At 39.6% G+C, this 144,137-nt stretch overlaps 1 protein-coding gene across 1 annotated transcript; it reads left to right on the forward strand.

Annotated features, from left to right (window-relative positions):
* Nucleotides 1-66,227: 66,227 nt before the first annotated feature.
* CDYL2 (chromodomain Y like 2) lies at nt 66,228-121,360 on the forward strand (the record flags this gene model as incomplete). Its single annotated transcript, XM_082290303.1, has 7 exons — nt 66,228-66,331; nt 96,427-97,021; nt 106,243-106,460; nt 113,285-113,457; nt 118,019-118,229; nt 118,938-119,081; nt 121,202-121,360. Exons 1-7 carry the CDS (start codon nt 66,308-66,310, stop codon nt 121,358-121,360), a joined length of 1,524 nt encoding a protein of 507 aa, XP_082146429.1. The 5' UTR covers nt 66,228-66,307.
* Nucleotides 121,361-144,137: the final 22,777 nt, after the last annotated feature.

The raw sequence follows: 144,137 nt of genomic DNA on the forward strand, positions 1-144,137 counted from the left end.
AATGACAATTAACCACACAGAAGAGATCAGCTTCTGTGGACAAAACAGAAACTAGGTTGGCAGCAGCATGCTCAGAAATGTGCTACAGATGTACTTCAGCATCAGGCTACTGAGATTCTGTCACCAATGGCTTTTTGGAAATAAAACAAATCAATAACTAAGAAATTACACTCCACATCAGGTTTAGGGGAATTCCTCTCCCTGTATGGAGGAGGAATACACAATCATCTCATGCTGCTTTGGGATTTCTAAACACAGAATGAAATGCCACTCATATCATAATACTCACAGAGTGGAATTACTGTTTAGTGTCATTTTAGAGCACATGACAACAGTATTAACAAGACAGCCATTACAACTGGCTAAGCTCCATTTGAAGTCTTTCTTTTTAACTGCCTAACAGTGGAATGTTATTTCATATTAATTAGCAGCATTAAGCAAATGACAGTGTATGGAACAGGTTCAGGGTAGGTGGCAGTCTGAAAATAAACAGCTTTATATGCAACCAGCAATCATTACTTACACAAGATCGGCCCCCAAACCATAATAACATACCAAATTTTCAGAAGAAAAAAGTGGAGATGTAATTGTCACTTATGGATAAATGTGTTTTGGTTTTAAAAGAGCCTGAATGACTGCAAGGGATTATGTCAAATCACGTTGTAGCTGTAATATTTAAAAAGCTCTAGCTGCAATGTTCTAGATTATAAATTACATTTGATTTCATTTTTATCATTCTGAATGGATTATGATTGAAATGAGTATGTAAAGTAATTGCCCATGTAGGCAATGCACCACCCTCCTCCACCCCTGAGGCTCTTGTAAACAAAACAAGGTAACTCAAAGGAATATTCAGAGAAGAAAAGTTAGTAAATGAAAAGTATGCCCTTTTTTCAGTGTCTGTAATTTTCCTGTATTCTTTTGCAGCCAATATCTGCAGTATCTTTCGTTAGCAGAACAGTCAGTGTCCGCAGCTATGGGTTGTGGAAACTAATTATTATGTTTCTCCAATAAAAACTTCTTTTCTAAAGAAAGGCATTCAATTGCCACCTATTTTGTACTGATTTACTCTCATCATCATTTTTAGAAAAATCTGCCATGCCCAGAGAATGCACATATATATTCATGAAATCCACCTGCTCTCTTTACTTCACAATAGGACTGATTTGGCATGTGGTTTCTGTTGTATTCAAAGGTGTCACCATGCTTCATACATTTCATGATAAACACCTTCAACAACACTGGTTTTCTGTTTGCTTTGTTTGAGGAGGAAGAGGGGAGATGGCTCAGTGCTCAGATGAGAGCCAGGCTATGGGCTGATTGACAGTGTAATAAAATATCCCAATCTTTCTTTGTAATCTCACACAACATAATGTAAGTTGGCATTACTTCACTGGAATGAAAGCTGTGACTCTTGGCCCAGCAGTCACTGCTGCAGCATAGAGACAGAGTGCTCTGGGTCTGGGAGGTTGAGCCCTCACCAGGTTGCCTAAAATAGGGTTTATATAGGTACAAATATTAATATTGTAATACAAATATTTGCTAACAACATCAGAGGAAAAGAGAAGGCAGAGGGAGAATTCTCAGTCACTAGGCTACAGCCTGGTTTCTAATTTTAGCACCACTGGTGAGTGTGACCAGGCAAGACAGCCTTCAGGAAGAGAGGTCTGGTACCTCTGGGGTGAGAAAGCATCACTGAGGTGTTTGTGGTTGTGTACACACAGGGTGTGACTCCCACAGGAGAGTGGTGGGTTTTAACAGCAGTAACGTGTAAAGCAATGCACAAACTCTTCAGCAGGAGCTCTGATTGCTCTTCGGAGTGATTGCTCCTGTTCTTGAGCCTTCTTGAGTTCTTCAGCTTCCAGGTGCCCTTGTCCACCACCCAACTCAAACCCTACCAGAAGGTCACAGCTGTATTCCAGCTTCTCCATCTTCTCCACATCATCAAAGCCAAGGAGAGACACTTGGGGCATGAAGGTACCATGATTTTCCCCTGCTTTCAGAGAGCAAATGGGTTATCTGTGCCCCTGGGAATGTCAGAGATGGGGGTCAAAACAGAAAGCATAAATGAGAGTTGGTTCATGAGCATTTTGTTAAGAAATGGTCTGCAATTTACACAGGACCTGAAAAGCTCTGGGCAAGGTGATGCAGCATCCAATTTCCTTGGAAAAGGAATAGAGGTATTAAGGTCCCTCAAACTTTATAATAAGGAAAGAATAATCTTTTCCCACTTGCCTTTTTCTGTATCAATCAGGAGTTCTACACATGACTAAAGCACTGGCAGCTTCATTAGAAATACCAGTATTGCCCATGAACACTGCAAACCAAGAAGCTATTCCAGTCTTGAGAAAGCTTTCTCATTTGTCTACAAGTTACTGATCTGGAATGCTTAGCAGAACACACATGAATTATACGTTCATTTCTGGTAAAGCAAGCAACAAAAATGTAAAATTAATTCAATAGCTAAAAGATTTCTTTTGAAGTAAAGTGGCTGTTGTATACATTTGTTACCTGCTGGATGTGCTTGTTTCCACAGCTTGTGGTTGTTTGGATGCCACAGTTTAATATATCAGTTTGATCATATCTCAGTCTATGCCATCCCACATGTGTATAGTGATTAATAAAAAGAGCCTAGAGATGGAACAAGTACGAACATGTTCACACAGCAACATGTAATGATTTATGGCTACATGAAAAAATTATGATTTACATGATATAAGAGACATTTTCTCAGATTCAGGAAAGAACAGGAAACTAAGATTTTTGTGTTACTTTTCATTTTCTAATTGCTAAGACTCTTCTTTTGAGAGCTTGTCCACTTTTACGGCTATATCAATTGGTTTAACTGACAATCGTAACTCTCCCCATAAGACTTCCTGCTAGATAAAATATGATCCAAACCATGGAAAACAGAAATTACTGTTTTCTACCAGTGCTATAAATAGCAAAACTAAGGTCAGCTATAGATACCAATGCAATGTATACAAGCTGGCTATCAAAAGTCATGTCAAGGACATCTGCCCAAATTACATTTAAACCAAAACAACTTAGGCAGATTTTAAAAAAACTCCTTTCAAGAACCTGAAATTTCCCACCTAATTAATGTGATAGACAATTTTTTCTCAGACTTCAAAGAGAGGGCATGGATGCTGTGGGGAGAAATTAGATCAAGTCTGTGTTCAAACTTCCTGTACAACAGCAGACATCTCATTAGGGCACGACCCAAATTGACAGCCGTCCCTCCATGGACTTCAAGCATGTTTTGAACCAGTCACTAAATCTCTCCAGGCTTCAGCTGTCTCTCCATGAAAGGTGCATACAAGAACTTCCCACCATACACATTAGGACTGTGTAGGAATCAGACATGTAGAGAACACCTTTCAGGACTACCTTGGCTGAACAGGTCATGCTTTCACAAGCTACTAAACAAAAAGTGGAAAATGGCACACACATTTTTTAGGTCATTTGTATTAATAGCAGTTTAATCTGGTACTAGCAAGATTTAGAATGCTCTTATTTTTTTCTTCCCCATATATGTTTTTGCTGCGGCAATGTCCATTTAAATCCCAAATAAAAGCACAGTTCCACTTCTTTGTTTTGGCTTTACTGCCACAGACAATGGTCTCACTGTCAAGTGCCTTATGCTGCAAGACAAACACTTCTGCTCTGAGGCTGCACACCACAGAAAAGCAGCGGTGCAAGGTAGCCCAAGGAGGCAGAGGCGGTGATCCAGTGCTCTGTAAAATTAAGAGTGCAATGGTGTGAGAAATTTCCTGGTTGGGAAATTGTCATGTGAGTTGCATGGGTAAAACAACCAGTTACCTATACTACGGTGCAAAGTGGAAGCCATCCATTTTTTGTGTAAAATTATCCCTTTTCATGATTGTTAAAATTGACTGCTAAGAGTTCACTATCACTGAATTATTTTCCTGAGCAATAAGCTTAATTTTTGGCTATTATGTTCCCTGCTGTGCTCAGTTTGGATGCTGTGTGAGTGCTGATTTATCACTTAATAAGTCTCTATATCAGTGTTTCTCACCAATAAATTTCAGTGCTAGGGGCTGCCACAAGAGACAATGAGAGTGAGGTGAGGGAGAATATGAAGTGTGTCCACTTTTGTCAGAATTCAAATTAAAGAAAATCTTGCTCTCTTACATCCTCACATACCTTCATCCTTCAAACTGCAAGCACTTTCCAAATCCACACCAGCAAATAAACAGAGTGTGTACAGTATAGCTGATTTAAAAAAGAAAAAAAGAAAGTAAAGGGTAGGCAAAAAACACATTCTCTTCACTCAGTCCTGTGGAAAGACTGAGCAGGCTGTTCTCTGCTGAAGCTGCTGCTGAGGAGCAGTAACACATCTGTCTACTTTACACACTTCTGCAGCCCCCCACACCATAGTATCCAAGTATATGCCACGCTCACAGTGTGCCTGTGAGGCAGGAACATCCTGCTCTCTCCATTTTCCAGACAGAAGCAAAAGAGTAAGTGATTTGTACAAAGTCACATGGGAAATCTGTGAGAAACAGGGAATTAAACCCAAAAGCTCTTCAATCTTACTTCATCTCTGACTGCAGTCATGCACAGTGCAGAGCTAAGCACACATGGGTTAACAGCACATTGCCTTACGCCACTTATGGTCTTTAATGAAAAGTGTTTCAGCAAAGTTATTTCCTATGAGCTTTAATAAAATTACACCAGACTTCTCTGGTTCCCTAATAATCTAATAAGAGGAATATTATTAATTACCAATGCCATGAATTCTATGTCTTTTACAAGAGTAAACTGAGCACTGAAAATGATGAGGAGTTTCAGCAATATCATAACCACAAACTTCAGCTTTTATTTGCCTTTGAACCAAAGAGGAAAACCAAGTTCAAATGTAACTGAGATGTGAGTTTAAACATCCTTGGAATGCCACTAACACATGTCAGCATTTCTGCTTCGACTGCAACAGCTCTGTTAGGAAAGACGCCTGCCTTCTGTTGCCAACGATGTTGTCTGAATACTAAAAATGCAGAACTAGAAGATGGTCTGATACAGCCCATTCTTGTGACATTCACATTTCATCCAGATAATACTGCTCCTTCCATTGATGTGGGAGCTTCTAACAGAGATGGCAAGGAAAGGTACATAATATCAGCTGCAGAGGTGAGTCAGATAACTGCCATTTCAGTCGTACAAAGGACTGCCTTGAACATGAATGTAGGAAGCACAAAAGCAGCACATCACAGGCTCCACTTCCATACACTGGGTGAGGCTGGGCTACAAGGCTGGCAACAGCATTACTTAAAGTGATTGTGAAACTGAAATCTCAAAGACTTGCTCAGTTTGTTTTAAAGGCCCCCTTTATCTTCCACTATATTATAAATGTAATTTCTGTTAAGAAGAATGTATACAAAATATTAGAGCTAAGTTGGAGACAAAGGGATAGACCACAGGAATTGCAGTACTTTCAACTGCAAATATAAATCCATTTGTCCTGATTCTCATATCATCACCTGAGACTCAGACAGAGGAGTGGGCCTGACACTAACACTGGCACATTTCCAGCAGCCTTTATAGTCTCTGGTATCTCTGGATCTGCCAACTGACTCCATCCCTGGAGTGAATGCTCACAGGACAGGGATCTTACAGGGATACCTCACCAGGGATACCTCCCTCTAGAAAGAGAGAATGGTAAATCAATAAATACAAAAGTTTCTCTCTAATTTAACCGTGGGAATAGAACTCAACAATAGGCTGAGGCAGCTACTCCTGGCCAGCCCATGAATGCCTCATACCCACAGAGAAGGGTTTATGCAAAAAAGTATTTCTTCTTGGAGACAGTACCATCAGTGGAAGTAAGAACTCATGGAAAAAAACCTCTTGGATAAAAGTCTCACTTACTGGCAGACTAAATTAAATTATTATATTTAAAAGTATTAAAAATATGCCAGTATTTTAGGGTGTGCTTGTGTGCATGTGCAAAGTCTTGCTGTGATTTTTTAGCATAGGGTTCTCCCTATTTAAAGTTTTACTAAGTTTTCCTGTAGTTCTTAAAAAGTTTGCTCAGAGCTGCTCTAACTCTGTCTGGTTGGACTGTGCCAGGTCACCCTCCTTGAAAAGTTTCACAGCCATAAATTCAACACAGCTCTGATGACAACCAAGGAAGTTTTGAATTCTGCCCAGCCTCCTGCCCATCTCCAACAGCACAGGAGGCAAAATTCTGGAATTGCCAGGATACTCCCTCCTCGAGGGCTGCTCCAGCATCTCCAGGGCAGCTGAGTGCCTCCCACTGACAGTAGCAGCAGATGGAACACAACCAGAAAGATGGAACCTGACATACAGAAAGTAACCAGATCCAGTGGTGATTCAAGCTTGTCCTTGAGAACCAAGGTGCATACACAGTAATTTGATTATCTAAAATATATCCCAGTACCTTCTCGGAATTTTCAGTAGAAAACAAGCTCAATTAAACCATCTCAGAAAATTGTGCAAGTATTTAAGGACAGCTATAAATTATAATGCTCACAGAACAAAGACATTTCCCAAATTTTATCTGCCCATGGATTTATACTTAGTTGAGAATCTTTTAATATCTAGCTATGTGTGAAAATATGCTTTACACTGAAAGCAAAATCAAAGTAAACACTTGGTATGTAATAGGCCATCACCAAAATTTTAGAAAGCTTCTATTAGGTTATTTAAGAAAAAAATCATAGTCTTTGAAAAACAAAGTACAGATATCCCTACAGTACAAGCTAAAATTAACCATAGGGGCATTACAGTTAATAAAGAGAAGTTATTATTCATTGATATTGATTAAATACAAAATGTATCTATTACAGCTCTAATAGGCAGGCTGTGACCACCATAAACACACTGTTATCTGCTAAATATAAACCTTATTAGAAGAGTTTCCTACAAACAGTCCTAGGGGTAAATTTAATTTTCCTTCAATTATCTTAGGCATGAAGTTGAGAGTTCAGAGAGGTTTTCAATAGAAAACACTGTTTTAAATACTCCAGCAGTTCTACATAGGTATTCATTTTGAAATTGCTAGCTTCAATGTCCTTGCCTTTAAATAAGTTTATTGGTTTATGACTAAGAGACTTTTCATGAGGGTTTTTGTTGATTTAGAGCTCTATTTCTAAGGGTATTTTTTAATGTAAATGTGGTTTTCAGGAGTTTCTTGTCCTATATTTAGGGAAACTGCACTTGTAGTAGAACGTTTACATACTACTGCTACTAACACTACTGTTTTACACATACACTCCTGATTGCCATGTAGTTAAGCATAACAATAAATGTTAAAAATTGCATTAGGAAATAAGGGATGTGTGTCTGTGTGTGTTTGCTTTTGAAAAGGCGTGTTGTTTGTTTCTCCATTTTTTAAGTGTGATTACTGTATGTCCATGATGTCAAAGGCGAGTCAAATAAGCATCCAGAGCTTTTCCAACCAGCCAGCTCTCTACTCTTCAGAGTGCACAAAAATGAGGCTTTTACAGCTCCCGCCATGGTGATCCTGTAGGACATGGCATACCTGAATAACTCAGCTTGGAGGTTTTAAGTATGACCTATTCCAAGAAATCAAACTGATTTATTCCAAGAAATCAAACTGGGTTTTGATCTGCCCTTACCATAAATGGCTATTTTGCCATATATGTGTGCAAAAGAGCTGGTATTCGTGTGTAATTCAGACACATAAAGGAGTCACACACCCTACACACACATTTATCACAACAGCTACAGAAAGGCTCAAGGGATGAGCTCCAGCTGGGTTTGTGCCTGCAGCACCCATGGATGGCTCTCTTGAGGGCTGACTTTGGTGGGATGTTGGCCCCCAACCAAATGAGGAGAGATTGATCGATGCGTCACCGTTCTCCACCATTCTGAGCTGATCTGTGTCTGGAAAGCAACCAAGCCAAGGGAGTTGGTGGCACTTGGATGACTGACCAAGAGTGGCCAGGTTCAGGTGCTCAGAGAGGAGGAGCTGCAAGTCCGCCCCCCCCAGGAACATCAGCTCTTGGCACAGTGAGAGAGCTGCTAAAAAGCCTTGATACGGTACCAAAGTGGAAAATGCTACAATGTTCTTGGGAATGGCTGCTCAGGCTGACACACAAGCACAGAGAGATTTTCAGCTGTCCGAGGAAGACGTTTGTCAAGGGCTTTCTGGCAAAAAGAGGAGGATAAGAAAGAGCCAATTGCTCAAGCTGAAGCCACACAAAGCCAGATTAGAAATAAGGCACATGCTATTAGTAGCAAGGTTAATTAATCATGGGAGAAACTTACTCATTTTGTGGTGGATTTCCCAACACTGGGTAATTTAAAAACCAACATGCATCATTTTTCTGAAGCATATGGTCTTGTTCCAACAATAAGCAAAGTTAGTGAATACGAAGCAAAATAGAAGAGAGTTGCATGACCTGTCTTATGCAGGAGACTAAACTTGCTGATCTAAGCAGCCATTCCTAATTTAAACTTTGTGGGAAAAGGGATGGTTTCGCAATGTGCAATTAATCAACATCTATTTACTGAATTGACGTGAAACATTTCTATACAAGATACCATAAAATAACATTACTGAATTAGGCTCATTGTTTTCCATAAAGGAAGTTTCATTTTACTGAAGTGTATTGGATTTTTCTTTAGGAAACTCAAAGGAACTGCAAAAAGTTCATAAAACAAGGAAGTGTTCTCCATAAAGTAAGAGGTAAATTTTCAGCAGGACAATACAAGACATTTTTAAAAAATTAGATAATTTCTTTTAGGAGGTTATATTTTACCAGAGAAAAATATGAATGAATAATGGAGCAATACTTGATTAAATCCAGTAGAATAAAAAGCAGCAGAATGGGCAACATAATATATGCAGGACCTGAGCATCTGTATGCCATCTTGTAATAAATATGGCAGGAATAAAACATTAAACAGGCAATGGAACTGGGTGAGGAAGTGTGAAAGACAATCAGGGATAGATTTTTTTGAGAGTTATAGTGTGTATAAAACATCAGCTCTTCTGGAGGACAGGAGAGGTTCAGACTGAAATTATGTGCAGACGGAAATTACTGAAGGCAGGAAAGGCTGCAGCCAAAGTGCTTAAGACAGGTGAGATGTTATCGAGCAGATAAAGAAAAGAGATGGGTGAAAGGCACTACAAGACATCTGGGGGGATGACACCATTGCTTACTGCAAGGGTTGGTCACATATGAAAGGAGGCAACAGGGCTAACACTACATTACTATGCACTAATTTTCAGGATGTTTGTTTGGCTTGTGAGAGAAAGAAAATAGCTTTTGAACAATTAATTTTTCATTGTATCAATGCAATGACACAATCCATGGAGAGATACTTTGATAGATCTTTTACTGACTCTGGGCCATCCTGACTCTGCCCAGTCAGTGTCCTCCCACAGGAGCATCCACTCGGATTTTCACATGGCTGCCACACAGCACCAAGCAATGACAAATCTGGTCCCGAGTTTTGATGAGCTCTCCTCAGCCAATAACCACGGCTGTGGAGGGAGAGCTCAGGACATGCACCCAAAAGTGTCCTGCTGCATATCACTCTCCAGTGTGGAAAACAACATTTCCATTCACAAACTAAGCTATCTGCCCAGAGGAGAAGGCATTGCTTCATGGAGAAGGGATGAAGTATTTTACCTCTTCCCTGGGAGAGGGGACAGAATCTGGATTCCATCCTGTGCCTGGAGCAGCGACTGTACTGGGACAGACTGTACAGTTAGAGCCTGGTCCTACCAAGAGGCAAAAGAAATTGCTTTTTCATTAAAAAAAAAAAAAAAAAAAAATATATATATATATATATATATATATATATATACTTCTTAAATTTTTTAGCTTCTTATTAAATACATTTCACTTGTCTGAACAATAAAATTTAGTAAATTACCACTAGCCACATTATCTGAACAGTTGAATTTTATGCCACAAGAAACACTTGCATCTGCTGATTAAGATCTGTGATTTGCACTTAGCACCTCATGAAAAAAGTTACCTGGAGCTAGAAGAGAAGCAGAAAATTTCTTTTAATGAAATATTAATACAAATTAATTCAGTGGTAGTAGTAATTGTTACTGAGTTCGTTCTTCAAAACTCCAATTTCAATTCACCATCCTGGTGTTTTATTACTGACTTTTTACAGCACTTGTGCACTGAATTACAGCAAAATCTCCCCAGGACAAAGATGTGCTGTGTGAATTACTCCTCATTGTAAAAATCTGAAGTGCTCTGTTTACAAAATTGTACCTGATGTTTCCATGTGTTATCTAGAAGCCAAGTAAATCTGTGCTGTAGTCTGAAATAAGATTTCCTGGCTCAATGTAAACTTGAGTCATGATCAGTAAGCACCACAGTTTGGGATAATTGAAAGACCAAAAGAAATTACAGAGCAGTTTAGGGGTTTTTAAGTGTGTTGTACATGGCACTAACCCCCTTCAGGCAGCAACAGGCTTGTCCTTGCCACTCATTCCTCCCCCATCCCTTCCCTTCTCCCACCACCCTGCTGCACACACAAGGGCAGTACAGGACAGGGTTTATGCAGGGAGGTGACTCAACAACTCGTGGATACCAATCCCGAGCTGCCACAGGGCCCCGGGCCAGGAGCAGTGAGCAGATTTGGCTGAGCAGCAGCTTCTGCCCCACTAATGAGTCCCAGCTGAACATGCTGGAGAAGTGGTGACCACCTCCATACTGAAGTCATCTCCATCTGTGTCGAGCTGGGTGTTGTGTCTGTGAAAGTCCCCAGCCACAGCTTTTGCTCCCTCCGCCTCATCAGGTCTGGTGGTTTCTTTTATCAGCTCTGTCACTGACTCATTGTCTGACTGTGGGAAATTAATTTAGTTTTGTCTGTTCTTCAGTTTTCTCCATTGCAAAAGAGCAATAAACTTCTTTATATACATGTGTACGCCAATCACTGCATACACTCCTACCACTCAAAGAAGGCTTTTTAGCATCTTTTGTATGTTGAGGTCCTAATGCCAGCATTTTACAACAAACACAATATTTTAAACTTCTTGGCACATATTTCCATACACTGATAAGTTGCCCAATAGCAGTGGTCTAAGCCTTCAAAATATCGTCAGGTTCTAAGACAAAAGAAAGGTGATTCAAACATTAGTTTAAATACAAAAGTGACTAGGAGGTGAGGCATATTCAGATGCAACTGATCATAGATGTAAGATTTTTATTAAATATGACATCATGCTATGTAGGCATCTCCAGGCGCTCTGAAGACAGAGCACCACATTTAGTCTTTCAGCTTTGCATAAATAGAAACTTTATGCAAGATATTGAGAGGGAGAATTCAGTTACCACTGGCTATTTCTTTTTTGGTTTTTTTTAAGTAATTAACCCCTTTTTCAGGCTAATTGTTTTCTTCATTGGTGATGCTGTTTTCCAACTGGTTTTCAAGAGGTTAGAGAACAGGTGCTGCACTAAACTCTCACTTTTTCTTAAGATAGAGGAATAATTTAGAGGCAGTGTTTCTAAACTAATTGGTCTAATCACAGTTTCTCAATTTTTATTTCAGATTTCTTGTATGTCAGATCTGAAGGTGATTATTCTGTGTTACATATGCATTTGGTGCAAAGAAACTTGATAAGGGATTCAAAATATTCTGGACCTACCTTGATAGCGTGAATTTCAAGTCAATTAGAAACAAGTTTTGAAAAATCAATAATTAAAGATCCTAAGAAAGCCAGATAGCCAGGCAAACACTCAGATAATACTTGCCTAATCTATTTTATTTATTTGGGTATTTATATGGCTGTGATTAACCCTGACATTATTAATCTTGAGTGAGCAAGGAAACATTTAATTTTCATTATTTTGCTTTCGGTGTTTGCTTCTGCTTCTGCAAGTATCTTAAGACATTTACATCCTGCAAATGCTTTGGAAAACAATTTGTTGCAAATGACTCAGATTTTTTTGTTTGTCTCCATTAATGACATTAGTGAACACTGCAACTAGAAAACAGGAGCACATTTCCAGTGTCACTGGCAGTGCTATGACACCTAAAGCACCTTCCACGTGAGGTCACGTTTGGAGAGCTCATCACACCCAGCTGTTCCTGAGGAAACACTGCAATCCCACAAGTACTCTGAAATTTAGCCAGCCCAGCTAAACAGGTCGTGTCTCCTGCATAACCTCCAGGTCACTTTATCAGCTACACCGTGCTTGAACAACCTTTGAGCCTTCCATGACAGCTGATTTCCACTGGCCCTTGGTATCAGCCCAGTATTTTTTCCTGATGATTATGACTTCAGGTATTATTAACCTTGCTGTCTGACGTGGATGTCTTTTACAGTATTCTCACAACAGACTTGATGAAAGTTACACTGAAGCCAATGAAGAAATTCCCATTGACTCTGTACTGGACAGAGGCCAGGAAAAGTGCTCTGTGCTGTTATTTTTGGTTACTATCCATGTTGCTTCACCTTTTATAAATTGCATATTATTCATTCACCCAGGAACTTCAATTACAGAATTTGGCCACACAAATAACTCCAGGTGTCCAAGAAACTCAAAGACAAGAACTGACACCTTGAATTTTCACAGGAACTTGTACAAGACACTAAAGTGCTAAAAATAAAATAAAACACAGATGCAGCAAACTGTTCTTTTCAGTTCTGCAGTTTTCATGAGAGCCAGTTGTTGACATGTGTATCCCTAATTGCACTGGGACTCACCTTTCTAGTGGTGTGGTAAGAGAAAAATTGTGTTAAACAAAGAATGCAGCTTGCAGAAATACTTTCTCACGGGACAAGCATATAAAGGAGAAGCTGGGATCTACATATACACAGAGGAAGTGGAAACCAGAAAGAAAGGAACGAGAAAGAGCAAAGCTGGAGTCGGCAAGCTGGAAGTGATGAATAGACAAATTCGAGAGACGATGTAGGGACTGAATGTGAACAAGTAAATGTACCTGTAAGAATAAATGGTGTATTATTCCATTTGACCCTCATCCAAAAGTCCTTTCTTCTTCGCTTCCCAACAGAACTAGGCTTTGTGAACCCAATCTTGTTATTCTGTGCAGGTTGAAAACTTTGGGAGTAGTTCAATTGTTGTATCTTCCTGGTAGATCTCACGCACAGCTGTGTCTGGGTCCCAGCTGCATTGGATCCCGGCACATTCCGCAGACCTGCCAGCTCTCCCAGCATGGATACTTGTCTGTTGCTTACAGCAGGAAAGTTCTCTCTCTGCTGCTCTGAGCAGCGGCTGAATACATTTTTCCAAATGCTGGATGTGTGGGTATCCTGAACAAACGGCCATTCCACAAGAATGCTGAATCACATATGCAGAGAAACCACTGCATCAACTCCATTGCCCATACGCTCCCGAGGCTGTGTGCAAATGTGCAGCAGGGCTGCCCCAGCTGGGATGTGTCGGATTCACTCTGCATGGATCCATCAGCTGTGCAGCAGCCAGCTCTGAACATGATGCTTTTGGACCTGCCATTGTGGGTAGGTACAACTGAGCTCTGCTTGGCTCAAGGGGCCTCCAGCATTGCCTTTCCCTAAGCCTTTCTTAAGTACGTGGTTCTCCTCCCCTGTATACACCTTGATCCCTGGTTCACAAACTGTCCCTTTCCTTTGCTTTGGCCTTTCTAGGCAAGCATTTTCTTTTTTTTCAGCTGATCTTGGAGCTAAAAACATTCCTCCTATCAACACTGCTAAGCCCTCAGTGTCTGCTCACTTTCTCAGAGATTATTTGCATTCCTACCTCACAGGTGTCTGTGGTACAAGACCAAGCCGTAACACACAGTCTTGTAATCCAGTTTCCAGGGGAATTACCACCTTCCAAATAGCTGAGGACAAACCTGGAAGTTCTGTTTATTTAATGAACAGCTGTCCATTGCTCAGATAAGAATAGGTTCTAATGTTTACTGACCATCCAATATCACTGTGAACTGCACAGCCTGTGAATAATCACACTACCACAGGGGAAAATGTTATTGGACAGGAGCTTCATAACATCAGACAGACATCACAGGTAAATACAATCCTGAATATACCATGCTATCATTACATAAAAAGCTAAATGTCAGATTATCATTACTGCTTTAAAATTCCCCCTGGCATAGGAACTGATGTTGTTCCACTTAAGCCAACTTGAGTTTGGCTACTGAATTCAATGAGTGGAAGCAAAAACCCAGAGAGAAAACACAATAAAAAAAGGAAAAGGAAGACGATTTACCATTGAACACACAGTAAACTCTTAGTTTTTCCTCTCTTCAAGTGTAATTGCTCATGATGGATATTCAGAAAACCTGTATGACCTCAATGAACTTCCAGACTCTCCAGGCACCAGAAGGATCCTTGTGGTGACCAACTGGAACATCCTGCCTGCTCTGTGGGCGTTTGCAGGAGCTCTGTTCCAGCCTTCTCGCACTCCCCTCGAGACTCATCTGTCTCTGACACGAGCAACAAGGGAGATAGAGCAGCTGGGGAATCAATAGGGACAAGCTGAAAGTTATTTACAGATGTTAGCTGAGAAAATGGGAAACCCACAGAGCAGGGCAGCATGTGCGACTCTCAGACTGATTGTCCTCCTGTAATTAGAACCCAAAATGTTTTATACTGATTTTCAGCTTTTGCTGTGAGCAACAGCACTTAATCCCAGCAACTGCTGTCCAGCTATTCTAATATTCCTGACTTGGGGATTCTAGACTCTCAAACAAAATGAAAGGGAAAAGCACTGTGGCACAGTTCCAATTATCTGCAGACACAAAATCTACAGCATTTTCTGCACGTCAGTTTGCCACAGCTCAACAACAATGGCTTCACGGGAACACAGGATGTTTATGAACTTTAGCTGAGAGCAACTGAGTTACATCAGCCTTAACACTGTCTTCATTAAGCTCAGCTAAACCCAAAACCTATTTTTAAATTTACTGATGATTCTGGCCACATCTCTCCCATTGCACCAGACTCCAGCCAGTCTGTGATCATTTAACCTCTCGCAAATAAACAAGCAGAACTGAATCATAATCATACCAACCATCATTACCACCATCCTATCTTGGATGTTAGGTTTGGGATGATGACACATCGATACTGCCCACAGATATCTATCTGTTTCTAATCTTATAATTTAAATTGATCACTTGAGTAAAATTACACAAGAACATATTGTACTTGCAGGATGAAAGAACTGAGCAAACCTATGAGTACTATATCCTTAATAAATTGCCTATCAATTTGATTTGTAACATCACACTTCTCACTACAGCCTGTAATTGAATTCACACTTTGGAGAAACAGTCCCTGCTACCCAGTTCACAAAACCTGGTGTAATTTCTATTTTAATAGTTCTTCTCCTGCTCACAGAAAATAATCAACTCAAAAAATTATGACTCCTTACTTCAGACAGATTGAAACAGAGCAGCTTTTAAATTTATTCCCCAACTATTCAGTGTTGTATTCCAACTGCAGTTTGCTCATATATGCCATAAATCCACATTAGCTTCATAGTGACCAATCTGAACAACAATTTTGACTAAAGGAGACAGTAAAAATATGGAAACATGTCAGAAAAACATCTGAACTTAACATTTCCGTAGAAATAGGCCTTAATTTTAGCATAGTTGTTTAACACAGAAAATAAAATTGGAGTGTGCCCCTGGCACATACCTTCCCTTTGTACAGGTGGTTGCATAACTCCGTGAGAGGTTTCTGCAGCAGCATTTTCACATCATTCAAAAATTTTTTTTTGTTACGTGCTGTATTTCCAAGACTGGCCTTAATTAGCCCTGTAATGCCTTCACAGCAGGCTCTTGCTCTCAGACTTCTATTAAGACTATAATTAATTCTACAGTTCTAAATGCTCCATAGCTATAATTTATTTATGGGTCTAACATTTTCCTCACATCTGAAATTAGATTTGTACCTCTTTTGTTTTTCCTAAATCTTCCCTTGATCCTTCTCAGCATATATGGCTACTACATTTTGCATTTTTATCTCCCTGACATCTTCAGAAAAGGCCTCTGGTACAGAACTTTTCTAGTCGAGTGAGTTGTGATAGTGTCACCCAGAGTAAAGGTCTGTACTAGTTATTTTATCTGAAAGGCTGACTCACTGCTATCATTTGCCTTTCCCTGTTTTAACTTGTCTTGAACAACACATTAATATTTCTATTCTCGCCAGATATCACTCACTTTCATCAGTCTTCTCTAAAAATTAGAAAAGAATGTCAGAAATACACGTTGTGCCTTCTTGAACTTTCAAAGCAAGGGAATATCAGGACCTCAGTATTTTAAAAAATCAGTAAATAATCACTGTGGTGTTAAAGATTTATTTATTTTAGCCACTCCTTAAACTAATTATACTAAGTGGTTTAGGACTTTGTACCCTCACAAAAAGCCAACATATCCCAACCAAGCTGCCCAGCTAGCACATCCATACATCCTGACACAGCTCAAAGGCACTGCTGCAGCCCTCACTGCCAACTAGGATTCTCACAGGGAGATAATCCCCTCAGATAATCTACCAACAGAATGAGCCTTAACTGTTTCTTTCTTAAGATTACGAGTGTGTCTCTCTACTTGGACTCATTTGCAAATAGTTCTACAGACACAAGCACGGGAAGCACCTATTTTCCAGACATTTATTTCTGCAGCCCCTGTTTAAAGGCAAAGACAGAGTGGTCCAAAGGAGAGAAGAAAAGTCCATGAGTGAACAGACTACTTTGTCTCTTCAGCTGTGTCCCTGGCATGCTGTGTGAAACAGCACTTTTAGCTTTCCTTTGGTCATTTGTGCATGGCACAGCCACAGCTGGAGACTCCAGGACCTGTCCTTACCTTATTATCTGTGTAAACTGGTTTAGCCCATCCAGGAAATGCTGCTTGTATCCTGCATTTCCCTGACAGGCACACTAATGCTGATCCATTACTATCTGGTCAGTGCAGTTGATACTGGAAAGCTAAAACTACTCCCACTGAAGAGAAAGAGCAAGAAACATTATGACTGTTTTTCCCAATAATAGGTATTATGCAACTCCACCAGAAGCATTTCCTTGGAAATCTCTCTGTTGTGTCCTCACATGCTTTCTCTCTCTCAGCCAGAATTCTGCTCTTCCTAAAAATTACCTACCCAGGAACTCATACAAGCACAGCTTCTTCTGTTTCAAGGGTGGAGAAGAGAGCTCTGGAATGCCAGTGCCTGGCTGTCAGAATACCTCTCATCCTCACCCGCTTACATCTACTGAAGAAATGATCCTCTGTGTCTTTACACATTATGTCAGGGCACAACTGACAATATTATGGGAATTAGGTATGTAGTGTAACAAGAGTTATGTTTGCTGATCATGTGTTAAGAAAACAGGAAAGTCACTTGGTTCAGTTTCAAGTGTGTAGGCAAACCAAGAACTTACTCCTGTCAAGAAACCATACCATGAGCAGTCTGCCACGCTAGGGAAACCAGGCAATGCCACAATGATCCGGAGTCTCCTTTCCAGATTTATGTCACATTTATTCTCTCAGCTCAGAGACACATTTGGTTCACAGAAAAAAAGAGACAAGGAATGGGTTTAAATGACTCGTTTATACCTCATCCATATTGTGCTGCTCTGCAATGCTTCTTTTTCCTAAAAGCAGCCACTCCGTTCAACAGAGCCTGTTTTATTCAGAGTCCTGCCAGGGCTATTTTCCTCCCTGAGAGCAGAGCTCCTGGAGTATACTTGCATATTGAATCCAACCAGACATTTCCATGATGAGGGAAGCACTGTGAAGGAATGGGGTAGTAGGTGGGTGTCTAGGAAAACCAAGGAGCTCTCTTGATTGTACACAGGGACAGGACACGGGGTTGGCTGCTCCTCAGACCCCGCTCATGACACAGTGGTGAGAAGAAAAGTAAGTGAGAGTGTCAGAGGGAAAGGGACATGGTACTGGTGCCCCAAATTAAATGACATTATTGGCAATTCCACTAGGTGAATTGGATCAAGAAATCAACCTGATTAGGGCGCAGGAGCCTCTGAGGAATCAGGGGCAGAGCTGAGTTAGTGAGCAAGGCAGCAAAAAAAGGCTCTACAATAAATTCAAAAGAAAACAGGCAGAGTGGGGAGAGTTTCTAGTTGCCTCTGTGTGGAACATGAAGTGGTGACAGTGAAAACACTGAGTCCTTTGAAATGCTGAATCACTTGTGATGGGGGAGGTGAGAGTCCATGCCATGTATTCCAAAAGGAAATAGAAAAGGAACAAACAATTTCTAAAAATAGACCCAGAATACGGGTAAATATTGGCTGCAGATAAATATGTCTATGAATAGTTTTATAGAGGAGAGCATATCTAGAGATAAAAATGCCCTTGAGTTCAGCCTTGGTTTAGGAAGTTTTAGGCAAGCACACTATGATTTCCAGATACTTATCAGGTCTGTACCTGAATGTCCTGCCAGAATTTCCCAACTGAATCTCTCTGCAACTCCAGCATTGAAACAGGTGACTTCCTACAGAATAAAAGGGGGAACAGAATAAATCTTTCCATTTTATTCATTTATTTCAACTTTATGCAGTTCTTTAAACACCTGTGATTGAAACTCCTCACAATCACTGAAAGTAGCAAGAAAATGATACTTCTGATTAGAAAACCAAATAGAAATAGGTTTAAAATAATTAAATGTGCAAACATGTATTAACTATCATTATTCTTTACATGGGAAAAAATCTGTGCCACCTGAGAACTAGTGTATCCAGCCATTCGAAATGCATCATTTATCCAAGCCAGGAATGTCAAAAATAATCTCTCCACATATTCAGCTACACAGACTTTTACATAAATCACTGAAGATATCACCCTAAGGGAACTGAGGACGAGTTGCCAATTTCATTCTGTAAGCTTGCAACAAAACTCTCTCAAAACAAATTTTGTCAAATCATAAGATCAAGGGCTGTTTGGAAAAAGCACAGTATTTTGCTGTATTCTTCTCTTCCCATTTGTGCCAGAAGAGATTTCCAGAGCACACAAGTTAGATAAATAGTTGCACCTGAATCCAGCACTAATGCCAAAGCCTGTTGAATTAATCCAACCCATGACAACTAAATTAAGGAATTTTGCTGTCCACAGAGTGGCAGATACATGGACTGAATCAGGAACCAGATTATCAGTGCAACGCTGTGCTATCAAACCAAAGCAAACAGGTTTTGTTGCAGGCACTACAAGAAAAGCCAAACTACTCCAGTTACCCAGTTTTAAGGGATGGATTCTCAGGATGCTGAGTAACACATTAGTGCCAGAATAAGCAGCGCAAGAGAAACTCCCCAGGCCAAAGAATAGGACTGGGGAATTTACCACAGAGCATCAGGGAATGAGGAACAAGCACTCAGCAAAGGCTTCCAAACAAATGCCACTGAACTTCCAAACAAATCTGCTCTGACTGCATTGCAACCTTCTGTGATTGCCATCCATGAATATTGTATCAAATGAAGATTGCTCACTGGAACACTGAATTTTAAAGGAATGTTGCACAGTAGCTGAGGAAAGTGAACTATGAATTTTTAATTTCAGCATTCACATCAGAAACAAGCCTCTAAAAGTTTTGGGTCTTCCAATCGGACAGACACTTGGTGCGACCTGTGAGTGCAAGTAATACAGTTTTAATTTAAAATGCCAAATAAGAGCAATGAATCCTGACAAGCAGCAGACCAAGAATTAATAAGACATGGTTTGTATTTTTCCTGACACTAACATACTTGAATTTTAATGGAATAGTATTTTTTAATCTTTTTCTGTTTAGTTTTTAGCAGAAAAATAATACAAAAAAAATTCAAATTCTGTCGTCTACTGTCAGCCACATGTAGTAATTTATGCAACTCCAACCCACTCTAACTCCCACTTACACCAAAAGAAGTTGATCCAGCTGATTCAAACCAGTGACTTTAGAGGAGGGGAATCCAACTGATAGCATTCCTGGAGAAATAACAGAATTGCAGCTCCCTGGAGAAAACCAGTAACAGGGAAATTTTTTCCTTCTATTGAGCCACAAATGATGTCCAAACTTCACTAGACCTTAATGAAGCTGAGTCATAAATCTACATGACAGCAAGGGTATCAATCTTTCCCCATTTGGAACTTTGCAAGATACTTTTGCAACATAAAATATTGGGTATCATACACAACAAATAATATATATATTAACCAAAAAAATCCACATTTTAGGTTACACCACGCAGAAGTTTCAGCTGACAAAGAATTCAATCAAGTGTGCTAAGCATCTAAATTTTGGGAACTATTACAAAAGCATCAATGATGCACTGAAGACAGTCATTATTAAATAAGGAAATAATTAAGAGAACATGTGCACAGAACTTAATGATAATCCCATACATTGTCTAATTGATACAAGAACATCTTATAAGCTTGATACCACTCCTGTTAATAATAACAGCACTATTTTGTCATGTACAGCCAAGAGCATCAACTTCCTGTATGGCTCATTGGAAGTGCTCTCTCCAAAGCCAAGCTGAGAGAAAAAAGAACAGGAGGAGAAGACAGAGAAAGAAAAAAATACACAGAGATGTTCTTGCAGAGGTTCTGCTGAGCTGGAAAGACCCCATGTCACCCTAAAGAAGTGATTCCTGTGCCCCAGTGAGGCAGAACTGCACATTTCTAAACAAGTGTGGGGCAAAGGTAAATTTCTGTTCACTTTTTGCAGCTGTGCTTTCAAAATAACTCTCTGAAGACAAGAGCACAGTGGCAGGGGCAGATGGGAGGATTAACTGCTCTAACCAGGCAGAGTTGAAGTCAGAAATCTGTAGAAACCCAGTGGGGTATCAATGACAAAAAAAAAAAAGACGGAAAAACACTATGACAAAATGTCTGGAGTATCTAGGCCAGAATGAGGGGGAAAATGAATTATCCATATGGAATCCTCATAAGCTCAGCCATTCTTCAAGTCTGGGCTCCTAAGGGCACCAGTGAGTTAGACAGCAGCTTTTACATGTTTTAGTGATCAAAAAATTAGATAGATTGTCAGTGGCTGGACAGGAATGAATCAGTCTGTAAACACCAAGACACAGTCCTTGTGAAAATCTCATCTTCTACAAGGCTTCACTATTACTTAACATGCCAAGACATATGTCTTAGGCTTCCAGATTAAAGCTTTTATGACCTTTGCTAAATATCATCTTTCATTCTCCTCTTTTATTCATGTGGTGACCCATGAAAACATCAAACCTTTCTTTCCTAAACAGCAAGTGCATAATACCTGCTTTCCATTGTCACATGTCTTCTGTCACTGTCACTCTTAAATAAATAAATGAATAATCTTTCTCTTACTCAGTCTCCTACAACAAATACCCCAAAAAATGTTTGCGAAGAGCTACAATAGTCAGAGTCATTTCATGCTAATACTTCATGCTCTGATTATCTCTTTTTCCAATGCATTACCTTTTAAAAAAATAACCTGTTCAACAATATTATATACAGTTCATTTATGTCTTCTGACTGTTTTGTGCTTATTCATGATACTGTTCTTTATTTCCGTGGTTGATGACACTGTCATCTGTCACCTCATCTGTCATTTACATCTCATTAATATCAATTGTGCCCTCAGGGATCAGTTTTGTCATCAGAAAACGGTACAGAGGGTCTGCAAATGGAAGAAATACCAAGCATCAGTGCCAAAAATAGCAGCGAGGCATCTCATCTCTTTTTCCCAGACCCCACAGATGCTCCTGTGTATAATCACAGCTCATTGAAATCATTCTGGTCACTAAGGTATAAGGAAGTTGTATTTAATAATCACACTGCGCTTTTTTGAAAATTAACTAAGTAGCAGAACAGCAAGCTGGTACTGACTGCAACCCACAGCTTCCTAGTGCCCAGGACCTTGAAACACAGAAAGAGCAGCTACTAAAGAGAAGGCTGTATAATTCAGAGTGAGAGAGAAGCGCTAGGATGCAACCACTGAGGCTACTCTTCAGGTCTTCATTTCCGAAGAAAAGGGATGTGATGTAGATAAATTCTCCTCAGGACAGTGAGGATAGGCAGAAACACCATTTCTCTGAATGCCCAACACACTTTTTCCATGTTTAAAAACCATGAAAATTCTGTACATGGTGATACAGAGATGCTCTTTGGAAAGAAACTAAAATGTACCCTTCCAACCACACCATTACTGGCAGCAGTGCTGCCAGTCCCACCCACTGGAAAAGATATGAGACAGGCTGCCAATTCAGCTTCAGTCTCGTGACAGACACCTGATGGGTTGAGCACTGGAAGTTTTCCTGCAGAAGAACCTTGTGAGCTTTCCTGCAGTTGAAAGCTTTGGGGTTTGTATACCTGTATGGCTTTGGAAGATGCAGTTCAAGAAAACACTGTGAAACACCTGCTAAAGCCTTGCAGCCTGCTGGGCTGTCACACTCAAATGCTCTTGAGTGTTTTCTGCTGTGCTGCAGGAGGTCCAGCAGCATGTTCAGCTCTTTCTTTCTGCTCATTTCTATTGCTGAAACGTAGACCACAATTTGAAAAAATCATTCCGCAATGAATGTCCATAATGTGGCACTGGGAGGCCCCTGTGAAAATCACAGCTGTAACAGCAAAAGTGTATGTGCTATCAATGCTACAGTAATGTCATTCTCATTTCACACTGCACAGTACAGCCACATAATAAACCAACTTTTAAACTACGGACATGCTTGGTTCATTTGCTCGCAATTATACTTAGTGAAAATATTTCACACTGCTGGCTGCTCAGTCACTTGCCTCTGCACCTTATTAGCCTGAGCACTGGGAGAATCCTCCAATGAGTCCCAAAAAATGCAGAGGAGCAGTCTGCACAGACATCTGCCTAACTGCAGAAAAAATGAACTTGCATCCTATTTTACTGCAAATAATGCCTACCAGATTTTCCAAGAGGTATGTATTTCATGCATCCTCCACCACTTACCTCCAGCCCCAAAACCTTTATCCTAATTTCACTCATCAGTGTCTGATGTCTTTATATATCACATTAGCATCTAGCCTGCCTCATCTTTTCTACTCCAGTGGCCATAGATCTCATTGTACTGCTGCAGTTTATCCATGAGGCCCACACCTTCCAGGCTGCAGCACCACGATGACCGCTCATCCAGATAATCCTGGTCAGTCCTGTCACAGCTTTGACAACAGACGACTGTACCTGTCACATTAGATAAGCCATCCCATTTGCTTCACATTAAACAGCAGGGCAATACATAGATATCATCTGTCACACGAGAAGCCTTGGTGAAAAGACAGCTCTATCACACACAGCACCCATGAAAAGCTGAAAAAGCCCAGCAGCTGGAGGAACTGTATTTTAATATTTCAAAGATTCCCCTTCTGAATAAAAATTCTGACAAAATCACACGCACACCTATAGACACAGTCACTTTTCTGAGAGGTGGCCTATTCTTGCCCTTGCTCCTGATCAGCCATCTTGTTTCCATCAGAAATGCTCTTAATATGATAAGAAGTTTAAAAAATGCGAGGAATCAGATGCAAATCTTCAACCAAGTGACAGGCTGTGCTCCTCACATCGGCTGGAACAGAAAATGGAATCATAAGGGTTTGAAAGTCTGTAAGCAGAGTCAAGGGAAAGATGCACTGGAAACACTTGTTAAAATATGAGTAGGTTAAATGTCTCTTTATTGAGCTTTGTAGGAAATATATTGTATGAAATTCTCACCATTTATGATGTTTTATCCAAACAGACTGATGTGAATTGTTTATACGTAAATTGTCATCAAGCTTCAGCTTTTTATTACCTAAGCAGACAGGATACTATTACCCTGGGCTCTGGAAACACAGGAGCTCTTCCAGCAAAAGTCATTGCAGCAAATGCCTGATAGAAAGGGGGAAAGGCAACCAGGTTGGGGTGGTGGACACCTGACCAAAACATGAGCATCTGTACTGTGGTAACAACTCAGCTATGTAACGTCACTGATTTAATTTTGTTTTGATATTTTAAAACTGATTTATGGCGTGATATATTTAGATTATTATCAAATTCCAAATGAGATGTTAAAATCATTCCTTGTATGCAAGCAGAAGTGAATTTGGGATATTTATTCTATGCTTGGGGGACCTTACTGTATAAATTCACCTCTAGTATGTGATCTGTTCTTGTTAAAGGTCAGATAAGGGAAGTGGACAGTCAGTTAGAAAGGACAGTGATTATTATGGTCTGATGGCACTGTCCTCTTGGTGAAAACCTAGAAATCAAGTCCTTGTTTAGAAAGAAAAGCCTGTCTCAATATTACCAAGCACTTTTCTAAAACTCTCCTGGGTGAGCTTGGGCTACAATGCCCAGCTGACACTGCCACAGCTCTCAGACCAGGGCTGCAGCATCAGGTCAGGATCTCAGATTTTATGCCTGGACACAAGCCATAAAAAAGAGCAACACCCAAAATCAGTTTCCATATCTGGTGGAGGAGAAGCTGAAACATCTCAGAATTCCTGTCTTCTCTCTCTCTACCCCAGTCTCTAAAAATGTAGATGTTTTGTCAAAAAAATTAAAACTCGCAAGTTTTTTCATTAATTTTCTATATTTTGATAATTTCCATTGCTGCTCTCTTACTTTATTAAAAACTTAAAATTTTCACTTAGTAAAAAATTCTATTTTACATCCAGAAAAATGTTGTATATAAAATTTTCAAGAGGCACTTTCAAGGTTAAGTTTATATTCCGTTGTTAATGAGGATAAAAACAACCAAAAAGTGCCAGGAGAATGGCCTAAATTTAAGAAAAAGGTGAAATCTTCAACCAGATTGCAACCCAAACCTAATGTGAGTTTCTCACTGAAGTGATGCTCTACATTATCACATATGAAACTCTTTTCCATTTATGCTACATGGATTACTAGCAATCATATATTTGACTGGAGTGTGTACATACACAAAGCCACTTAGCTTTTAACCCAAGCAGTAATATCATCTCAGCAGGAAGCTGTAAGGATAGAAACATTCAAGATCCTGCAGCATCCATATATTATAACAGCAAGACTAATACAAGAATCTTAATAGAATTTTCTGCCTACTGCTAACAGGTTTGCCCATTAACTCTGGGAACACGGGGAGCCTCACAGCTACAAGGCAACATTTTCAAAACCCCCAAAGTGGTTTAGGAATTCCCACAGGACTTGGGCTGAGTCACCAGGGAGTGTTAAAAATGGCAAACGAAAAAACTTTAGCCCATGAGCTTGTTTCCCACACAAAGGACTTCAACAAAGACAGAGACAGACAGGAGCCCATCTCTGGGGAGGTGACTCTCAGGAGGGAAGGGCTTACATTAACTGGAAGTTACTTTTTCCTGGAGCCCCACTTCAGGTCGGAGCAGAGGCAGCTGGGGCATGCAGCTGCTTGGCTACCGCAGTTCTTGCTGCAGTGGCCCCAGTGCTCGAGGTTTTTCCATGAAAGATCAGCCCCTGTTGGTGCTCCTTCAGCAGAGCCTTGGAACAGGGCTGTGACTTTGTTGGAGCAAACTCCAAACCCAAGCACACACCCCACAACTCTGGGTGTGCTAAAGACCAGCCAGACAATAATAACTGTGAGCAGTCACTGATGAAGTAGAAAACTACAGCTGGATAGTGGAATTCACAGTGAAAAATGAATGTCTGAGCAAGTGTAGGGTTTTGCTTTGACTTGATATTTTGCTAAACCTTAACAGATTAGCGTCCCCTTCTGTGGGTTGGGGATGCTCTGGGATCCATCTGGGATGGGAGTTACTACCTGCTCTACAGGAGAATTGTCAGATTTAATCAGTTTATACCTAAAGTTTCTAGAGATGTAAATTCAATGTCAGGCCAAAGTACTGCTATTGCTTAAGTACTACAGAGCCGGTGCAGCATTTCAAATCTCAGGTGATTTGAAAAGAGGCACTGCATAAAGCATAATACAAACATTTCATGTTTGGGGAAGTTGCTGCTATGTTGCTGTTATTATTTTCTTTCATTATTTAAATTCAGCATTAACAAAAACTTAGGTCATACCGAAAATTACTGCTTAATATTTTATGACTTTCACATGTTTTTCTCTTTCTTTTTCCACATTTGTTTATGTACTTGGAGTAATTGATGCTTTTTAAAAGGATCGATTCATTTTTAAACATGAATCACACAGTAATCTTACAAGGGAAAAGAGGAATTAGTCATAAAAACAATTGTGTATTTAAGCAGAGAAGAATGTGTAGAACAGGATGGGGGGGAGGAAGGGAGGCTGAGATAGACACAAAGCTGCCATAGCTATTTTAATCAGCAAAAATAATATTGTCATGGAAAAAAAAAAGGAAAAAAGAAAAAAAAAAAAGCTGAACCAGCTTCATAGCCAGCAGAGGGAGCCAGGAAAAGCCCTTCGTATCCACAGTTAGGGACTAAAGACAAATTAAAACAGATGCATCTTTTCTACCACTATTTCTCCCATCTTCCTCTCTCTGGTGTCACACTCCTGGCTGCCTAATCCAGATTATCCATTTGCACTACTGTGAAGGCATATTAAATGCAATGAAGTATCTTCAAATATTTCAACTCACTTTCTATCAGAGACCAACAGGATTTATCCAATTTATAGAGAAAACAGAGAGTTCTGCACGGACTTGGATGATTTGCCTGCTGTGCACTCTGATCCTGATATCAGAGACAACAGTTCTCCTGCAGTATTCTGCAGAGCTGAGCCACAAAATGATGCATGCACTGATCCATGGCTCGTGCTTCTCCCAAAATACCTCTCCATAGAAGACTATCCCTGAACTGAGAAACTGATACCACACCTGAGCGGAGAAATGACTAATGCTGGATTAGCCACGGGCTCAGACATTGCTGTTATTCATCAAATTGGACAGCAGATGATTTGAAGCCTTATTCAGCCAGCAACAGAAATGACTGAAGAACTTACTGGGTAGATTAATAATATCATCTAAATCACCTCTAACTGAACAGACTGGATCACGGTGAGTTGTGAAAACCCAGGTACACTTCTTTCATTGCAAGCTGTCTTATTTACACAGCTCTGAAAATCTCAGCCAGAGCTGGGCAACTGCTCCTTTGCAACAAAATCCAGAAAACTTCCTTTGGGAGAGGTGGGTCACTACTTTGCATCAGTTCAGCATTTCTTGGCTGCTCAATTTGGGCCCTGCTCTTCAGCTACAGAAACACAGCAGCAACTGTTTGAATAACCCAGCATCTGAATGGTCTGATCTCTCAAAGAGGTGCATCAGTGTCTTCTGCAAGTAGGCAGAAGGACAGACGTTGGGCAAATTGTTCATAAATAATTTTTTTCCCCATAAGAAAATTACTTGTTCCCAAATGTCATAACTTTAATGTAGACCATCAGAGTACCTCCAATCACTTCAGTTTCACTATTGCTGTATCTTGGCTGTTCAAAGACAGAAGGTTTTGCAGGGGTCAAGTTGCAGACCTTCTTCAAGACGTTTTCAAGGGCTTCTGAATACAGATTTTTGTGCAACACTAACAGAAAGATGTATTCATATTCATAACCCTACAGGTTCACAAAAAGCATTTGAAACAAGCCATAATATTCAGCACAGCATCACTTCACTTATCCCACCTGATGGACTTTGATCTACATTAGGCATTCACAATGTAGCAGCTATAGTGAGCCAGGGACCAGGATTTTTTTTGAAACTTACTTTGTAAACAATTCTAAAGTGAAAGGAAATGTCAGTCTATTCATGAACAGGATGCTAACAGAAAAACCTGAAATATGATTAATAAAGCCCAGCTCTTCTTCAATATTCTTCTGTGCCCTTTGGACTGGCAGAACAAAAAGTAAAACCAGGCATTTTAAAAGTCTGTAAGTTGGTTATGAGTGCACTCAGGACAAAAATGTTTTACTGAAGCTTACGTCATGTGCTATTATTTTCCACTCTGACACAGAATCATGGTTGTTCAGCCCATAACAGTGATATGCAAACATCTTCAGCCTCAAGCATTTGCTCTGTGACAAGGAATAGAGAGCACATTATGTTCCCAACTCTCAGAGCAAGGATAGGCCAATATTCTACTGGATGAACAGAAAAGAAAGGAAGCAAATGATTCTCCATAGCCTGTATTTATGTAGAGTCTTCTGCAATGGTATAAATGTTGTGTGTTTGGCTGCACACTTTGGATTGCAAATGCTGTTTGATCTACCAGACCTACCCTGAACACAAACATATTTCCCTTGCTGTTGCATATTATTATTTCTCTTTGGGGGTTTTTTCCTGAATATTACTTAAATGTCTTGTCAGAAGATTTTACAATGCTGTAAGAATGGTGATAAAACTCAGTTACAAGGAAATACTTAGTAAAGAGGTCCTAACTTCTTTTCACAAATTCAGTGGTTATAACAGTCCTGGTGTTTTCCCCCTTTGCAAAGTGTGTCCATGTTTCTAAGAGATACTGATGTGTGTGCCTTACCAATGTCCTTTATCTTAAAAATAGCATTAGTTACACACAATATAGCAGTTGCTTTGGTAACTGATTTTTCCCCTTTTAAAGGCTGAATAAATAATTGTGTAATACCCATTTAAATTATCAGTGTATGTGATTGCATTGGTCTGAAGCAACTATTATATCATAATTTTTTCTGTGGTGCCATGAATATGCATAAATGTTGAGGTATGGCATGATTACTAAGTAAATAACTGTGTCAGCATGGCATGTTGTGATTAAAGGAAAGTATTTGGACAATGATGATTTTGAATAGAAACTGCGAAATTAACAAGTGTTGTGGGAAGCAAAACTTCAACTAGTTTCACTCTACTGGTAATCTCCACTTTAATGAGAGTCCCAAGTGGGCAGGACTTCGGGAATTAAACCATTACATCATGTGTATTTTGAGCTGATTCCAGTCGCCAAATCCAAGCCTGTTGTTTTGGGATTCTGGGCAAAGCAACAGAAAGAGACAAATTTCTTAAACTGCACAAACTATTTATGCCTGGCCTGGAGTCCACTTCCCCTGCAGACTCCTCATCTTCTAGAGCAGCCACAGCTCCCAGCAGAGCAATCCTACACTGCACTGGTTGTACAGCACATTTACAGTGCAGTGTCCCAGGGAAGCAGGGGAAACTCCCTGCAGGCTTAAGATCCTGGACAAATTCAGGGAGCAACTAATTAAGAGTCAAGTAACTCCAAGTGACTTCACTGCCAGAGTCCAGCTGATCTCAGTGAGAGGAAGGAAGACTGTATCCCTCCTGGCACAATGAACCACATGACCCAAAGCAACACCACTTCCACTGATAAAACACTTGTGACTAATGTAGGAATGCAACTATTTTACATAGGTATGGGCATACTTGGACATAGTTCAAAAAAAAAAAAGATAAATCATACCACTGCATTATATCATTTCTCCCCCTAGAATGAGTGAAATACATTTGATCTCAACTATTATAACATCTTTCTAGTGACTTACTTAAAATAAAATACTATATTACTGAGACCATTAAAATGTCATGTTTATATAGCAAAGATTTAATTAAGATTCAGATTATAATAATAATTTAACACTGAAGCATAGAGCTAAATTTCTTTTGCTAAATTCAAAAGGGTTCATTATCACAGACAGATGTGTCAGGAGCACACCACACTATCACACTGGGGAATTAGGTGCAGATTGGAGCAGATGACCACATTCTTGTATCTGCTGCTGAATGCTCAAGTACAAAATCACCCAGTCAAAGATTCCTGGCAGTACCAGAGAATGAATAAATAAGGATAAATATTTCCTAAGAATGATTCCTTGCAGAGATGGACCAATAGATCAAATGTGTCTCAGACATGCACTACCAAAGTCAACCCAACAATTCCTACTGATTTTGGCATTAGGCCCTAAGAAAAGAAGTTGCTTTGGAAAAGCAGTAGCCCTGCCTTAAACTCTCCAGGAATGTAAGGATGGTGGGTTAAGCAGCAGCTTCAGTCTTGAAAGTCTCAGAGGTCCTTCAAGAGTGACAACACAGTAAAAAAACCCCATGAAACAGGCACAACATCAAATATATAGAGCTTTATAAAAATACACTGTTTTAACAAAGCAATTTGTAGACTGGACACAAGGAGCAGCTGATAAAGCTGACAGGAGTGACTCGGTGCATCAGCTCCAAAAAAATTTTATTCCTTCTGCATTGTTTAATACTAAGAATTGACTTTCTTCCTCAAACTCTGAAAAAGTTGCCGCCATTGGGCACTATTACCACCCATTGCCAGCTAAAAGGGCAGTACATCAGAATTAGAAGTATCCTGGTTTACTGTCTCCAAGTGCATGATCGGGTATCCTCAAACATCATCCTGTCAGTGGCCACTTTAGAGGAAATATGCAAATGGGTGTTCAGGTTGTTTAATTTTTCTACTTACAGGTCCACACCTACACCTTGGCCTGCTCAGGAACTTAGAAAGAATTTCATTCACTGTCATCAATTATTTCCCTGTGTGTGACGGTGCAGAGATCTATAACATCCTTGTTTGATTGGCTTCACACTCCCAGCACCTACGATAAAGATTTTGATGTTTTCAAACAGCCATTTCACATAATCTGATGCCCAATGGGATCTTTGTTCATTTAATGCTTGTTCCATGAGATTGTCATATCTTCTGTGCTCCTGTTTCAGACATCCCAACCTAATTTAAAACACACAGTGCCACTGACCTGCTCTGATGCTTCACATTAACCAGTGGTTCCACCAAGTGAAGTACTTCCCTTTTATCACTATAGGCAGTGAGTTTCATGTGATCTTATTTTCAACAGCAAATTACTTCCTGTTGTGAGTTCAACTGTTTGAAACACTCTGCAAAGAATCCTACGCTGCAGGAAATAGTCCTGTTCTATTTAAATATTTGCTAGTTATACAAATTACTTCCTTTCCAAATTGCTTTGCACTTTTTTTTAGTTTTTAAATTGTTCTGTTTAATTATCAAACTGCTTTCAAGTACAGGGTAGCTTGTTTGGGTTTTTTTTTCAGAATACTACTAGTTTTAAGTTATTTCTGTAAATAATATGTTTTTCTTACATGCATTTCTACTCCCACAAAAGTAATTTGAAAATAACTACAGCATCAGAAAAAGTAATGCTGGGATGTTTAAAGGGTAAAGTTTAAGTGACAACTAAACAGTGATTTTTCCATTCTGATGAAGACAGACCTTGTCATTTCAACCCTTAAAAAATCAAAATAGCTAAAAAGCTAAACATTACCTTTTTTTTTTTAAAGGCAAAACATATGATGATTTTATTTCAAATGGAAAAGAAGGTCATCTTGGGTTAAATTAAGGGCATTAACCAAGTACTTGGAATACATAATGAAATGTTTTGGAGGCAAATGCAGAGTGACATGAGCCTAATAAACTACCAGCAGCTCTGATTTGATCCCAATGACACCACTTCCAGGTTGTTTCAAAAGGTCACTGTAAAAATAACCATGCATTTTTAGGATTAGCCCTGATACCTGCTTGCTCAGTGGACCAGCAGGCATCAAGCAATGACAAAAGCAGTTTTATGAAAGTTGAGTAGTTAGGGCTTAACTCCGGGGTTGACATCAGGATCTAATTTTAGCTGGCTCGGTCAGGCACTGGCTCTGCCCTTCCTCAGGAGCACTGGCCCCGGGAGAGCTGGGGAGAGGAGGCTCCCACTGGGACAGGCTCTTCTCCACCTGGCACCTGCTCAGAAAGGGAGGCACCGTCACATCTGATTTCATGTTGACATTTCTAACACAAAAAATGCTCCAAAGGAAAAAAGGAAGTATGAGAGCGCAATGATCATTCTGCATTACTTTAATCTTCACCCATTCAAAGCCCCAAATGCAGACTTTGCCAACAAATAGGTTTCAAGAAATGCAATTAAATGTGTGAAATAAACTATTTCTAGGGTTGCTGGGTTTTTAACACCATTTACTTGATCATCTCATTGACAAATTAGGGAAAAGTCCACAAACAATTTTCATCCACAAAAAATGAAATCATCAGAGGGGCTAAAAGTTCAGACTTCAAGGCTGCTTTCCAAAACCACCAAAGACCTGAATTATTTGTAAACTTACAGGAAATTTGTCTGCTGCGCAATACAATTGTGAAACAACTAAATTGTGTAGGAGGAGGACAGCATTTTGTAAAAGAGGTGGATAGCTCAGAAAATTAATATCAAAACCTGCACTTAAGAATGCAGGAAATTCCTTAAGTTTCTCGTGCTGAAACTGAAATATTAAATTGTAGCTTATCTAGGCACCAGTGCCCAAAATGCTTTTGTTAACAGTGTCAACACAATCCACCTTCTATTCATTATTGGCTATGCTTCAAAAACTTAGTCTTCTCCAGCTAGATAGTCTTTTAACTTCTGTCCATTTACCACATTTTAATCTCACAGAGCAACAGAGAGAAAGATCTGGTTACATGAACTTTCTACAAAAAGGCTGGTAATTACTGATAAAAGAAGCACTGTACAGTTGGGGATCTTTTTGTAGGCATCACCAACATTTCCCCAAACTATTTGTTCCTGACTTTTTGCACCCAGGGACTTTTACAATGATGTTAAATGTTGCTTTTTGTACAGTTACAAATTACAATTGAAACTCTTTCTACAGATTGATTTTTTTTTTTTTTTTTAAGACAGAAGTATGTAATCATATCTGGGAAGGAAAAGTAATGAACTTATAAAATCCATGTTTACTGATGAGTGAGCCCTAATTCTGACTGTGCTGAATAACTCCAGTCTGAAGGAACAGGAAGGGTTACAAAACATAGAGAATATTGCAGTATGAAAGGGAACACAGTATGTTCATTCAACAAAGCAAGGAACAAGAGCGTTCTGAAATTTAGGCAGAAGGCTGAGTGCTTACAGTTTTCCTTTTAATTAAGGTGATAATTTTATATGACTGTATTAAAAACAAAAGAAGGTGCCTGATCATTTCTGGGAAAACATTGCTTGAAGGTCAAATTCCACTGCAGCTGCATAGAGGTCACCTGCATTTCATATAAAGGGCAGAACTGGCCTTGTGGTAGGAGAAAAAAATACCTCTAATGCGATTTTTCATCAGCTTTTGGATACTTACCGCATGATTATACTTAAGTTATTCTTAAGTTATTAAGTTATTCTATAAATTTGTAAATCTGAGGAGCCCAGTCTTTGAAGAGTCTTCCAGAACTAACCTACAACCATAAAAGAAGACAGGCATTTAGAAATCTTAGCAAGCTTTGCCCATCAAGACATTTTCTGGCAAGTAAAGTTATTTCATTATTTTAAAGGCTGATGAAGTAAAAGGATGACAAAAGCCATAAATTACCTCAAATACACAATGATTCTCTATATGTTCAGTGCAAGATACCAGTCCTGTATCAGTCAGCTGAAGTCTCATTGTACTGCCAAGTCTTGTAGGTTAATATTTAGATCAGTGAACAGCCACTCCTTCAGATGGAGTCATCTCCTTCTGTTGCCACTAGGCCAAAAGGAACTCTGATATTTCTCTCTCATAAAGGATATTACAGTGAGCTTTGTGCCCATCCCTCTCCAAATACATGTTAATAATGCAGTCAGAAATTATAAAGCATGTTGTTTAACTGGAGAAACTGATAGCTTGACACGGGTTAGAAGGTTCACATTAATGGTGCAGTCCCCAAAATAAGTTCCAGAGAACTTAAGTGAACATCATCACACCAGTGAAGGAAGGAATTTTTAAAACACTGTAACCAAGAATGTAATAACTATTGAGGATAATGACTCTTTAGCTCTGTGAGCTGCTAGGTGTCTGACTGAGGAGTATTTTGAAAACCATCCAACTTTGCTGTTTACAATTAACTACAAACCAAAAGATTCTCCAAAAATATCATGTTGCTTCATTTTACTGGTGATTGAGGTGATTGTCCTGCTCTGCTCTGGTGCAGGCTCACCTCGAGCCCTGTGTGCAGCTTGGGAAACCACAAAAAAGAAAGATATAAAGCTATTAGAGAGTGTCCAAAGGAGGGACATGAGGATGGTGAAGGGTCTGGAGCAGAAGCCGTGTGAGAAGGGGCTGAGGGCACTTGGACAATAGTGGGATTGTTGGGGTTGCCCTGTGTGGGGCCAGGAGTTGGTCTCGATCTTTGTGGGTCCCAACTTCCAGCTCAGGATACCCCATAATTCTATGACTCAAAGTTGACTGAACATCAATATTGTTACCAGATAACACAATTTAGCATTCACTCTCATTTTTCCAGAAAGCTGCTGAAGTGAAATATTTAGAAAAACATCTCCATCACTAACACAAACAGCAGAAAGTAGTCCTGTTACAATACTTTTAGACATCAATTTTCGTGTACTGAATATAAAGTTCACCTTCGGGGCTTTGTCTCATGCTTCCCTGCTGATGCTATCTATGCACACTTTCAGGTCAATATCCCTGCTCCTTCCCTGCTCCCTGATCTCATAATTCAGCCACAAACAGCTGCATCCTCTTCCAGCCCTGAGCTGCACTGGGGATGTGGGGTTGTGGGGCAGGAGGGTGCCCATGGCAGTGCACCCAAGCAGGGCACCCCACGTCCCAGCAGAGGATGTTGGTGCAGGCCTTGCCTGCAGCACCCAGCAGGGCCTGGGATGGTGATGATGGGATTAAAGCACTGCTGTCACACAACCCAGCAGGGTGACACCCTGGGATCCACGACTGCTACATGGTCTGACATGTGAATTGATGCCAGCAGGGACACTCAAGTCTAGTTCCTTAGCAGATCTGGGCTTCATGCCAAGTTTTAGTAAATCATAATTAGGAGCTCAGATGGCAGGGATTGGTACGATGATCAGATCCAAGCAGGGAACTTGGTTCCAATCCCCTCTTTTCACCAGAGAACTAGAAGAATGACCACCCAGCACTGAGAAAGCTCAATTTAGCAATGCTTATTGCTCAGTTTAACAGAGTGAATTGCATGTAATAATCTTCCGCTCTCAGAGCAATCCGTCTCCTGAAAAATTCTACTTCATCATTGCAGACTAGCTCAAGAAGAAATTATTTTAACCTTGGCATGAGAATTCTGGATAAGATATTCAATACGCACAACTGGACAAAGAAAAAGGTCATAGGAGACGCACTGCTCTGAACCTCGCTTTCGTTTTTTATAGTTTTCCAATTGTATTGGAGACTAAGAACACAGTAAGGAAACTATTGGTCAGAAACAGCTCCTCTCCTCATCAGAGCTCAACTTGGTGCAGGAGGCAGAGCACATATTACTCAGGACAGAGCTCCTGGGCTGAGGTCCAGCTTTGCAGCCCCAGCAGGGAATGCTCCTACAGCAAAGGATTTCTCTCCCAGCCAGCTGTGGCCAAACCCCATGTCCTTTTTTATAATGGAACACACAGACCAGGATGTCAGAATCCATTCCAAGAATCTTGCCAGATAACAGTTAACAAGGATACTCATCTTTACATATTTTATTAAAGCTGATGGCTTTTATGTGAAGGCTTTGGGCTTTACTGGAGAATAAGTATGAAAGAGTCTACTTTACTTCCTCCACTGAGGTTACTTCTCTAGTTTTCCAAGCAGCAGGACTGCAGCAGAGTCAAGATAAAAGAGTAGGTCATGCATAATTAAATATTAATTTCTACCACGTTTTTAGAAATGCCAATATTCTCAGTATGTGTGAGAACTTGAGTGGTTCAGCGCTTTTCTCAAATGTTTTACTTACAATAACCTGTTCATGATATTTTCAATAATTCAAATTTATTTTCACCTTTTATAATTAATAGGTTATCTATATAAGATCTTATTTTTCTTATGCTCCATATTTTTCCGCACCAAGTTAGTCTAATATTAAAAGTAGTTTCAGACCAGCTGCATCTTTTGAGGGAGTGAACATTTTTTCTTAGTAACTTTTTAAAGGAATTCCATCTTTGGATGCATTCTACTAACATTAAAGTACTCTGTATTCTACTGACTTAATGGGTAAATTAAACTAAAAATAATATAATTGGCAAATATCATCCCCTACACTTGGTTTAGAGCTGGCACCTCCTTTTTTTAATCAGTTATAAATAGATGTCGTATCTAACAGGATCACATTCCTTCTTGTTAGTCAGCGCTTTAATAGTAAAACACTTGACCACTGCAACATTTTTCTACTGGAGTAGTTAATGGAAACCTCAGTATAGGTCCTATTATGTATTCAAAGCATTTGCCAATTTCCTTTCAGCACGTGAAAACCCTTATTTGTGAGCAATGTGCTTCATACCCAGGGACTATCCCAAGGAAGGCAATTACTGAGTAAACCATATTTACAGCATAACATCCTCCACAGCATAACAGGATCAGGCAAAACACATGAGAATGACTTTTACTGATACCAGAGCCTGCAAAGGAAGAGCCACCCTTTAAACCAGCTGTACCCAAGGCTGACCTCTGCTAAGGTAACTCAATCACATTCCAGTCAGCAGCACAGTGATTCTATAAAAACATCTGTTTTCATAACGGACTTCAATTTTTGCTGAACTTGATACATGTTAAATTTTTAATTCAGGTGTAGCTTCTCTTTTAGGAAATACAGAATATTGAATCATTTGAACTTTAAGATACAGAAGTAAAGAAACAGATTTGCACACATCAGTGATGCCTCCATAAGTTTTATGGACATCTACTTTCCTTTAAAGCACCTAACAGATGGCTCACAAGTTTCCAGAAACAATCACAAAAGTCAAACTTATGGGTCAAACCATCTTCTCTGAATATTAACAATAGAAATGGCTGTAATTTAAAAACCAAAAAACCACAGCCCTACTGAAGTATTCCAATATAAAAATAACATGAGCATAAAATGCTCTAACACCTCCTCAGAATTCAAACTGCTCACAGGAAAGAGTGGAAAAATCCAAAAATCATAGCAAGGAAAAGAAAAAGGTGATTAGGGATATACAAAAAGAAGTTCAGGAACAGTTGTTCAAAGACCTTCCAAAGTAGGAACATGGAACTAAATGAGAAATAAAATTCATGTCCTAGAACACAACATAATCATCTTGCAAACTAAAAACATGATGGCAAAATTCATCTTATATGAGCAGTGATGAAGCTAAAAAAATCCTGGTATTTATGACTCCTGTAATACATAAAGGACACCAGAAATCAGACCCAAAACACATCAACAACCATCCCCATCAAACACTGAAGGGAAGATTTTAGAAGTCAACTTCAAAATGACTCTTCATGTTTTGAAAATGTCTTGTGTGATCAAACTCTTTAATTCCCTTATAGAGACAGTTCATCAGGAACTGTGCTAATAAACAAGGAACTTTGGACTTATGTTTTCTACCTCATGAATTTTCAGCTGAGTTGAACCTCCAGCTATGAAACCAAGGAGCAGTGCCAGCTTTTGGACAAGCATAGTGGGCTGTGTGTGCAAAGATTCTCTGCAAGGCAGACTTGAGTGACTGGCTTGTATCAATGAGAGTGTCCCACTTCCTTAGACAATGGTGACAGCTTTTTTTTTTTACAGTTATGAAGGTGTTTTCAGAGCAAAATACCCACATGATTTTAGCAGAGGCTTTGCTGGCCCTCTAAGCCTATCCAGGTGAAGCTGACAAAGCATGTTGGTATGTTTCAGTGATGACTTATGCCCATTCCTTTTGTGTCATTTTGGTTTTCTTGGCATCTGACTAGATTCTTCCAAGGGCATTGGAATGGGAAAAGAAAATTGGCTTCGGTAGATTTTTTTCCCCCATTGCTAATGTTGAAATGGTAGAGCAGCAATTTTTGAGTTTGGGTGATGGCTATGAAGTGAAGGCAGTATCCAAATTTGGATCTTGTTCTGAGGATGGAAGTTTGCTCCAATAGTTTCTTATGGACAGAGTTCTTCCCTCCCCTCTCATCACTGATCCCATACCTAAGCTCCCCTCACACCTCTCTGCCATTACATTTTTTAATATCTTGAAGTCTTTGCTGCTCCAGGGGAGGATCTATTCTTCTCATGTGTCTAGAATGAACATAATTGTTGTTTTTGTGAATGTTCAAGCAGCATGCCCTGGAAAAGAACTGCTCAGGGTAGCCGGGGACTGGAATCAGTTACCCACTGAGTTCCATGGTATGTTGTATCTCTGAAAGCATGACACAGTTCATTAATAACTTTTCCTTTACACCAGTACAGAATATGACTGGAAAATGTATCTGAAAACTATACAAGTTCAGTCACTATAAGGAAATATGCAATTTCTTCCCTTTCATTTACCAAATTTTGTAGGAATTACCCCTAAATTCCCAGTAATTGAACTTAACTAAAAATTGAGATTTTGCCCCTTTTTCTGAGGCCGGAGGAAGTTTTCCACACCCAGATGGGTGTTTCATTCCAGGCAATAGAAAGATTTTTGCTTTGCTTTCTTACTCATGTCTTCAGTGCTGCTCGTATCACAATGAAAAATACACGCTCAGCCAGGGAGAAGGGATTTTTCACTGCACCAGAAGGAGGAGGATTTCCACGGAGGAGTGGAATGCTGTGTCTTCAGGACCAAACTCCAGTGCTCTGGTGCCACCTGCATTGCCACATACAAATGTTCTTTCACCTTTTTTTGGAGCCAACCCTTTCTATGGAAGTACCTCTCTCACAGTGCAGCTCCTTTTCTTTTTTCTATTGAAACCTTCTTACTCCTTGAATAATTCCTAAATTAATTGTCCCTATCACATGTAAAGGATGGGTTGGGTTATGGAATCTCCCCACAAACAGGGAAATAGCTCAAGCAGAAGTGATAAGCATCAAATTCTTTTCTGAGGGCTCATCTGAAGGCAGAGGTTAGTTCCACGCTTCAAGCTGGCCACAAGGTGTGGCCCCATTCTAAAAGAGGTGGCAATGCCTGGAATGTAAGAATAACTGACGCAGACTCTGCTCTACCTGGGGTTTTTCCATTACAGATGTGATATCTTAATGATAGGTTGGACTTGAATAGTCCTGCATGGAAACATTCTTTTGGAAATTAAAAAATCATAGTCTTCAGATTTTTTGAGAGATTTTTTTCCTCAAAAATCCTACGTAATTTTCCAGGAAGCTGTGTCACTGCTATCCAATTTTACCAGCTATTGCAAAAGTCTATCTGAGATATCACTTACTGTTTAGTTCCAGAGGTAGTCTTAAAAGTTTTGGTGGGACTTTATTAAATTCTTGTATAATCCTACTATTCTTGCTCCCTTTAAATTCCCCATTCTTTTTCCACAGGGGTTTGCACAGCCTGTTAAAGCAAAAACCTGGAGTCAGTATAATCTAATTTGGACATTCTGATGAATGAATTTAAAGGGAAAAATTGAGTCATCATTAATTTGCAACACATTGCCAGACTTAACAGTAAATACTATCACCATAGTTTTGGAAATATCTATCACAAAGCTTATGCTCCAAGTCTTTTACAAACTGGTTTACTACCACAAACAAACAATCTCAATAATTTCATGCTGATGTAGACAGCTGGATCCCAAACCCCTATCCTTGAAAATAAAAATTTAAAAGTCAAAATAACTTAGCTTCTGCCTTCAAATATTCTTATAGAAAATGAAAACAAGCGAACAGAAAATGGTTTACTGCTATTTAATTGGAAAGCAGAGGTTTTAGCTTGAAACAAACACATTTTATGACTATCCAGGATGAACAAATTGGAGCAGAGAGCTAATCATTTATACCAGCATTGCTCCATGCATCAAGGATCTTTTATGCTCTTGGGAGGGCATTACAAAAATTAGAGTAATGTAGCAGAAAGAATGAGTTTGATCTTCCGTTACAGCATTATTGTATCACCCTTGCTTTGCATTTCTGGCAACTTCACAAGGAACATCTCAAAGACTGAGAGAAGTGTGCCTGCTGGTCGGAATTCACTGGGCTTATCTTGGACTGGGAGACTTCTAAAAAATATGTAGCAGATGAGAAAAGTGGTATTTCCTCTGTGCTTGCTCCCTTTCATGCAGAAAGCTGTATATTTGATGAGAGCATTTAAAACCTTCTCCAGACCCTTTGATCATGTTGTTAATTTTGTTTAATTGCCTCCATCCCTGCCTCAAGAGCAGGGAATTTATAGGATTCTCTTTACTGGCATATGAGCATCATAAGGGGACGGACCCAACAAGTTTCAAATGGCAGTTGGGAAGATACTGTGAAAATACTGTGACAAGCAGCAAGAAGTTATGAAAGTGAACTCAGGATTCACATTTTGAACTAATTCACTACTTCAAGTCAAGGAAAAATTCATATACATTCATTATTATTGATAATAACAGCAAAGCAGGGAGATAAAGCCCAACTCATAGGCATTATACATAATCTGCTTTGCAGTGATCACAGAAGGCAGCCACCTTCAGCACAATAATCCAAGAATGCCCTCAGAGGCAGTATAAATTACAGGGGTTTGATGCTGAATATATATATATTTTCAAGATTTCCAATAAACATTTAAAGGAAAATAAGATTAAAGTGACTGCTGATTTATAGTCCTGTTCTTCAAATATCAGGATCAGAGTTTCCAAAGGTGGTAAGAAATCAAAACAAGAAGGGGTCTGCAATGTACTGCTCAGGGCAGGCCACATCCCGTATCTCCAGCTACAAATAAGATCCTGTGCAGACTTCTACCAGAACATGGAACTGCAGTGTTTTGTAGGTGATGCTGCAATAGAAACTTCCCTGCAAAGTCTCACCCTTTACAACACAAAATTAAAAAAGACTTCAAGAAACTTCGCATTGAAATCAACAGAAAGTCTTTCAGTGACCCTTGGTTTCCATCACTAACTTGTAACACAGCTGAAAATAAACATCTTTACTGCAAAATAACAAGCAAGGGCAAATTAGGAGGTTCTGTAACTGAAAAATACATTTCAGTAGGAAAGTTCACTGGCTGAGTAAGCACTTCACACAGTACTTTTCTGAATTTTTTTACATATATATCATAAAACCAACTTCTCACATTAATGATACAGATATGCATATATGACAATTTTGTTCTCCATGCACATTCTCCACTCGGGGTATATTTTGTGAACAAACCTCCAAGACACAAACCCTGACAACTCATTAGAATAAAAACAGTATATTAATAAAATCAGTGGCATAATAAAACAATAATAGCTTAAGCAACACCAACATTTTGTCACCCATGTATCTCCCATTAAAAAGAACACTAATATCAATGCCACTGATAAAAGCATGACTTCTTTCTTCTGTTACACACAAAATATCACTACCATATAATTAATGCCAGTAAACTCACAGGCTGTACTTGTGTGTTGCTTTTATCCCCCTTGGAAGGAAATAATTCCAATGGTTTTCGTCATATGCAAGTTACTTTTGCTTTTCAATCCTAAAAGGAAAACATAGTTTAACAATTCATTAGGCACTGTGTTCTCAGTCCAGACTCCTGTGCCCCAAAGAAAGGGGATTCACAGGAAGGGAAGGATTGCTTCTGCACTGGAGGGACTCTTGCCCGTGTTTGGTTTGCCCCCACTCCATGAGGGACTGAATCCATAGTAGCGCTTGCTCTGGTTGATAAACTGCTTCTGCTTACCAAGGCCCTAAAAAACATCTTCCAGCAGTTGTGGCATTAGGTTCTAACTCAGCTGAAAGCAAAAATATTTACTGCAAAAAAGCAGGAATTGCATGAAAGGTACAGATGATATTGAGCCCCTTGAGATCTGAGCCTGCTTTTGAGAAGCACCAACAACCTTTGTTACTGACTATCCACCTGCTGCAGGCAAAATAAGGCTGATTTCTGTTATGGATCAGCCCACACACCACAATATCTGGTTCCAGCACATACAGTGATGCAATCTGACCAGAAAGGTGAGAAAAGAGGTGAGTCACTACTGTGAGATGAGACACACACGGGCACTGATGCAACAGCAAGGGGGTGTCAGTTTTTAAGTTAATGCTGGAGGTAAGAACACTCAAAGTTAAGACCCTCTCGCTCAGAAGAGGTAATGCTCATCTGGACCCACTTTTTAATCATGTTTCTTCCTCCCCTCAAAAGTTACTTGGGCAGGGATGAAGTGGGGCCCACTGAAAGCCACCTTCAGTACCAGAACTCTGAAATGAGGCAAAGAAATTGCTCCTTGTGTCTATGAAATCATAGGGATTTGATACTTCTCCATGCTACTTCTGACTACAAGGTCATGCATTTAAAAGCTCTGGCCTTACACTAAAGCAGATGTGTTTATTAAGATATCTTCTGCAATTCATTATCAATTCTACAATACAAATTTTTTTCCTGAACAGAACAGTATCATTATTCATTGCTTTTCACTTGCAAACAGCTGCTATTTGCATGTGAGTGGAGTCCTGCTTCTTAAAACAAAGCAGAGAAGGAAAAAAAGTGTGTAATATTGTTTCTTATGGTCACCAGCTCCAGCCTTCACTGCTGGGTATGAGGTCTCATAAAAGAGATCTTGCAAAGCTGAGCTGTTCTCTGTGTTCTTCTGCACAGCTAAGACCATGCATCAAAAGAATGTCTTCTGCTGGAATGTCTTTTCCATACAGAAGAGAATATGAGAAACTTAAAACTCCATGATGAATGTGAAAAGTCTTCACGAGCGAAGAAGAATTAAGTGCAAGCTGCTGCAGCCTCTGAACTCTGCAGCACAGCTCAGTACTAACAGCATGAAAGGAAGAGGTGGAGTAGACAAATGATGGTAAATTGCATGAAGTAGGAGGTTAAAAGGGAAGAAAAAAGGTAGTATGTCTTCTGGAACTGAAATTGCAGGAAAACACCAGAAAGCTGGAAACTGAAAACAGAAGTGGAATGAAACCTTTATATGCTGTGTGAATCACTGTTTGGCTAGAAACCAGGAAATAATTGCTGGAACAGGCAAACAGTGAAAAGCCATTACAAGACCCTCAGCAGGAAACAAGCAAGATGGCTTGGGAGAAGCTGCTGGGCTGGCTCCGGACAATCCCACTGATGATGCAGGTTAACAGAAAACGGAAAACAGGAATTAAGGAACAGACCCCTGCTCATGTGAGATGTAATACTACAATGACCTGACCTGACAAGCTACAGGAAACATTGACCCTAAGAATCACAAATTAACTTGGTAAGAATTAATCTGCCTAAGCCAAAAGGTGACATTAAAATATCTAAAATGGAAGCAAAGGATTTCTTTCCCCTATCCTTCCAAAAAGTGGATAGCTACATCTGGTTTTAAAAGGAGTACTTATTTTTTCCTACTTAAAAAAAAAAAGTTTTCCACAAAATGTTGGCTTTTCTTGGTAAAATGCTGATTCATTAAAATAGAAAAAAAAAATCATTGAGAAATACACAGAGGTCTTTAAACTGTAATAAGGCTCTAGAAAAGAGATGTCATTTGTGTCTTGTACTTCCATGAGAGAAAAATTGAAACATAACTCTAAGAAGACAATAGCAAAAATAAGATACCCTAGAAGCATTTCCAAATTCAAAACATGAGATTTTAAACCAAAATCTTTGGACCAAACATTTTTGTATTTTCACTGTTTACTTTTTCTTCTTTTTACAAAACAAAATCAAAAAGTACTCCTGTTAGTTTTAAAGGCAAACTTATAGAATAGTTATCTCCAAACAGTAGATATTTACTTAGCTTGATAATTGCAAGTACAGTTGAGTAGGACAAGTCTTTGAGAAAGAGCAGAAGGATCAGATTGCACTAACAGGATTTAGGAAAAAAAAAATGTTCTTCTCTCACACAAGATTATTTAGAAGCTGGAGACATTGCTGCACTTTATTTATCAAAGTACAAGGCATAAACATTTGCTAAAACCTCCCTCCCGTGAGGTCAGATCCCAAGTTACCAGCAGGAGGGTGCTGAGGAGGAGCTACTGCAATGTGAATGAGGCTGTGCCTCCTGCCCCATCTCCGATCATGATCTGAGTGAAATCTTGCTGTGAAGAGACTGGGTGGCCAGGGCTGTATCTGACCACTGTGCAATTAATAAAAATATTCAGTCCTCACTCTTGGCAAGTCTGACTTCTTGGTGGTCATTAAATATTACACTATTTGGCCTTTGTAACAGCCATGAAGACACACTAAAGTGAGGAGATTTTAGCCCTTGGCTATTAACATAATTAGCTCTTATTCTGTTTTTTCAGGCCAACTCAGAACACTAAATGCATGTCCAATTTTCCTAGTTCTTATGAAGGACACAGATGTGAGACAATTGAAACATCTCAGAAAACATTTATCTTTTGGAGGAAATATACATTTCTTGTGCCTACTAATGTCTTTGTAATTTCACCCTCTTAAGACATAATAGCTGTCTCTTTCTTTTCCCTGATGTAAATTAAAGGTACCCTTATTAACTCAATAAAATAATAGTGGTGAAAGAGAACAAGTATCAGGCCCATTTTACCCTTACATTGCATAAAACTGGTATTCTTCAACAGAACTTTTCACTGTGACTGGTCTCTAGAAATTAGACCACTAAGGAGAAAAAATATTTACACAGGACTTCAAGATTTTACAATTTAACTTCATTCTAAATTAAAAACCAAAGCTTTTGTGCACACTATCACACAAAGACTACAAAGAACAAGGCTAGCAGGGAGTGGTATTTCCCCCAGAATACTCTTTCAGATTACTAAACCAAAGATTGTGTCTCTTAATTAATAGCTGTTGATTGATTTTTCTTTCATAAAGTTGTCCAGTTGGTTTTAAATTTATGAAAACTTTTGCTTTCCTCAGCATCCTGTGGCAGAGAGTTCCACAGCTGAATCCCATGGCTCTAAAGGAGCACCTTCTTTTGCTGTTCTGAACCTGCCTGATGCCACTTTCATTTCATGCCCCACATTTTATTGGAATACTTTTTCCATGCCACTTTGATATCATGGATATCTACCATTTCCTTCATTTACAGGCTAAAATGTCCCACTCTTCATTCATTCTCCAACAGGATGCAGCATCATTCCTTCCATTTGGAATGCTGTTTCCATGATTTTCCCTCTTCTGGAATTCTACTGCATTTCTTTGGAGGCACAGAACCAAAACTTTGTAGACAGTGTTATGGATTAAAGCGCACAACACACAGCAACATTATAATGCTTTCTGGTTTGTTTATATTTTTCCCGATTTTTCTCAATATCCAATTTTTTGTTCACTCCTGAGTATTAAACTGACACACTGAACTGAGTAACACTCAACTGAGTGATACTGTGACCCTCCTTTGAGCAGGGGGGTCAGAGCATAATTTCTCTAAATGTCTCTTCCAATTTCAACAACCCAGTGAGTCTGTGATGCAAGCTTAGGGGACAGCAGATGAAAGATTTCTGTTTTGCCACTGTCCAAGACACTGGAATCGCTCCTGTCCCAGGGTTATGCACAGCCTCAGCAACCCCTGTTCGAGAAAAATGAACACAAACTGGATCAAGCACAGAAAATCATTACTAAGATGAATGGGAAAGGCAGAGCTTATCTTCCACAAGAAAACTAAATGAACCTAGGCTCAGCCTAGCAGACTGAAGCCTGAAAAGGTTTATGATTGATGTCTGAAGTACATTAGAGAGCTAAATACATTGAATGTCTATTTTAGCTATACGATAGCATTGAACTAAAAACAAATTGTCCAGGTGTATGAACCATTCTTGGAAAAAACTCAAGCTAGAAAATAGGAGAAATATTCTATGAAGCTTTTAAAAAACATTTTCATCTGCCAGTATCTCTGGAAGTACCAAAGTCAAAAGCTCATTATATTTAATATGGAATTTACCAAATTTTGACATTTTTGTGAGCTCTTTCTTTCTTGAAGCTAAGTGATGGGAGAGACAATCCAATTTTACAATGTGCTTTAGCTTTCATGGAATTTCAGACTGTAATGGAATATGACACTTGAAATTTCTCTATCTACATCTATCTCAAGTGCAATATATGCAGCTTGAATCTATGAGCTATAGCAACAAGTCAGAGAGAGGCTTTCCACAAATTCTGGATAAAATTCTTAACAATATAACGAGGAAAAACTTCAAAAGTCTCAGAACTGCCTATATTGAAAAAAGAAGGAGCAGCCCAGAGAAATACAACTCTTGGAAAGGGTGATTAATGACTTAGAAATTACAGTTGCTAACTCTTTCTAAGGAGACGTGAAAAATGTTTACAGAGGTAAGCAGCAATTATTCTATTAGCTCAAATAAAGGCCCTTATTAATGACTGGAAACAACAACAAATTCCTTGAACATTAGATCAGAAAATTCAAGACAACAGCCTGTATTCTGCCTATTAAACCAGAAGAAAGTACAATCAAATTAATCAAACTGAACACGCTTCTACACTTGCTTTTTAAAAGCTCATGTTCCCTGACCTCCCTGTGCATGAAGCATTTAAGCTACACAAAAGTGGGACAGAGTTTGGGAACCCATTGGCCTCAGCCCACGAGAGCTGTTCAGCTGCTGCTGTGTCAGAAGACCCAGCATGTCAGATTTTATTTGAGCTGCAAAAGTCAATCCAGTAGTTAGGAAGTGCAGACCATGAGACATTATACACCTCATAAACTCTTTTAGTCAGAGCATTCTACACAAAAGGCTTTGAGTCACTGACTTTTTCAGGACGAGTTAAGTACATAAAGCATGTCCAGTGCACTGCTGCTATGACGAAAAGTCTGACACACCATGCAGAGGATTTGTGCCTACTCAAAAACAGCTTGGGTGAGACCCCCTCATCCTCCCACCAGGACACACATGTGCATCATGTTTTGGACATGCTGGGACAGATAAACTCAGGTGAGAGATCTGCTTGTTTTCTGAACAAAAAATCAACAGAGCTTTTCTAACTCTTTCATTTTAAACAGGAAAAAAAAAATTGTTGTTCCAGTTTTTAGACAAATATCAGCATCTCTGAGGATCATTTTACTCCTCCTTTGACAGAGCAGCGCTACCACATTATCTCTGGAGAGGACTCAAGTCTCCCTACAATTCACATTTTAATTCTCATCTTAATCACTCTCTCTTACCAAGTCTTGACCTCACTAAGGGAATGGCACATACATCATCGGCCTCAGGGGAGTCAGTTTGAGACACTGTTTTGTACATAAATTATTTCTGAATATGCATGTAAGACATATAAAAGTGCACAACATTTAAAACTTTAATTACTATTATTGCAGATTATAGGAATCTCCTTCTTATTAAAATGGTGAACTTCTGACAGGTTTTAAATAAATTACTCCCGTGTGGTGGAACAGATCACATCTAGGAACAGCCAGTCCAGTCAATCACCATCCTTCTGTGGAGCAATAGTGATGGCAGTTGCCTTGAAAACCTTCTTTGGAGAGCTCCTGGGGAGTAGAGCAGGGGTGAACAGGTTCAAGGTAGGCTCAGTTGTCAGTGTTTTCTTCTGGATCTTTTTTAATGTTTTAATTTGACTGATTAACAGATTTTGTTTCAGAGTCTTTTGGACACCTGAGCTGATTTAACAGTATAATTAACTCATTTAGACTTTGGTACTCTGAACAAAAATTTCATTTGAATGTGAATACATTTATTTGCTCAAGTATATTCCTTTTTCTCTACTTAATTCTCCTGTCATTTATTGAAATTTACTGCTTGAAGAACACACTTAAGTATTTCAGCCAAAAAGTCTGGCTCAATCCCATCTCATTTGATGGGAAGCCTTTGAAAGACTTGGCTGGAAGTGGATGGGTTCCTAATGGTTCCCTGAAGGAACAGCAGGTCTAAGGGGCAGCTGACTGGCCGCCACTGCACTTTTTTCACAAATATTTATCTAAGTTCCAGTATATATTTTATATTCTTCCTTAGGGTAAACAAACCCTGAACACTAAATAACTTTCTACAAACTAATAAAAGTTAAAGAAAACTTCCTTGGCGTTTCCTGGAACTCTGAAGAGAGTAAAGCTGAAGGCTTTAGCTCCAGCTTCACTACAAGTGGCCAGCTGCCACTTGAGCCATCCATTTTCTTTAACTCAAAGATTTATGATGACCAGAAATGGTTCAAAGACCACAGATATAATGCACATGGAATCCTCAGTAACCCACATGTAATAATATGAATATGACGATTCTTAATTAACTCAGATTCTACAGTTTTCATATTCTGTGGCCCAGATTTACTGACATCTTGCAGCCATTCACTGGTTATTCTGGTACTTGCCTGTATGGAACTACTAAGAGAAATTATATATTAGCCTTGTCTCTGTAACTTACAGTAACTTATTATACATAAATGGAATCATCTGGGACTGCATCATCCTAAATACTAAAATAAATGTGGAACAAATACCACCATCTAGATGTAGCTACATTTGGCTCTATCAATATGTGCCATATTCTACTCAGAATAAATAGCTCTTCAATTTTCAAGAACGACGTTTGTAAAATTCTGGTCTTAGATGAAACAAGCTTATTCCAAAGTTACCAGTTATGGAATATTACTTTAAAAATTTAGATTTTCAGCTTTTCTGTAACTCCCCAAGTCGACTCAAGCATTAATGTTTTAACTGTGATGATGGTCAGATAATTCATCTAACCCAATTTAGCTGGAGATTACCACATTAACACAAAGTTTTCACTGAGTTTTCCTTCAAGTGATCAAAAGTCACAACACTATAGCTGATGCTGCATCTATCCTCTATTTCACCATCATCATTTCAGTTTATACCATGAGTCATATCCCACAAGGTCAAAAATGTTAAATACAACAGAGGATCCATTCTATATAATGCAGATCTCTGTAGCATAATTTAGACTTACTCTGATGCAATATTGCAAATTACTTTTGGTTTATATGTTCAAATAATAAAATTCATGTAGCTTATAATAGGTTTTGATAGTATTATTCTTATGTTACTATAACACTGAACACATTAAAACGCAACAGGATGTAAAGACTCCAGCTTGCACCACTTCAGTGGAATTAAGATCTTTGTAACCAAGAGGCAGATCAACCCCAAAACATAAATTTTACTATCTACATAGTTTAGAAACATGAGACAGGAAAAAGTTCAGTAGGGCAAATAGTATAAAGTAAATTTAGTACTGAAATATATTTTCCATAGAACAGGCTGACATTTTTCTTGAAGGTTTGCAAAAGGCACTTTATGACCCATTAGGAAACAAATGCAATATTTGTAGCACAAGTGCATATACTGTAACATTTATTGAGTCTATTTATCTGAGATAAAACACATAGGATACAAAATGTGAAAGCCATTACCATGTTTTGTCCCCATTTATTTACCTGGCCAGGATACACTATTGAATTTCCCAACTCGTTTATGACGGAGTCATGGGAATATGGCAATTGCATAAATAAAAGTCAAAATGCAAAGCTGTAACCATTGAAAAAGTACAATTGCCTTTTATAGCAGTTCTTAATCTGCTCTTTCCTCACCACAGAAATACAACACATTAACGATTTATTGATCTTTGATGTCATCATACGACCTTAAAAATGAAAATGCATGGACTTAAACAAAACCTCTTTTCTATACCAGATTAATGCAGTTGGCCTTTGTTGTGACATTGTTACAGCTTCCAGGGCAAGTGTTTGCAATGCTGGATGCCAAATGTCATACTCATGGACAGAGCAAGAGGAAAGAGAGGCCCCACGGATCAGCATCATTGGTTTAGCCTGGTAATGAGAAGTAACCTTACATAGAAAGTACTTCGGTACATCTGAAATAAAGCATGTCTTTGTTTGAAACAGTGATTAAAATACATGAAATTAGTAATGAAATTAGTTTTCAGCTTCCAACTAGGCCATACCCTAGTGACTGAAGACACAAAATACCTTCTACCATGCACACATCTCAAGCTAGAAGTGCTGGAACCTCCACACAACAAGTGATTAAAACACACCCAGAGCTTGGGTCCTTTCCGATTTTAGTGAATGCACAGAACTTACAGACAACATTCTGCCCACACTGACAAAAGAAGTACTAATGATGGAGTCAAATACTTTAATTTCTGTTGCCTTTTCTTTTCTTTTTTTTTTTTTTTTTTTTTGCACCAGTCATACTCAAATACCCCTAATCAGATAAACTGCTGAGTCATTCAGGGTGCAGCGCTGACTCATGGCTGCTTCAGTTTAGTTGTATGAAAGAAAAGCCTGAAGAAATTCTTTTAGTTAAGGAGCTGCAGCAGAAATAAAATTCCCTATGGTTCCACTCACATAAAAATAATTATTATATTTAAGTGCATAACTACCTTCTTGCCTACCTGGAACCTCAGTGAGAGCTTTACTTGCTGACAGTAAAAAAAGGAAAGATATTAATTATGTTCTCAAACAAGACGCTTCCAGACAGAAAAGGTGACAGAAATCTCGCAATTTTAGAAAGTGTAAAGTTCTGTACCAGTAAACAACCAATGTCTACCATGTCTTTGGTCTCGGAATTTCCCATCACTTGGAATGCTGGAGTAAGCCATCTGGAGAGCTCTTCCTGAGGTTCCAGCATTTATTCCAGAGGCTTCCCCTGCCTTTATGCCCTCCATGAACAACTGTAGTTGACGTTCTACATCTTACTTGATATTTCCACAACAGAAGTAATGGGACATATGTTTTCCAGCTACAACAAGAACAATGTGTCGAGAGACGAGACTCTCAGATGAGGCAGTGCCAAATACTTCTCTGTTGCAATGATGTGGCCCCACTGATTTCAAGATGTGGCTTTAGGGATTAAAGAAAGAATGGAAATGCAGCTACATCACAGACCAGCTTTTGAATGAAGAGACAGAATATAGAGGAGTATGAGCAACATTATGGGTAACATATAATTATGTCTTAAAGCAGAACTATGAATCAAAATACTCATTAATGGAACCCCTGAATTTATTAATTTTGCTAAAGAGGTAAGCCACTAAACTGCCTTCGAAGTGGTGTTAATAGAAAGGTCAGTCAGTCATTACCAGCATAAAGTATCCTCCTGCACTTTGGAGAATTTGAATGCTTAGTAATGGATGTTAAAAGACAAGCTGGAGTTTTTTCAGCATGTTTTAGCTGAAAAAGGGAATATTCTTCACATAGAAACATACCAGAAAAAACGGTAACCTTTTCACAGTAGGAAATGTCAGTGCTACACTACAGAACAACAGAGGCATTACATTTCTATTGAGGTTTTTTTGAAATGCGACCATGTAAGAGTTGACTAATGGTGAGCAGGGAGAGACACTCAGCAAATATTACAAGTGCTTTTTACCCTATTTATTGCAGATGTAAGGGATACAAAATTCCCACAGACAAACTCTACCTGTGAAAACCCAAACAATATAGAGCAAGGGCAGCTGGGAAGCCATATTTTTTATTTCATGGAAAGTTTTAATCAGCGACAAAAATATTTCTTTGGTTTGGTAAAGGGGTCTGTATAAAACATGTTCTTGATTATCAGAACTGCGAGCATTAGCATGTTTTCAGATTTTAAGTAAAAAAATAGATGTTTCAACAAAACTTCTTCTTCCATCCCCAAACTGGTATTTAATTGAAAAGCCACTCTCTTTCCAGCAAAAAAAAAAGGAAAATGTTTTGCTGAAAAATGTCCTACTTGCAACCACTGGTTTTAATGTTCAGCCTAAGAGTCTGGAAACCATTGACACTGATGAATTTGCTTGCAGTAGCACAGCAATGCTGCAAACTTCCTGCAATCCCCACCTCCCTTCAGGGACCCAGAAATAGCTGCTGAAGTCCCACCATGGGTTTAGCTGATTCAGGAGAAATGCAATCAGGCCAGGAAGAAAATGCACTGATTAGTTATTTCCCAGATAGGTGTTTTGCAGGTGAGAGCTGCAATTTTGGAGAGGCTTTTTGGCTCGTAAGAAACTCAGCCAAACTGGAGAGGCAATACCAACTGTTCTCATTAACTGACTCTTAATCCCCAAGTATAAAGTAATTGTGTGCTCTGCTTTTAGGAATTAATCTAGGCCAAAGCAAGAGTTTCTAGTGAGCTTAATGCACAAGAAAATCCCAAATGCTGAAGGAAAAGCTTACAAACAAGAACATGGCTTGATACACATCTTACCACCTCCCAGTTTTTTGGTCCTATTCTAGAGTTCTACAGCATTTCCAATCAGTAATAAGATAACAGTGTCGATAAAGGAAGTCTGAGTAATGTGCGTGGAGAATTTAGTTACTGAACCAGTGCTCCAGATGTGGTAAACATAGCAAAATTTCTCTGGAAAATACATGAAGTGCTTTACCAACAAATTAATGAAGAAGAACATTTCTTAAAAATTCTTGTCCAGTCTCCACAACACTTGTGTACTGGACCTGTGATTGCTACAGACCAGTTTTCGGCCACAACTAATCCACAGGAGCACAATAATTTTCCCTTGAAAGGATTATACTGATCCTTCCCTCTACCCATGATGAAAATGGAGCTTCTTCTTCCTCCTCCTATAGGTTAAGGGGGAGGATTTAGAAAGTTTAAAAAAAGACACTAAACTTTATTGTTATTGGCCAGTCCAAGAATTACAATGTCTAAAAGCTTGTATTTTAAAAGATTCTTACAGCCATTTTGACAAGCTAGCATGGTTGCCACAGGCCTTTGAAATGCAGAAGGCAGAACGGCCTTAAGCTAAAAAAGTGCCTTTTCTTCATCCCTCTGAACTGTACTCAAGCTGAGCCAAGTTACAAATTGTTTAAAATTGACATTTTCTTCTTATACTTGAATTGCTCAGGAAAATTTAGGAACATAGGACTGGAAGGGATCTCCTGAGTCATCACATGCAGTCTGTAGGCACCATGTTATATAATTCTTCTCATGAAAGTATTGAGCTCCACCTTAAAAGCTGCTGTTCTTTTTCTGAACCCACTACTTCATTTGCAGGCTGTTCCAGAACCTCATAAATATAAAAAAATCCTTCCTCTGATTTCCAGTCAGTTTAGACCCATTTTTTTTTTCATAAGCAAAGACTGGCCTTTAGCTCAATAGTTCTTCTCCTTTTCTTGTATTTATTCCCTCAGGTATTTATATTGTCTCTGGTTTTCCCCTCCTATGCTGAACAAGCCAAGTCTTTTTTAGTTCCTTATCCTAAAATAAGCCTTTCACTCTCCTAATGAGCTTCAGGAGCACAGCAAGAATTAACTGTCCGTGGGCATCCTAAAGAGCTGGGTTTGCAGGACTAACCTAGAGCTGCCACACCACTCTTCCCCAAACCAAATCATTGACTATTCAACAATAATTCCAGTTAAGAAATTGATTAAGCAAAACTCCTGCAATGGGCCCATGTTCAGAGCTCAGCACCACCAGGGAACAAAAGGAAGACAGCACTGGTGAAAGCTTAGATTTCTTATTTCTCAGGTTCTTTTGGAACTGATAACTCTAGAAGTATTTGCCCTAAGGACAAAACCAGAAAATATCAAGAAGGGTTTTTAAATGTCCTATAAAAAGCCACTGAAATAGTCTGAATTTTCTAGAAGCTCTCAAAAGGATTTTAACCAATGGGGGGTAGGTTTTAAACATTTAGTGACTGCCTAAACAACAGAAGTAACGGGACATAGTCCTTGCAACAACATAGTATACAAAGATTGGTGTAATTATGTTGCCTGTGTACTTCTTGGTGGATACAATAAACATAGTTCTGGGAAAAGAAGTGGGAAAATACATCATCAACAATAGGAAAGAAAAAAACAGAGATTATATAATCACATTTGATGAGTCAATGTTGATTTTGATAAAGAAAAACAAAAAAACACATGGAAAATTAGCTTGAGTATTAGAAAAAGCTCATGATTTCCTAGAGCCTGGAAACTGCGAAACAGTGAAAGCCTTAAAGTTTGTACCAAAAATCACTGGATGAACAAAGTAGTGTTGATATGACAGAAAGCATTTTAATGCTCTGTATTTTCTATCTTCTATTTCTCAGGGTTTGAAATGGCGATTGTCAGTTGGGTTTTTTTAGCTTTTTTTGTGTTCTACACAATAAATTTCCTTGTAAATTCCACCCTGAATTTCTCTATGTATAGGAATTTCAGGGTGATGGATCAGAAAGGCACCATATCTCTTTCTCATGTAGTGAACACTTCTGATGCCCTGGAGCAGGGAGAGGAGCCTCAACACTGTTCCACCGTTCCTTTTGTGTGAGTCCATAGCTGAGAAGCACTGGAGAAAGGCACTGAGAGCAAGGGAATCCGTGCATTTGCCAGCCTAAAAGATGAGCACTCATCATCAGTGTTTATGAATGACTTAGTATTCAGCGGTGCACTTGGGACACTCTTGTGCATCCATCATGGACACACACAAAGAAAGACACATAAACCAGAAAATTAATCCTGAATATGTAGTTTTAGCCAGCACAATGTGGCACTGCCGTGGCTCAGTTCAGCCTGACTTAACAAAATACATTCTGAAGATGCCACAGCGGGACAACAGCAATACATTTTACCAAGCAGGAGATTGGTGCTTCAATACTACATTCCAAAGTCTAACCTAGCTAAACGATAAGGTTGGTACGTCTCTTCAACATATCTCCACTTTTCTTCCCTCCCTGGGTAGCTCTGAAGTCTGCAGCAATGCAGATTAACCTGTTAAAAAAATAGAAAAAGAGTTATTTGTACTGACAAGAGAGGTGAGAATATATAATAAGAGTCTTTAAGGCCATCAGGCCTTGCATAGTTTTCAAGACCAACCACAGGCCAAAGGAGCAGTTGCTATCATAACTGATTATTCATTTGATTTAAAAGTCCTCCTGAGTCAGTTTTAGCTGTTATTGCTCAATTTTGCTGTAGATCCCAACAGCAACTACTCAGTAGCTCCTGACTCTGTAGGCTCTGTCCTCTAACAAGAAATACAGTTTCTTTTTGTAACTTTATATATTCTCTGTCCATATATGTATGAAATTTCCTCCATGTCTACTTTCACTCATGAGATACCATTGAGAGAAAGAAATATTATTCGATCTGAAGAGAAATAGCTCAATTTGAAATTAATTCTCTACTTTTGAAATTTGTCTTCCTCATTACACATCTGCAGAAATAAGCTTTCTAACTGTCAAGAGGAAATACTGCTTTTTAGGGGTGCCACCTTGCAACCCAGTAGTGTGCTCTCAGTGTTTTGTTAAAGCCTGCTCATGAACCGAGTTACTTCTATCCTATTAATCATGTGAAAGTAGAGGCAAGGATTGCTTTGTAAGGAATTTTACTACCAAAGAAAGGTGACAGCTAACAGCCACAAAGTCTGAAGTGTACTCATGGATTTCCTGGGAGGAGACAGCTGATACACATAACCTTCGGGCTAAGCAGGCCACATCTGAAGGTGACAGGGACATTCTGGGTTTATACCCACCAGCATCAGTCTTTTGAGACCAACAGAAAGAGTGGCTGGGTTTGTGACATGAATAACAGTTCATCTACACTTGAAACTTAAGACTCCAAACATATTTCACAGACATATTTTCCTTTTCTAGTTGGGAGCAGACTACTGTTTTATGAGCCCTCCTCCACTTCAGCTGCTTTTTCAGTGTTTCAATTGCACCGACAGAGTCAGCAAGGAGGCAGCTACTGAGCACGACTGGCAGCATCAGAAGGAGCCAAAGGCAGTTCCTGCCTCTGCTGCTGTCACCACCATGTGACTGCAGAGCCAGTGAAGCAATCTCATGAGTTAAGCAGAATCCATGGCCCAGCTTGTCCATGACCTCTGAGAAGCCAGCAATGCAGAGAGCCAGCACACGTGGCCATGGTGAGACATCATGGGTGGGTCAGGCAGGAGTCACAGGCAGGGAGGGAATGAGACCTGTGGACAGGAGAGGAGGTGTTTCTGGGCACGGGAAGGTGGCACACAGAGTGGTGCCAGTGGGACTGTAGGCACAGCTCTCAGCTCAAGCACTGTCTCTGCCATTCTGGGCAACCAAGGGAACATCCCCTGTAACAGTACTGGACCCTCCAAGAAACTCTGGTTCAGGCTGCAGCTCCTGCTCACCAAACAGCACCAGACTGCCAAGGCAGAGGGAGTGACCAGGCACATTGGCCAACTCTACCCCTTTCTGAATGTCAAATGTTGGCAGAATCATCAAGCAGCCATCAACAACCATGTCCCTGGGTTGCAGTGTCCTATGCTGCTGACATGCTGGAAAAGTTCAAGGATCAGACTCTGAAATAGCCTGGAACCTAAACATAAAGGCATGTGATGTGATCTACGGCACAAAGATGTAGAAAACACTGTCCTCTCAGCAATACCAAGTGCCAGACTTCAGGTGTGTTTTACTAACCTTTGTTTGTTTGACTACACATTTGAATAGAGCATCAGCATCACAACAATCATCAGCAGACCACGATCCTCTCACGAGTTCTCTTGCTTCCTGCCTTCCTTTGGCTGAAGCCACTCTGGTACTCACACACAAGACAGTGAAGAAAGAGCACACAGCAATGCAGAGAGTAGGAGCTCTAGCACAGGATACATTCTGCTACCACCCTGTTTAATTAGTATTTGCAGTTCAAGGCTGCACAGATTACCTCCACCCACACAAGGTAATTTGAACACTTTTATTTCGTCTAACTATGTACTGACACGATGTTAACAGTTGCAATTTCAAGGAGTAAAATCCTTAGAACTGCAGTTACAGATCAAGGAGAAAAATCTCAGATCTCTCCCTCTGGGTTCATAAAATTACAAAATAGCTGAGCATGGAAAGGACCTCTGGAGGTCATCCAGTCCACCTTCTTTTTTCAAAGCGTTAATTTCAAAGCTAGATAAGGCAATCCTAGGGCTTGGCCAGTTGAGTCTTGAAAGTCTCTGACGATGGAGAACCCACAAACTCTCTGGACATCTGTTCCAGCACTTAATCTCCCTCATTATAATTTTTTTCCTTCTGTCCAGTCATATTTTTCCCTCTTGCAACTTGTGACCATTGCCCCACGTCCTTTTGCTATGCATCACTCAGAAAATCTGGCACATCCTCCCTATTACCACCCCTTAGGACCACTATTAGATCCACCTTAGCTTCTCTTCTCTGGACTAAACAAACCTTTGCCCCTCAGCCCCTTCTTCTATGAGTTTCTTAGACCCCCCAGCCACCTTAATGACCTGACTGCTCCCACACTGCAGCCCTCAGCACAGCCCTCCTGCTCTGCACCAACAAGGCTGGGAGGGTTGAAAACTGTCCCTATCCAGGACAGTGACACCAGGTGTGTGGTCCCAGCCTCCACATCAATTTAAAATTTGCAGTGAAGCCAGGTGCTCACCTGAGACCTCTGCATTTACTGCCACATCAGAAATCAAACACAATTCAGGGGATGAACAGGGTGGAGAACATGTGTCAAAGATTTCTGCATTAAAGAGCAAAACCAATCAAAAACACCAGTGAGGAATTGAGTAGCCATTTTCACAGGGATACTTAGTTGACACATGCTCTGAAATTGTGTTATTAAAACTAGAACAGAAAATTATATGTTTCATTACCCAGAATTAGAATGAGAATGGACTGGTTTGTGCACAAAAAGAGTGTAACTGAGAGGATGTTCAAGACAACAAAAAACAAACCAAGGCTGTCATCTGATGATATCAGCACCAATATTCTGCACTGTCTTGAATGAAAATTATCTGTATCATATACAATAAGTTGCATGAACTCGCAAATAAACAAAACTCAGCTGCCATTTCCACACAGTAAGTTTAGACAGGCTGATTTGGTTTGGTGTAACTGGTTAACGGAGGGAGGACACAGGAATACAAGTCAGTGAGAAGTACAACTGCAAGTGACCAGAATGCCAGGCAGAAACATAGTCACAACTTCTGCTTTCAGGGAACTCTGCACCAGAAGTAAGAAGTAACAAGTTGCCAAGAGAGCCAAAGAAGAAGAAGCAAAATGAATGCATTATGGAACTAGAAGAACACCGAGTAAGACTAAGTGGTGAGGGGTAGGTTGGGAGTAATCCTTGGCTCCTACCAACATGGGATGCATCTCCAGTTAAAGAGTCCAGGTCAGAATTTCAGGGAAGGTGAATTGCTGTTGCTACGTTGACATCATTACTTTACATTCACTGAAAGTTCAGCTTTCAGGTTTTGGTTTTTAATACTCTCCAACCTGCTTTGATCCAACCAGACTGTTTAGGAAATTTGGGGTTGAGCACAGAGGTACAGACCTGACCCTCATCTCTCCTCAGGTTTTATGTTCCCTGATTTTCCAAGAATTACTCTCTATTCACACTGATAAATTAATTAGTCTTTCAAATTAAAACTAGGCTTTTTTCATTGAGCTCTTTTAACTCTCACTTTAAGACAGTCCATCTTCCTTTAAGAAAGCCTATTATGAAGGCTGTGGACCAGTTCATGCCTCCCACAAGTGGGAGGGCTGCCATCTCATCTGTACTGATACATTCTGGTAGAGGCACTAAAGAAAAGTTAAATGGTTCATTATTTGGAAATCAGTATTGCAAATGGATTTACAATTTTTAAAAATCACTCTAATGCAACAACTAAAAAGAGTTAAATTCTTGACAATTCTGAAGTTGAGACTATTTAATGTCTAAAAATAAAAAAGAGAATATAAAAACTTAGAATAAAGTATAAGGACAAAATATTACTGGTTTCCAAGTTCTTTATGAAAAATTGTGAGTAACACTTTGGAAGGGTACTTTTCCTGCAAATAAATGTAATGCAAATACTGAGTCCCATAAGACCAAGTTTATAGCCCTTACCCTAAAAAGCAGTGCTAATGATTAGCATAGCTAAGTATGTAGTGTAGTGCAGAGCCTGTTGCATATTCATTCACAGTGGGTATAATTCTCTTCTTAGAGACACTACCAAACCAGCAGCAGCCCTTGTATGTAAATGGAGACTTCCACTAGCTTATATTTAAAGGCATCTATAATAAAAAATAATTAACATGTGCGATATATTTACACATTTTTAAAGTGCACATTGTACGATAAGGCACCATTAAACATATATTATTTCGAAACATAAAACATCTTAGCAAAATAAACAAAAAAGAAAAATATTCCTTTAAAATTTAGCTTACATCCTCCTAAAAAAAACCTCCTGTGAATACATACATCTTTCAAAAGAGTGTGCCATAAGGAACTCTAGCTAACTTGGCAGAGAAAGAATTTCTGAATGACCAGCAGACAAAATGAATGCTGCTTCTCCCTGGACTACATTCAGTTTCTCCCATTTTGCAGAGATCAAAAAGCTCTTATTTTAACTTTCCAGGCAAAGAGTATCTAACACTTATGAGTAGCTCATAATAATATTTTAGGCTGTGCTATGATATTCGAATACAACATATATTCATTTTCCTGAGTGAAATCTAACGTAATGTACAAAGGCCCAAGAATTCTATAAGTACGAAAAAAGAAGTCTCTCCTTACAGAATGTCATCAGAAACAATGCCACAGATATGCCAATTAATTGATGAAGAAAGGGCCTCAGAGTCAGGATATGGATTTCTTCCCTGACTATGCAACTATACTCAAAACCCAACTGGAGACAGTCATGAGCCAATGTGCTCTAGATGACTCAGGACTGAGCTCCAGGGTTGGAGAAGACAAACAACAGAGATTGTCTCCAGCCACCACTAGTCTATATTTTCTTATAATAGTATGTATTTTTAAACACTTTCAGTGTATCATAGAGTTTTTGCTTGTAAACCCAGAAAAACAGACTTGAAGGCACCTTGTGGCTGCAGGCTCTCCATCCTCACAAACAATGACATTATGTAATCCTTTTCATGGATGGGTCCAGCTCCACACTTTTTCTCATTAGTAAGGAATAATTCTTTTTGTTTTCTGAGATGTTAGGTGTCCTTGCATACTTTCAGAGTTATTATTAAAATCATGCAGTGATTTTCCTTTTCTTGGGCAACCGTCACGAGCAGCCTACTATACACAGAAGGTTTGTGAGAGGTACAAGGTGAGTCCACGATTAAAAGTCACAAAACACAGTATTGCTTAACATATACAATTTATACACCTAGATCTTAAAACCCTGCATATTTTTATGCTGGATATTGTTAGTTCAGTGCAATTTTTATAAAGCAAAGATTCAGGGAGAAAAATCAGCTTAAAAAAAATTAGCTTCCTAATGTGCTGCAATACACTGTGATCACTCTGAATATCACATGCACTCTATGTGTAAACCAAACTGAACATGTCAGATGTCTTCCCTTAAGAGAATCACTCAGATTAATCTGTGTTCCTTATAGTCTTGCTATTTATGGGTTCTTTATAATGGTTCTAATACATCTTGCCCAGATCGTACTAATAAACCATATCCCAACCTTTAACTGGCACACTTAAGTGGGCAAGTTTCAAATCCCATATTCTACTACAACTTAAAACATTCTTAGGTGTTCACACATCGTTATTTGTTGCTTAACAGAAGACACCACTGGAGCTCCACTTCACACTTCAGTTTCAACCCACATAAAAAATACGGCCATAATCCAAAATCTCTAATACTGGACTCTTTCCTGATGTTCAGGATGTATAGGAATATAGGGAAAACAATGTGTGCCATTTGCTCCTGCTTGATGCACATCATGATTTCCTAAATCAGTTGAAATTCAACTGCTGAGCCAGCAATTTCGAAGGCTCTGTGCACACAAGAGTCCCCAAATGAGACTGACTTCTACATACATGATCTACACTTTGTCTTTTTTTTTTGCCTTAGTTGAAAAGTCAGCAAATTGTCCAACAGGAATGTTTTGGCACCTTCCTATTATCTCTGAAAACATGTCAAGTGGGAAAAAAGGCATTTGCAAACAAGAGGGAGTACAATGTGGAAAGATGCTATTTTTGGTGCTATATTGGGAGGTACTCAATATGTTCAGGGAAAGACAAAATTTTATCCTTGGTCAAAGTTTCTTTTTTCCTTTTCCCCAATTAAGGCAAAATGGTATTGGCCATGCTAAATAGAACAGAATAGACTCATAAAGTTGTAAGAAGTAAAGTCACTTTTCAGAACTGCAGCCATTAAAATGTACTGTCGACCGCAGAAAAGTTCTGTTCCACAGCGTATGATGTACTGCAACAAACATTACTTTATTTTCCATATATTACTATTTGTTTCATTATACTGTGGTATTGCAGCTTCTATTTCAAATGCTTCCTCTTGATGATAAGTTATTGCATGTTATAAGATCCAAAGAAGGGTCTGGAGGAAGACATCAATTTAGCATCAGAATCAAATGATCACAACTACTTGTTTGCTTCCAAAGACAGCATGGCACAGGGCAAAGTACATCAGGCTTTTCCCAAGCCTACTTCTTGTCACAAAATAATATAAATCAATTATTTAAAAAACATGCTGCTTTCCCAATTTTTCTCACGTTCCTCTAATTTCTAATTTTTAGATGATCTATGTATGTAAAGGACACTCTCCTCTTGTTTTGCAGTCCCTTTTTGATTTCATGTCTTGGATAATTTCTGTGAAAAGCTTCCTGGCATATCCTAGCGCTTCCTCAGACCTAACAGGTGAGCATGGAGTGTAGTGGTGCGATGTTTTTATTATATTTTTGTATGTTCTTTGTACCCTAATGGTTCCACCCTACCTTCCCCACTTCTATTCCCAGTTGGTCTGTCCCAGACCCAAGCCCCGGTACTCCCAAAATGGTTATCCCCTCCCCTTGTTCTGGCACCTTCCCTATCAATCACCCAAACCCCTCCCGGAGTTCTGGACTGTTCTATGTCTGTCACCCCAGCCCTCCCTAATTACCCTTATATGGTCCCCGTCAATCCCCTGAGACCCTGCCCCCTCGGACACCTCCCCTCTTGAAAATCCCCTAAACCTCGATGCTCCATTGGGGCATGTGGCCCCTCTCCCTCCACCCACCAGGACCATTGGACCACATGCGAGTTCTTCCCTCCAGCGTCCCTCCCTCCTCATCCGCCTGGTCCCTAGTTGGGTTACACCTCCGTTCAACACCCCTTTATAAGGTGGAGCGACACTGCCACTGCTGTTTGTTCGCCGTGGAGCCCCTTCAATGAACTTGGATTGTCTCCCAGTGGCAAGCCTCCCTGTTATTTTTTTTTTTTAGCTTTCCCTTCCTCGAGGGCTGCTGACTGCCACAGTGCCTGGAGCCTTCGCTCCCCTGGGTAGAGCAGAGGCTTCAGAGGAGCAGCGTTAAAGCTCCGTGCCTCCGGCTGCTCCCCACTCCTGCCGCACACCGCCGGAGCCAGCCTGGGCAGTGGTCAGCAGTGGTCAGCAGCGGTCACTGCGACAATGGAGCCATCACAGTCCCAAGCCCTGGGAAATCCCTGATCCTGCCAATCACTCAGCCACAACAATGGTGCCATAAGAGATTCTCCTTTCCCTGCTGTAGCTACTGACCATTTCCTGTCCTCTGCTACTCTATGAACCCACTAAAACATTTTTTTTTTCATTTTCTCTCACTGACATTTTCCATGTTCTGATAATCCTCCCTTCTTAGGTTGGCGATAGACATTCGCTACCTTGTTTCCTGCTTTTGCTTCAGTTGCTGCTGCTAAAATATTCCTTTGCCTCCCCCATTTTTTCACACAACCAAGGCTTTGCACAGCCTTCTCCTTTCGTTTGCCTTTGGTTCCTTGTTCTTCACTCATACCTTGTTTTCCCCCCTTCTCTCATATAATTTTCATACCTTAGCACAGGAATTCTCTCAATTTCTCTGTTTATTAATTATTATTGTCCATCATTCTGGTTCCTCGTCAAGAGCCAAACCAGCCCCTCATAGCAATTTTTCACGCAAGCTGTTTTCAAGTACTCATCTGCACTCCTTGGGGGAACTGTGTCAGTGACTGTACAGTCCCCACGTATTTGTATAGCCTTGGACTGATTGACTAAACAGTCAATAACAAATCAATGGCCCAGATATGACAGCAGTATTTTTTCTTTCTGGAATAGAATAGTTTTGCTTTTAAGTTTATTCAGACTGAGAGGTAATTCCTTCAAATAAAGTAGTGGAAACCAGAGCATCCATCAAATCCAAAGAAGTGTTCAAATGTGACGTATTGTGCTTGGAATGCCTCCCTTGCCTGCATTACTCTCTTGGGATGGGAAATAGGAGAAGGCAGCGAAACAATAAGAGTAATGAATAATCACATACTTAGCAAAACCATTAAGTTTAGAGTTTGAAATTTGTACAACAGTCTGGATTTTGCTGCAATTTCATTTCATAGATATTACCACTGAAAGGCAAATAAAATTGGAAAAGACGTATTCCCAGAAAATCTATTATCAGAAACCCTAAAAAAATTATCATAAATTTAAGCATTTCTCGCTTTTACACAAGACTCAGAGGGACACCGCCTGCCCTGTCTAGTTACAATAAAGACCTGCTGGGCAAATGAAGGTCACTTGAATTTTTTAAAACTTAAAACATTGTCTTCTGCTAAATCACAGGGAAATACACCAAAACCATAATCAACTTTTCCTGGGTTTGACAATTGCAAAAGTCCTCTTTATACTCCTCATTCTTTGACTCACAAACCACCACATCCCAAGGGACTGTGCACTCTGAAACCAGGAGTGAGTAATCAGGAAAAAGATGTTTCCCCTCTTCAAAGTATTCACTAAAGCATTCATCCTTTCAAAACTTCCAAACTACTATTTGTTTGGGTTGTAAATCTTGCAGCAACAATATTGACAATGTTACCGTAAACACTGTACAATGTCAATGAAATTGTCTAAAATATAGACCAGGTCATGGAGATTTCTTCTGATATGGCACAGGGTGAGGTGGTCTCATTTCAACTGTCGGGAACACAGGAACAGCAAAGCCCAGAAAGAATAGTTTGATTATTAGACCTGTCTCAAAATGAAAGACTTATACTCTTCTACAGCTTGGGAAGGGACTTTTTAAACTTAATTCCAAAGACACCTTTGGAAAGAGCTGATACAATGAAGGAAGCCAACACTTTCAGAGAACTAATATTTTAGTATGCATCTGAAAAATGACTCTGACTGCCATTTTGTTTACTGCTGTGGAAAGCTGCAAAATGTAGTTGTAATAAAGCAGACATTGAAGAGATGTATTTAAACACCTACTTATCGATAGATATATTCTTATATTCGGCTCAATGAGCTGACTTGTTACTGTAAACAATAAACATCACTTTCAATAAGACAAAATAATTGATTTAAGAAGAAACCATGGGGTGTGATTATTAATTAATGCGTTGTTTGGCAATTAAGAAGTATTTGCTGCATTAATTATTGAAATTACTAGGCATGGGTAGTTTACAATATTTCCTAATCTTTTCAACATTTTACATTTTAAATATCAAATCCCAACAATCCAAATATTGCTGGCAAATTGGAAAGCAGAGGACAACTCTTCTACAGTCAAGACAAAAAAATAGTTACGTTTTATGTAAGCAGTGTCTTGTCCTTAGGAGTCCGACATCATCACACGCCCCTGTAGACCACACAAACCATAAATGTCTTTGAGCTCCAAACTACCATCAGATAGTTTTTATTGAATTCTAAGTCAATACTAAACTGGTTAGCTGGCAAGTTCATAATCACCAGAGGTAATATTCACAGTTCAGGAAAAGGGGTCAAGCAAGAGCTGGATGTGCATGTGTGATTTTCTACTTTCATGATAAAAAGTGACAATGTTCAAAACACCCAATATTGATATTTTAAAAAGGAATCCTCTCAGCCAGAAAAGTCTTTGGCTTCACACTACTTGAACTGCACCAAGATTTTTGGTCATTAATGAAATTTTGGAAATAATTCAGCACTCAGTACTAGCGACATTTATTAACCATCGTCACATTCAATAACCCTCTCCAACCTGCGCTCAGGTAACAGTCTGGGCAGTGCCAATTCTCACATTGACATGGAAAATCAAGAGGGGAAAAATAACAAACACAAGAAGACACACAAAAGCCACAACCATGGCAAAGCCAGACCATGCAACATCCACCACTGATCCCAGGATACAGGGAATGGCTGCCACAGGTCTGCTGTGAGGTGAGAACAGTGAGTCTGAAATCCAGTAACAACTAGAGGTGGCTGACTACGGAGCCAAGGTGTGGAGAGCTGGTCAGAGAACACTCCCACGGTGCTCTTCCCTATCAAAAGATAAAACACCTAGAGAACGTTCAACACCTTACCTGTAGAAGCACATCCTCCACAGCGTGAAGCTTCAGGAATACAACGCGGGGCTCATCAGCGTCCACAGGGAGCAGCCCTTACCTTTACGGTGGCCACGGCATCCTACTCCGGGTTCTTTGCCACACCCCGGCTCCTGCCTCCTCTAGAGTCCGTCACTGGTGCAAAGTGGGGCTTCCTGTCACCATGAGCTCATTCCTCTTCACAGCAATTCACAGCATCAGTCATGCTAGTGGGTCATCTGGTCCGACCACTCTGCTCTAGGGTCATCCTAGAGCACATGGCACGGGATTGCGTCCAGACCGTTCTTGAATATGTCCGGGCTCAGGTCGCTCACGGCCGGGTTGCTGTGAGAGAAGCTCCTCAGCCTGGGGCTCTGCGCGCAGGAGGAGCTCTGCAGTGATGGCCGGCGAAGGCCGGTGGTCAGTAAAGGTGCAGCCCGGTTCACTCGACATCACCTTCGTACGTTCCCCGTCTCTCAGGTAAGCACCGCGGGGACGCCAGCGGCCATGGGGCGGCATTTTTCCTCCCGAGAAACGACACGGACAGCTCTAAAGTGGCGATGGCCGATGGCTTCGTGTCGCCGCGCGTTCCCCAGCCGCTCCAAAATTCCGGCCACCGCCTCCACGTGAAGGGCAGGTGGCGGGAGGCCGCTGGTTTTCATATCCCCGAGCGGGCTGGCGAACCTGAAAAAATGGCTGAGGGGCAGCGGGAGAGATATCGCCGTGCCCGGCGGGGAGCGGGGGCGAGAGGTGTCCCTGAGCTCCGCCGCGCTGCCCGGGCCGCCGCTCCTCGGGCGCTCCGGCCACCGCGGTTCCCTCGGCGATGGCCATGGGCGGCGGGGCGGCCACGCGGCGCCGGGGGGACGGGAAGGTGCCGGCAGGGCCGCCCGAGGCCCCGCGCCCGCCTTTCCCCGTGGTGACCTTGGGCGGGCGGCGCGGCCCTCCCGCCGAGCGCCCGCTCCGGCACCCACCCCTCCCACCCGCCCCTCTATTTTTATTTTATTTATTTATTTATTTATTTATTTATTTTGGCCGCGGAAAGAGTTTGAGGCGGGGGGGGGGGGGCGGAGGGAGGAGGAGGAGGAGGGAGAGGAGGCCGCCGTCAGAGCGGCCCGGGGACTTTCCCGGAGGGAGGGCGCGGGGGAGACCCGTCCCGGTCCCGGTCCCGGTCCCCGCCCGGGGAGGGAGGCGGCGGCGGCGGGCGGGGTGTGAGCGGAGGGCGGGGGGCGCCGGCCCCGCCGCCGCGGGGGAGACGCGGCTCCCGGCGCTGTGCGCCCGAGCTGCTGCTGCTGCTGGTTACGCCAGCCCCGCCGCCTGCCTCTCCGCTCTCCTCGCCTCTGATTCTGCGCACAGCCAGCCCCAAAGCCTGTCATTCTGCAAAACACAGTTTACTCAACAGAGAGAGCGAGTGGGGGAGCGGGAGAGGTGGAGAGAGGGAGACGGCGCGGAGGATCCCAGTCCCGCACCCCAGCATGGCTTCGGGGGACCTTTACGAGGTACCGGGGGCCGCGGGGCGGGCGGGCGGCGGGGGGGGCGCCGGCCGGGGCGCCGCCGAGGGCAGCGGGGGCGCATTCGGAGCCGCTCCGCCGAGCCCTCGTAGTTGCCGAAGAGCGGAGGAAATCGCCGAGGGAAGGGCTGGGGTGGGGGGAAAAGGGCTGGCGTGTGTGCCCGGGGGGGGGCAGGGAGGGATGGAGCGGCTCCCCTCCCTTCCCGCTGCCTCTCTCTTTCTCTTTCTCTCTCTACTTTCCATCGGGCTTGATCTTAGCAGGCCTTGCAAGAGGGAAGGAGGAAGGAGTGAAGGAGAGCGAGAGTTAGCGGTAGGATGGGGAGGCGATCGCGGTGTGATGAGCCCGGAGAGTGGAGAAAGTCCAGGTAAAGTCATAGGCGCTCTGGACGTGCTGAATGTGCAGATTAGTGCGAAAAAATGCGCCTTAGCGCTGCCGGGAGGCGCAGGGATGGAGGCGGCTCTGCGCCCGCTGTGCAAAGTGCAGGAGCCGGCGCCAGGTTGCTTCACCTCCTGCCCGGGGTGCTGCGGGGGTGGCGGGGGCGGCGGCCGGGCCGGGCCCCGGCTCCCCGCGGGCCGCAAAGTTTGGCGGGGGCCCCGCTCCGGGCGGCCCGGGGTGCGAGGTGGGGCGGGCGGCGGCCCCCGGCCCCGCAGCCCGGCGTGCGCTGCCCCCCGGCCGCGGCGGCGGCGACAGCGGCGGGGCAGCATCGGGCGACGGCCGTCGGGTCGGGGGCAGGCAGGGAAAAAGGAGCCGGCGGGCAGTGGGCGAGACCCAGCCGAATTTTGACCTCCGGCACCCAGTTGTAATGCCCCAACCGAGAACGAGTCTAGCCACTCTTGCCACGCCAGAGAAGAAGAAGGGAGAAAGCTGAAATGAAAAATAAGACAGACTGGACATGGGTGTTTGAAATATTCAGTGCCAGTAAGTGGAACCAGGGTGGAAGGGGTAAAAACACCAAACATGACTGGATGTCCTACACTTCTTGGTCTGGGGCACCTCCTCAGGCTCCACGTTTCCTGGTGAAATGGCCATTTGTATTGAGGCTCTCTGGAGTGCACAGTGTAAGGGCTAGCACAGAAACCATCACCTTCCAGCTGGAGCTGTGTGCCAACCATCAGGGTGTGCTTGGGTGTGGAACTGCTTCTGTGGTTGGTTGGACATGGTTGGATTTATTCTCCATTTGATGATCTTGATGATCAGCTGCAGGGTCTCAAGTGCAAGAAGTGCAGGATCTGACAGGTTTCACGTAGACAGTTTTCACTTTGTCATTGTCTTTCAAAGTCTTTAGCGAGGTCATCGCTAAGGGATGACACTGCTCTATTAGGATGGTATTTTACTGTGTGTGACACAGACCTCCTCTGAAGTACTTAAACTCTCCTACGTGGTGCTAAATTATCGGAAGTACATGATGATCTGAATAGTGTCATTGACCTTTCCCCCCCATTTTGCAGTATCTGTCATTTAACTTTGTAATTTTAAGGATATTGTACGTCAGCTGTATTGCTGTTGTGACTCTAGAATAGCCAATGGGAGTTCTGTGAAGACCAACTTTGACCCAAAATGTTAGCAATACAATTTTAGTATTAGTAGTTTCTGGGATGCATAGAAGATCTTTGCCTCATGTAGTCTGAATTATATTTGGATGTTTGGATTAGTTATAGAAAGAAATAAAGCTAGTATGTCTTAGGCTAATGGTAGCCATGCTGGTTTAGCTCTGACTCATCGTTAAAAAATTCTGCTGTTTTATGATCTTTGTGTTGTAAGACGATGATGTTTGGTAGTTGGATGTGGGCTGTGTCACTGTGTGACATCCAAGTGAGGTTGCTTGAGTAGTCACCTGGTGTGTTCTGCGAGAGAGCAGAATCACAGCCCAGTTTGCAGGTACTGTTAGGCCCAGTCTCTTTGCAGGCATTTGCACGGATGAATGTGAATTTTTGGTACTGTGGTTCAAAGCCTCTGAATCACTTCCTTTCTTTGTTACTCCATTTGAAATACTTTTGCTTATCATTGTACAATATGGAAGAATTGTCTCCACCAGATCAGGTAGGTGGAAGAGGTGTGGCTGTTCCTTTCTCGTTGTGTGAGGTGTTTGGAAAATGACCTTAACTGGTCATGGTGTAAAATCTTCATCTACATGTTGGACATGAGGCAAAAAGTACATGCAGGACTTCAGTTATCAATCTGTCTGCATTTTGCATCTTCACTGGGAAGTTCTACTTGACAGAAGTCAGAAGAAATGTCTAGAAAGCTGAAGAGTTTGTATATCTAATAGGTAGCAATTGTGTAGATGGTACTGGCCTCATTTAAAAAATGAATCAGTTTTGCTTCTCTGCTTTTCCCCCTTCCCAAAAAAACAACTGCATCAAGGGAATTTATGAAAAAGAAGCTCTTAGCTCTGGGATGTCCCACAGCAGTTTGCACATGAGATTAAGTGCTTTGTGCCCTCAGAGCAGTCCAAGGTCTTGAACTAGTAAAACACTGTGTGGATCGCAGGATGACCATTAAACAGTTTCAGGATTTTACCTTGAAATAATTTGAGGCTGTGGGTGTAAATAAACAACTTCGGTCTTATGGTGACATTCCAAAGGTATGGTGCACTCCTGATTCCTCTTTGACTCCTTAGTAATATCCAAATCCTTTAAGGATTCTTACTGAACTTCATCAAATAAGACCAATAATTAACTCTGCAATTTGGAGAATTTAGTACTGGCTGCAAAATTATTTATAAAGCCAATCACAATATAGAAGTCCTGATAGAGCACATGGAAAAAGTACAGTGTATATATTGCCTATATGAACTCATCATACTTTGGTGACACCCAAGAAACTTCTATAAATTTTGAAGTTTTGGAAATAGGTGTGCATATTTTTCCTGTCAGTTCATTCATTTTCTACTGTCATGTTATTTTAAAAGGCTTTTCAACCTTTTAAACTTAAAGATAAATTCAATTACTGTCTTTATATTGAAGCAAAAAAAGATCACAGACAAAATAACCTCTGTGTTTGGCTAGGTAGGTGCCTTTTTCTAGTTAGAAATAGCTTTTAATCATCTGAAATACCACCTATAACATTTGGGTTAGGACTGTAAAACAGGTACTAATTTATTCTAGAAGCAAAAGAACACCCATTAGGAGTTCTGTGTTTACTGGTAGTCAGTTCTAGACCTGTGTGTTAGAACCAAGACATTTTACAGCTAATTATTCCATTATATGGTAAAATGTAGGTGTTAGTTTTGAAGTTTTTAAGTGCATTTTTTTTTCCTTTACCAGTTAAGAGTGTTGTGTGTGTTTTAGTGTAATTCTCAGGCTATATGAAATAATGGTTTGGCTTTGCTTGAGTTCCACGTGCTTATGATTTCAAGCTTTTGTGAGTGGGTGAAAGTGTCATGGAATATTCCTTTTTTTTTATCTTGCTTTTCCTCCTAAGAGGAGACCTGTTAAATATTAAAGACCTATGGTGCATGTTTCCTTAGAAATAATAATCTGAAAATAAAGGACTGACAAAAAAGGGTCTTCAGAGTAGCCTTCAAGTAAGGCAGCACTGGTTTGCCTTGTGTTTCATAATACACTGTTGGATGCACTGACAGGAAATGGTCGTTCTTTTGGGGAACAGACAGAAAGGGAAACGTACTTACTCTTAAATACCAAGTTTGTTGATTCACATTAAAGTTGTCAGTAACTTGAAGTAACGTTTTTCATTTTCCATGTACAGTTGGTTACATTATCTGAATCCAGACAGTTATCTCACAGACTCTGGTATTTTAAGTCTGAGATGGCTTTAGAGGGGAAAAATTCCATATGAACAGTGCTCCTAACTTTTTTCGTAGCCCAGAGCATCCTGTTTACTGCAATAAAAACCCCTTTATTGATGAATATGTGGTTATCAGTATCACAGAGATGCTCTTTAAGCTCATCTCGATGCTTTTTTTTTATTTAACATTTTGGGGGGTTGTATGCAATGAACACTATTAGACCTTCAGGGGTGATGACGTTGAAATCTAAAGTGGTATTTTACCATTGTGTCAGATTGTATTACAACACCTTTGGTAAATGATCTAAAGATTACAGCCAAATCTCTGAAGGGATCTTAACATGTATGCATTTCTGGATCACAAAAATAAAACAGGTCTTTAAAGCTCAATAGTTATTGCATTAAAGGGGAAAAGTGACATTTTTTAAAATGGCATCTTCTTACTGAAAGGATGCAATGCCCATGGACAGGAGCATGTCCACCACAATGACACGTTTCAATTCAATCTTAGTCTGTTTATGCTGCAGTGTAAGAACGAGCTGCAGTTTATTTCAGCTCACATGATCCACCAGAAAGATAATGTACTTCCAGATAATTGCAGTTATTTCCCATTTATACCTGCACTCAGGTACCAGCAAAGTCAAAACTTGAAGATAATAATGGCACTGTTTGGGCTGCTGAATCTCTATGACATGTGGAGACATGCAGATGGGAGAGAACAGGGTTGAACTTCTGAGTGCAAGGTTTGGCTTGAGATGTAGGGTTTAGAAAATCATCTTTGCTTTACAAGGAAATGCAAGTTTTTGAGCATTGTGCTTTCCATCTTGCATCTCTTTCAATGGAGTCACTTTTTAGCAGAGATACATACTTAAAATCTGCTTATTGAACTGAAAAGCAGAAATCTATTTTTTAATTATTTCACGTGTATTTTCTAAGACAGAGGTGACTTGGAAGAAGATGGTGTGTTTTAGTAAAGGTTGTTATTTGTCAAATCAGCCTCTGTATTGATACAACTGATCTGTGGTGAAGGAGTAGCACTGACTTCACAAGCAGAAAACAGTGGCTTGAAGTAGGATTTGGGGAATACAGAACATTTAAGCACCTACTCCTTCTGTACACTGGCAAACTGTGTATGCAACATTGATTTCAGTAATACTGAGCTGGCACTCACAAGCTCTGAGATTTGGTCATCTGTAAGTAACACCTTTCCATTTTTTTTAGTGGAAAAGCTTTACTAACAACTATTTTGAAGAATCAGCTATTTATCAATACATTATCATTGATCTATTCTCAAAATCAGTGTTTAGAAGACAACCGTCCTCAAAATCAAGTAACTTCCAAGCAGTATTACCTTTAGTTGGTTGAAATCCAGAAATTTTGTTGCCTGATGAAAATTTTCAGGACTCTGTTCCAAATGTGGTGTGATTTGCAGTGCAGACTGTATTCTTCAATCCTAAACTGGGCAATTATCTGAAGTATAAATTTGGGTATAAAGACAGTAACAAAGAATTAACCAGAGGTCCCTTCTGGCCAGGTCTTGGGACTTCTCTAAATTAAAGTTACTGAGTGAGGTTCAAAAGTGGACCTGGATAACTCTGGCAGTATTCATTGTCTTACTAAGAAATTCCAGTGTAGATCTGCATATGGAACATTTCAATGCCCATAATGACTGTCTTGTTTACCTACAGCGTCACTGTTACCACGAGCCTAACTTCCTTTACCTTGTAAACTGCTGAGTGTATTTTGGGACACCAAAAACCAATTGATTCCTTGTTACAATCTTGATAAAGTGTTTTATCTGGCTCAAGTGTAGCTTGCTTCAAGGTACAAGTCTTAAGTGTGCTCCTGCTTGGGAGGGACACTGAAATACACCCTTGTCACTCTTAAAAGCCAGAACATTTGAAGTGAAGATACCACCAAAGCTACTGAACTGAACAGGCTTCCTTCCCTTCAGTGTCCAGGTTCACTGCCCATAACGATCAAAAGATTAAAATTGTGTCATTTTTTCTAATACTTCCTTAATGAAAAATACAGTGCTTTATTTTGGGCTGGTCTTTGATTGAATATTAAAATCCAGCAATAAACTCATGGTTTAGTAATTGCTTCTGAAAGTTAAAATATTTAGAGAGAGATAGCTCAAATAATGGCAAAATTTAAATGTGGTTTAATATTGAAAGAAATGGGCTAATTATTTTTTTTTTTTTTAATCAATGGAGTGATTGTACTGGCCAGCTATGTTGTAAATAGCATTTCTTTGTCCATTCTTTTGACTTTTAGCATTAGTACAGTTTCTTGGCTCTGTGCATTTTCATCAGTGGAATCCCTTTTTGTTGTTCCTTCTTATCCATATAATTTTCAGATAGTTTTTGCAGCACATTTATGGCACTGGCATCTTGACACTGGTAAAAAAATATTAATAAATAGTTTGCTGTTCCTTGCATTCAAACTATTAGAACAATATAATTAAAGTCAAATGTTTGTAACATTATATATATACAAATATTTTGGTTTTGACAAAAGGAAATTCATCCTTTCTGCCTGTTGAATTACAATATCCCACTCTTCGTTTATTATTAAAACTTTACATTGGTAGTATTGCAATACTAAAAGGAAATACACTTCAGTCTGTTTTCTTCTATTACACAGAGCAAATGTAGATCACAGTACTGTTTCAATACTATCTCATTATGAGTCCTGATATAAAACATGGCTGCAAATCTATTAGGTCTCTAAAGGCTTTCAAAAGAAATTGATATGATTGACCTGTGTAGAGAAGAATGATTCTTCTCATGCCTCACCAAAAAGAGGAATTAGATTGACTCTTACAAAATGGTAAAGGGTAGAAGTATGAGCAGAAGACTACAGCAAAACACTAAAACAAAACCAGCATTTAAAACGTCTGTCAGAAAGACACTTCTGTCTGAAAATAGCAGTTCCCCTACTTGGGCTTTCCTAGATGTCTCACAGAATACCCCCAAAATTTGCACCCCATTCCTTCAGAGCAGCAAACCAGAAATGATGAGGATGTTTTCTTCCTTCAGGCTCTTCACTGCATTTATTTAGATTTTGTTGGTGTTTCGTGAAATCATCTTGTATTAATTACTTCTGTGTGCCTCATACCCAATGGATTAAGAAGGAATATGAGGGACTATGCAGCACTGAGTTCCATTGCATGTAGATTAGTAGCACCTGTCAAAATAAATAGAATTAGCAGATACATGTGAACATGTCTTGGTTTGGACAACAGTTAACATTTTTATAGGACATCTCACAGATCTCTTAGTCAAGATGTACAGAAGAATGACTCTGGCTGGTGTAAATGGTTTTTCAAAAAACCTTTTTGTAAGACCCCACAAGAGCAGCTGATAACATAACAAAACCAAGCTATGGTCCGGAAGGATTGGTTATCTCTTAGACTACCTTGTTTACAGAGAGGTGTCTATGAACAGAGGTTTCAAACACTGGTATTGGGACCTGTGTTGTACAACAGAGTCATCAACTACTTGAAAATAATCACATTTACTCTTGATAATTTCTAGATTATTATTATTATAATTGTCAAGACAAAGGTTGACAGTGAAGAGCTGAATGACAGCAACTGAAATTCAGTGTTTACAAATGCAAGCTTATGATCAAAGGAAAAATAATCCTCACTATACATGCATAAAAATGAGCCCTGAAGAAGCTGTTACTATTCTGGAGAAATCTTGGAATCATTGTGGAAGTTTTCTGGGTGTGTCCATGTTAATATTTTAATTTGGATCAGGTGCATGCTTTTGAAGTGAATCTCCCTGTGAGCCCCAGTTGCCACACCTCTCTTTGCATCACGGCATTGTCTTGGAGAGCAGTGACCACACTCCCCTCCGAAGAAACCAAACCAGAAAATGTGTTTCAGCTCCTAATGGGTGTCCAGTCCATGGGACCAGACTTCTGACGAACAGAAGTTTGCATGTGATTAAAAAAAGCAATTGAGAATGAAAGAGAAGCTTATCATCCTTGTGTCCCTGGGAAACATGGTGCTTCCACCTCTGCAGTACTGCACCTGCTGCCAGGAGATGCAGAACTAGAAGTAATGCAGAGAAGGGCCATCACAGTGTTGCAGGGGATGGAGTGGCTGTCAGGGAAATGACACCTTATGACAACTTTCTGGCTGGGTAAAGAAGTGATTGAATGGTATGGAAAAGACAGATGGGGATGTTTAGTTAAGTCAGAGATGAATGCTATTTCTCATTGCACAAGAAAAGATATGCAGCAAAGGAAATAATTAGGCAAGTGATGGAGACAAGGGAAGTACTTCACAGTATTTAAATCTTGGAAGTCTTTGCCATGGGATGTTGCGGAAATCAGAATTGTAAATGGTTTCAAAGAATGGTAAAACAGGTTCTTGGCGGATTGATCCCTTTATGCTTTTCAGCACAAACCAATCTTTAAACTGCTAATCATGAGTAGCTGTGAGGGCAGAGCAAGGGCAGCACTTACTCTATAGATGCTGTTTCCTAAGCATCCAGTACTAATTTCTATTTGAATATACAACACGTTGAGCTAAGTGGACCTTTAGTCTGACCTCGTATGGCAGTTCTTAGTTTTGTACTTACTACAGTCGTTAAACAAACATGGTTATTGACTAAGGTGTTGATACAGTCTGCAGAGATCACAAACACACTTGCCTTACAAGCTGTATCTAGTATTCTAATTCCTAACCCTTGTCAATTAATATCTTTACAAAGCAAAGGACAAATCAGAATAGTGAGTTCAGTTTCTGGTTTAGAGCCCTCACAGTCTAGATTTAGAATCATAGAATCATTAAGGTTGGAAAAGTCTTCTAAGACCATTGAGTCCAACCATTAACCCAGCACCACCGTGTTCACTGTTAACCACGTCCCCAAGTGCCATATCCACATGCCTTTTGAATACTTCCAAGGATGGTGATTCCACCTCTGCCCAGGACAGCCTATTTCAGACTTCTAACAAGTTGCAGTGTGTGGTAGAAGCAAACAAAAGAGTAGAAGAGAGGAGGTGAACTGAACACTGAATCAAACATGTAATAAAAATGAAGTTTTGTCTCCTTGTTGTAGCTCTGCTTAATAACTGGGGATAAAGGGTTAAAGATAAACTAGAAAACATTCCAGTAAATGCATGGCATGAGGCAAATGATTGAGTCAATGTTACTGGAAAGTTACGTTAATGGAATAATACTTTTCTGATGAACAAAACCAGGTTTCTCCTACAAGAAAAGCATTTCAGCATCTAAAAGGGTTTATCCACAGCTTTCCCACATTTATGATTTTGGATAGTATTCATAGGCTTCCTTAATACTGTACAGAATTGTATGTACAGTATCTGCCTTACCTGAATATACATCAAAAAGCCACTAACTTTTAACAAACCCATCAAGTGGTTATTTTGTTGTTTGGGGATTTTTTCCAGAAATGGTGATTACTAATATACTGATATATAAACAGTCTAATTTCTAACTGACCAGCCTGACCTGTCAAATTCTTTCACACATACACAATGAACTTTTTTGTGACATCACTTGGCAGTCACTGCAACAACGGAGAGAGCGTTGCTCATGTATCTTATTATTCTTAGTAGTACGAGAGATCTTAAAATAAAGTGTGACATTGCACAGTTTTTTAAAAGACTACCTTGTAAAATTTGTTTGACTCTGCTAATGGACTTGCCTTTAAATGTTATGCAGTTGAAATTTGCTCTCATATTTTTTTGGTTTTTGGGGAAGGGACAGTTTTGCAAAATATGAAATGACATTAATACACCTAATGAATTTGTCTTCCAGAAATCTTTTGTGATAGGTTTCAGGTGTTTTAGCACAGGAAATTTGACAGGAAAGGTGCTGGAAAAATGTTGAGAAGTAGGGCTCACATGGAAGGAAAAGCCACGGTAATGCTTACAGGGCTTGTAAATGGGTTCTGAGAGAAACTGCAAAGATGTTGATCACAAAGTGTTTTGGTGATTAATGTAAGGGAGGAGTAGCAGACTGCAGTGCAAATGGGAATGCATGAATTTAGGATGGCACAGCATGGGAAGGCCTTCATTGATGTGAAGTGACTGAATTTATCTCTACATATGCAGAGGAGGTAGCAAACTTCTAGGTTCACCAATGGTGCAACACAGCAGTAAAGCTATGAAATTTCAAATGAAATATTTCAAATTCCTATTTCAAATTAAATAGGAATATGACTCATATCAAAATCTATACAGGGAGGAGGAGGGAAGCTTTGGGTCCCAAATTAAGTACTAGGAATTAGAGGGAAAACTACATTTATGTACCAAAATGATTTCACATGATTCCAGTGGAAATAACCTGGAAGTGCTTAAAGGAATGATAAATACTGGCTGAGGAGGGGCAAGTAGAACTGTATGATTTGTCTACAGTAACTGGAAGTAAGAGTCTGTAATAGAGTCCAGGCACATAAACTCAAGCTTTTCACAACCTGAAAATTTGAAAAGTTGAGAAAAAAGCTTCCACTATTGTGTTCACTAAATATTAGCACTGGTTCATCCTTTTCTACTGTGCTGACAAGTCAGAACCAATGTACTACAACAGTCAGAAAAGGAGATGGTAGAGATGATGAAGAACTTGACAGTGTTATATCCATTTGGTCACAGACCAAGCGGGCTGCCTGTGTGGCCTGAAGGAACGAAGGAGCATCAGGGAGCTCTGCTCCTCCCATGTCCTCACTCAGCATTTGGAGGCCATTGGAAGGAGACTCATCCACTGCCTTTTCACCAGCAGCAAATGACTTCCAGTGCCCTTCCCATGCACTTGCATCAGGTGATGGGTTAAAGCAGGAGTGCCAAGGTGTCCTTGTCATCTCTTCCTGCTGACTAAGGTCTATGTGAACAGTCTGTTGTATGGCATTTATCAAATGGATCAAGATAATAAAAATTACAAGCTCCAAGGAAGACACCCTTTTTTTTTTTTGTACACATCACAAGCTTTGCATTATTATTCTCATCAGTCTTTTGTTAAACTGAGAATGTGCTTTCATTGAAGAGCAGCATGGCTCAACATGTGGACTAGCAGTTGTAGTCCATAACCTCCTATGAGCTGCCTCTTGCTGCCTCAGGAAGCATTAAGAAATTGCCAGAATTGATGGAAGACTGTTCTTTCTCCCAGCTGAATAGCATCTCCCCAGCTTTGTCCTGGGCACCACAAAGGATGACAGATCTTTTTCCTGCATTGTTTGACCCTCCTGTGCTTTGGCTTTCTGACATGACATCACTTTCAGTATTTCTAGTGAGTGCCTCTCAGAAGCAGTATCAGATATTGCAGTGGCACAGGGTGACCACTTACTGACAAGCTGCTGTGGGCTGTGATTTGAATTGTTCTGCAACTGTGCTGCTGTTAGTTTTTGTGCTTCATCCACTCATGTCAAACACCACTGACAACCTGCTCTGTTTAGGAGAAAGGCAAGTCTCCTTTTAACATGAACTGAACCTTCTATTCGTACCATGAATGATGCAATTTCCTCCCCTGCTATTAACTGCTGATCTTGTAGCCTATTTAGTTTACAGGGAAAAAAAGGTCTTGCTTACTGATCAATAAGATATGTAGTTTACATATAGTTTTTATTTTGGCTATGCAGTTTGCATTGCTGGTATATCTTAGGTTACACAACCCTTGATTTTCTACAGTCCATTTGAAGATACGTGTCCAAAGGACAGTTGATAAACCAAGGACAATATTTTTTAATGGTTTTTTTAATCCCCAAGCCACAAGGCAGAATTCCTTTACTTAACTGAAATAAATTCTGCCTTAATGTAACACTTCTGTAAGATGTTCGGATTCCCTTATTAATTCTAGGAATTTGTGGAGCTCAGAACAGATTTAACAGAACTTTCCCTAAACATCTTTCTTACCTCATGTGCAGCTGCTGTTGCTCCTGCTACCACCAAAAGGCAGCCATTCCACGATAATAAGCGTCTTAAAAGTTGCAGTGTAATGGCAATTGGTCTTTCCAAGTTCTGGGTTAGACACCAGGGATGTTGTTTAGTAGTGAGAAATCACCAAGGTATGTTTTGGATGTGCATTTAAATACGTACACTTTCACAGGCATTGAGGGGATATCTGGGGATTGCCTACAGGTATTTAGTAGTTGATATATCACTTATTCAAGATTTGGAAAGTACTTGAGAAGTAAGCCTCAGGGTTAGCAGAGGAGCTGTGTGATAAGCCTTAGATCTCACAGAAGAACTGATAGCAAGACCTACCTTTTCATTCCTCCTCTGATTATATGGTAGTGCAATACGGCTTTGCAGAGACAGATACAGCCTAACTGAGGGAGACAGAGGATGAACCAAGGCTGGTTTACAGTCAGTTTTGAGGCTCTTTTTTTTCTTTTGAAGTGACTAGTCTGTAGCTCCATTTCTGAGAAGGTTACTTGAACCTGTGACTCAAACAGAGACATCTCTGTACGGGGTAAGCCAGTAGCTGCAGCACTTCTGGGACAGAAACTGCCGACTGCTCAGAGCACGTTCCCCTCTGCAAACATGGTGGCAGCTGCTTTCGATCTGTGGCTTCTCACTGCTATTGTGTGAGGGAATCACACTCTGAGTTTCAAGAGCCACAACAGAGAGTAAGTAAAGCTGTGGCTCATTTAGGACTGGGTGTTATTTTAATGAGCTTAATAAATCCTATACGGGACTGAAAGTTTCTTTGGAGTTCTCAGTCCTGCAAACCAGCGCTCTCAGTCTGACCTTTGAGCCTTGTACACTGCAGAGCTCTGAAAAACTGCACCAGTTCTATGCTGCACCAATTTCAGCAACATCAGCAACCCCAGTGTAAGTAGCTCACCCGCTTTAGCAGCTGTTCTCAGCATCGAGTTGATCAGACATTGTACTGCAAAGGGCTTCCACTGCCATGGCTCACCGTGGTCACAGACACTGAAGTCCAGGAGGTCCACACTCATGTAGAAACAAAATTATTTGCTTTGTGAAAGAGGTACCCACAGAAGACAAGGAGTTGGAATTTTGTTAACCAAACTCATCACATGATTAAAGCTGAAACGTTTATGAATGTTAATATTGTTCTTGTAAAGCATGAATGGCAAGGATTCATTCCATCTACAGTATGGACACTGACCTGCAAAGGGAAAAATTCATTGCAGCAGCATTTATCTCACTTTTGGCAAAGCAGGGTGATGAACTGGTACAATTTTTTTTAAAAGTACTATCACAGCTGTTTTCTGGCTATGTTACAATTTTATTAATGGATGTGTATTGTAAGTTATCTATCCTTGGACAGTCTACTCTGGAACAGTCAAACTAAAAAATTGCTTTTATAAAATTATTTCAGTGTGCTTTAATACGAAATGCTGAGAAATATGGTAGATATACTAAGAAAATTAAAAGCCCTAGGGCTAAGTATTTTTATAAAAGTAACTTTAAAAACAGGACTTCAACCAACCAAGTTGACCTTGGTTGTTGCAGTGCTGGAGAGCTTTGGTTGTGCAAAGCTACGAGTATAGCACTGTTTGAATAACTTATCAGAATCTGCCAGTGGTGTAATGTTGTGACTTCTACTAGTACTAAATCTACATCTTTTGATTCAGATGATTAGGGAAATGTCCAACATGCCAGTGAAAAGTTTTTCAGGTATCTAAAACCAAAAGATACCTGAGGGTTTGGCCCTTATGTGAAAATATTCTCAATTTTCCAGAATGCTCCTGGTGCAAAAGGTTGTGTCTCTCTTCCAGGAAAAGGATGGCATCCTAGAACAGAACAGGATTGCTGCATCCTTCCTTTTGGTAGATGTGTGCTGCTCATTTTTGTGTGAGTGTAGCTCAAAGAAGCAGTAACTCTCCCATGTGGTATATGGATACGGCAGTCGCTTCACCAGCAGGGATGTACAATTTGGGCAATACACACAGCCATTTCAAGAGCATTCCTAATCCCAAACCACTTGTTCTATTCTGAAAGCTCTACAAGGAACTTCTTCTTCATTCATCCCTGCCCCCTGCTCTTCCCATCCCTTCCCTTTGTCCTGCCAGTGGCATTTCCCTGGATGTTGCTGGCCTTGTCTTTGGGAAGTCACCTGGCAGCCCTGCCCATGTCCAGCTCTCTGGCATCTCACTGCCTCTCTCTACTGCTTCCATGCACAGGAAAGCCTGGAGAATAAGACAGGCTGTCCACAGCTGACTCCACAGAGAACTTGGCCTCAAAACTAAACTCAGTTTAGTATTTTTGAACGTCATGTAGGCTACAAAAGTGCTGCAAGGACAGGGAAGTGTCACTTATGTATCTCCCTCACACTTGGCTCCCCTGGACCAGGGAGTTCATGTGCCACTAATGCAAACACTCACTGAATTTACCCCGTGGAGTTCCCTGATGATGCAGAACTGGGTTATTTCTGTGGAAATTGATTCACTAGTCATGAATTTCATTTGAGAAAATCAGGTAATTTTTGGTTCACTGTCTGCTCTAAAGTGACAGCAGTTCTTTTACATACCCCAACAGGCTCAGCAAACTATTTAGTCAGTTTGAGATTGAGAAGAAAACACTGTTACATCTTCATTTCCCAAATGCAGCTGATGGTGAATCACTTGTGCCTAGTGAATGGTCTGTCAGGTCAGCAAAACCAACCCCTTTCTTATTTTTGGGCACATATATCCAAAAGACACTTATTCTTTGGATAAAAATTGCGAGTGTACTTTACTATGGTAAAACACATATATGAGACACTAACTCAAATTATTTAACTCCTTACACTCTATTAATGTTTCGTGTGTCTGCTTTCAGAACACTCTTAGAGTGTTGTGTTTCAATTTGTTTAATTGGTGTTTTTGAATTCATGGCATAGGGTTTTAAAAACCCAAACACTGAAAAAAAATTTTTTTAAGGTAAACATTTTAATTTTTATAGATCTGCATCTTTCATAGATGACTTCTTTTTAAGCTTTCTCACTTAGGTAGTATTATAACTAAATAAATTGGAATACATATTTAGCACTTGAACTTTTTGCAAACGAGCAAGGCTGTTGTTGTCCTGTTTCCAACAGAGTGCAGATCTATGCAGATGTAAAGCAGTTTGTAGACAGATGTGGGCAATTATATAGTTGTTTCCAGTGATCCCATATAGCACAGTGAAAACATCTCTTTGGCCATGTGACTGAGCACATGGGTACAGATTTAAGACAATAAGTAATAAACTTTTTGCATAGCAGAAGTAAAACTGGAGCACAGAACTCAGCACGTTTTCCTTGCATTTAATTTGTCCATTTTTGTTAGTCAAAATTGTGCTGTTTTAAGAGGAGGTGCATTGTTTTTCTAAGCAATAAAACAAAGAAAAGAAGTTACTTATATTGATCTGGTGAATGCAGTTATTATAGTCCCACACTTCATAAAAGTGCTCTCCCCCAATATTACACAAAATAATATGAATTTGAGCTTTAAACACAAGTGATGAACCCTAACCTTTGGGATGAAGTTTTAGAATATGACTCTAAAGCAGCTACAAAATTTTAGACAGAGCCATCACGTTCGCTCCCAAATTTTACAAAATGTAAAGAAACACGTAGACCATCTGGTCAGTAAGTTGCAAACCACTTTGCAGGATTTAATGTTTGGAAAATTAAATTAACTAAGAGATATAAAAAGTGCCAGTGGCTGGAAGTTTGCCCTTCAAAATTAGAGTTGAGACAAACCTTTTAACATTAAGGTGATAGCATTTATTTATGGGACTTTGATTCACTACCAGCAATGGTGTACTTTCTGTGAATCACTTCAAATTAAGACATGATGATGTTGTAATATCATGGTTTAAGTAAATCAGAATTTGGGACCTCATGCAGAACATGGATGAAGAATGTTCCTGTGCAACCCAAGATGGGTTCAGTGGGTACAATTGTCCCTTTTGGCCTTCAAATCTGTGACTGTGAGCCTGTAAATAATGTCATGGCACACAAATAAGCAAATCTGGGCCCTCATACTGAAAAGGACCATGGGTTCCTCTTAACAGAGTGGCTCTGGGACTTCTTTGGTGCCCAGGTATGCAAAATTTATTCTAGATCTGTATTTGAGTTTTAATCTATGTTTACTTGGGTTTTTAGTGTTATCGAGACACTACATCCCCAAAGATTTATAGCCACAGAATAAACATTTGTCAAAAAAGGAAAACTTTGGTGACATTGAAAAAAAATTTGTGATATCATTTGTCATCTACTCCAGAAGGTCACTATTATTTTAATAGTTTTGTGGTTTTCATTTTAGATTATACTATACACTAAACACCTAAAATGCTAGAAATCTCAAGCTCAAATATGCAGAGTCTGTCTCACCATTATTTTTAGATCATTTAATGAACAGGATATTATTAGCTTTTATGTTAAACAGTGGTTAAAAATCTATAGTTTTAAGAAAGGCATGGTGACCAGCTGTTGGAGAATGAGTTCTAGTGTGTGAATAAAGTGCAGATCGCTCTAATGGAGCGGAAACTTCCAGCACTTCATGCTGTTTCAAATAACAAGTGATTTCAGACTCTAATTTTTTAGAATTATACTTTTTTTTTCACTGTACACACAGCATAGTTAGATTATGAATGGATGCCCTTCATTGAACAATGCCCACAATTACTTACATAATTAGATTTAATGTCGCTGACTTATGAGTCTGTGACTGGATGGGCACTAGAAAAGGGAAAGAACCAAAATCATAAAATGCAGATTCTGGGGTAAAGAGAGCTTGAAAAATATCTTTACTCCTTAAATATCTCATTTTTTAATCATATTTTTTAAAATGCCATTAAAAAAATTTGAGGCCAAATAGATTTTTTTTGTTGAAGATAAATTGTACTTCTGACCCTTACAAAAAATTGAAGTGGCTTATTGATTAACTTGGACAGGACTGTCCATTTTGATATGTATGGTATTATGAAAAGTATAAAAAATGAGCTAGTACATCATCAAAAAACTGAACGTAGAAAGATTTCAGACATTCTGATTATCTTGAATAAAAATTATTTGATATTCTATGGCCATCAGAGGAATTTATTAAACATCCCAGAGTGCTCACTTGAGTAAGGAACGTTTCCAACAAAATATAGGAGGTGTACAGGTGATTCAGACACTTTTTCCTCCCTTACTGCCACCTTTGGAAGACTCTTTCCAGCCATTTAGAGAGAAACTGGAGACTATTCCATCCATTTTTCCCCAGAGTCATCTAACCAGTATTTATCCTTACTCTTGTCGTAAAATATCTCTGGTTACCTCTAGAAGTAATTCACAGGTGCAAACTTGCCTTTTAAAACCTGCACTAACTATTTATGATTGTTGCATTAATGGAATCAGCAAGGCAAGAACTGTAAAGATCCTGGAGCATACGGTGCTGCCTGTGCTGCCTTTGCCCTGTACTGCACAGTCCATGTGACAGCAGCCAAGGGCAAGGTCTTTTCCAGAATAACACTGAATTTCTGCACAGCAAAACTAACATCTCTGACTTTGGGGCACTAGGCAATCATTAGCACTTTTCTGACAGACACTCTGTACTAGATTTTGTGATTAACATATTCTGACCATTTAATTTCAAGAACAAGTCAAACGTTATGGCACACTATGTATTAAAATGCTCACTGCTCTAAGCTCCATCTCTAATGCTGCTAAATAATAGCAATGATCATTAGTATCCCTGTAGTAGGGTAGGTTTACATGGTGCTTTGTAACTATGAAAATAACATTTCAGAGTGGTAATTGGGAAAATACACACTCTCTAGGGAAATCCTCTGATTATCTAAAGACAAACTTGGTTTGTATAAATCCTTCTTGCATGACCACAAAAGTTTCTTGTTTCCTTGGAATTAAAATAAAAAATTTAAACGTGTGCACATCATCTTGAAATCTTCAAAACATAAAATACTTTCTTATTATCTAGAAGAAAAGTTTAGTTATTCTAGATACCTTATATTAGTTATTAGCCCTAAAAATATTCTAAAAGGAGGAGGTTTATGTTCCTTCATTGGACTACAGCTGAAAGCATAATAAAAGTAAAACTTTTCCCAGTATTTATCAGTATTTCTGCTGAAGTACTAAGAATATAGCACCTCTCCATTGTGGGTGTTATTGTTTATTTCTGTGATAGTCTTTCTATGTATGCCTTTGTACACAACTTTCTTTGGAGAGAAACAATGGTTGAAGTGTGATCAGAAATTCCATATGTTATTCCAGAGCCGTATAATCCACATGTAGTCCTTTTCCCATGTATTTATCTTGTGAATTTCTTACCCCTCCCAAATATGCCAGGAACCTTTTGGTCTTGTCAGGCCATTATACTGCATAATCTGCTCCCAAATGTGAGATGCAAAGGGCACCAGTACAAAATGCACATATACAGCACAAGTTAATCTTGGTATTTTTTCCCATTTTTTATTTCTCACTAGGCTTCAAAACAGATCTGCTTCACTAAAATTTTCATTTTGTACACTGCTCTACATACAAATTATTTCAGTGCACCTTTCCCATTTTCAACACCAGGTCTGAAATCACTTCATAGAGTGGGTGTTCTTTTTGGATGAGGCACATAAAAACAAAGAGAACAGTTGAGATGGTGACAAGGAGTAGAAACACAAACTCTGACCTTGAAGCCCCATCTAAGCGTCCTATCCTGCACAACACTCTGTTACTACCTCAGCACAAACCTCCAGGACAGGTACAGGAAACACAAAAATACTTCGATTTGCATATTTCCTCTTACCTTTGTGGTAAAGGTTTGGCAACTTATCCCTCTTATCCCTGTCTTTAATTCCATCATATTGGATGAAAAGCAAATATACAGCTGTTGCCATGGAGCATGTTGTATGTTCACACCCCAGCTTAGCACATTCCTTGTTCTGCTTATACCATGAATACTGAATGTTCATTCAAACACTGAAAAGGCACTGAGGAATGACTTCACAATGTATCTCAGTATTAAAAAACATCCACTTAATGACCTAAGAAAATCTTTTTAACCTTGTGAGCAGCTGACCTTTGTCTTCCAACCCATCTTTCCTTTGTACATCTCAAAGAGTGGATGGCTCTTGCTGTATGACTGAAGGCCAACAACCCTGATGGTACCAGGTCAAAGAAAGTTGGAAGTTCAGAGCTGCTTGTGTGAAGCTCCCTTCCAGCTGCCTGGTGAATCTAAACCCAGATTAATTGAGTCAATTCACACATACACACTTCCACAGATTGCACAGAACTCAGTTTTCCAAATGGAGATGCTTTTCCAAGTGGAAAAGAATAAATGAAGAATTATTAAATTATTAGCAAATATTTTAGGCAAAATGTATTATAGAACCATAGGAATTTAGGTTGGAAGGGACTTTGGAGATCATCTGATCCAACTTCTTGCTTAAGGCAGCACCAACTTAATTAGGTTACTCAGGGTCATGCTCAGTCAGGTTCTGAGTATCTCTAAGGGTGGATATTCCACAGCCTCTCTGGACATCTGTCCCAGTATTTGACCACTTATATGGTTTGTGCTGGGCATGACAGTGAGGACAGCAGAAGATTATTATTGACTCATTAGAATCAGATTAATTAGCTGTGCTTCATAAGAGTCCTAGAAGTTAAAACTCCCTTTTGTAAGCTCATAAACCATTTGCAAGTGGGATCTTAGTATTAAATGTTTGCTGTACTAAAGTGGGAATTTAAGCTTCCATTCATGAAGTATCTGGAAAACAGTTTGGGTGTTGGAGCACCAATGTGCATTGGTCTCTGCACTAACCCTCAATTAATAACAAGCAGACAGCTGCAGCCTTCCCCAGCTCCAGTTTGTGACTGGCATAGTGCCACGGAAAGAACATACACTAGCCCAGTCCCAGTGAGACAAATGTAGGGAATAAATCTCAGAAAAACCTACATTTATAAAAATATAATTCTGTAATTGCCCTATTCTATGGAGGGACATGGAACAAAGCCCTTTGCCACATCATTGCTGCAAATGCATCCAGGAGCAGCTGAGGTATTCACACAACCGCCAAGTTAGGAATCTGACTAACAAATACGTGGAAAATTTCCTCAGTAATATATTCACTACTTACATATTCAATACTGCTTCAAGCACAGACATTTCTAAATGGTTCCTCAGCTTCATCGGAGTTCCAGTCTCACCCTGACACTTGATGGGTCTGCACCATCTCTGAACAGAGTCAGAAGGTAGCTGCAGCATGGAGATGTGCACATGCCTCCACAGGAACACTTGGAGTCATCTGGTACATGTTTGGAGCAGTATGGCAAGGTCTGTACCTCTCCACCAGAGAAACCCCAGTGTTGCTCCTGAGGACCTTCCTGAAAGGAGTAATGGATTCCAGTTTATAGCAACCCCTATGGCTGGAAGTGCTGCCAACACTTGGCTGAAACCTTATCACCAGGAATCATGATCATCTGAAAGAACTCAGCACTCATCAGTTAACAAGTCCTTGGCTTGAGTGAATTACCAGGGCTGACAGAGGACTTGCTGAGATCAAGGAAGGGTGCTCATCTGTTACCAAAGGAAGCTTTCAAGAGATGTGGGGTCTGAGGACAGCAGGAGGGTAACCTGTGGTTGTCTCCTCGGCAGCACCATCAGTGATGGCAGCTCCCAGGGACTCTGCAATGCCAGAGGAGTTTCAGGGCAGCATGTGGCCAGAGCATGCCACACAGTGTGGTGTGGTCAGCCTGACTCACTGCAGACCCTGGGACAAGCACAGATGTGTCAGTGCCTTTCACCCACCCTGGCAGCAAACGGCCGCCTCAGAGCGCAGCTAATTGCTCCAAAGCACACTTGTGTTAAATCAATGGATATGCTTTCACACCCTGCATCTCTGTGTTTAAAGCACTGTCCCCATGTTTTAAATGCAGGTTTCTCATTAGCTGCACTCTAAGATAATTTAAGATGCAGCTGTCTGATGAACATTGGCAGCTTTCATAACTGCCTTTACTGCTGTCCATAAGATAGTTTGTTCCTTCCAAGCACCAGTAGGAAGTTGGTTTTGCACTGGGCAGAATTCAAATCTCAAACACAAATTAAATCTGCAGTGAAAACCAATGCAATAATTGAGGCCAAAACTTGGCCTACTGACCCTGCTCATCTGAATGCTATTTCTGAGGGTATAATGATGTATTATTCTTCCTTTTTGACAATTACTCCTTCACAGATAATTTTTGAAATTTTCTGTGCCATTTTTCTGTGATGTTGCTCTGGTATCCTGGATACTTAGTTGTAATATTCTTTGCTCCTGTCATGCCATTATAGTTGCCTAAAGCATGTTTCTTTATTCCCTTTTCTGCTCTACCTTTCTTTTTGGCACCTTCCTGTATTCTGCCACCACATTAACTTCATTTGTGTAACCAAGAAAATGAAGAATTCTACTGAATTCTGAAAGAAAGCTTTGTGTTTCATGAGTTTTCTTCTCTTATTATTGTACACTTTACAAACTGCTACTTCAGCTTTTCACTCAAAGGATCACCCCTCCACCCTCTGTATTGTACAAAGTCATCTATTTTTAGCCCCTTCCCTTTAAAATCTATCCCTGCGTGGCATTATTCACAAATTTGACTGTTACTACTTTTGCTGTATGGATGTTCCAAACCAGTTGCCCTCTTTTCTAGTCTGGATAGAAAGTATGAAGGGGATATATGATTTAGCCTTCTCATATCACCTTATCCCTGTCCAGTCACTCATATAACGTGGACAAGGTTCTGCATTTTCTTCTCCCTTCTGTGTTAGTGATGGGGAGAGATTACTGTACTCCTTCACGTTCAGGCCCGTCATCTGGGATTATTTTTGATTTGCTTCTTTGTCAGATATGTATTATTGTTGTCCTGGTTGTGGCCAGGACAGGATGAATTTTTTGCAGGAGCCAGGAGAGGCATGGCCAGGACCCTGATGTTGTTCTATGCCACCTCACATCATCGTTGCTAGGGGCAGGGAAGGGGACTCTCTTCCAGGAGGAAGGGGCTTCTTCCAGTCAAGAAAATGTGGCAGAGGAAGCTGTCTGGTATTGTTTATTTACAGGGAGTTTTTCTGTGTGAATTATATATTTTCTTATACCTCTTGTTGCTGTTACTATTAATTTTTCTCATCTCATTGCTGTTTCCAGTAAATTGTTTGTATCTCAACCCATGGTCTTTTCCTCTTGTGCCTCCAATTGGAGGGGGAGGGGGAGCAGAGGGTGGTTTTAGTGTGAGTACGAAATTGGAGAATATAATTTCTAAGCCATGACAATCATTTAAAAAATAGTTATATCTCCCTGTGTGCTACAGCTACAAAACACATACTGCCACGGGAGATTCTTTACACAAAAACGGCTGTTTCATATCCCAGATCTTGGAGTAACTACATCTATTTGTCCATTTGTCTTGTTTTCCAACCCAGAGCCTTCATTTGTACCAAGCTGTCATTTCAATCCTTCAAAATCTCTGCAAAACTGTTGCCTTATCCTGCCTTAGACATTGCTGTAAAATCCACTTCAAGCCCTTTAATACAATGGCCACTTGGACTGACCAGTGTCCCCTTGTAGCCCCCTCTTGTCCCTCATCTCCTCCTTGCCATATCACCTTTGCAGAGCCAGCAAGCTTCCCTCCTCAGCTGGTAAAGCCTCTCTGAACATCTGAAATCCCAAATCCTCAGCACCTATGGACACATCTAGTGATGAAGGGCTCCCCAAAACCAAGGCTTTCACATCCCTGTGCTCAAGTTTACCACTTTGCTGTAAAAGGTCTAAGAAAATATTTTTCTACCTATCCCACAAGAACATGTGGTTTGTTTTATGACAGTCGTACCAGTAGCATTTGTAAAGCAGTGACTCACTGAGTGGTAGTACAGCAAATAGTTCAAATATTTGTTTATGCTGTATTATAGCTAAACCTTTGTATTTTTTTAATGTGAAATCTTCACTTCTGACTAAGCTTTGGGATGGATGTAGAAGTGTTGAACTGAAGTCCTGGCCTTGAGCTGAATCTGAACGAAGCCCATATAGTGAAGAAAAATACTGGGTAAACTGTACAAAAAAGCACCAAAAAAAGCCATAACTGAACAAGGTAGAGGAGAAAAATCTGCCAATTAATATAAAAAAACAGCATTAATTTTTTTTCTAATGATTTCAAGTTAAGTTTTTGTGTAAATTAATTATTGCTTCCTGCATTTCTGGAGTTGCTTTAATGTTGAAGAGCACCTTTAGTGATAGTCATGTTTTTATTTTTTAACTATTACTTATACATTTCAAAATCTGTTTGGAAACATGAGTATTTTTAACAAATTCCAGACAGTTCTATTGAGAGAACTGTGACTTGTTCATATAAACACTGCTTTGCTTAGAAATCTCTTCAAGTTCTTCTCCTATTCCTATAAACTGCTTTTAAACTAAAAGCCAAAAAGCTCATGGTTTAAATCCCATGGATTCCTACTCAGATTTTACTTGCATGTAAGTTAATAGGGAATAACTGTGCTGACTTGTAGTATTGTAAAGGAAGTACAGGCAGAATCAGAACCATACTAGGTTGTGCTGAACCCTTCTTTGCTTATAAACACACACATTTCCCACACACACATTCTCGGATGGTAGAAAACTGTAAAATCCCATTGAATTTTGGAGAAATGAGTTGTGCCAGCAACTCATTGTTGTGGCTGTGTTCAGAACCGACCATTTTTTAGCATAAAGGACACCAGGAATTTTGAATGTCCTGCTTCTTGCTTTCTTTTCAACTATTAATACTGAAATACAATAATGAACTGATTTATTGTACAAAAGAAAACAGGGATTTGATAAATAAAATATGTCACTGTGCTTTAAAATAAACAGAAAACCCCATGTTCTTTGGATTTCCAAGTATGTTGTAGGTGATGATTAATGTCTGTAAGTCAAAGGGATTTGAACCATTTATGGAGGAAGAGATCTAAAGAAGTCTCTCCCACATTGCATAACAGTTTTTTATGACATGGATGCACTCTTGGATTGCAAAGGAAAAATTCCTGCTCTTCCTCCATATAAAGAATATTCTCGAGATTACCTTAACCTGCTGCTATAAAGGACTTTTTCATGCACTTTTCTTGCAACTTTGAAAACTCTCACTTTCCAAATGAAAGCCTAAAACATTTTTAACAAAATTAATGCATTTAGGAAGGAACAGCTGTTTGCTGTGCAACCTATGAGCAATAACCCTGGACAGAAATACGTTCTGTATCATGAACATGTTCAATATGAAAGGGTTTGTATGATGTAATTGCCTACAATGACAGGGACTACACAGGTTGACCAAAAAGTCTTTTCCTGATCCCTGTCTCATCTGTCAAGTTTCCTGTTCTAGGGGACACTATCAGCTTGTACAAAAACACCCTCCCTCCGCTGCAAGATTAATGTGTATAGTCTTACTCCTGTTTGCTCCAAAACCCACAATGAATGTGGCACTTCCACCACAGGTATAGTTGATACACATACACTTCAATCCTATGAAAAGAAGGTGATGTACATTACATCCTTAAATGTATAGCGGGAGAGGGAAATGGCTTTAACAGACTTAAGCATTTAACAGCATAACAGATTTGAGCACTCTTAAGTTCTGACCAGGAAAAAGCTTTTGGAAACAAAACAAGAGAGGACAGGGTTATGAAAATAGGTCCTGTTAGTAGAGTCAGCAGCAGGGACAGATGGGACCAAGGGAGAACCAGGGCCCCAGTGTGGGACTGGAGATGCAGCACCAGGACAGGTTTGGAGAGTCAGAAAGGAACAACTGAGAAACCTGACCAGAATTCCAGTTTCTATGAGACTGAATTTCACAGAAAGGTGGGACTTCTGAGAAAACTGGCATAAGGTCACTGAAGATATGAGTGTTCATGGAAGCTGTGGTTGGTTCAGGCCCTCAGCCAGGGTTTCATTGGATCTCCACTGCTAATGAAGGGAAACTCCCTCTGCCAGAAGGCCCCTTACACAAATGTTGCTTGGGGAAGGTAACTAACAAAGTGTACTTATGCAGACAAAATGTTGTGCCAGAAAAGTTAGGAATGCGAAATCACCACTTTGAGCAGTAACTTCTAATGGCTGCACCACTACTGTAAATGCCACTGATGGTTTTCCATCTAAACCCCAACCATGGAATCTCATAGCAGGAAGCCTCAGCAGTGTTACTGCCTCTCAGGAGGGGAAGATCAAAGGTGCAGGACAGGGAGCAACAGGAGATCTTACAGCATTTATTTGTTTTGTTTAAGGCTTCCTAGGTCTGTGTTGAAGGACACATACAACTGATGGAGTTGTAATACCAGGCTGATAGGCTTTTCCCAGTGAAAATGCAGAAGTTCCAGGATTTGCCTAGAAAGTTTAACACCTCTTCTAATTCTAAGAAACTTGGAAAATAGAAAATTAAAAAGAGAAAAAAGGAGCTGAATAAAAAGCAGTGTCTTTTGATGTTAATGGGCTGTTCACTGGTTTTCCTGGGAAGATGTCATTTGATGTTTTGCCTGTGAGTAATTCAGATGAGGAATGGCTTCCCTTTCATTTTTAAGACTATCTAGCCCTTTCACTTTCATTTTGATCTTCCAGCTAACAACACAAATTTAGTACTGAGGGGGTTTCATAGCTGGACCTAATGTGTGGTTCAGATTCTGAAGAGAGTCCCAGCAGCTATTCCACTGTTATTTTTCTAACATGAATACTGGCTGCTTCAGAAGATACATTGCCATAATTTTGTACATCTGGAACAAATTCTCCAATTACCAGATTTTGTGAAATCAAATACAAGAGAAATAAAAATAAGTTACAAAGACAAGAAGACGAGATTTACCGCTAATGAGATACAGTATTTCTCAAAGCAAAGGTAACAAAAAGGGGGAAGTTAGGGCAATACCGAATTTTTAAAAGAGACCCATGTAGAATCAGATGGCCTTTATCTCTCTCAGAAATCTTACTGCCTTTCCTTCCTTGGCACTTTCTTCAAATACCCTTCCAACACCCTGAGGCACAACATGGGACAAAGACCTCCAATGAAAAAACCCACATAAACCAGTACAAGTCCTGTAATCATAGCAATGAAAGGCAGTTTTTCGGGTGTCTGTCATGCAGTCGCTCTGATGCTCTGAAGAGTTCACTAACAGAGACCATCTGAACACCACCGATTACAGTTTAAATTTTTTACATGGATGTGCATGGCAAGAAGAGAAGATGACATGTATTTATTTTGGAAATCACTAAGTAGATATGCAACCTTCCAAACCTTTCTAGAAGTGTACTCATCTCCCAGAAGGTGTTTTCTGGGAGCACAAGGGTTTTTATCTCTACCCTTCAGAGCTGTGAACTGAGATGAGTATGCTGTGCTTTGACGTTATAGTTACAGCTGTAGAAATAATTGCATAGGAATTACCCTTTTTTAACTTAGCCTAGATGTAATTTTTTTGATAACCAAACAAAAACATTGTGCAGTTAAATGATTTTGACCCAGAATTTTCTTTGAAGGAAGAGTGAGGGGGTTGTTGTATTCTGCATATGTAAGCACAACACTTAAGTTTATGAAGCTATAGATATTTGTGCTGTAATTCACGGATGTATTTTTTTTATTTCACATGAACTTTAGAATGCAGATATATTTTTAAAGGCTTTTTATTTATGATTTTCATCCTAGTTTGTGCGGCTGTGTATAGAGCTCGGTTAAAGGCTACTTGGAAGCTTAAAATTGTGTTGCAAATGCATTTGCACAGATGCCATGTTCTCACTCAATTTGTTCTCTTTAAATGTATTTATATGGTAACATATCAGAACCTCAGTTCATCCAGAATTAGCCAGCAGGGGCAGAGAGAGAGAGAATCCAGGGAAGTGATGGTACCAATTTCTAGCAATCTTTTAACTGTGATACCTCTACAAAGTTTGTTTGTAGTCATAGCACTTTTATTAAATTTAACTCCTTCATTTTCCAAACCAAATAAAGTGAAATCGTGGATTTGGAAACTGTAACTACCAAGGTCACTTTTGGGAACATGTTACTCAGTTCTGATTAAAGATGGAACTGAGGGGGAAAATGGAGAATCAGACACTGAAGCCCTAGATATTTTCTGCATATTCTCAGAACCATGTATTGCTTATTCTAGGGGAGGATTTAAAGTATTGTTTCTATTAATCACTAGCTGTCACAGAATTATTTCTCATTAAGAGAACTGATATGATTTGTGCAACCTTAAGTAAATACAGAAAGAGTATTATTTTACATAGGACCTGTTAAAACAAATACACATCATTATAAAAACAAAGTAGTTATGTTTGTTGTTTCTGTGGATTGTGGATAGAAGGAAAATGGGACAGACAGTAGCAGGTGTGGCTAAAACCCTGATATTTATGCCTCCACTGAAGCGCTTCCCAGTGGCACGCTGAAGGGGATAAATATTACTGAAGAACTTAAAGCCCTGCACTAGAAAAGGGACCATGTTGAGAGGTCAAGTATGTTTGATGCTACCCTCAGATGCATTCAGTGAACAACGAGGCAGTAATGAGGACAGGAAAATATCTACTCAGACTTTTTATGCATCATTAGTCAAGCCAGTGGGTATTATGGTTGAACTAAAAAAATCAAGGAAAACAAACTAATTTTGGATTAAACCAGATTATTTTCATTTTCTGCCCAACAAAACAATAAACTGAAAAGAGGGTTAAACAGAAACAAAATATTTTGTCTTCAATTTATTTAGTCCTTCTTTATTTCAGTTAGTTAAATTTGAACATTGATAGTTTTGTTCTGAAAATGCTGTAATGAAATGGTTAGCTTTTCCCAAATATATTTGTTTTCTGAATGTTTTTTCAGCAACTATTCATTAAATTTGACCCAATTTCATAAATACTTTTATTCTCCCTTCATGATGTGTTTAACTGGTTAATCACATTCTCCATTGCCATTATTTTGTTTCCCAGGAACAAAGACTACTCATATTTTCTCCTTTTATCCTCTTAATTGAAATGCAGGCTGCCTCATCACCAAAATGCTTGAGTGTTTTCCATATTAAAAACGCCCTACACAAAACCTCTTCACATGGAGCAACAATGTGAAAATAAGAAATCTGTGTAGTTAAAGATACGTGCATGAGTGAAAAAAAGGTGAGGGTGAAGAGATGGTTTTTGTATGTGATCCAAGAAAAGGTGAGGTATTTGTCCATCTTCTCTGTGGCTCTTCCTTCAGTGAGCAAGTTGGGGAACCAAGCTGGTGCAATCTTGCAAAACAAAGACAAGTATCTCCCAAGTAGCACCAACCTGCCATGGAGTTTGTGTTCCAAGTCCAAAGTCCTGAATTAAAAGGGAGGGGAATGCATGTGTTGTTTATCTGGTACAGACAGAAAAGCAGTAACCCAGACTCTCCAGTACTGATAGCTGTGGTCTACCGAGTTTAGAAGCAATTTAATTTTTTCCCCAGGACATACATATATGTGTTTCACTCCTTGGTATAGCAAGCTGCAGTAATTAAGGTAACAAATCCACAGGCAGCCCACACAGAGTTCCATGGTTCAATGTACAGTTTTTCTGGCTAGTCCGTGATAGGAACATGAAAGTATTTTAAAGCCAAGGATAATTTGGACAGCTGCTCTCTATAAAGTCAACAAGATCATAATAAGTATACTATTAGTTTGACAACTGAAAGCCACACATCCCACATGAGGACAAAAAAAAAAGCCAGTTCATTTGTTTTGTGAAGCCTTTTCCCTCTTTTCAGACAAATGATCTCAAACTTGCCCAGGCTGAGCTTCAGTTAATTGTTTTGCCTCTCTGAGCAATCCTGAAGGGGACTGTGCTAAATTTAGAGTAAAGAGGATGCCTTGCTTTGCCTCTGAGGTGGTTCTGTGTAGATATTTGATAAACCAGAGCACCAGAGCTGTTTGGGATGCTGCAGTGGGAGCCCTGGAGATGGAGGAAGGTGTCCACTACAACTCAGAGACATCTTAGCACAGTTCCCATGTAAATGAACTGAGATAGAAGTATAATGTTTAGTTGCTAATTACATTTAAACTCCTTTGGGGAACCCACCAAGATTTCTATGAATGTACAGTTCCAGCCAGTGAAGAGACAGAATTAATCCATTGGTTTGCTCTAACAAGGGACCTAAAATGAACAATTACTTACACTGCTGCAATTGCCCTTCTTCAAGGTTAAATGCTCCATACAGATTCCACTATTGCTCTTCACATGAGATGATTTTTCTTTGAAGAGCAGTGAAAGCTATTACATGATCTATCCACTTATTTATTCTTCTAAATTAACAATACTGCTTTGGGTTAATGATAATGACTTTTTTTTCATTAGTGGCATCTTTATCCTTCATAAACCACATATTAAAAACAAAATATAAAAATTAAAGAATGAAAAAATAAAACCTGGGAGAGTCTTTGAAGGTTTCCTTATCATAACTGATCTTCCAGCATTGACTTTTCATGGCAGACATATGTAACAAAAACTGTTTGTTCTAAAAACCCTCCCTACCTTCCACACATTACCAAATATTATTCTAATACTTAATTCCTACTGCCATTACAACATTTTTCCTAATGACTTGATCTGAATTTCACTTGGTGCAGTTTAACCCCGACTTGCTGTCCACTAGTTGTGTTTGGATTTTCCTCTGCATTCTCCCTCTACCTCAGACTTGACCAGCATCCAGGTTCCACAGCATCATGATGCTGTTAATTCACATTCAGGGTGCAGTCCCAATACAGTCCCTTAGCTTTTGCTGTAGAAATGTTCCTTACACTGGCATTCTCCAGCACAGGCTGATAAAATTCATTCCTTCCATGTAAGAACCCTGCCTTTTTACCCTTTGTTTGCTTTTTTATTTTTTAATTGGTGCATTCAAAAATTTTGTGTATTTACTCAAATACTGTGTTCCTAAAACCACAAATTTTTATAAGTTGGAAACAGCAAAGTGGATGTACACTACTGCAAACAAGATCTTTGCTGTAAAATACTGCAATTTGTCGTCATCAGTTCTCTGTTCAAGGTAGTTTCAAGATACAAAGAGGACTGGGGAAGCTTATAGGGATATAATACATGTGGATTCAGGAGAATGATCAGTAACTACCAAAGCAGCAAAAAACCTTTCTTTGGCTCTTTGAAACAAGACATAGCTAAGGAATATAACAGTAATAGTCTCATTTTGCAACCAGATTTTCAAAGAAATTGTGCTTTTATTGATGATCTCAGACTCTCTCTTGTTTCTTCACATTGGAGCTACTGCAAGTGCCCAGATCAGATTTGAGGATGTGTTTACATCTCTTTTAATGTTTTCAGAAGGGGCAGTGGCCTTGCTGTCAAAATACTACTGGGGCTCTGCATTTCACTCCTGTACTGCCAGGTCTGTTCATGGGCATTCTTTCTAATACAGTTTTGGTTTTTCCTTTTAGGTAGAGAGGATTGTAGACAAAAGGAAGAACAAGAAGGGCAAATGGGAGTATCTTATCAGGTGGAAAGGCTACGGGAGCAATGAAGACACGTGGGAACCTGAACATCACCTACTCCATTGTGAGGAATTTATTGATGAGTTCAATAGACTACATGTTACCAGAGAAAAGCGATCCAGGCATGGGAAACAGGCCAGTGCACCAAAATTATTGCGGGAAAGCCGAGGGTCATCTGTTGAGAAAATATCACATAGACCTTCTGAATCTGGGAAGTCTAAAGGATCAACACACAAAAGGAAGAGAATTAATCCATCTCATCAAAAACAGAAACGAGGATATGCAGCAAAGCCAGGATCTGCAAATGACAGGGCTGCTAAAACTGTTACTTACCGAACTACTCCCAGCGGTTTACAGATCATGCCACTGAAAAAGCCACATAATGGTCTGCAGAATGGAGATGGCAGCCATGAGAAAGATTCTAGACATTTTGGGAATGGCTCACAGCAGCAAAACGTGGATTTAAATGATCACGAAGGAGAACAAAACTTGCCCAGTGTGTTGGAAGTCGGTAGCGATTCCCCTGTTGTGAATGGAATTGGTATGTGATTTAAACAACTCCTCTTTGCGGGAGGGGGGTGTTAATTGCAGCAACTGCAAGTACGGCCCAAAATGGAAAATTTGGAAAAATTGCTGTCACACAAGTGATATGGTGAGAAGCACACAAACAAATTCCACACTTTCTCCATATATTATAGACTTTTTTTATCATTTGGCTTCTCTCTTTCCTTTTCCCATAGAGTGACACGAAGCAGTGTGGGGTCTGTCATGTGCCTTTGCAGTGTACATCCCTATGGGAAATGAGGATAGGGCAGGGAGTAGGAATGACAACTTATTCATACAGTAGGTATGTATAAGGCTGCAGCTCTGGGTTTGTGTATCACCACATAACAAATCACTACTCGGTTAGGTGTGCTCAAACGCAGTGGTCTAGAGAAACCAGAATTATTTTAGAATTAATACCACTCTTGCTAAAGTGCCCTGGTAAGTATGGCTGAATAAGATTCAAGTTCTCAGTATCAATGCTTGTCATAGTCAGGAACACTCAGAACAGCCAGGTCCTTGTCTCTGACAGTGACTGGACACATCGAAAGTCGTAAGACCTTTAGAGGAAGGTACAAAGAGTCTTGAAGTGAACAAGAAGATATAGGAGAAATTTCTCTCTAATCCTCATAGTTACTCACTGGCTTAGTTCTCAAAGAATAAGGTTTATATTCTCTATAAAAACTATTCAGCTTAATGGAAATTAAATAGCTTCTCATTATCTATATATGTCCAATCTTCTTGGTTTGTTTGTTTTTAATCCTACCAAATTTATAGCCTGTCTTGGTTTCAAGACAAATTTCAGGAGAAAACGCCCTGGAATGAGCATTTCCACTACGGAGAAAGGGCTTAAATAACTCCCTTTTCTACTGCCAATGAGAGAAATGGATACCGGGGGGTGAACATGAAAAAAAAAACCTGTTTATTAACAAAAAAAATTGAATAAATGCTAGATATTGAAATTGAGGAACCTTACCCCTTCCCCCCCCCCCCAGAAACCCAGTAACAGTCTTCTCTTGCCTGCAGGTACTTTCCCCTTTGTGTAGTTACAGTCGCAGCCGGCAGGGGCGCTGGTGGCTCCCGGCCGGGCAGGGCAGGTGCGCTGACTCCCCCTTGGCTGCAGGGGGCGCTGTGGCGTGAGTGCGGCCGTCTCTCTGCACGTGGCACAGCTGGCAGATGGGATGGAGAACAGGCTTCCTTTACGAACCCCCAGGGGCAGCCCATCCTGGTGCCCCCTCTGGACAGCAACAGGAGCTGTAGCAGGGACCTCAGGAGAAGCAAGCTGGAGCAGCAGGACCTCCTGGCAGGCAGGGGGTGAAAGCTAGAGTCTAGCACAAACCCAAAGCGATGGCAGTGGTATGTCAGGGGTTGGGCAGCAGCAGCCTGGCTCCCGAACACAGTAGGGAAGAGGCTCCCTGGGATTTCTCACAGGGGCGGGCTGTGTGGAGGGTGGGGGAGCAGCCCCCCGGTGAGAAAACAGGGGTGTTCCTGGGTCCTGGCGGGCACGCACTGGCTTTGGGCTTCCTGACAGCAGAGCAGCAAAAGAAGCCAAGCCAAGAAGCTCAGTCACAGTGTCAAAGCAAAAAAAAATAAAAAAGAAAGCAAAATGCGCAGAAACAGCAGGATCCCTGGTCAGAGATACCAGACACAGTCAAACAGCCTGCACCAGAAAGAAAGGGGCCACCTCTCACCCTGCCCCCAGCTCCCTCTGGAAACCCCGGCCTGGCTCCCATTCATCGAGATAGCCCTAGAGCCAGGGAGGATGGCGGATGGGGCAGGAACAGCAGCCACTCCAGGCACAAACAAGACAAAACAGATCAAAAACCCCAAAAATGGTAGGGGATAATAAACCATCCATAAGAAACAGCCTCAATGGTGTTTTGTGACAGTAATTTCCAGGAGTTAACAATAAGATGCACATTTTATTTGATCAGGTTTTGGGATTTTGTTGGGGGGGGAGTTGACCTTTACTGTCACTGAATAGCCTCCCATCCCTCTATGAAGGGATGGAGGGTGCCCTGTCACTCAGTAGGCAGTCCCACCGTTTTCAGATTTCCTACCACATGGAAGACTTTACTGGTTCCTGAGAGTTTTGAGTATCCTCTTGTGCCATTGCAGTGGGGGGATGGTTTTAATACCTTTTAAAAACAGCAGGAGCTGTTCCAAATGATTTCCGACTGCTTACTGATACAGTGATGATAGAACTTTGGAGAATTACTTTTTCTGCTCTTACACACTGCATAAAGGTTTTCATTGACTGATCCACAGTTGCTCTTGGGTTTTTTTTCCTTCCTTGTTCCAGTTAATTTAGAACACAGCTTTATGTATGATCCCTTTCACTATGCATTTAATCTGCTTTACGGTTGCCAATTCACCTTTTGATTCAGTGAAGCTCTTCAAAATCTTTCCTAGTTTTCACTCTACTTATTTTGTATTGCTTTCAAATTTTCCTCTCATATTTCTCTTCCCAGTTCATTAATACATACATTAAATAAACTAATCCTTCTGCAGGTCCTTGGGACAGCCAACTTGACATGATGAAAAGTAACCATTTGTTCCAATTATTTATTTTTATTAGCTACTTTCTATAGCCCATGATAGTACTCATTTCCTTAACAGCTTCTGGTGAATTGCCCTGCCAAAAACTTTTCAGAAGTCAACATAAATTATATCACCCCACTTTCCATTTTCCACCCTACTGGCAACCTGGCAAATGCTCCTTGATTTGGGAAGGAGAACTGACCTTGCCCAGTCTTACTGGCTATATGTGATAGCTACTGGGATCTTTCAAACCAGGCATCAAATATACTATTAAAAACTCCCAAACCAGCAAAATACATGGTCAGATTTAAATACATTAGTACTCCTGATGATGTCAATGATATTTAAAGTGAAAGCACTTAAAAGTGTATTTTGGTTTTTGAATTTTGTGGAGTTTGAGCTCATGTAAGAATGCCTGAAAAGTTACCTGCTTCTTTAAGACAACTTACATATCTAATTACAGATGTGTATAGTTTTGGGGTCTTTTTTTACTGTTTCTAATGAAGTTTTAAAAATTATTTATTTTACATTATTTGTAGGGAAGTTCTGATACAAAATGTATCTTTGAAATGCATCAATTCCCATATTCTAGAATATTTTGTTTAATGAAGAGCTAAAGGGTCACAAAGAACTGTAAGGTCAAATGAGCCTTTCCTTTGTCCCCACAAGAGCTAAGGAATGGCCTCCAGCACTCCTGATTAAATAATCCCTGTCAGAGAGCTCTAGTTCCATGGAAAGCTTCTTTGCCTGAGCAGCCAGGTGTTCTCTCCTGGCCCAAGAGCTGATCTCTGCAGCTCCTTTCAAACAGTTCTTTATGATGGCTTTTGCATTCTCCAAATCCATCACTTGTGTTCTGTATTTTGCTCCCCTTGCATTCTGTGGGCAAAAGTAAGAGATCTTTAAATCTCTGCCTGGTTCTTTTCTGAAAAGCCCATACTCAGCAGCACTGCCAAGGTCAGAAATCCCTCGAGTCCTGCTGTGTGATACCCAGCACATGCAGAGTGGAGAAAAATACAAAGAGGAGAGATGAGACTGCCAGAGTAAGAGAAAACAAACTGGTGAAGAAGGGTCAAAATGAAATTACTAGGTTTTTTCTTAATATTGCCCTGAAAGCTTGAGAGAAGCCACATTTCTGATACAGGGGTCTGAAATGTCAAGTGGAAGAAACTTGCACTACTCTTCACCAAGTCCAACAATTTTCTTAACTCGCTCAGTATTAACACTCGCATAGAGGATGCCAGTGTGATTCTGCCCTGTGTCCCATTATTATCACAGAAACCCACTCTAATTGGGATCAATGCCACACTAAAACCAGGCTGAAATTTTACAAATTACAAACGAAGAAAGTTTCAGAGAAAAATGTCCAATTTGTTGAATAACAGAAATTTTGTTCCAAACATTTTGGGTTTCAAAACTTTCTCCAAATCTGAGCCAAGGTCCTAAGGCTGTGCCCCTGGGGACTGGGAGCAGTGTGGCAGTCTGCTTGGCAGGATGCCCACGTTTAGCTTGGAGGCAGCTAGCTATGCCAGAGGTTTCAGGCAGTCTGCCACTGAGTCTGGAAGTTGAAAGTCTGGCATGCCCCATCAGCACTTGCAGGGCTCGCAGGCACTAGATGTGGAACAAAGAGGGAGCTTGGAGGACCTGGTTTGGCTCCCAGAAGCTGTGGCTCCTGGGCAGCCCTGTTCAGAATCTGAGGAAGCAGACATTTATGTCAGCTTTGAGATTGCCTGTATGGAACCCAAATGAATGTCAGACTCATTTCACAGCTAAGTGTAAGACTGCACAGAAAATATAGAAATTTTAGGTTTGTCTTGAGATGAAGCCTCGATTTGGAAAAGTCACAAATTCCATACAATTTGAAAACCCAGCTGTAGGCCCAGCTCTGCTACCAGTGTGGGCCTATGCTTGAAGGTCTCCAAAACCCACCAACCTGAACCAGTATTGTTTCATATTATAATAATGTTTAACCACCAGTGCATTGAACCAAGCAATATAGATAGTAATGTTTAAACTAGAAGTAATCAAATAATAGTTATTTTGTTTGTCTGTCCATGCCAATTCTGTTCAAACAAATAACAGCTATTTGAAAACCAGCTTTTGATGACTCCTTGAATGAATTTCCACCAGTCTGTTTGGTTTTGTGTATAAATCCACTTGGGTACAAGTGTTTCTTCAACCTCTAGACAAAAATCCCACCAGGAAGCTCTTTACCCCAGAAGGATGAGTGTGTACCTACAGGTGTGTGCACAGAATGATCAGTGCACCCCACTGGAGGCCTGGGACCTTGTGGAAGTTGGGACAGATCTTTAATACCAAAAACTGTCTTCTACCTTCTATATGTCCTGCCATAAGGAGAGCAGAATCATCTTTACCGACAGGTATTTAAGGGTCTGCAAATTGGAAAATATTGAAAAACTCTGTGAAGAACATCCATTGATGCTCCCAGAAGCTAACAATACTGTTCTTTGTGATTGTATTTGTTGTCTTCTGTTATTACATTTCTGTTTCTCTCCAGATACTGTAATTGAGCGTGATTGTTTTGTCAAGTTTCTTGACAGAATCAAAAAACATCCCCTTTTAATTTTCTCTTTCCTTTTTCTACATCGCTCTATTTCTGTACCATCTGCTGAAGAACTTCTGCCTGTCATGTATCACTAACCACTGTTTTTCTCCATTACGAAAATCTTTGTAGTCTCATGGTGTCCTTGATTTAAATACTCTCTGTGACTTAGTCACTGCTTCCTCTTGGTTTTTTAGCTTATTCTGTTTTATTTATTCTGAAAGAATACTGGCAGTAAAAGACAAGCAAACATGCTTGCTCTCTCAGTTTGGATAAAAACTCATTGCTTTTAGATATCTTACAGATGCTCCCTTAGTTGGAGAAGTCTGAAATTATTAGTAAATTATCAACAGAACACAGCTTTTATGTACAGTATTAACCACTACCCACAAGAAAGACAGAAAATAGGCAGTTAAAGGCTATGGGGAAGACTGAGGAATGCCAAGCTGCTTTACCAGGGAGAGTGAGGGAGCATCGCTTATTTCACCTAGAAAAATTAAAGCCTCAGCTCCATCATCCTTTCCATTCAGCATAAATGCATACTGCTAATAAAAGCAGCAGTCCAGCTCTCCTTCCCATGACACCCTAATCGTTATTCCCATCCCTCCCTCTGCACCAGTTTTAGTACTCGAGGCTACAAGGTGAACCTGATCTGTTTGAAAATTAACCAGTTTTGCAGGGTGAGCTTTCAGCCAGAGCAGATCACTAGGCCAATTCATGGTGTGGCTGCTCATACCAGTACTGGGTTTGCTGTGGAGGGTGGTGGCAAAGGGACTGCACCATTAAACTGGTTCTGTTGGAACACTCAGAAAAGATGTATCTGGAAATAACAGTAGCTTGAGGTGTCCTCTACCAGTGGGCAGAAGCAGTGGAAGGAGATGTGGAGCTCCGAGTCCCCCAAAGCACTGAGGGTCAGTCCCATCTTTCCTCTCTTTCCTTTCCCGCTATTTGTCTGCCTCAGCTTTTTAGAATACAATTTTCTAATGAGTTTTCTGCAATGCTTGGTAGAATGGAGCCCCAGTCTCAGACCCTTTGGCACTGGTGGAGTAATGTAGAAGATGCAGGGGTGGGCAGCTAAAATGAAGAGGAATAAAAGAGGCTTCAGTTAGGAGAGGGGGTGGCTGAGGGGGGAGCATGATCAAAGTTTACAAAATCATCAAGGCCTCAGCTATACTAAATGCAGAACTGTTGCTCCTGAAATCCCTTGATAGCAGAACTAGGGACCACTCACTGAAACTGGTGGAACATCAGATAAAAGCACAGATGAAAGAAAATTCTTTTCTGTGTAGTGGCTACCCAACTTCTCAAACTTATACCACAGGAAGCTGTGGAGACAGACAGTATCAACAGGCTCTGAAGGGGATTAGAGAAATCCATGAAAAGGTCCACAAGCAAACACCGAAGGAAACAGGAGGGATGAGCCCTCTCATATTTCTATACAACACTTAGGGATGATACTATGGGAAAGGCCTGCAGAAAGCAACCAAGCTCACATTTTCTCCTTAAATAGCATCCTTTACTGCCATTCTTGGAGAAGGATTACTGCATGCAGCAGTGGCCTGGGAATATCTTAGATCCCCTTAAAAAAAATTGAAGCTTCTTATAAATATAAATTTTAGTTTAGGTATTCCACAAGTTCTACTGCTGATTAAACACAAAGTAATAATTAAATTCCCAGTAAAGGAAAGAGTACTTTCTCCCATTCTGTTTTCTTTTTGTACTTAGACTAAGCATCAAACACTTACTTACTGTTAAGACAGTAAACCACACTTAGATGTAGCTAAAGCTTCCTTAGTTAATTTGTGGCATCCTTAATTTGTTTCAAGTGGAGTATAAATTGCTTTGAGTCTTTGAATGTCTCTTTTTGCCTGTCACAGTTATTTTTCACCTTGACATACTCAGGTGCTGCTCCCCTTGTGTGCACTGAGCAGGTGCTGACTATTGACCCTCATGCAGGGACAATCCCAGTGGCTCCAGTGGCTCCAGAGCAAACCTTCAGAAGCTCCACCACCTCCATGCAGCAGAATTGGCCTGGTTCCACATCAGTGTTGTCTTTGGAGTGTGCTGATCATTTTCTCCAGTTTATCGGATTAAACAAGATTACAGGGATGCACTGGAGACACGGAAACAACAAGCTATTCACTATATATTGTTCTGTTAATGATCCACTTTTGGAAATGGCATTTTTTCATTTATGTTTCTCTCATATTTAATTTAGATCTTTCCTCTGGTTAAATTTCTTTCCGCTGGCTTCTAGATACTTAAAATACTGTGATAAACTCTATAGATTTTAACATCATATATTCATTTACAAACTGAATACATAAAGAAGAATAAAACAAACCAAAAAAATTACTGTGAGGCTTTTTGTTGAGCTGGATTATATGAGTGAATTAATCTTCTACTGTTCTCTATACCATCTGTATTTAAAATAGATGTGGCATAATCTTGCACTCTAGGTAGATAATCAGTACAGTTAGTCTGACACACCTTGCACTCAATGGGCATTTGTGCCTCTGATTTTATAAGTTCTTCACACTTTTTTGGGAGTTTGAAATCACCACAATTCAGTACCTTATTGCTGGTTTAGCACTGAATAGATAAAAATGCAATATTTAATAGCCTGCCTCAGTCAAATAGTTAATTTGTTTCAGCACATTATTCCTAATGACACTGGTGTTCCATTAGTAATTTCACAAGTTGATTTCTGTTTGTAAGTATACATGTCAAAATAGACGCAGTAGCAAAATCTTAGGAAAAAGAAGAAACATGCCATAGGAAATTATTCATAACATTTAAATTTCAGGCACATGGTAATTTCTACCCTTGTAGACACTTTTTGTCAAGAAAACAAATTTCCAACTCTCCTGGTTTCAAATTACTTATTTTAAAGTGATGATCTGATGGAATTTGCCGATGTTTGCATTGCACCAGGTAAATCCTCTGTTCAGTATAACCCAGGCAATGCTTTAGATGGTATCTCTTAATTCAACAACAAAAAAGAGTTTTCTGATTGACTGAACAGACTCCTGGGCAAAGGTGGATCCCTGTGTGTAGATGTGTGAGTACCCACATGCACACACCACATGAGACTCAGTCACACACTGCTGAGCGCTGGCTGTATTTTCACATCCCATCTCCTAACTGCAGTGCACATACAGGATTTCACACACTGTGAACAATTCCACAGGCCACTGCCAACTGTGAGGTGTCAGACAGATCAGTTACCTACGTAAGCATCGAGCTGAAACATAGCTAATCCAAAATGAGGGTAAGTGATTTTGGTTTAGAGTCATCTGTCATGAATTCACTGTTCAATTCTATTCCAACAGAGCATTTCTAATTGAATGGTGGGCACTTAAACTATAAAATTTAAATCTGTGTTCTAATATTCATGTCATCTGCCCTTTTAAAATTCCTGGCTATTTGAAACCAGGAGCTGGAACAGGTCAGCTTTGGCAGGAGTAAAGAACAGAACAAACAAAGGTGTTTTCATTCAGTTCTCTCTTGGCCTTTCTTAAAAATGGTGCATTGTGGGCTGGTGTCTATTTAAACACAAACCAGTGACTTTAATCTCTGTCCCTCAACAACCTGTCTCTGCTTTATTTTTAATGGCGATGGTGTGAAACATCTGTAATTAGAAAAGGATTATTGCATACAAATCTTGTAAAGCTCCTTCAACCCCCCTGCTCAGCACTGTTACCAATCATCCCCTATTGCCTATTACAGAAACACTGTAACCATCAGCAAAGGAATGGTTTGCAGTTCATACACAGTATAAGTCAGAATAAACTGTCTTTTAAAACTGACTTACTATTACTCTCACTTGTTTTTAAGGAGGAATTACATCTTTCTCATAGTTCTTCTCTTTCCCTACTGCTGGATACTCTCCAAAATGGCATCAGTTCCTTGGGTCTAGAGGTTGTCTGATCAGAGAACAAAAAGTTCTGCATGTTGGAGTACAGAATAAGAACAATGGCTTGAGGCCACATTTGACTAGCCAGACACATTTTTTATTTATCTCACTGTATTTTATTGTTGTTGTTGAAACTAATAGTATCGCTCCACTTCTTTGATGGTATAGAGGTAATTATGCTTCGATTCTTTCCATCTGCAAGGTTCTTCTCTGGCCAATGGAAGCTTGAATCTACACAGCACTGTGAAAAGGAAACTTGATGGAGAGAAAGATTATGTCTTCGATAAGAGACTGAGATACAGTGTGCGACAAAACGAAAGTAACTGCCGCTTCAGGGACATTGTAGTCCGGAAAGAAGATGGTTTCACACATATTTTGCTGTCAAGTCAGACTTCAGAGAACAATGCACTGACCCCAGAGGTAAGTATTTAGCCCTAAAAGCCAAAGAAAGCCATCCTAATGTGTGGGTAATCTTGCAAACACTGCACTCGAATTCAATTTTATGTATTTTTTTTTTCCTAATTTATGATTTTAGAAAATAAATCTAGAGTACAGACATATCTAACTTTTTTACACTTGGAATTCCTATCCAAAAGAATGCAATGGAAATTAAATTTTAATTCACATCTGACAAAAAAAAAATTAACGAAAGAAATGGCAGAATCAGTATTTCCAGCATGGAGGTGTGTGAAGCAGCTTTTCACATGTTGAAGTTACTGATATTTACTATCCTTAGGAGAAATCTGGTCTTTCTGCTTTTACTAATTTAAATAGTGCTCCAGTTGTATACAGAGAATTTCAGTTTATATCCTGAGACAGCCATTCTAAATTCTATCTTGATCTCTAATTACTTTTTCTCTGAATCACTGTATGAGTCCTTATTTTTGAAATCCTAATCAATTAGGGGCTCTATCCTCAGCTGAATTGCATAAAATCATACCACATATAAAAGATATTAATGAATTCCCTTGTTCCAAACATAAAGGCAGACTCAGACTTGCAGCTTGTACTTCCCCAGTACATACATGGATCACTGGAAGGGTTGAGGAGCTTTTCCTTCCATTCCCTGTGGCTGCAATGCCTTCTTATACCATTCCCATGTTAGAAAAAAAGGGGTGTCCATAAGTGCTTGCATCAGGGTGGATGTCCTGGAGAGAAGAAAGCATGCCTGAGCCCCGTTCCACGTGGGCAGTAATGGCCTGATGGACAGGGCTGCCACAGATCACAGAGGGAACACCAGGAGCTGCCTCCCAGCACCAGTCTGGCCTGTCTGAGCAACCTGCAGGCAGAGTTCCTCCAAGGGCTGCCCTCACTGAGGAGATCTCAGCCTTTTCTGCCCCCAGACACTCCAGCACAGCTCCGTCCTACACAGCAACTTCAAGACTGTGTGAAATACCAGTTTGAGCACCACCTGAGGGAAGAGTAGATTGTAGCTTTGAGGAATCATTTTATTCAATAAGAAAATTAGTAACTTTGAAGTTAATTACTTACAACTGGCAGGTATGATGAGTCCCCTTCCCAAATTCACACGTACACGTGGGCAGTAATACACTGAGTGATATTAAATGGCTAAAACTGATGGTACATAACATTTATCACTCCTGGTTTTTAAACTACCAAATATTTAGAAGGACTATCTTGGTAATTACCACAGAACACCAAACACTCACTTTTAACACTAATTCCTTAAAATGCATTAGATTGCATCAAATCCATCATTCCATCTCTGTCTTAATTACCACTAATTGACACTGCAGGTAATTTAAGTGAAGGAGCTCAAGGGCCTGAAAAAATGTGAAATCATGGACTTACTGTGTTCAGTCAGAACAGACATACATTTACATTTCTGGCTGTACTGTTCCACATCAGTGGTGTTCAGATGCTCTAACCAGGGGATTAATTCAGGCTCTTTGGATCTGCCAAACCAATCAATTTCATCCTTTGAAAGTTTTCAATATGTCAGGAACCCACCTCTGTGGAAGAATAAGTGATAAGCATGTAATAGTCCTCTCCCTGCATCATCAGTGTAGACTATTTCTAGAACCTTTATTGAAACTCACTTGAAAACCAGGAAATACATTTTAGAAAACCACTTTACTGACCAGGATGGTCAGGAATTAATCAGGTAATGAGTTCTCCTCATGGAGATTGTCTGTTTAAACCTCATCCAGGCCAAGAGCAATCACAGGCTCTTGCCCTTGGAAGACTCATGGCTGCAAATGTGAAACGGCTTCTTTGGCCTCAGTCCAGGCTGCTGCCCATGATCATTCACACCACAAAATCCAGCACCTCCAGGATTGGCAATTTCACATTCTTGCTGGCAATTACAGCAAAAACCCCAGGAACTGAAAGGAGGAATGTGTTGAATGACTTGTCCCTGCAGTTTGTCACCCCTAGCCATAGGTGAGACAAACTGATAAAGTGTTTTAGGGAGGTTTAGAACATTTTCAGTTTTGATGCCTTTTATTCCCAGTGAATAGAAACACATAATTCCTACAAAATGAAGAAAGTGTGTTTCATTTTGTGTAAAGAAATGCTCACTTCAAGCTTTATTAAACATTCAGTAAATTATGTTTGCCAAATAGCAAATGAATCATTTATTCAGAGCAGGTCTACTTGAAGTGGCTAAATAGTGGCCTGGTTATACCCAGCCATCTACATTAAGAAAAGAAAAGGTGTGCACTGCAAATAATCATTTTAAACTTTTAAGCTTATACAAAATTCCTCTCACCCCTCAACAGCTCTGTTTCCCTTCGTGCTTTATTGGACTCTTCAGATGAAATTTATTAGTTGTGTTCAACCACTGGCCTCTGATATTTATGCCAATTTGATTAAAATGACAAAGAACTTATTTATGCCAAAAAAAATATGAAAGTCTAGAGAAGTCTACCTGACTCTTCATCCTGTGTTGTTGGTTAACCCCATTTTTGCAGGTGATTTTAGCATGAAATGTGCCAATGCTCTTTCCAGCAGCCTTTGAACTTATTGAAGTTGGCTCAGTGCCTCTTCAGTAATTGAGTTTTTTCTACAAAAATGTTCAGGGCACTATAGAAATTCTTTCTTATTTTTTACAAGAGCTTATAAAACTTCCAAGACAGTGTCATGAAACAGTACAGCTTATACTTATTTCAGTATCTTAGGCTTGCTACTTTTAAAATTTGTTTTTTAAATATATTTGTGAAGTATTTCACCATTATAAAATCCATTAAGACATTTCTTCTTGCGGGACTTTTGCTGCTTCTGAAGCTCTTTCTCCAGTGATGCTGCTGCTGTTTTAACTCAGCACATCTCAAGGATCCAAATTCTGTTTCAAACTAAATGGACCCATCTGCTGTTTTTATTTAACACTACTAACAGAGCTAGGAGTTAATATTCCCCTGAATTAAAAGCAAAACATTCCCTAAAAAGCCAGAGTTTCCATCAAGGAGTGACAAAACTACCTCAAGTACTTTCTCATACACAAGAATCAGGTTTCAAATTTCTGGCCATGTGAATTACAGGGTTTAAAGTTCTGCCAGGTGCATTTTGGAGCAGTGGTTTGCTTCACTTTTCCTAACTTAGAAATAATAAAAAAGAGGCAGGTACAAGTTTATTGTTCTCTCTGGTCCTGCTGTCATACAACAGTAAATTGTGGGTTTGGGCCAGTGCTTGTGCCTTCAGCTCTAGAGGTTCCCAAGTCCTTTAGGTGCTGGACAGAATGGACTTGGAATCTGTTTGCACAGGCAGTTACACAGTTTATTTATGTAAAAAGGCACAAGTGGGGAAGAGGTTCTAAGAACAATGGAATGGCTTTAAAATTTGGATTTATGGTAATATTTACAAAATAATTACCTTTAAGAAGGTGAGTCCTCAGAGACTCAGAGAAGTTAAATTTTTTAACTAGTGCTTCTATTTGTGTGAATAAGAGACTTCTGTTCAGGATACTTGGTGTAATTATTTATGTATAAATTCCCAGCTCTTTGATTTTCCCAGAATGTAACAAGATGGAAAGCAAAGGGCACCAAATGCCTTTGGAAATTTCCTTCGTCCAGCAAAGGGCCCTAAAATAAGCTCTTAGAAGTTTAATGAAGTTTTTAACTGGTTCATGTTTATTTTGCAAAACAAGATGTCCTGTTCAAAAATGAACCAGATTATTTTCTTGAGAGGATTAAAAATATAAGCAACTTCTGAGAAGGTGATAATTTTATTATATATTTATGTTTCAATAAAACAGTAAGTGAAGCAGTAGGCCTGTTCTAAATTTACAGTCCAATCAACTATCATAACCTAAATAACTGGCCCATACTGTTCTGTAAATACTTCCTCAGAAATTTTCATCAAATGCATTCAAATAGAAATATTGTCCCCACAACTGAAAATTACCTAAAAGGCCATAAAAAAGCTAATTAATAAAAGCATGGACCTGGAGAATATTGCTAAGGAGCTCTGGAAATAGTAGTATTAGATCTGGTCCACTAGAGAAAATAAAATTTAATTGGACAAATGCCATAGTTATAGCAAAATGGGAAAAGGTTTAAGGACTATGAAAGAAAGAAAAAGAATATGGAACTGACAAAGGAATGTAACTAAAGACAGGTTGTATCTCTGTATTTGAGAACTGAATTCGTCACCACAGTAAATAGAAATTTGTCCTTAAAAACAGAGCAGTTCTGAACTAAAATTATAATTACTTTACAGTACTTCAATTTAAAACACACTTTGGCAACCCGGCAGACAAAGCAGCTCTTTTATCATTATTTTCCTGTTTGTAGCTTCCCTGTAATCCTAGAAATAGCAGAGAGAAGTACCCATCCCCACATAACCCATAACCCATGGGGAAAGCCAAGGCTCCCAGAAGCAGCAGTGAACAGCAGTTGCTGTAACCAGGCTGAGTGACAAGGGGAGCCGGGGAATTTTGCACTGCACCAGCAAAGGAACCATGGCATAGACCAAGGGAGTGAGAATTGACTTGTCTGTCATTGCTGGATTCCAATGAGCCTCCAAGCGCCTTTGGATGATAATGACAAACTTTGAGCTGCTTAGAAGAAAACATACATTTGGGAGTCTGAAAATGCTGATACATAATGGTTTCCTGGTTTCTTTTGATAGAAACAAGTGGAGCAGTTGAACTAAATTTCCCCTCCTGCTCAAAAATAGTAACCAAAGCCTTCCCACTTTCAACCATATCAGAAATTGACTCAATAACAGACTTTCAATGTCATCCTCTCCAGAACACTGAAAAACAGTGATGGCAGAATATTTGGTTTTTTCCCATAATAAGTGTAACCTCTGCTCAAAAATTTGGATGGCTTTTAGATGGCTTTTAGTCATCCAGATCAGTGAGGGGTGAGATAAAAAAGAGGCAAGTTTGTAACAGTAATGATGTGTATGAAGGAGAGCACTGCTAACAGCAAGGAGGTGGCACATAGGCAAATACCACTGGAGGAAGGGGAATAATAAACTTGCTGAATGGAGTATCATGGCATCATATTTAATGCAACATTCCTCACTGGATAGAAAATGTTTGACTGGTATTCCCTAATGTTATTTATACATTCACCCTAAGAAAGAGCAGATTCTGAGATCTTCTAAAGTGAATTAAGAGGACAACATTGCATTCACATGGAACTAGGAAAACCAAAATACGTATCTTTTTTTATTTGACTATCTACCACATTCTAAAGTTTCTCTTTTAACATTGAACAGAGGTTTTAGGGGTTTATCCCCTTTGTTTCCCCATATATGTGGAGTATTGCTGTGTTTCTTCCAGCTGAGGGCTGAGACAGCCTCTGAGACTCTCAGAATGAACAGTGCTCCTAAAATTGCTGATGACATTTTTGTACCTGCATAAGAATTTCAAATACACTTCCAAATTCTGCAGCTTTTAATTACTTCACTTCCACCCACTGTCACACACTCAGTATTACAGGCATTCTGAAGTGCTCTTGCAGAAGTGAAGCATCTAAAAGTTCACCACCTGCTCTCTCATGCCCAGTCCCAGCAGCCAGTAATAATCATCTTTACACAAACCCCTAGGGAAAGCAGCACAATCCACAGGATTTCTATTAAAAGGCTACCTAGGGTGGCATCAAGAAAACTTCAGTGTTTAGGGACATTTCTTAAACAAGGCACTTTAGAGATCTAAAGAAGTTTTGGAAACAGAAAGTAGTGAACAGAAATAATCACAGGCTAAAATTCTTGGGTTTCTCTCACATGGAAACTCTATTTAAATCCCCAGCCACATTTAGCTCTCTCTTACCTAAATTTACACCAGCAGCAAATCTTTTGGTGCAAAGGAGAAAAATTTGAGTCAGCAGGACCCTGTCTATAGGAAATACTTTGACATATGGGTATGATTAAGGATAGGGGGTGTCACACTAGATGGAATCATGGCCCCTGCAGTGAGGAGAAAATCGTTACACAGAAAAGGGGGCTGAAATGAGTTCCAGCTCACAAACCACACCCAATTGTGACCAAACAAGAAGTTACCCATCAGAAGTTTATGAAATAATATTTCCTTTTAAAAATAATTATAAAATAATTCTCTGCTCAGGTGAAAGGCCATTTTTGTACAATACCAGCAGCTCAGTTCTATACAGATTTTTATAAGGTTTGACTTATGGTGCAATTAATAGCTTGATCCATTTGTAAAACAGAGTCAAAATGTCTCTTTTTCAAGAGACTTTTTTGCTTTAACTTTTGTAAACTGTAAAAATGTCACTGACCACAGAAAAATGAATAATATATTTGTCATGTTGATGTATATGATGTCCTCTTGTCCTGCTTTGCTCTGGTTGAAGTCATATAAACCAAAGTAGTTAAAGAACTGAAAACTGATTTTGCTTACAAGCTATTGAGGTTAATAATAGGCTTTTGCTGTGATAAACATGTTCCCGATGATACAGTGGTGAACACTGAATGTACACAGTGAAAACAAAAAAGTGATATTTGGAATTATTAAATTGCAATCAAGTAGCATAAACTGTGTAGAATTTCCCATACAAAAAAGAACAGCCAAGTCCTAAAACGTCCTTGAGTTAATAAAGCATCAACAAAGCACTGCCAAATATAAAACATTTTGCAAACTCTCAGTGTTACCATTCTAATGATTCTAATATCATTCTATATTAAAATTATATATAATTGATGTAATTATTAATAGTGCCCAAAATTTAAGTCTCTCAAAATCAATAAGGTTTGTAAAAATAGGGAAATGATATTGCCACGGCATGCTTGTCGAATTGTTTACTTTTCTTTATCCACAGATCATGAAGGAAGTTCGGAGAGCATTGTGCAATGCATCAGCTGATGACAGTAAACTCTTACTTCTCAGCGCAGTGGGAAGTGTATTCTGTAGTGGCCTAGATTACTCATATTTAATTGGCAGGTTATCCAATGACAGAAGAAAGGAAAGCACTAGGATTGCAGAAGCTATAAGGTGACCCAAGCTTACCTATGATCTCTAAATTATGAAATGCAGTGTGTGATTATGAAGATATTTTTCAGGTCCAAAAGTGTTGTATATTTAAATGTTGATTGCATTCTAATTATAGTCCTGCAAATTTGTTTAGTAAAAAGAAACTTGGACCTTTCCATATTAGATAAGAAAGCACATTTATTCCAGTGCTAATATCCACAGGGATTTCTTTTATTCCAATTCTCTGTATTTAATATTTCAAATCATTCCTCAAATTCAAATACAGCTTCATTGTTGTTTTTTCAAATTCAGTATTGCTTCATGTTCTAAAGTGGTTCCTGAAAGGCAGATCTTTTACTTGTTTTAATGTTCATCATTTTCATGAATTTCAGTCCAAATGGGAATCCATGGCTTACTCATATTCTGTTGAAATAGCACTCTGCCTCTGTATTTCAGAGCCTTACTAGAAGGGTCTCCACTCTTCTTCTTTAATTTAAATTACTTAATATATATGTAAATGTAGTTTTATTTTTGTAACTAAAATGTGACTTTCCTTATATATATATCACATCACCTGAATAGAATTCCAGGGTTTATGCCATGCAGTCTGCAAATCAATCTGCACAACACATCACCAAATATTCCCTTATCCACAAGGTAGATTTTTCCAGTATAAATCAACATTATTCCACTAAAGCCAGTGGTATTTCACCAGTCTGTATCAGGAGAGGATTTGGTCCCTTTTTTTTTTCCCCCATTTCCTACAAATAATTATTATTCTTCTGAGAGCTTTAAAACTTTATGCAACAATTCTATGAAGGAATATTAAAGATTTTTTTTTTTTACAAGATATCTCTACTTTGGATTTATTCATATAACATAAGATCAGGTTTAGTTATTACACAACATACATTAACCACCAATTATCTTGGTTACAACTACTGCAGATCAGTTTGGATTCTTGGTTTAAAACTTTTGAAATTCTCAAAGTAGCAATTATTTTGAAAGAATTTAAAAGATACTTCTTAAATGTAATAAGTTACAATCTGTTTGTAAGATCCTAGCTTTGCTTGAATATCATGAGTGATATTTTTTAAAAGTGAAACCTTTTGAAGGACACATCCTCATTTTATTTTTTAAATGTGAGGGGGTTTTTAACGATGTGGAACCAAAAAAAAAGTGAGGGAAGAAAATTACTGTTCTTGTTTGAAAACACAGGCACATTCACAGTCCACTAAAGATACAAATTTAATATTATTCTTGTAAAAATTGTGCAGTTAGGTATTATTATATATGCTTACATTTATTTGCACACATCTAATATACAGGTATACTTACCAATTCAACATTTAAATTAATACAAGCCAGACTGTGATAGTCAGTTTTTCCACCCTTGGACTTACAGAACACTCTTGAAATACTGGTACAATGTACTTCTCCTTGTCAAGAATGTCGGCTTCAGGCCCACTGAAAATAGATTTTTACTGTACTTCTGGAAACAATACCCTATGTTTTCCATTTAGCACTCTCTGTGCTTTCTGTGAACAAAGGACTCAACTCATGGAAAATACACTGTAATAAGAGAAGAAAAAGTGTGCATTGCTTTTTCAGTGGTTTAGATGTCCTAAAACACATCCACGGATCTCTGCCTCCACTGCTTTACATCAAGGTAGACGTGTATCAAAATGAAATGGAACTCTTGGTTACCATGTGTTTCCACTTGCCAAAGCGTGGCTCTCCTATACCGGTCACAAGTTACAGCTGGAGTTTCAATCCCCATCAAGTCTCCTCTCCCATGCAGGGTTTATTCATTGGTGGTGCTGTGTCCTCGGCCACTGCCAGCGGGGTTTGCAATAAACAGATGTGTGGCACTGCAGCTCCTCTGCAGGCACTGGTCACAGATCCATCACAGATCCATCACCAATCCATGACAGACCCACCAGCCTGAGCTGCCACCATCCACACTCCCTCCCAGAGCAGGGAAAAGGCAGACAGGCTGCACAGTGTGGCCTGCAGAGCCCTGGGATCAACACACTCCCTGGAAGGCATTCCCAGCACCGAGCTCACACCATCAGCTGGGCAGCGTTGTGGCACCCGAGCCTCACCACTCTGGGTGTGCTCAGAAGAAAACAGACAAGGACAAATTTACTTGTTCAGCTTCTTTACAGCCCTGGATGTACTTAAAAGCACTGACCAGCAGCAAGAGCCTGAAACGGTGCAGAGGTGTCTGAGCATCCTAGTGTGTATTCGATGGTCAGCTTCCCAGATATCCTCTAGCCAAACCAGCAGCCTTCTGCAGACACATTTTCCTATCTTTAAGCATCTGGATCTACTGTGCAACAACAGCTGCAATCTGAAATCCTTTTCAAAGACTGCTTTGAATTGAAACAATTATCTTGTAGCCCAGAAACTCCATGTGTGAACTTACAGTTTGGAGACCTGGAAACGTGCCAGGTTCAGGGTAGAGAGGTGACCCACTGAAACAACGCACCAAAGAGGAAACAAAGATAAATGTAGTGCTGGTCACTGCGGCTTCTGGAGACCAAAGGCAGGCATTTGCTCCCCTCATAATCTCCCAATATTGTAGCCTTCCACTCCATCCTATACGTAGCATGTTGCACACCCATCTGTTTTACCATCATCTGTGCTCCCCATTCTTCCCTCATGACAGAGGCTTGCTGTACCCTCTCAATGTTATCTTCCACTCTCTCCCCATCTCCAGGTCCTCCCTTCCTTGCTCACTCATATGAAGACTTCTTTCAACCTTTCCCCTCCATTAACGTGTTCTGCTTTGTTCTTCCTCCACATTATCTGTTTCCTCTCCACATCCCTAATTGCTTTTCCATATTCACTTCCAGTCCTGTTTATCACCATGATTCCTGCTTTTCTCGACAACACTGTTTTTATCTGCCTCCACATAGTCCTCAGATTTACTGCCACCATTTATCCTTAGTTTGCTTTCTTTTTACCTATCATTCATCACATCCCTGTTCCTAACTGTGGTCCTACCTGGAAGGCTTACGTAACTACTGAGGTTCTCAAAATTCTGGAATTAGTGAGGTGCAATGATCCAGTCACAACTCAGTCATAAACTACCAAAGAAATAATGAGATAAGGGAACAGCATTGTTTCTGCAATGAAAATAAACCACAACTCTCCTTAACTCTGCTCTCCTCTAGACAGAAATAGGCTTGAACAGACAATGTTCCTTATTTCACTCTCTTTGTCTTGACAGTGATCTCCTGGTTTATTACTGTGAACAGAGCTGCATCAATTCTCTTATTTTCCCATGGTCAAAAATTAACTCCTTACTAGAGGACTTGAAAACCAGACTGTATTAATTGAAAATTTAATGCTGGGTCATCTCAGACTCTTTGTCCTCATTTAAAATACAGCCAGTGCCCCTGTACTTCTGCCCACCTGCCACATGGGCTAACCTGCAGGGCCCACCTGTGCTCAGGTACAGAGGCGTGGATCCTTTTGGCCTCAGTGGGAGAGCAGCAACTCATCAAAGGCCACATTTGACAAAATTTTCTTTCCTAAAATCTGTCAGCAAAGATGCACTCTGGATCTAATAAATACCCAGTGCAGGGACAGAATCTCCTCTTTTGCTTGGAATTTGATTTATCCATGTATTTTTTCTAAAGTAACTGAGCATCTCATTTTCCTCCATATACCTGCTGTGCACTGAGCTGCTGGAGCCCATAATTTGCCCACAATTACACTCTTGCTTTTTTTCTAATTGGAGTAAAGGCTGTTCCATTCAACAGATGTCTTTCCGCAGTTGCTGGTAGGTAACTTATTTAAAAGATCTCCTCATTGCACAGAATTTAACATATTCCAGTTCATTCATCCAGATAAATCTGATGGCATTTAACTTCCCCGTTATTTCTCATCACATTTACTGGGGTAGTCAGGCAAGGGCATCTGCTTTGTAATGGCTTTGCTGAAGATTTTTGCAATGAAGACCCAACAGATCACTTGCCCTGTTCAGACATTTCTCTCTGTGACTCCCCTTTGCACATCTTGTTCTTTCTGCTGGTGTGCCATAAACATTGACAATCTCCCAATCCTCTGATGGGACTTGCAGTAACCTTTGACACAGAATCTTAAGAGAACTTTTTGAAAAAAATAAATATTCAGTGATCCACCTATGAGTGTCCTGTCTTTCACACTGTAATATTTCATCAGTAGCCAAACTGGGTCCATCCCAGCCAACTGTGGAGCAAACCAAGAAGTGTCATGTGTACAAACTCAGGAGCTACTGGTCCAGAAGTAAAACTAAACCAAATCAAACCTTTCTGCAAAAAGTGCAACACTCAGTGCAATCCACTTAATCAGGTCATATACAACATACACAAAACTATACAATAGCCCAGGTACTCAGAAAGATTAAATAACTAAAAATAAGCAAACTTTTCCATGTGCAAACTAGAAAGTATCTTGCAGTTCTGACCTCATAAAACTGGGCATTTGTTGTGTTCTTCTGTGGTTCTAATTTGTTTTCAGATTAAGTACTTTAAACTTGGGTATTTATGTGTTACTTCTGTATTCAAGACCTTTCTTTTATTTTTTATTTTAGGGATTTTGTAAAAGCTTTTATTCAGTTTAAGAAGCCAATTGTGGTTGCTATCAACGGCCCTGCTCTGGGGTTAGGAGCTTCTATTTTACCACTCTGTGATATCGTTTGGGCAAGTGAGAAGGCTTGGTTTCAGACACCATATGCAACAATCCGACTCACTCCAGCTGGCTGCTCATCATACACATTCCCACAAATTCTGGGTGTTGCACTGGTAAGGTTTCCTACCTCAAACTGCTGAAGAACCTTTAATAAATTCCTGTTCTTCTTTCTCTCTTTAAAAAGTAAACAATTTTCTTAATTGTCTTTAATGGAAATCTGTGGAAAGTTCCTCTAATCACTACCAACTTCTTATCACAAAATAACCTCAGAATTCAATATACAACACCTGCTGTACACAAGAAAGATTGGACACAGGTTAAAAAAGCAAAGATTGTCAACATCATGGTAGAAAAGTGAAGAAATACATTAGCAGAATAACCTTGCAGAGTAGTTGTCTGCATTGTGTTAGGGGTGGGCAGAAATACAGCCAGATGCAGCTCTCTGCTCTTTAAAGATAATCCACAATGATTCCAGTAAGACTGCTTAGCTTTTACCAGTATAATAAATCAGAATTTGCCCCACAAATATTTCCTACTGGATTCCATGGCTCTCGACACAGTATCACTGACAGTTACTCCTGTAAGATCAGCAATAGAGATTCACCATGCATGCCAGCACATTTCTTTTAAATGAAACCCATGCTGTGCTCTGGCCACCTGCACAATCCTTAAATAGCTACTGAAACTCCTTTTAAAGTATTTTGCAGTATGGAAAGATACAGAAGAACATTTGTAATTTAATCATAAAAACAGCAGGCAAGTATGAGAAAAATTTTAAGGGAATTACAACCCAAGATTACCAGAATCTTTTGGTTCCACAGGCAAATGAAATGCTGTTCTGTGGGAGAAAGCTGACAGCACAGGAAGCCTGCAGCAGAGGACTGGTGTCACAAGTATTTTGGCCAACAACATTTAGCCAAGAAGTGATGCTACGAGTGAAAGAGATGGCATCCTGCAGTGCAGTGGTAAGAAATCAAACTCCTTCATTAAATGGCATTTCACAGAGGTAAGGTGCGCTCCCAAGGCTCGTCACACGTGGGCCCTCAGTTTCCACAACCACACCTGTGAAAGAAGGCTGACATCAGGAAACCTGGATAGGGATCAGTGAGGTTGTGTGGTTCCTCATTTTTCAGGTACAGGGTGGGTTATTTCCTTTTCCCATCTTTACATTTATTCAATGTGAGTGGCACCTCCTTGCCCCAGATTTTGAAAGGGGCTTTTAGGACAGGTTTCCTTCATGAAGGTGTAACAGTCTGGAACTATACAACTGTACTGGGAAACCTCTGTAGGGCCCGTAAGAAAACAGATTTGCCTTTCAGTTTGTCCTGGCCTACCATGTTTCAGCTGAGTCTGCCTTCTTTTCTGCACCTGCACAGTTCCTGCTGCTGCAGAATGTTCTACACAGCACCCCAGAAGGGTAGGATAGTGCCAGCTAAGCTCTGCTGTGAAGGAGAGGTGAGATCCAGACAAGAGGGATTTGAACACAGTCTGGTCACAGTGTATTATAACTTTCCTTTTGCGTACACAACAGTTGAAAGAAAATCCTTTCCTATCTTTACTTCCTAGGGGTTTTTCCCCTCAGGCAGATATACTCCTATTCTGGGCATATCCTTGTTTAAAAAACATGCAGTGAAGAAAGTGATACTGGCTGCAATAAAACTGCAGTAATTAAAGTGAAAATTGTTATCGTTTCTTGCTGTATTTCCTATGCCTGAAACTGTCTCGGCATCCCTCAGTTTCATTTAAAAGATCTGCTGTAAAAGGAGGTAGAGACACAAGAGATTTTTAATTAAACAAAGTGTAGATTAGATCTCACAGAAGACATTGAAAATGAAATTCTCTGGAAATGTAGCAGAATTTTATTTGATGATGCTGATATAACATGTATTATTTGAGTTGGGAAAACCTCTGGGCCTTACTGTGAAATCTTCCTTCCCTCACTGCTATTGGCTGCCCATGAAATTTTCTCAAGACCCTTTAGGAAAACTGGTGCTGACTTGTGGACAAAGATAAACCTCCAAAGACTTGTTCACAAACAAACCACAAAAAATACACAGGCCCCTTGATTTGCAATGAACACCATTTACTTGAGTTAAAGACAAATACTACTTTGCAATAGCAGTGTTGAAACCTGCAACAGGGAGGAACTGGGCTTAACATGAAGGTGTTGACAAAGCTGAGTGAAAAGAATGCACCTCCCTTCCCACAGAGCACTGTATTAGTTATATTAAATCTTCTGTCCTCAGAAAATCAGTAATGTAGGAATTATTAATGGGTTTGTTTCACTAGTTGAGTTCCTTGTGAGATACATACTGGTGTTGTATATTTCAAAATTAATTTTAAAGGAATCAACCTCAATGTGTTTAAACATGGGTCTTGGGAAAATGAGCTGAACTATGGGAGCAACCATGGACCTGCAGTTCATGCCTTGTAGAACTTGCTACAATTACTAAGGGCTTGAGATTGCACATTCTCTTGCAAAGATCTCTGGTGATTTGTTGTATCTGCCAAGTAAATCTAACTCCAGAACACAGTCAGAGGGTGCTTGTTTTGCTCAGCACCATTCTTTTATAAAATATTTCACTTTCATAAAAATGTAAGTAAATAGGCTTTAACAGGGTTTTGCAGTAAAGGCCCTTTCTTATTTTCTGTTTTGATAAGGAAATAATACATGAGGGAAAATTGTTAAAGATGATGGACATCCACATTTGGGTTTCCAACATGTCTAACCTTAAAGGCCCCCTTCCAGAAAACAGGTAGCCAGTATATTGTGCCTCACACATTTTCATTTCAATGTGAGGGAGGTCAGCTCCTTCTTGTGCTTCATGGCAGACCTTCAATTAATCTAAAGTACTTCAGAATCCCTCATTCTTTAAAAACCTGGCACTAACCCATCAACCTCAATTCTTAAAGATGCTGACTATCAGCAAGTGGAGTTGTGGCTATAAATCAATTGTAATTTCTGGGCCCAAAGAAGTTATTTAGATTGTAAAACAGTCAGTAGTCTAAAAATGCTGTTCACGCCATTATCCATAGCAATTTTCTCAGATTCAAAATAAAATACTGAGTCGTATTTTGACTTTAGGTATTGGAAGAGTCCAAATGTCTCGTGCGGAGCTTCCTGAAATCTGGACTTGAAGATGTGAACGAGAAAGAGTGTCAGATGTTAAAACAGCTGTGGAGTTCTTCCAAAGGACTGGATTCATTATTCAGCTACTTGCAAGACAAAATTTATGAAGTCTGATGTCTTGGCCTAACTAAAGAGAAATTGCTCCAGTTGTGACCAGAGTCAGACATGACTGTGTTTGAGAAGCAGAGGCAATGCATCAGAGGAATTTGTGACAGTGATCCCAATGCCTGTGGCTGTGTGGATTTCCTTGTGAGCTACACAGCTGCTTGCAGCCGGTTTGATTTTGTGTAACCAAGACGTGGGCAGGCGTTCAGTGCACATAACCTGTGCAGAGGCTGCATCTTTCACATTGCTCATCCACATCCAACTCTACATTCCATGTGCTGAGAAGCACCACTGAGGCCCAGCAAGGCTCACCCACCTGTAAGGGTTTATTTTGTCTGTCCTTCTTAACTTATTCTTGCTGTTGCAGCACATCTGGGCTGACACAGAGGGCTCAGTCTAAAATCCGGGTCAGCACGACCTTTCGTAGACCCAAAAACCATACATTAGAAATATGTTAATTATTTTTTCTAAGTTCTAACAGTTTAATGGAAAAATCTGATAATTTATATGTATAATATGTAAAGTTAGTTTACAAAAACAACTAGAATTTTTTTCTTTGTTGAATTTATTTAACTTATTTATTTTGTGTTCATATTCAGCTGTTTATTGATCACAGATCTTATTTTCATATTTCCCTTGAATGAATTAATAGCATCACATGAGAATGCAAACACAATTTTAGCAGCAAACTGAGTAGAAAAATAAAGAATATACAGAAAACCCACAGAATGTTGTGGGCAGCAAATGAAACAGCCACGTGCATGCTCCTCTATGTGTGAAATTGTCCAAAAAATGTATGAAACAGATTCATTTGCCAGGGTTAAGAGAAAAAAAGTGGATTCTGACACAGTGAGTCCCCCTTAAGTCTCTCTTCACTTTCTGCCTTCTTGAGGAGCACTGAAGGGCTCGCCAACCAGATGCTTTATTTAAGTTTACTATATTCCTGTTAGCCAGATATCAGTAACAGGGTGAGTGGTGCCATTCCGTGGCATCGTACTGTTTTTCAGGTTTAAACACCCCTTTTGGTCTGAAGTCTAAAAGCAAATCCTTATGAGCCTTAGTCTAGTTGCCTGATTCCTCAGGTGTGAGATAATTTCTGCTCTGGAGGCCTTTGGGTGTGGGCCAGCAGTTTATACAAGGTGCTAGGCATTGAACTAAGTGGGGGCAGAGGTTTTGTTTTGCTTTTCCCAGCTCTCCACATCTGGCCACCCCACCACCTGTTACAAGAACTTATGGCTATCCATAAAAGCAGTCCACAATAAACAAGAAAAATCCAATCTGCTCTTTTCGAATGTGATCCTAGTACTGTTCAGTGACACTGACTGACTTCTGAACACTGGATCTCTCTCAGTTCTTTCCTGCTATGGGCAGTTCATGTGGAAAGGACAGGAGCATGCTCTGAGACTTCACCTGCCATTATAGTACGCCCAAATTGAAACCTCTTGAAGCAGAAGCTTTGCACATTTGTTTGCTTTGTAATTTGTGCACTTGCTCTTCATCCTTGAGCTCAGTGACTTATTATGGTTTAAACCTCTGCAAATGAGGCTGCTCAGCTTTCTCCCTCTTAGTATTTCCATGAAGAGTTTCAACAAAGCCTTTGTAAAGTTAACGAACAGGTGATTACAGTAAACAGTAGCCTTCAACACATTCACGTAAGATTTCATTTTCCACAAATAATTAGAAGTACTGTTTTTATGCCCTAATTGTACCACTGAATTTTAAGGAAATCATTACCCTATATGCAGAAGTTCTCATGGAAATTCTTCATTAAAAAGACAGAATCTGGCTTCTAATTAGCCGGTTTAAAATGTTTTTTAAAAAAAACTTATCAAAACCATTAGCTTATTTTAAAATGACTGAAAGAGATCTCTTTCAATAACTATTTGAAGTGATGGATGCACCACTTGTTTTATACCAACACTTGCTTTTGTCTACAACCTGCCAGCAGTGCCGCAGGGTGCGTTGGATCAAGGCCTCGGGCCCCGGCATGGCAGGTGCACACGGAGTCACCTGGAAAAAGAGGGATCACCCAAGTGAAAACCACTCTCACACACACACACACGTTTGCACAATCAGGCCTCCAGCATATACCTTCAGAAAAAGAGAAAAAAGGCAATGGAAAGTACCACGATTCCTCAATTTCCTTTATTTCCTTTATTCCCGTCCAGAGAGCCATAAGTCCTAGTCATGTGTTAATAAGATATTAGGAAGTTTATTTCAATACTATGCTTAGTTTTTGTAGATAAATATAGCAAGATTGCTCAGCAATGTGAAGGAATGCGTTTCGAATGAGATTTGCAAACAGAGAAGAATCTTACATTGTTGGATCTTTTAAACTGCACCATTTCATCTGAATTTTCAGATATCTGTATCTTAGCATTTTTTATGACAAAGGAATGGTTGAAATACATTTTCTATAATTATTTTTCCATTAAAGCAAGCGCTAACCATAGTTAACATTTTTAATTATTCATATCTATACAGTTACAATCTAGTTTTCATGGAATCTATTTTCCCTTCAAAAAAGAATAATAACAATGTTGAAAGCTTCTTTTCCAGTATTTAAATATCAGAATCTGAATTTTCTCTTGTGTTTCTATCCTTACTAGGTATTCAGATATCTAGATGTACTGTACATATTAGTCTGGATACCTTTACTAATATTCACAGTATTTAAGATTAAAAATGCAATTTGTTGTTTGAGTATGTTATTTTATTCTTGTGTAAATTGTTTTGTACAATCTTTAAAAATCTACAGTTTTGCATTTGTAGATATTAAAGGTAAGCAATTTATTTTGTGTTGTCCTGCATGTATATTTTTGCTGTAGATAAGTGTTGCTTAGTTTACTATTTCAGTACATTTCTGTTTAAATAAATAAGCTTACGAACTTTAATACAGTATATATTTTCAAAATATAAACTTTTATATTTCTGTGGTAGGTTAGGGTATGCGTTTTAGGCAATCTTTTTCACTACTATGAACTGTTCTTTTAATCTATAATATAATGGTTTTGTGCCAATAGTTTTTCATTAGAATGAAATGCTCTTTTAATGCTAGGGATGAACAGACAATTTTGGTTGGGGTTTCTTTTATTTTTGGTTTTGGGTTTTTTAATTATTTTGCCAGCCTTTACAGTTTTAAATATAATTTATAAATGTATTGCATTTGTGAATAAGCCTTACCATTAGGTACAAGAAATCTTTAAAGCTGCATAATTGCTTATGTAGCACTAAGGACTTCCCCAAATAATTGCTGTAAGAAAGTTAGCAAATCAGAGTACAGGGCCTTAAGTTTTTCTTGTGAAAAGGATAATACGGGTTGTTTCTTTTGAACAACATAGGTAGACTTGTCAGCATGGGCTTTGTTATATATAAACTGTGCATTTGTGCTCCCAACCATGGTAGTTTAATCTCAGGCTTTGTGTGGCTGGGTCTATAAAAGTCAAATCTGGCTAAAGCCAGCACTCTTTAGGAGACACTAAAGAAGTTTACATAAGAGACTTATAGACAATCTTATCATAGTACATTTGGGTACTTGGTATCCTCGATGTGTTATCTGTGTCTGCCCAATTAACCGTATGTTTTAAGCCATATTAAATCTCTTTACTGCTATTTTAAATACTACACTGAAAGTCATTCACTAGCTTGCTTGCTCACAGACAGGATTTCGAATTTTAGTGAATAAAAATATTATGCCTTCCATAAAAACAAAGGACCAAAGAATTGCATTATTCTAACAAAGCATTAGTTCCTTTGCCAGTGAACTAGTTTGACATTTGTACCGAAGATCAAATAGTCTCTTTCTGCTTCAAACACTGCGTTCTCATCCATGTCAGGTGTAAGGGGGAAAAGATGTATCCACTGAGCTATTGGGAAAGGAGTGATGTTCAGCTGGGATGGCATGTCTATTGGTAAGGCTTATTACCAAACCTCTGAGATGAAGCAAAGAACCAAAAATTCACAAGTTATGTCAATGTAAATTTATTTTCAGAACTTGCACAAATAATTAATTGTAGAACTTTGCAAATTAGGCCCTTAAGTTATTTTGTCAGAATGCCATGGAACAGACTAAAACAGTTTCTAATATTTGTAATGATGAGTACATATTATAATATTATAAGGGTACAGGCACCCCTATATCACAGTGTTGTAAATATTTTCTGAAACTGGTACAGTACTGAGGGACTTGTATCTTCTGATATATCAAATATTGACTGTCTAGATCAAATTGTACACAATTTATTTGTTGATGGTCCTGTAACTAGTGTATGGACACATTTCTGGGTGCCTTAGAAGTTGTATTTTTCATGTGTGTTAATATGCAGTATTTATACATTGTGAGAAGCTGCTTTGAATAAAAACATTGAAACTTCATTTCAATGCAGTGATTTTCAGTTTTACATAATCAGAATGAACGTGATAAGTGGTAGCCATTATATATGATAATGCTATTCATGGGCTCCTGCCTTCCCAAAGAGACCAGGCACACAGTGGGCTTTTCAAAAGAGATTTTTTTTTTTTAATGGCAAAACCCAGGGCACTAAGACACACTGCAATAAGAACTCTCTGAAATCAATTATGATCCATTTCAATTACCATTTCTTGATCAAATCATAGAAAACCACCAAGAACTGTCTCACAAACACACTTCTAGGACACCTTCTCCACTGTTATCACTTCCACTATTTGCTATTGCACATCACCTAAAATATTCCTGCCCAGAGCGAGCTGTTGCATGCAGGATTTTGGCTCCACATGAGGAAATTGGATTTTGAAGTGGTGTTTTCCAGGAAGGCCAAGATTCAGCCCAGCCCCAGCCTGGTGCAGGAGAAGGTGGATCAGCCTGTGGTCCCCCCACATGGCTCCAGACAACATTTCTGCCAGGGGCTCTTGTGTACCAGGGGATCCTTTGCCCGTAGCATCCATGAATGCTGTTTCCAATCACATATCTCCCATGGTTAGAAGAGTAATTGTAAATTACTTCTGCCTGGGGCAGAAAAGGAAGGATATTTTTACAGAGAGCCAGGGTTAGCCAACCCAGCTATACAACAAGGTCTGAAAAAATTACCTACACTTCATTCAAAGGAAGCAATTATGTTCTAGCAATTATATTGGTTGGCTTTAAACTGACAGACACTGTTAGTAAAAACTGTGGTCAGCTGTTTGGAGCAGAGGACTGAGCAATTTAGTCTTACTTCACTATCAACAAATCCAATTATTTATTACAGTGACTCTTGTCAGGAATTAACTTATTGTAGCTTCCACTGGACTGTGAGCAATGTGCACAGGGTGATGAACAGGGTGTCATACCTTCCCTGTCTAACAGTTTTATTGATAAGTTTGGTTTAGTTTTGATACAGATTGTCAACATGTGAATTTTATTTTAAATAACTCATTCTTAAAAGGAAGCAAAAATTCTTTAAAATTAAAAACTTCATCCAAGTATTTGGGGAGGGTTCAAGCTTTTTCAAATGTCAGTCCTTGTTACCGCACATTAATATACAAATTAAATGGAAAAGGAACATGTTAAGTAGATATAAAGAATTAATTGCATGTTTTAAAAGAACAGGAAGGTATTAATCCCAATTAAGATATAAAAACAGGTCAAAGCTCTACATACACTAAGATGTACCACTTCTCATTTTGAATAACAGAAATAATATTGCATATGGCAAGAACAAGGAGAGGTTCTGAAAGCAAATGAAAGCATGTGGGAAAAAAGCAGACAATTTTAAACACTGGGGGAGTTCAAAGCAAAACAATTGTCAGAAGTTGGACTAGGGGACAGTTTGCTTGCAAAGGAAGAAGTCAGGTTTGATTCTGGACATACTGACTTCAGGAATTCACCTCTCCTTGGGTGTCTTATTTGTCATGAAACCACCTCAGAAGAAAAATTTAATCAAACATAATGCATCTCTTCACAACTCTGACTTAACCTCAAAACCAATCTCCAGTCATAGCATGGCGAGTTTCAGATTACTAAGAAAGCCAGACTAAAAACCCCCTGTAGAATTCAAACCATTTGAACTGTGTTAGCACCACTTTGCTTTAATTTATACTCTTCCCTTGGTTTCACAAATTTGCTCATTACAGATATATAATAAAAATAGAACTGTTAAAAACTTTGTTAAATTCCAATTATTAAGTCCATCTGGTGTTACTCAGTAATTTTCATCTGGAACAGTTAAGAGTACTATGGGAGAAAGAAGGCAATTTTCATTTTGAGAAAACGAAACCTTTTGTATTTAGTAACTTTAAAAATTCTGTGTAAACTCTATCACCTTTCCTTATCACTTCCTGACACTGGTGTCACTTCAACAAACCCCATGGTTCTAAGTCAAGAGCCACCAGCATCAGTGGAGATCCTCCTCTTGACTTTGCCTGCTTCTAGATAAACCCAGTGGCTGACAGATACCACAGCAAACTCCTTCACAGTAATAGTACAGGAATATCTTGTAGCCATCTCTTCAAAAGATAAAGTGCTCTGATGAGAAACACATAATTAGCATTGGAGGAAGGGTTCCATTAGTTCAAAATTTACCAGCAGTGTCTATGAAGTCTTGTATAAATTTCAACATTTACAGTGTTATTGCTGACTCCTGTTAGTAGAAAGTCATGCCCTGCTGTGTTTTAATGTTCCTCAACCCGTCAGTCACATTTATCAATTTGAATTCTGGATGACTGTATAACGCATCTGTGAAACTGATTTTATACATTGGTCATACACAAAAATATATTGGTGAACAACTGTAAAGAGAAAAGTAAAAATGCTCTTTGCAACCAGGAGTCATGTTTGAAACGAGGGCTGTTGAACTGCTGCTGCTTCCTAAGATGTGAGATAAAAAGCTGCCATCTAACATTGGAGTTTCTAGAATGAAAAATGATTTAAACACTAAGCAGCAATCTTGACTTGTTAGAATTGAGTTAATTACTATCATCTAGAAATAAGTTATTCACAGTCATCCAGAAATGTGTTTCTGATGTGTCTGTAAATAAGTACTACACTATCTATTACTCCAAAAAGATCAGCCAGCAATTTCCTACTGCTGTCCTTCCAGACGCCTGGTTTCTCCTTATGCTGCCCACCAGGCTCTGGGCTATTCACTTTCATTAAATGAATACAGGAATTCACATTAAAGTCTTCCCATGCCTAATTATTCAAGATCTGCATTATTTTAGCCTCTCACTTGTTTATTTTGTATGCATCTGTGGCAACTTTGTCAGGGGCTCAGACTCTGGCAAACAATTGCCTTCAAATCTACTTTTTGCCCATTAGACTCAAAATGAGCACCAACTCCAAACTCCTGCTGGCTGCACTGCCAATGGATGCTCTTGCTCCAAGGGCAAAGGTCAGATTAGCAGCATCCTTCTGGTTGGACTGTGGGGTGCAGAGCTGGTGACTGCTTGACTCGAATCCTCCCTTCATTTCTGAGAGCAAGCCCCAGACATGGTGCTGGTAACACCCACCCCATCCCCAGCACTGGGATGTGCCTGCCTTCATCAGACCAGAAAAAACAGCACATTTTATTCTTCATGTATTTACACGTAGCAGGATGAAGCAGACTTATTTTCCTGGATGCTAATGTGATGCCAGTTGGAAAGGAACAACCCAAAGCACATTAGACCTGGTAGGACTCATCTTCCATACATGGCTGTCTCTAGTTAGAACACAAAGACACTGTCTCCTTCTAAATGGTGCTTTTAAAATAAAAGCTTTTCGTCCGAAAAGATATTCAAATATTAAAACTGAGCTTTAAAGGAACAGTCTGCAATATGGCTGATTTGAAAGGCTAAAACTTTTCCCAACCATTTCAAGTATGAGAAAATCCAACAACTCTCCATTTGTGATTCAAGCACTTGGTAAACACACTCCACAACTGTACCATGGCTGTGTGCCAATGAAATGGTGAGTCAGCAGGCAGGGGAGGGAATCAAGTGTCAAGAATGCATTTAACCCTCACTCAGAGAACATTTTTCTTACCAAGAAAATGAAAGCACACCATAAAAATGCAAAAAATTACTGGAATTTTTTAACCACTAATACAGGCAACTCTCTCAATTTTCTTCCAACTTTACAGAATTTCTCAAACTTTAAATTAGGACAAACACTTAAGAAAATAGCAAACAGTAAACTGACAAGAATGAGGTTCATGAACGCATATCAGTGCAGTCCTAAAATCCTTACTCTGACCAAAATCCCAGTGATAACCCTGGCAAGGCTGAGTGCCAAAGGGTTTCACGAGAGCATTAGAATTGATAATATTTAATACTTGCATAGATATAAAAAGGAGTACATTTTCCTAATGAAAATACAGTTCAACTCATCTGTCCTATTCCCAAAGGAGTATCTGTGCACACTACTTTGCTACACAGTGTTCTTGTGAGTGGTTGATGAAATCAAAGATGTCCTAAATAATTTTTAAATTAACCCCTTGTAAAAAGTTCCTCACTGAAGCATCACTGTGCATGATCACTCTAGGTACTCTATTCAGGATGGAAAAAGAGCATAAAAAATGAGGATTAAAAAAAAAAATTGGAAAGAGTACTCAATCTTCCACCTGAAGATTTGAATACTCATTTACAAGGTTGTTAAACACTGCCAAACCTGAATGACAGGATTTTATACCTACTTTCTTACTCACTCTTCACAGGTGTAAATAACCACATTGGACACCTGTGGAGGAGGGGAAAGTGGGGGGGGGAGGGGGGAGGCTCCAGTTATTACCTTCAGAGTGTTAGTTAAGGGTAATTATAGACCATCTGTGAATTTACAACTTGCCTCCATTAGGGAACAGATACCGTTTCCAGTTAAAGGCTGAGGACAGCCAGCTTTGCTGTCATCATGCTACTTGAGCCTACAAATGCCTACAAAAAGGAGTTTTTTTACACATCTGGCCCCACTGACCTCCATGGCCTGAGCCATCTCCTCCAGAAACTCAACTCACAGCCAGTATCATCTATTTACTGTTAGTCTGTCCTGCCCTGATTAGGCCTGGGCTGTGAAATGGCAGAGATAAGAATTAGTTTGTACAGACATCTAATATGTCCAGGGTGGAAATACAGTAAGCATCCCTTCACAGATCTATGAAGGTCTTTTCTCCCATCTAATGGCCCTAATAAAGCCTTAAGCCCAAAGTTTAGACAAAACCAACACCTATGGCATTAAGAGACAAGGCCTGACAAACCCTACCAGAGTGGTCAGAAAGACTTTCGCCCCGTCCTTCAGCCCTGTCTTTCTGCCAGTTGTTAACAACTGCAGCAGGGGCTGCAGATTACACAGACACATCTGAGCCAGAGGAGATAAATTTGAGCTGACTGTGAGCTCAAATGGTTGACTAAAATCTAGGACAACTGAAACATGGCAATGTCCCACAGAAGAACACAGCAGCAGGAAGATTTTCTCTTCAAACACCACATTCCCCTCCATAATCTTACCAACTGGAAATACAGAACTATGACTAAATAATAACTTTATGAGGAACTGATGTCACTCACTGTGAAGGATTCTGTCATGGGTTGCACTTGGCCTACACAACTGTGAGAAGAGAACCAAGTCCTGCAGAAGTCCAGTTTTGAAAGCAAATTCCCCCTGCATGCATCTTCTCCATCTGAGATTCCTAAAGAAAGAGGAATGTAAAAGATTGGCAGTGTGCAGTATTAAGCTTGCAGTTTATGGAAGAAAATCACGACATATCTTTCTTGTATGCAGAAGGCTCTAAGTAATCTTCCATCATTATAGCAATACTAATTCCCAGAAATCCTGCAGAGCTCCAGAACTCCCTAGAGCACTATTTTATATACCCAGCACCCCTCCATCAAAAATGATCTTTAAAAAACCAAATTCATTTAAAAATAGGAAATTCTTTATCTTTTCTCCCAAACCCAAACACCTTTTTGGTTTTCTGCGTGTACATCCTTGGGAAATGACAACATCTCCAGGTCATTCCATTCTACACTGCTTGGAATGTATGGAACACACCAGGAGAGTCAGAGACCAAAGGAAATGACACATGTAGTGACACTACAAGGCTAACACAATTGTTGATTTAGCAGCAGAGCTTGGTGGCTTGTTGTATGAAAGCTCTTCACCCAGACAAGAATGTGAATTATTGTTGAGAATTTTATTTGTATAATTATCATTTTTATGTAGAAAGCATTAGCAGATACTGTTTTAAATAATTTCAGATACTCAGCACTAAGTGGCTCACTTTCAAGAACCAACCAAGAAAAAACATTCCACAGAATGTCATATATTCCTTCAAAAGGCAAGTTACATTTCACTAGCATGGATGCTTAAGTGGAATAAGTCTCAGTATGGGGACTGTTTTCAGCAATAGTTGTTAATTAAGTAGTAAAGTACTAATAAAATGTTTAGGCAGGTTGCATTTAAATAGCAGTATAATGATACGTAATTACTAAAAAGGAGTGCCAAAACCATTCTGCAACAGACCACATTCAGTTTTCATGTACTGTGCAAATCCATTTGAAAACAGAAAGGATTCCAATGTCCACTGTATAGCGGCCAGGGCACAGGCAAGCTCTGAAACCTACGCTCTCAGTCACAGAGGAGAACCTCTTACTTAAAATCACACTCTAAGATTCTCTCACAGAAGCTACAGAAATTAAAAGAAAATATTCTAAACACATACAGGAACAAATAAACACGCAGTAGCAGTGAGGCCAGCAGCTCTTTTGCAGGGTCATGATGAAAAACCACCAGGAAAACAAGCAAGAGCCTGTGAGGAAGGATAATACTCACAGACCTCACCACGGGGGACATAGCAGGAACCTGTCTGTGCAGGATGTATCTAAGGGTGCGGCATCCAACTCAAAAGTAAACTTGGTGGAAAATGTACCAAAATGTTCTGCTGCAGCAAGGTATGGGGAGATAAGTATAATTCTTCATGGGTAAGCAAAAAGTGCAGTAGGCAAAAGGAACTTGGCACAGCCAGGATGAACTTCAACCAAAAGAAAATGCAAATATTTAGAACTTAAAAATATGTCAATGAAGATAAAGGCTCAGTGGAAAAAACGCATATGGGTAAAGCTGAAATGCACAAAACTGCCACCATAGCAGAAACTACATAAAAATACTGTAGAGACAAAAGTTTATATTTTAGATATAATTTATACCATTATCTCTAGAAGATAAAACCAGTAACACCAAGTACAGGGATATTCTGATTTTCTAACTCCTCTTGTGATGACAGTAGTTCTCAAGTTGTGGTATAAATGCGGTAAGTAGCTGACAGTCTAGTAGGTCCCAAAATTGCTTACAGAACCTTTATATTCTTTGTAAATCTTTCTATTCCTCCATAATAGCCATTGGTGTATTTTAGACTAATTAATGACAGGCTGCCACAAACATGGGCCCCTGTTCCAGAAAAGGTCCTGTTTGTTCTTCAATCAAATCTAAGTAGCATTCTTATAATTACTATGGTGACAAATAGTTTATAAATATACATAATAATTTTGAAAATTTCAATTTTACTGTCTGAGAAGCTAAAGCTTGGCAGGCCCTTCCAATTTAAATTATTTTATGATTTTCAAACTAACACAGTACATCTCTACACCACTGAACCCCTCTGACTTCCCAAGGCCAGAGTTGCACTTGTGTTTAAGGTAACCCATAGACTGACATCATGGCAGCAATGGGGCTCCTTCCACATCAAAGACCAGGCATCTCCTTACGTGATTTTTTTCAAAATTTGCATCAGTGGAAATTAGGCACCAAATCTATAATGCTGCTTTAAAAACCACTCTTTGTGTCTGCCCTGGCAAGATTTCAGTGTTTTGGCAAAGCCTTTGTTCACCTAGAACTGTGCCAATAATCCCTTTTAAAATACCAAAGTGCCTGCTGTTGTGAGCACTGCCTGACTCCAGGATGGCCAGTGAGAATGTGCTCAGTAATGAACCTTTCAGACAGTCAAATTCTTAACATGTTCATGTGCTTAAAAACATTCTTTCTTGATCACAAACCTTCATATCACCTTTCAAAAAACAGAGGTAGGCTGAGATACTGGATTTGCAGAGATTTGGATTATTTTTGCCCCTGTATTACTTGCAGACAATCTACAAAAACACTAAATCATTGGTCTGGTTTTTTTTTAATTAAAGCAACTGACCACAGGTTATATGCATGAAAATAACTATCTCTTTAAAACAGGAGGAAGGTCCTGTTCATCTGACAAGAATGATTCATTTTCTAGAGATTCAAATCTTACAACTAGAAAAATAGGTCATCTTCAACTGATATAAAAAGAATTATAACCAAGCAAGTACAAAAAGCTAAACCCACATGCTTGGGGTGAGGTTCTCACCCTGTAAGTCAACTAATGCTCTAAAATGTTCTCATTTCTATTCTGAAAGACCTCCCAATTTTCCCTGTGTAAAATCTGTGCTTTGAACATTAAGAAAGATGACATTTATATTAAGGGAGTAAGATTTTCAGCAGGTTAATGTTCTACTTTGTGAACAGATTACCAAGAAAGAACCTTCCCTTGTTATAAAAGGCATTTCTGTTCTTTGGATTCAGAAAGCTGATTTCACCATGTAACTGAGTCATCAAGGAAACTGCTGAGCAGCACCAGCCAAGAAATAAAGATCAGGTTTCATCTACTGCTGCTCGATTCTGCACCTTTTTTTTGCTCAAACCCATTTGTACACAGCCACTTCAATCTCTTCAGAACTCCCCTTGTACAGCAGTTTGGTTTCCAGATATGATAATCCACAAAGTGACACTGACAAAGCAGAACAGGAACTTCATTCCCACCCTCCCAGGTAAGTGTCCTGACCCATAAATCCCAATGCTGTGTGTGCTCTCTCTTACCAATCTTCTAGAATTAAGAATTATAAAACTGAACAGACAGTGGGAAAATTCACTGGTTCTTACATGTGGCAGCAAGGTGATCAATAACACCCAAATCCTTTTCCCCTTTTCTTTCCCAGTCTTTGATGATGGCACACATGGTGGCAAGGGACACACTTATGTGGTGGACTTGGCAATGTTAGGTTTGGTGTTACGGTTGGACTTGATAGTCTTAAAGGTCTTTTCCAACCTAAAATATTTTATGATTCTATTACAATAGAGATGAATAAACTCAGATTTGTCTCCATTGCCAAGATGCTGTGGTAACATAGACAAAGATGGTTCCTGTCCAAGGAGGAGAAAAATTCACCATCAGAAATGCGGTTATAAATACAGATACATGGAAATTTAATATTGACATTGCTGTACTAAAATCAATAAGAGATTTTTCACCAACTTGAATGGATCAAGCTCAGAGATGGGAGCCAGCTTTGCTCATCAGCCTCTACCTAGCCTTTGCACAGTCTCATTTATTACAATCATCACATTAGAGGGAGGTCTTTAAGATCAATACAAAGGAGAAAGAGACACAGTAGGTTTGTATGAGATGTAAAAATGGGGTTTGCAGCTGGGGATCAAGAGACAATAAGACAAAAGACAAGTAGGAAAAAGCACAGGTTAGCAGGTGATACAAATCATTACAACTCCAGGAGAACTGTGAAACATCTTCATGAATACAGGGCTTGGAAACTAACAGGGTAAAGCACAAGGAATGAAGAGGTTGAAAAAGGGGCTTTATTCCAAGAAAAGAGGATGGTTGAGTGCATTCTGTTATAAAGAGATTTAGGAGAAATAAAATGTTTCTCTCAAAATCAGGGCATGGAATTACTCAATGGATTTGTTGTCAGCCTGCACAGTGAAAGGCACTGGGTAAGAGGGCTTTCAGTGATTTGAAGGGAAGTAGCGACTAGCCTGAACATGAAGGACAGAGTAATGCATTTACATTTACTGATTTACACTGTATTTTGAAGTCTGAAGCAACAATTGTTAAAACAACCACAGAAGTTTAAATATTGAGTGTTCTCAGAGTACACAATTACATTAATAAGTAAATGAGCTGTTACTGGGTATCACATGATTGATTTTTGGGTTCATTGCTATAAACATTTGATTCAAAAAACATAAAGATACTTCCACTGATATCAAGACAAATGAATTGGGGGCTGCCAGCCAAAGAATGTTTTTTATCTCAAGAGAAGGGTTGCTTACTCATCTCTAGTCAACAGCCCCTTTTAAACACACTGGAAGTAATTTTAAAACCCCAAGGAACGATGGAATTTAAATGATTTGTGAGGGTGGAGACTGAGAGGTTTTCCTACATGACCAGTTACTTACCAGAAAAATATAAGATGCTCTATCATCATATTTATGATAATTTTTCCCCCAAATTAAACTCCAGCCAATACAGTTAGACTCATCACAGCAGATCAAATTTGCTCTCCCTTTCTTTGCAATGTAAATTTGTTGCAATCTGCTATTTACTTTTCTCATGGTCATATTTTTGAATAAATCAGTGCATTCAAATAATTCCAGTGAATCAGTTAATACTTCAAATGAAGTTAAAATAAATTCAAATGAATCAGCCAGCTTAGAGAGACAAAACAAGTAAGCAGGTTAAGGTAGTGGGCTTAGCTCTATGAAACCCAGGTTCAACCCTCTGCTCCAGCATGAGGTGCTCCACACATGTGGTGTGACATGTGAATTGCTTTTGGTATCAGTCTGCAAAATATTTAGGCACTTTTCACTGAAACCCCCTAAACCAGACGGAAGCAATGAAGAACCCTAGTCCATCATCAGTTTCACAGAGCCATCGAATGATGTCAGTTGGAAGGGTCCTTAAAGATCATCTCATTCAGACCCCCTGCCATGGGCAGGGACACCTTCCAGTACACCTGGTTGCTCCAGGCCCTATCCAACATTTCCAGGGATAGGGCAGACATAGCTTCTCTGGAAAACCTGTGCCAGTGCAGGCGCAGTAAAGAATTTCTGAGTAAAGAATTTCTGAGTAAAGAACTTCATCCTATCATTCAGTCTAAACCTGCCCTTTCAGTTTAAAACCATTGCCCCTTGTCCTGTCACTATCTGCCCACATAAGAAGTCCCTCCATCTCCTTTTTATAAGCCCCCTTTAAAGCACTGTAAGGCAACAAAGGAGGTCTCCCTGGAGCCTTCTCTTCTCCAGGATGAACAGCCCCAGCTCTCAGCCATGGCAGATGTGCTCCACCCCTCTGAGTATCTTCATGCCCTCCTCTGGACACCTCTTACAGATCCACATCTTTCTTGTGCTGTTTCCCCTTGTATTCAAATTATCACAAATTGTAACTCCAAAACTGTGATCAGCTGTTTAAGTCAAGAGAGAGACAGCAAAACCATAAGCTTTTTAAAAAAGCTCAGATATCAGAGGGGAATGGAGACATATTTTTGCTCTACACATGCACACCACTCTACACTTGAGTTAAATATCTCTTTCTGAGATACTAAGGTTCCTCTGAAAAATAAACATCACACAGATTAACGATCCATTCATCCATGAGATAAACTCACATTTCCAGCTTCACAGTTAAGCAAATGCAAAATAAAGTGACTAAGAAATTAGTCACTGAACAAGTATATTTGTAAATAAATTATGTGTATTACATTAATGGTGTCTACAAATCTCTTTTGGAAAGGGCATAACTCTCTAAGGACTGAAATCAGTGATACAGCCCAGGCTAATTTCCACAGGTCAGGATGACATCCTAGGCATTTAACCTGCGCTGGATCAGCCCCTCAGCAGACAGCAAGCAGGTACTCTCTACAGGAAATCTACCAAGGATATAAAGAAACATTCAAAAGAAAATGAAGTCCCAAAAGTCCTTTACTATAAAGACAGACACTGTGGATGGGTGAACCTCAGCATTTAGCTCCAATACAATGCAGAGAGCTGCAAGGGAGTACATATTTCCATCTGGGCTCAGCTCCAATTTTATAATAATAAACTGGCTCTTTTTTGTAAACTGAATCAATATCCCATTTAAAAGTATTCTCAGAAGAGCAGGAAATTAGAAAATATTAGTATGAAATTAATCAAACTTCTCTTCATGAAATATTGCTCATGTTAGTGAATAAATTTATTTTTTTGTTTTTTCAGTGTATAGACACATGTACATTGAAAATGCTACCCTAAACATATGAGCTATGTGCTCATTTGAGATATACAAAGCTACATATTTCCTTCTTATTAAATCTGATTCCATGAACACTGAGTGCAATTTCTACTTTCAGGGATTATGAATTATAAATATGATATAATTTTTCAGGATGAATCATAAAGAATAAGTTTCTTTTTGCTCTTTGGTATTTCTCAGAAATATTGGACGTGCCTCTAAAAGTAGAAGGGGCAGGGAGAAGCCATGCAGGAAAGCTGAAATTTCCTAAAATATTTTATTTTATTACTGGCATACTAAATCTCCATTTCCCTGTCCCTGTCAGAAGACTTCTGAGACTCAGATGTCATCAGTTACATCATTGGAGGCATTCTATTCCATGGCTTAAATTTTTACATAGCTAAGGAATTTCTAAGTTCTCCACAGTTTTTCTTTTCCAGAAGGGTAATAGCAGTTCCCAGTTTAGAAGAAATGTGTCCAAGACAGAGAGAGGCCTCCCTGGGGAAAGAGCAATGAAAGCAGGGACAAGGATGAAGGCCACAAGAGTGAAAGGGGGTGAGGTTTGGAGGAAGAAAATGTCCAAAAAGATCAGAAGTGTGGTTTGGATTGTGAACCTGATGAATATTAAAAGTATTCAGAAATTATTATTTGGTCTGAATGTGGATGAGAGGCATGGAGATAAGAGAGGAAAAGAAAGATTTTGCAGTCTTTCTCAAAATCTAAAATCACAAAAAATCTTCTCTAAGATGAAAAAAAATCTTTGAAAAGAAATTAGTTTATAAAGCATGATTACTGTGCAAGTCTAAATTTAACTGTAGCAGTCATTACCGAGCACATTTTAAAACATCACATCCAGAGAAGGTCAGTTACTTACTTCACCCAGGCTGTCATTCTAGATGTCAAAACTTTGCTTCCTTGCTGCATCAAGCTATTTTAACTTTTGAACTGAAGAGCTTCAGCTTTGGCATTACCTACAAAGGAAGTTACACTTGAGTAGAACATACCTGAAAATATCAAGTGCATAAACCAAACACCATATTGAGAATTACTTGCAAGACTGGTGTTTTTTTACTGAGCCTTTTTCCTTTTGTGTCTGCACATTCACAAACTAACTTTTTATGACGTCTACTGGAACCCAGTGTGAGAGCTCACTGTGATGCCTTTGAAGCAATAAGTAAACATTTTTAACTGTGTGTGCACCAGATTAGCTGGGAACTTCCCCTCTCCTGCCCTGCAGCCAAGATCAGCTGACTGTCCCTGAGTGTGGATTCCACAGGCTGAGTGGGAGAGAGACATGACAGTTCCCTGAATTACTCACTCATCCCAACATACACTTGGTCTTTTATTACAACCTACAGAATTCACTCACGGGAAAGAAAGTAAAGCTATTCACAGTCTTCAACATTTCTACCCTTCAACTTACATATTTCAACAACTTGCAATCATCCCTCTTCTCTCTGTTATCTTTAAAATGTTCAGGTACTCATACCACCAAAACTGGAGATACATGTCCTCAAAACTGGGCACGTGAATCTCTGAGTTCTAGTTTGCAGCTCCCAATTTATACACACCAGTAAAAATGTCCACAAATTAAAACATAATGACTACATATGCTCAACTGTACATACTTGCACATTTAGCACAAGTAAAGGCAATTTGTTCTAGAAAAGGATAATACAAACTACACTCTCCATTGAATATACTGGAAATGAAACCACAGATCATGGCCAATGTTCTCTTCTATTGTGCTGTATCTCTAGTAAGTGTTTTAAAATAAACACTAAATTAATTGCTTAAAGCACTTTAAACATGCCTTTGGGATGCTCTGTGGACGACTGCAGAAAGTCACAAGTCCCAAAATATACTCAATACATTTGAAATATTAACTTCTGTTAAAATACAATTATTTTCTATTGTTACCTCTGTGAGCAATAATTGCCAAAGGATATTTGTATAGAAAAATTCACTCTTCTGTGTCACTGATTAAGGCTCCAAAACAGCTCCTCAATCAATGCAATACAATACCCACAGATATACTGTATTTTTTTCTACAGTCATAACCACAGTAAAACCTCTAAATCAGTAGAGAACTTGCTGATAAACACTAACATTCTAGGATGCCGTTTTATTCTTATGCACTGAGGGAAGTAGAGGGATATGAATACAGTCAAAGGTTAAACCAAACTGTCTTAATTTATACACAAATACATGGTCAACATGGTAGCACATTTTACATAACATAACATAACAACACATAACCACACCTACTAGGCAGGGAAAACTGAATTTTCACATCTTGAAACAAAAATCAAACTTGTCTTTCACACTCTAAGCTAAGAGCACCTTTACTGAAGCAGTTAAATGTTCTTGCTCCAGGTACAAGGTATCATCTCCCAGAGCAAGCCTGTCTATTAAAGAGGTTTCATTGCAAAAAGTAGTAAGAGGTTACACAAAGTGACTGTGAGTGCATTTAGGAATGATACTCAACCTGATTATTTGCTTTATACTTTAAGTAAACAAATCGTTAGACCTGAATAATAAAGCCTCTTGCACAATCCCATGCCTGGGAATTGCACAGCAGCAACTCAGTAAGCCACAGCTGAGCTACAGGAACACTCTGGCCTGGCAGCCCCAGCAAGGGAAAGCCCAGCACAGCAGCTCTTCTTTCAGTTCACAATGCCTTTGCTAGACTTTACACATCCATGCCAGTCATCTGTCTAGATGGAGGAGAACAGCAGATAAATAGGGAAGAGAACTAAACCACATTTGGCAGGATAAGGCTTTTCAGTGGGAAGGGAAAGGAGAGAACTTGGGAGGTGCTATGCAAGGTGCCAGCAGAACTAGTATTTGGAGAAACATCCCATACATTATGTAGTACCACATGGCCCTAGATTATGTAATTCCATAATATTCTTTTCCACACTCCCTATTTCTCAGGACAGAAACATATGCAGCTTGGCTTGTTCAGAGAAAAAGGCTCTCATGTTATTGTTGAAGGTCACGAGCATATTTGAAATGGCAGGGAGTGGGCAGAGAAAGGCAAGCAAGAAGAAACAAGTCTCATGGTTGGACACCTGCATATCGCAGAGTGGAATGGGATTTCATCCCCATCTCTGATTTACTTTCTCATCATTGGAAAATCTTTTGAATCAAACTTGTCCCACAATTTCAGAGCTTCTGACTGGGTACAATGGTTCTGAATACTGACCAGCTGCACTGGAAGCTGTTCCCTGATCATGGAGTGTATGGGCCACAAGGGAGTAGAAAACACGTAACTTGAGTCCTAGGTGTCACAATTTAGGCCATCAGAATTAGTATAAACAGTTATTCATTTCCTTTGCTACAGTTTATTACCTGTAAAATGGGGGTGGTACACACATCTCTCAGGCTGTTTTGAAATAAAAGGATAATCCAAGAACAAACACGCAAGAAAGCCTCTGAAGGAATTAATCTACTTGTCTATATGGTTGAGTGTGAATATTGTGCATAGGTCAACTGAAAAAATCAGAAAAGAACAAAATACCAAGTTGCTGTCCATTTTAATGTACAGGGAATTCATTCACAAATTTCACTCTTGAAATGACAACCTTTCCAGCAAATCTGACAAAGTGCTTTTACCATTTTGAATAAAACATTTACAGAAGGGATACACTCATCATCAAACTCAGCTGACTAAAACATTTACAGAAGGGATACCACTCATCATTAAACTCAGCTGACATATAAACCTACAATGAGCTGGAAAGCAGCAATCAAAGCTTCAGTTTTTTGATGGGGGCATACATATACTGAAATTCCCTGATTTTCTGAGCATGGCAAAGGAGGCTGCAGAGTATTTTGCACTGCACATCTTCCTCAACATCACCACTTTTCTTAACAGAGCCTATTTTACTATTGCACCCACTCTGCTCCATGCAGAGCAAGAAGTACAGATGAATTCTTGCTGTTACAGAGAAGAAAACCATGAGGCAACACTAAAACCTCCAAAAATAACTTGCTCCTTTTGAACTCTGACTATAAGTACTTCAGAAAACACACACACTCCTGGAGAACCATGTGTTTATTACCGGAATCCCCAGCTTCCTTACCACAGTCTTTTGTATATGGGTATTATCAGCATCTGCAAGAACAGTTTCCACCACTGCTGAAAAGAAGAAGAAGAAGCACAATGTGGAACAGAAAAAGTATGTGCACAGCTTATTATGCTAAAAAACAGCTGTGAATGCATGCATTCATGTGCAAGGATTACTGCAGCAAAGCCTACAACCACAGATAAAATTAAACTGATTTTTTTTCAGCCTCCATAGTCCTCATGTAATATAAGATTTTTACCTTCCCTTTCTGACATGCCCTAAAGCTTCCTGCATTCTGATCCTGTGGTCTTTGGCAGTGCTTAGAATGAACCCAAAGCCTCTTGTTCCAGTCAGTTGCACTTCATCAGCTCTACTGGGAAGCACCAATACTCAGACCTATTGGGGAGACTCTGAGCTGTCTGCAGCATTTACAAGATCACAAATGCAGTTCATTGTACATATTTCAGTTATTTCATTCTTTATGTTTTAATTCAGAATTTGAGGGGTGGGGTAGATGAGAATTACATTGCAGAAGCTGGTTGATTTGGGAGTAACCACAGTACTTTGTCATAATATTTTTATACAAGGAAAGCCAAAGCCAAAGCATATCATATTAAAAAAATTCTAAACCCATTTCTTGTTTCTTATTGATCTGTAGGAAACAATACCAGATTTTTACTAGTTTGTATCAGCTGCCAAAAACAACACTAATCTATCCAAGCACACCAACACTCAATATCCTTTTATAGGTATAAGTGAACACAGCAGGAAGCTGAAATCACATCAATTTCTCAAATTTGGTTTCTCAGCTTTAAAACCAACACATGATCACAGCTAAGACTTTTGTCATTTTCACAGCCTGAATGAAGCATGAAGCTCAAAGGCAGTTCATGGATTGGCTATTCCTTCTCTCAAACTTCTCAAATAATACATTTTCTGCTTGTATTTTTTTTTAATGCAGATATTTGCAAATCATTTAGATTATCATGGCTGCAAGAAAGATAGACATAAATATTCATGGCATCAAATATAGTAAGGAAAATTCCTCAGAACAAGATCCCCAAGTCGTAAATTATATACCATGATCTAGTAAAATCTATAGAGCTGTCATAATTTAAATCCATGGAGAATCTTGTTCATTTCACACATCTACTAAAATATTTTGTCCCTTGGTCATGATACAAACATCAAATTTAGGATGCTTTCATTTTGAAGGTCCTCTAGTGAACATTACGAAAGGCACTGAACCGTACAAAAAACAAAGCATCCAGATGATATAGTGTCACTAATTTCAAAACATGCAGCTGATTTTTATCACACTTCAATAATGCTTCTAATCTCCCATCGTAAAATATAAATCAGATCTGTGAAAGGCTAAATAACCAACTTCAGCTGCTATGATCTGCACAAAGACTCTGCTTTAGTAAAAGATATTTGCTTCCATAATTTTTAATACATCAGTTTCTGGTGTACTAGATAATCATTTATCCAAGTTTTAATTTCTAAGCTCTGTGCTGCTGACATGTTACAGTATTTTCAAAAATGAAAATCAAGAACAAAAATAGGACAACAAAGACGATGGTGAAGATGATCTAAGAAAATCTTTCTATTTGTTTTACCTGCCATGTGTTTTATATTGTGTGTACTGAACTTCCGCAATGACAAGAGTTCATATTAGTTACTTATTATTTTCTTAATACGAATAGTCATAACAGACTGGCTGCTGGTTTGTCTTCTGACAGGATCAAGAACTCAAAGTTTAAGAGTACACACTATACACCCACAGGAGATGCCACATAAAGGAACGTGTTTCATTTATTGGCATTTAAGGACATTGCTCCCAATCTTTAAGAACGGAATGGAAAGGTTTGCTCTGCAGACACACATGAAAGTGTCCCAGTGCTGATGAAAGCTGTCCAACAACTGCTGCTCCAGAGCAGAGGCGAGCAGTAGCTTCACTGAGCTTCTGATGGGAAGGTTCAACACTATGTGAGACCAAACGCTCACTCATAGCCAGGTTTCCTCCAAAACTTTGGTGACAGAGCTGGAGAAAAGAAATAAGAGTTCACACTTTGTTAAAACTTCTTTTTTTCTGTTAAAGCAATGCCACAGGTCCTTAATCAATGCCTCGTTAAGGCTTAAGGTCACCAGATTGGCAATACCATAAACCACAACTTCTGCCATCAGCTCTTCCCTGCTTTATCTTACTATAGATCCCCAGTGGCCTTGATCCAGAGATGGGAAGAGAAGATGGAGCTATTAATTCCTGAAGAAATGTCATTCAACTAATGGGAAAAAAAGAATTTTGTTGCATTTTCTTGCAACCATGAAGTAAGATCTCTGCCAATCCTTTAACTGACAGTACATTCAAGTGTATTTTCCTGAGACATATCATAGAAAAACTTCCTTGGGCTCTGTATTCCAACCAACTAATATACTGCATTCCAATAAACTAATATACTGTACAGGAAAGGATAAGAGAGAATGGGAAATTAACATGGAGAGCTTTCCACACCAAATGAGTACCCAAGGGGTTTGCAGGCAGCCATCTCTTTTACCAGACTCTTCCTTCAGCTCCACAGAGAAGAATTTGGGGTATGGACAAACTCCCAGCTTGTGAAGACTGTGTCGGTGGAAAAGGTTTATCCCCAGATGTTCCTCACCATCAGCTGCAGAGGTGTCTGCCCCTTCAGAGCAGCT

Source organism: Coloeus monedula (genome assembly GCF_965178545.1).
Source record: "Coloeus monedula genome assembly, chromosome: 13".
Lineage (NCBI taxonomy): Eukaryota > Metazoa > Chordata > Aves > Passeriformes > Corvidae > Coloeus > Coloeus monedula.